At 45.5% G+C, this 144,179-nt stretch overlaps 1 protein-coding gene and 1 long non-coding RNA gene across 5 annotated transcripts; both read right to left on the bottom strand.

Moving 5' to 3' along the window:
* Positions 1-12,032: 12,032 nt before the first annotated feature.
* On the bottom strand, positions 12,033-13,878 carry LOC141271035 (uncharacterized). The gene is made up of 3 exons (XR_012321803.1): positions 13,809-13,878; positions 12,947-13,032; positions 12,033-12,115 (listed from the first exon to the last, which is right to left on the bottom strand). It is a non-coding gene; the product is annotated as an uncharacterized lncRNA (long non-coding RNA).
* Positions 13,879-37,422: 23,544 nt separating this feature from the next.
* Positions 37,423-134,271, bottom strand: COASY (Coenzyme A synthase). 4 transcript variants are annotated; one of them, XM_073683578.1, is made up of 11 exons: positions 134,098-134,262; positions 128,656-129,326; positions 126,351-126,565; positions 123,897-124,028; positions 123,295-123,484; positions 122,727-122,791; positions 121,964-122,048; positions 114,191-114,288; positions 113,628-113,774; positions 111,241-111,341; positions 37,423-37,757 (listed from the first exon to the last, which is right to left on the bottom strand). In XM_073683578.1, exons 1-10 carry the CDS (start codon positions 134,115-134,117, stop codon positions 111,258-111,260), a joined length of 1,707 nt encoding a protein of 568 aa, XP_073539679.1. In that variant the 5' UTR covers positions 134,118-134,262; the 3' UTR covers positions 37,423-37,757; positions 111,241-111,257. The 4 variants fall into 4 exon arrangements, with proteins under 4 accessions (XP_073539679.1, XP_073539681.1, XP_073539682.1 ...); XM_073683580.1 differs by lacking the exon at positions 37,423-37,757 and adding an exon at positions 110,674-111,148; XM_073683581.1 differs by lacking the exon at positions 37,423-37,757 and having other exon boundaries at positions 110,674-111,341; positions 134,128-134,271.
* Between the last annotated feature and the right edge of the window lie 9,908 nt (positions 134,272-144,179).

Raw genomic sequence — 144,179 nt, 5'->3', positions numbered from 1 at the left:
TTGTGATGGCCACTCCAAAACATAGACTTTATTATCCTTAAGCCACTTTGTTACCATTTTGGCAGTATGCTTCTGGTAATTGTCCATTTGGAAGACCCATTTCTGCCCAAGCTTTAACTTCCTGGCAGATATCTTGAGATGTTGCTTCAGTATTGCCACACAATCTTCTTTTCTCATGATGCTATCTATTTTTTGGAGTGCACCAGTCCCTCCTACAGCAAAACAACCCCACAACATGATGCTGCCACCCCTGTGTTTCACAGTTGAGATGGTGTTCTTAGGCTTTCAAGCTTCTCCCAACAATGGTCATTATGCCCAAAAAGTTACATTTTAGTTAAATCAGACCATAGGACATATCTCCAAAAATTAAGATCTTTGTTCCTGTGTGCATTTGCAAACATTAATCTGGCTTTTTTATGTTTCTTTTGGAGTAATGGCTTCTACCTGGCAGAGTGGCCTTTCAGCCCATGTTAATACAGTACTCGTTTCAATGTTGATATTGACACAATCTTATCAACTTCAGCCATCATCTTCACAGGCACGCTGAGGCTAGCTGCCGGTGTTGTGTATTGTAGCGCAGGGGCCCAGCGAGTCCTTCCACCGTAATACATTTCAGCTGTATGTGCCTCCTCGGATTATAAGGTGATATCTGTTATTTTGTATACAGAGGTGTGAACCAGAACAAAAAACAGAACCAGAACAAAAACTGAAAGAATGAGAAAGTTCTCACTGCTACAACTATGAATGAATGAACAAAAACTAAATCTATAGGTCTCAACCATCCTGGATACAATGGAATAGTACCAGTCTTCTGCTGAATGACCCTCATTGCCTCCATGTTCTCTCTGCCATAGAAAGAAATGGTAAAATAGTGAGACTAGGGGCATTGGCAAAATTTGCCTGGGTGCTTAGTTTATCCTTCTTTCTGTTTTGTAAATGTTAGGGGGTGTGCAATATACAGTATGTGTTATGAGTTTACTTAGGCTGTGCGTGTTTGAAGTCTAACATAGCATCGCTTTGCACAGTTTTTAATTAAGGACCCTGTATGGACAGCAATTACTGTACTTTATACAAGAATTTTCAACATGGTCCCTTAGGCGCTGCAACATTATATAGCACACAAATACTATATACAGTAGAGACCAAAAGTTTGGACACACCTTCTCATTTAAAGATTTTTCTGTATTTTCATGACTATGAAAATTGTACATTCACACTGAAGGCATCAAAACTATGAATTAACACATGTGGAATTATATACTTAACAAAAAAGTGTGAAACAACTGAAAACATGTCTTATATACTAGGTTCTTTGCTTTGATGACTGCTTTGCACACTCTTCGCATTCTCTTGATGAGCTTCAAGAGGTAGTCACCGGAAATGGTCTTCCAACAATCTTGAAGGAGTTCCCAGAGATGCTTAGCACTTGTTGGCCCTTTTGCCTTCACTCTGCGGTCCAGCTCACCCCAAACCATCTCGATTGGGTTCAGGTCTGGTGACTGTGGAGGCCAGGTCATCTGGCGTAGCATCCCATCACTCTCCTTCTTGGTCAAATAGCCCTTACACAGCCTGGAGGTGTGTTTGGGGTCATTGTCCTGTTGAAAAATAAATGATGGTTCAACTAAACGCAAACCGGATGGAATAGCATGCCGCTGCAAGATGCTGTGGTAGCCATGCTGGTTCAGTATGCCTTCAATTTTGAATAAATCCCCAACAGTGTCACCAGCAAAGCAACCCCCACACTATCACACCTCCTCCTCCATGCTTCACGGTGGGAACCAGGCATGTAGAGTCCATCCGTTCACGTTTTCTGCGTCGCACAAAGACACGGTGGTTGGAACCAAAGATCTCAAATTTGGACTCATCAGACCAAAGCACAGATTTCCACTGGTCTAATGTCCATTCCTTGTGTTCTTTAGCCCAAACAATTTTCTTCTGCTTGTTGCCTGTCCTTAGCAGTGGTTTCCTAGCAGCTATTTTACCATGAAGACCTGCTGCACAAAGTCTCCTTTTAACAGTTGTTGAAGAGATGTGTCTGCTGCTAGAACTTTGTGTGGCATTGACCTGGTCTCTAATCTGAGCTGCTGTTAACCTGCGATTTCTGAGTCTGGTGACTCAGATAAACTTATCCTCAGAAGCAGAGGTGACTCTTGGTCTTCCTTTCCTGGGGGGGTCCTCATGTGAGCCAGTTTCTTTGTAGCGCTTGATGGTTTTTGCAACTGCACTTGGGGACACTTTCAAAGTTTGCCCAATTTTTCACACTGACTGACCTATATTTCTTAAAGTAATGATGGCCACTCGTTTTTCTTTACTTAGCTGCTTTTTTCTTGCCATAATACAAATTCTAACAGTCTATTCAGTAGGACTATCAGCTGTGTATGCACCAGACTTCTGCACAACACAACTGATGGTCCCAACCCCATTTATAAGGCAAGAAATCCCACTTATTAAACCTGACAGGGCACACCTGTGAAGTGAAAACCATTTCCGGTGACTACCTCTTGAAGCTCATCAAGAGAATGCCAAGAGTGTGCAAAGCAGTCATCAAAGCAAAAGGTGGCTACTTTGAAGAACCTAGAATATAAGACATATTTTCAGTTGTTTCACACTTTTTTGTTAAGTATATAATTCCACATGTGTTAATTCATAGTTTTGATGCCTTCAGCGTGAATGTACAATTTTCAAAGTCATGAAAATACAGAAAAATCTTTAAATGAGAAGGTGTGTCCAAACTTTTGGTCTGTACTGTATATGTGTCTTCATATAGACACATCAGCACGGAGTAAATACTATAGTACAGCACTAATTACCTCCCCAGCAGTGCCAAATACCACCGTGCAGCGCAAAATATCTCCCAGAAACCACTTAACAAGTCCCCTTCTCCACCCACGCCTCTTACTAGTGGCATCATCATCATCAATCATCAGCATCACCTTCCTTCCCATTCCTCCCCACTGGTAGCAGCATCAACACCCCCGTTTGACCAGTACAGCTGAAACCAGAAGTTTCCATACACTATATAAAAAGACACATATTCATGTTTTTCTTAATATGTGACATGAAATCAGAATAAACCTTTCCCGTTTTAGGTCAATTAGGATTACCATAATTTTTCATATTTGCCAAATGTCAAAATAATGAGAGAGAGAGAATGTTTAAGGCATTTTTATTACTTACTGCAAAGTCAAAAGTTTACATACATTTCATTAGTGTTTGGTACCATTGCCCTTAAACTGAATGACTTGGGTCTAACGTTTGGGATATCCTTCCAAAAGCTTCTCACAATAGTTGGTCATTATTCGGGCCCATTCCTCCTAACAAAACTGGTGTAACAGATCCAAGTTTGTAGGTCGCCTTGCTCGCACCTGCCTTTTCAGCTTTGCCCATAAATTTTCAATAGGATTAAGATCAAGGCTTTGTGATGGCCACTCCAAAACATAGACTTTATTATCCTTGCCACATAATCTTCTTGATGATGCCATCTATTTTGTGAAGTGTACCAGTCCCTCCTACAGCAAAACAACCCCACAACATGATGCTGCCTGTCACCCCCGTGTTTCACAGTTGAGATGGATGGTGTTCTTAGGCTTTCAAGCTTCTCACAACGATGGTCATTATGCACAAAAAGTTAAAGGGGTTGTCCGGTACTTTTAAAAAAATGCCAGTGTGTTTTAATGATAAATACAACCTTCTTTCTAAGTACCTTGCGCTGCTGATACTGCCTGTGAGTGGCGCTATCGGTGGCCGCTCACAGGCAGCACGTGACCCCCAGCTGCAGCCAACGCTGACATCCACTGACGTCACAACAAGTTGCGGCAGCAGCCGGGTTCCCTCTTCCGTGTTCCACCAGTGGCTGCTGGGTTGTGGGCGGGGTTATTCCCCTGCGGCACACCCGACATCCACCGCGCACTCTCCCTGTCCTCATTCACTGGGAAAGCACGCAGTGGATGCTGGGTGTGACGGGGACCCCATCGCTGAGTCACTCCTCACTTGTCGTGACGTCAGCGTGGGGGTCACGTGATGCCTGTGAGCGGCCACTGATAGCGCCGCTCATAGGCAGTATCAGCAGTTCAAAGTAAAAAGAAAGAAGGTTGTATTTATCATTAAAACACACTGGCATTTTTTTAAAAGTACCGGACAACCCCTTTAAATTTTAGTTTCATCAGACCACAGGACATATCTCCAAAAATTAAGGTCTTTGTTCCTGTGTGCATTTGCAAACATTAATCTGGCTTTTTTATGTTTCTTTTGGAGTAATGGCTTCTTCCTGGCAGAGTGGCCTTTCAGCCCATGTTGATACAGTACTCGTTTCACTGTGGTTATTAACACAATCTTACCAGCTTCCGCCATCATCTTCACAAGGTCTTTTGCTTTTGTCCTTGGGTTGATATGCACATGTTGGACCAATACACGTTCCTCTGGGACACAGAACTCATCTCCTTCCTGAGCGATATGATGGCTGGACATTACCATCTTGTTTTTTACTTGCGTATAATTGTTTGTACAGATGAACGAGGCATCATCAGGTCTCTTGAAATTTTACCAAGGATGAGCCAGACTTGTGCAAGTCCACAATTCTCTTCCTGATATCTTGGCTGATTTCTTTAGACTTTCCCATGATGCTACACAAAGAAGCCGTGTGTTTCAGGTTTGCATTAAAATATATCCCCGGGTGTGTCTCTAATTAATTCAGATGTTGCCAAAAAAAACTATCAGAAGCTTCCAAACACATGACATCGGCAGTCCAGAATTGCTTAAAGGCCTAGTAATCTTAGTGTATGTAAACTTTTGACTTTGCAGTAAGTAATTAAAAATGCCTTAAAACATTCTCTCTCTCTCATTATTCTGGCATTTGGCAAATATAAAAAATTATGGTAATCCTAATTGACCTAAAACGGGAAAGGTTTATTCTGATTTCATGACAGATATTGAGAAAAACATGCATATGTGTCTTTTTATATAGTGTATGTAAACTTCTGGTTTCAACTGTATATATATATATATGTATTTATATATACATGTATACACTACCGTTCAAAAGTTTGTGGTCACCCAAACAATTTTGTGTTTTCCATGAAAACTCATACTTTTATTTATCAAATGAGTTGCAAAATGGTTAGAAAATATAGTCCAGACTTTGACAAGGTTAGAAATAATGATTTTTATTAGAAATAATAATCTTCTCCTTCAAACTTTGCTTTCGTCAAAGAATGCTCCCTTTGCAGCAATTACAGCATTGCAGACCTTTGGCATTCTAGCGGTTAATTTGCTGAGGTAATCTTGAGAAATTTCCCCCCATGCTTCCTGAATCCCCTCACACAAGTTGGATTGGCTTGACGGGCACTTTTTGCGAACCATATGGTCAAGCTGCTCCCACAACAACTCAATGGGGTTGCGATCTGGTGACTGCGCTGGCCACTCCATTACAGATAGAATAACAGCTGCCTGCTTCTTCCCTAAATAGTTCATGCATAATTTGGAAGTGTGCTTTGGGTCATTGTCCTGTTGTACGATGAAATTGGCTCCAATCAAGCGCTGTCCACAGGGTATGGCATGGAGTTGCAAAATGGAGTGATAGCCTTCCTTATTCAAAATCCCATATACCTTGTACAAATCTCTCACTTTACCAGCACCAAAGCAACCCCAGACCATCACATTACCTCCACCATGCTTGACAGATGGCGTCTGGCACTCTTCCAGCATCTTTTCAGTTGTTCTGCGTCTCACAAATGTTCTTCTGTGTGATCCAAACACCTCGAACTTTGATTCATTTGTCCATAAAACTTTTTTCCAATCTTCCTCTGTCCAATGTCTGTGTTCTTTTTCCCATATTAATCTTTACTTTTTATTAGCCAGTCTCAGATATGGCTTTTTTTTTGCCACTTTGCCCTGAAGGCCATCATCCCAGATTCGCCTCTTCACTTTAGACGTTGACACTGGCGTTTTGCGTGTACTATTTAATGAAGCTGCCAGTTGAGGAGCTGTGAGCCATCGATTTCTCAAACTAGAGACTAATGTACTTGTATTGTTGCTCAGTTGTGCAGCGGGGCTTCCCACTTCTCTTTCTACTCTGGTTAGAGCCTGTTTGTGCTCTCCTCTGAAGGGAGTAGTACACACCGTTTTAGGAAATCTTCAGTTTCTTGGCAACTTCTCGCATGGAATAGCCTTCATTTCTAAGAACAAGAATAGACTGTCGCGTTTCACATGAAAGTTCTCTTTTTCTGGCCATTTTGAGAGTTTCATAGAACAAACAAATGTAATGCTCCAGATTCTCAACTAGCTCAAAGGAAGGTCAATTTTATAGCTTCTCAAATTAGCCAAACCGTTTTCAGCTGGGCTAACATACTTGTGCAAGGGTTTTCTAGGGTTTTCTAAACATCCATTAGCCTTCTTACACAGTTAGCAAACACAATGTACCATTAAAACACTGGAGTGGTGGTTGTTGGAAATGGGCCTCTATACACCTATGTAGATATTGCAATAAAAACAAGACATTTGCAGCTAGAATAGTCATTTACCACATTAACAATGTATAGAGTGTATTTCTGATTCATTTAATGTTAGCTTCATTGAAAAAAATGTGCTTTTCTTTCAAAAATAATGAAATTTTTAAATGACCCCAAACTTTTGAATGGTATTGTATATGCTACGAAGAAAGACTGCTATTAAAAGCGGAAGTGTTAATATGTATTTTTAGATTTTTAGCACTTAACAAAATGCGGACTGAAGTTTGATAGATACAAGAAAATCTCAATAAATATAGAAGGTTTTTTTTTTTTTTATTAAGGATAGGGTAGAAGGATAAGGGATGAACAATATCAGGGACAGAATCAGTAGACAAAATCATAGTCAGGAAGAAATCCGGGTCAAATACCAGGTGATCAGTAAAAAAAGCCAAGTCAGGCGAGCAGTATGGATACAGCAGAGCCTGGTGACAGAGGCATTACCGAAAAGTCTGGGTAGAGATGTTACAGTCAGAAGGCCACAGGTAGATGGTGAAGGTCCTTCTTTACAGGTCCAGCAGTGATGGTGGATCTGCTGTACTCCGCTAGATGCGGAGCTTTTCCGTCTTTTAGATGGCACTTGGGCAACAGTGACAGCATGCAAATGCACGAGCTGCCCTGGATAGTCCACGCCGGCAGGATGATAAGATCCGGCGGAAGATGGAACCTAAGAGAAGAGAAATAAATACAATGTAAGTGATGGGACTCCATATTACATGATACTACTGTGCGGTCAGTGTGGCCGGCCGGACAACAGAGGAATCTTATTCACACAGATGTCCGGGGTCATTGTCAGCCATCATACATGTGACAATCCCATCACTGACAGATAACATCTGCTCCCCATGACTTATTCTCATCACTAACATCACACAACATGGAGATGATTCTCACACTTACCTCGTCTCTTTTTCCCCTTTTTCCCATTTTCTGAGTTTTGTTGGTCTATACTCAGATTCATTTCAGATTTTCTTTCCTCCTCAGTTGGAAATTCTGATCAAAGTAAAAAAAAACTCAGTAAAGAAATATTCTTATAGGATCTGCTTTGTGTACTGTATATAGAAGAATTGTTCTAGTCCTGTCCCCTATAGTCCTGATAATCTGGCATTACATTATTATAGGGCAGAATAAGTCCTATATACCGTTCATGACCTAATCTGAGGGGCATTAGATGTATCACTGATATGGAGCAGTAAACGCCCTGTGTGCCGCCACGTGGTGCATCACTAATGAGCGATATTCTACTATAGGAGACGATGTCTCCTTATATTGAAGAGAGTTCCTGGATGCTAAAACGTATTTAACAGAATCCATGAAAACAATTCCTGGAGAAAATTAAGGAAATAGAAATACAGTATGGGCCCATGGAAAATATAATTGGGATCCATGAAACCTGGACAACATAGGAGACCTAATACAGAAAAATCAAATATTTGAGCCTTGAATTCTCATTTTGGTGCTGTAGATACATACCTGATGATGGGGACGAGGATGGCAAGCTGTTTATAGCGTCGTCACTATCAGATTCAGAAAACGATTCTTTCTGCCTGTTAGGAAGAAGAAAAACATGTAAATCACAAGTAAATGCAGAAAAAAAGGGGTTGTTGCCTCACTAGAAGAACACTGACTAGAGGGTCTAATAGGACATATGACAGTCATAGTGAGGAAGGTTTTATGTTCCAATCTACCTTCTATGGATCAGAACGAAAAACATCTACCAATAATGGCAGGCATGTAATACTACATCTCTCCTACAGTATGAGCAGCTCTAATACACGTGAATGGCTGCAATTATGGGCTATTATCACCAGCGGTTTCTGAAGCCAAAAGCACAATGACTGCTAATAATTGATGCTAAATTTGATAATATGGTATTTATGTCCTATATTTGGTGTTGTGCACATATATCAGCCTGGAACTCCCAGTAATGACCCCATAATCTACTCACATTTCTGAGATATTTGTATTGGTTGCTGGGGTACACTCTGGAGGAGACTTCTGGTCCTCATCATTCATCATCTTGTTAGTGATGGTACAGAGCTAATCATGGACAAAAACAAGATATGAAATACATTTTTTTCTTTTAGAGGTCTTTTTTTTTTACATATTTTGGATTTATTGATCACATACTCACTTTAGAAAGCCTTTCAGAAGATGATGTAAAGTTCTGGAAGTCAAGGCTCTCATTGTTATCACTGGTGCCCTCCTCATCCTCTGAGACCGAATGGTCTATTTCAGAGTGATCTACAAAAGTAATGAAGTGTTAGTAGAGGTTGTTAGCATAAAACAGGCGTCATTTATCTCTAATATTAATGGGAACCGATTGTCACATTTTATGGAAGACAAGACAAACAGCCGCTTAGTCTAGATGATGTCTTCTTCTACTTACCGATAAATAAGCTGGTGTCCACATCTGAGGCAAGCTGAGGAATGTACTCTGGCTTCTGACCTAGAAGGTTGTCAAAATCTAAGTCACTCAGGAATGGATGACTCTTGATCTCATATGCTCCTCCTGTAAAAAAAATTGATGTGGACATTATCAGATACTGCCCCATATCTGAACAGTTTAACTTAATCTGAATTAATTACATAACTGAGTCAACATGAAGGAAGAAGACTGAAAGTCATAGTGTGGAGAACTAGGAATGGATGAGCTGATAGAGAAGTGTTGATCCTCATGGACATGAGTGATAAGTGTGAAAGGTGAATATTAATAGTAATATTAGTAGTATTATATCTCTTACCTGTCCCAAGTCTATCTGCAGGATTTGTTCTGAGCAACTCAGTAATCAGGTTCTGCGCATTGGGAGTAGGAGCGGAATTACAATCCCAAATTATGTCGCCTGTTATACAGAAAATGAAATCTCTTTACTGGACTGTAAGCTAAAGCAAAGTAAACACCTAAATCAATGTAACCGATCAAAGCAATGGTAGGATTATTCCACTTACCAATGACAATCCTGTCATAAAGCTCAGCTACAGAATCTCCATCAAATGGTACAGATCCCGTGAGAAATTCATGTAGGATTATCCCTATTGACCACCAGTCAACAGGTCTTCCATAGCCTTCTTTCAGGATGACCTCTGGGGCGATGTAATATGGGGTGCCACATAACTGGAAAACAACAGAAGAAAGAGATGAAAATGATAAAATGATTATTATAACAAGTTCTCGCCATAGAAACACAATGACAAAAGATAAAATATCAATGGAAACGTTCTCTATAAATGAAGAACGTAGAGAAGACACAATAGTGTGATGAGATTTCTAAAGAGCAAACCGTGTTCTTGTAAGTGTTACCCACCTCACGGTCCAGGAACTCCCTGGTGATGTCCTCCGCTAATTCCTTGTAGGTGTTGGTTTTTGGTATCATGACACCAACTTTTGAAAGCCCAAAATCGGTAACTTTTATGTGTCCAGCAGATGTAATCAGGAGGCTGTGAAAGAGAAGATGGTTTTAGCCTCAGACCATATGATAATAAATGATAACTTCCCCCCTTTATTATACTACGAGGGGCACTTACTTATCCGGCTTCAGGTCTCTGTGCACCACACCATAGCTATGGAGGTATTCCACAGCAAGAACCGCTTCTCCAAAGTATAAGCGGGCCAAGGGGACAGATAGAGGACCCCTGGTGCTTAGGAGGGTCTCACAGTCGCCACCTATAGAAGAAAGGAAATATGACCGGTGAGTGGTTTATACAGCAGATCACCATGATGTATAATGGGAAGTGAGTGGAGACATTGGGATAGGAGAGAATATAAACAGATATAATGTATAATAATATTAGTCTGAATCAATGGAGAAATGTCGTCCATGTAACTAATAACATAAAGTGATGTCACATCTCGTCTACAGCTGGAGAAACTGACATGCTCAGTGCGGACTTACAGGGAGATCACACAGACAGTGGCGTACAGAGAAATCTAAGGGCCCCATAGCAAAAGTTCTAATTGCATGCCCCTTCAAAAAAAAACAACATATATATATATATATATATATATATATATACATATATATATATATATATATATATATATATATATATATATAGACCCCTTAGTGTTCTCAACAGCAATACACTTTTTACGGTCATTTTAGGGTATGATGCTCCTAAAAATGCCCCCACCCACACACTGAATAAGATGTCCCCACAGTGATTCCTCCTTCCTGCAGTTTCATCTTACACATACAGGGAGGTAGCACCTGTCAGTATGATTCCCCCACTGAGTATGAGGCCAGTCACAGCCCCCTGCTCAGTATAATGGCGCCCACAGTTCCCCCACTTAGTATAATGGCCCCGACAGCCCCTCACACAATGTAATGGCCCCCACAACTCCCCACTCAGTATGATGGGCCCCACAGCCACTCAAACAAAATTAGGAACCCCATACAGAATGAGGACCCCTACACAAAATGAGAACCCCCACAGCACACGACTCAATATGAAGACCGCCATTTAGTGTAGGAGTATTCACCGTCGCCATCTCAATATGGGGGCATTCACAGTCCCTCATAGCCGCTCACACAGCACACCATTCAGTATTTTGGCCCCCACCTCTATGTATTATGGCCCCCACAACCCCCACTAATCAGCATTATGGCTCCACCAGCCTCACCACTCAGTATTATGGCCCCACAGCCCAAACACTCTGTATTTTTGCCCTCACAAGCCCCACCACTCCGTATTATGGGTCCCACCAGTCCCACCACTCAGTATAATGGCCCCCACCACTCACTATTATGGCACCCACCAGCTCCACCACTCAATATTATGGCCCCCACCAGCCCCACCACTCAGTATTATGGCCCCCACCACTCAGTATGATTGGCCCTCACAAGTCCCCCAATCAGTATCATGTCCCTCACCCACCCCCAAATCAGTATGATGGTCACACCAGAACCCCAATCCGTATTATTGGCTCCTTCCAGAACCCCATTCATTATTATAGCTCCCATAATTACTGACATTAACAAAAACCACTACTCACTTTGCCCCATTTTCCCTGGCACACTGCTGTGGTCTGTGCAGTGTAAGTACAGAGACTCCACACTACAGGTGCAATCTTTTGACGTCATCGCACCTGCTTTGCCTTTGTCTCCCTGATCCACCATTGTATTAATCGGTATCCACATTCTGAGGATGCAGATACCGCTGAAATTGTGATGACAGGTGGAGGAATGGGGCCCAGTGCTGAGTGGCGCCGGTCCCCATCCGAATCACGAGCCCCATAGTGCCCCTGCACACAGATCAATGATTTTCGGGTCATCTTGGTAATAGATAACCTATCGTAAATGCTCTGTGGGGATGTAACCATCCTAATCATCTTGTGGATAACCGTCCACGTGGATAAATCCTAAGCAGACATGGGCTGAATATACTACAATATACATGTCCTACCTCCTACATACTCCATGACCATACACAGGTGAGATTTCGTTGGAAAGGAGCAGAGCATGGAGACCAGAAAGGGACAATCAGCGAATGTTAGGATGTCCCTCTCCAGAAAGGCCCATTCCACTCTTTTTGGAGTGTCCAGGTTCCGCTTGGCCATTTTCTTCAAAGCAAAGATCTGGTGTGAGTCTTTATGGTGCGCTAAGTAGACGGCACTGGAGAGAAAGAGAATCCATGGTTAGAATAAATCTTTATTACAAGAACATCTATAGAAGTCATTATATAATGTTTTGTACTAATGTTTAATGCTAGAAGTCCGGCTGTCACTGGAAATCCATGTCTAGATATCCATAAAAGATCACTACATAGATCACCTATGGGAGGTGTCCACAATGCCACGTCCGCCGGAGCCCTCACCCAGGTCACATTACAGATGAGAGAATCTACCGAAATTATTCTTGGGCAGATTCACTACATTTGACCAGTAGATACGATTCAGTGCAAATAAAAGTTGGTCCAAATTAAAAGTGCTCCAATTGCCATAACATGACGTTAATTATGCTCCCGCATACCCCAAGACATAACCACATAATAAATGGAGGGGAGCGAAGGAGTTACAAAAAATGAAACCCATTATAGCCACTTGTCCTCTGTGCCAGTCTTTATTGCTGAGACCAGTGAGTAGACTCACATGGTCATGGTGGAGGGTGGGGGGTGCAGATGTCATTGACGTAAATTTTGTGTCACCCCTCACTTGAGCGTGTGTAGCCAATTACTCTTATCAGTTCTCTAATGGAGCCTGAAGAAAAACAAAGACCGGCGCCGAGGACCGGGAAGCTCTGATGGGGGTGGCAGTGTAAGAACAGATGAGGGTCTAGGACAGGCAGGTGTAATATATTATTCTATTTTAATCCCTTTCCTTAACAGTTTGTTTTCCTACAGATCATATAATTTCCCCATGATAACACTGAAGGGCAGAGCACAGAGGCTGGAGCATTGTCATAGGGAACCCTGAGAAATGTGGCTTATGCCAACAGAAAACTCACCCAAAATTTCCACTGCTGATCAGTTTGGATGTCTCATAGTCGCTCTCATGCGGCTGTCTTGACGGGGTCAATGATTTGATCACGCTCTATAAAAGAATAAGAAATGATATAAAGATATAGAAGATGCTGGAAAAAAGCTCCAGATGCAAAAACGTCTCCCTCCTATATTATGTCCCAGCTGATGTGCACTGATCCGATGTAGGAAACAAGCTGGACGTTCAACAAACACAGATGTAATTTAAGAGGAATCCTCCAAACACCAATCATCAAACATCATTGTACAGTGCTGGATAATATGGGAGATCACAGAGGAGAACCTAAAGGGAATCTGTCTGCAGGGTTTTGCTATATATTCTGAGAGCACCATGATGTAGGGGCTGAGACTCTGATTCCAGCGATATATCACTTACTAAGCTGTGTGTTGCTGTAGATTGTCACTAGAGGACTATCTGTCTCGTGCCATGTAGTCCTATTGCTCTGTATAACCCCGCCCCCACCACAGAGCTTTCTGCCTATGCACAGTGTACACAGAAAGCAGCCAATCAGGGGTGCAGGCGGGGTTATACAGAGCTCAGCATTCAGAGCAGAAAAATTTGTGATTTTATCACAACTGCTGCACCCAGTAAAGTAATCGATACATCGCTGGAATCAGGGTCTCTGCCTCTACATCATGCTGCTCTCAGATGGGATAGCAAAAACCTGGTGACAGATTCCATTTAATATAAATGCTATTATCTAACACAATAGTGTCATCTCCTCTTAGAATAGAGACATCCCATGGTTATATGGGGGATAATACTGGACCTGTCATTCACACCCCATAATCTGGTGATACACCCACATCTCTCTCCATGATACTTACACCGTCAGATTCTTGGATCTCCGGGATCTCACAGATTCTACTGTCAGCATCCGCCAACACAGTTGTTTCTAAAAGAGTGAAAAAATGATGAAGAAATAAAATGTATTAGACAATATTAATCCTACATACATATTACAACAATATAACTCAGAAATGACAAGATGTCTGTAAATGGGATTAATACTCATTATATAGGGATTCCAAATATGAGAACGTACGGCGCATCCATGAATAAATGTAATGGAAATGATGGAGGACTCCCCCAATCATCACATGAATGAGGAACCCCCCCACCCTCGCTGTACATGTGAGTGATGGTAAGAGAGCTGAAGCATGGGAGACATATGTAAATTAGCCTGGAAGTGCACTGGGGGCGTGTCACTGTACTCAGACATCTTCTTCCACGCCCCCAGTGCACTTCCATGCTGATTTGTATATGGCTTCTACATTAGATTTCCCTTGACTGAGACATTGGATTTCTGCAAAAAATTATTAGAGGAAAATGGGCAGTACAGTCATACCACAATATGCTAAAATGTGCTGAGAGGCTCCCATTACACAGAATATACAGAGTAAATGTCACATTATTCCCTGTTCTCTATAATATCTGGATATTTCTTGTAGGAGGTCGGGTGATCGGCTTACCTGTAGTCAGATCACTGTTCAGTCCCGGGATTAGATTTTGCTCGTCTTTGGCGTCGCCTTCTGCTGTTTCCTGATAGATATAATATATAGAATTAACATGTGGAACCTTACACTAAATCATCCCATACATAAATCAGGAAGGACTAAACCTGCATTTACAGATGCAGCCAATTGTAACTGTACAAATCAGACGTGTGATAGAGAAGATGATGGCTCCTTACCAGGCGTTCCAATGAGCGAGCCGGACGCTCCAGTACACACAGGACTTTTTCGGCCAGGTCTTTAATAAAAGCCAAATCTCCATATTGAGATCTTTCTTCAGCCTATAAAGAGGAAAAGAAACAAAAAGGAAAATTTTGAGATGAGAAAGGTCACAATGGAGGAGGCCGCCATTGTATGTGACATTTGCTCCTCTCTGCAGATACAATAACTCTGGGGACTCATCGTGTTTTATATTGGAGGAAAGAAACTTCTATCCCACCATTATCTATAATATAACCAGGGATGGGTCCTTCTTTCCGAAGCCTCTATAGACTGCGCAAGCGCACTGTACCTGCACAATGTGGCCGCAGACAGAAGAACACATCCAGACCGGGAGGAGGACGGGGATGGAGGAGGAGTGTGGTGCCAGAGATAGAGGTATGCGTCATTTCATCGCAGCTATGGGGGTCTCCTGCTAGAAGTGGGGAGGCTATGGAGGTCTCCTGCTGGATGTGGGGAGGCTATGGAGGTCTCCTGCTGGACGTGGGGAGGCTATGGGATTCTCCTGCTGGACGTGGGGAGGCTAAGGGGGTCTCCTGTTGGACGTGGGGAGGCTATGAGGGTCTCCTGCTGGAGGTGGGGAGACTATGCGGGTTTCCTTCTGAACATGGGGAGGCTATGGGGGTCCCCTGCTGGACGTGGGGAGGCTATGGGGGTTTGCGTGTGTACATACTACGCTATCCGGCGCCATTTTATTGAAGACACTGTATGTACGAATTCGCAGGCACAGTGTCTTAAAAAATAATGGCGCCAGAAATGTACCAATAAAAATGCTTGTCACCAGGGTGTAGAACGGGTTCAATAGCTAGTTATCTATATGGAGTTTAGTGCGGAGCGTCCGCTATTTACCTGCTGTAGTAATGTCCTGATGTTATGAAGTAAATCCGTCACATACTCTGAGGTCAGATGACCTTGTTGGTATTTTGTCAGGCAGTTCCTTACTAGCTGCACCACCAGCCGGTGAGTGAAGCTGAGGACGCCATCGGGTGGTAGAAGCACAATGTTAGGGCGATTGTTGATAAGAATACCCCATAGTGCTTGTACCTGAAAATTATCCAGAAAAAATCCGGCCATAGTGAGAAACTGTAAGTGCGCTCAGTAACTAGCTATGGAGCCAAAATGGCACCCGTTACCCTGTGTACATTGTAGAAGTAGTGACTGTGAGCTGTGATGTCATAATGGGCGAGCATCACCAGTGATGTCATGATAGAATCTTGTGATAGAATCTTACAGGGGAAATCATCAATCATAAACTTGTATTTAAATAGTGAAATACCCCTGTTTTATATCCTTATGGTGGGCACAAGGTGTATAATAAATGAAAAAGAAAGAAAGAATAAAAATGCACAAAAAATATATATAAAAAATAAACATTACTTTATTAGTAAAAGACATATCCCATGGGAATATGGGAGGTAATATTGTACATGTAATGAATGCACAGTTAGCTGATGATATACAGTGGCATGTAAAAGTTTGGGCACCCCTGGTCAAAATTACTGTTGTGGTGAACAGTTAAGCAAGTTGAAGATGAAATGATCTCTAAAATGGCTAAAGCTAAAGGGAACCTGTCACGTCCTAGTTGCTATGTACACTGCCCCGTAGCGTAGTTAGTGATGCAATGTGTGATTCTCAGATTCAGTCTTGGGCGGGCTCCGCATTCAGTAACTGCTGGCCCCGCCCATGACATTTGAATACTGCTTCTGGCAAGCGCTATGTTTGAGGGGCGCATGCACATTTGCACACGTCGGGCCGCTGGTCCGGCACGTGTGCAGTGATGCTGTGTGCGCGGTCAATGTATCATGCGGTCTCCGCTGCAGTGTCACTGCGCACGCGGTGACCGCACGATACATTGACCGCGCACCCGCCGGGAGCCACAGTTCACAGCGTGCACACTGAAGCTGGTAATCACACAGCCTCTGTGCACCCGCATCGGACCAGCGGCCCAACGTGTGCAAATGCGCATGCGCCCCCACAAACATAGCGCTTGCCAGGAGCAGTAGTCACACGTCATGTGCGGCGCCAGCAGTGACTGAACGCAACGACCGCCCATGACTGAATCTGAGATTCACACCCCTATGACTGAATACGAGCAGGTAGGATAAAGTATATAAAATGTTATAACATCATTATACTACCACCGATTTTCATGAAAACAAATTGTTAGTGATGCACATTGCATCACTGACAAAGCAATGGGGGCAGTGTACATAGCAACTAGGACGTGACAGGTTCCCTTTAAAGATGACACATTTCCTTTGTATTTTAGGCAAAAAAAATACCAGGGATAAAGATGATGGGTGGTTTGATTCAGCGCTGCCATCGAGGAATAGGTAAAAATACCCCTTGGATACTATTAAAAGGCTTTTTTTTAGTGCTACGCGTTTCGGAGCTGGTCTAGCTCCTTCATCAGGCAGATATACATATACAATGACTCCACATGAGTTTATACACTCATGCAGAAAAGATTCAATTGGAAACAACTTGCAATTGGTTGATTTAGTTCACTTCCACCTGTGCTATACTCAATAACAAGCAGTATAACTCTTTGGCTGCAGTAATTATTATTTTTGTCAAAGTGCATAAAGGCTTAATGGATCGTTTTTTTGTTTTTTATTTTCAATCACAAAAGGGAAAAAAATGTCTAAAAGCATTTTTCTTAAAAAAAAAATAATTTTTTGTTCTCCAAAGGAAAAAAAATATATATTTTTTTCTTGTTTTTTTCTTGTTGTTGTTGCTTCTTTGTTCCTGTTATCCCGTATTATCAATACATTCATTCAAACCCCCTGGTTTGAGTGTCGCCAATTTAAAGATCCGGTAAGATTCTTTATTAATCAATCTTTACAATCTGTTAGGGATATTATTGGGTATTTGATACAAGATGATTATTTTCAGATTGGTGGGGTCCTTATTGTGTTCCACAAGAAAATGTCTAGATAGACTGTGGCACCTGTTCTAATGTTGTGTCTTTTCCCCTTTCATCCTATGTGTTTCTGGTGTCATGCGTCCTACATACTGTAGTTTGCAACTGCACTCCAATAGGTAAATTACAAAATTGGAGTTACAGTCAACAAAATGTTTAATGGGAAATGTATCTCTCGTGGAACTGGAGGGAAAAAACCTTATTCCATGTGTGATCATCCTACAACACAGACAATTCTTCATATTACACCAGAACCACACTAAATCACATCACTTAGATCCATTCAATGACAAAGGTCTTACTCATCTAAATTTTCCAAGACCTCAGGGTGTTTCTGGTGCAATGTGAATATGGTGGGGGAAACATCATACTTTGGGGGTGCTTTTCTGCAAAGGGGACAGGAAAACTGCGCCGCATTGAAGGGAAGATGGATGGGGTCATGTATCGCGAGATTTTGGCCAACAACCTCCTTCACTCAATAAGAGCATTGAAGATGGGTCATGGCTGGGTCTTCCAGCATGACAATGACCCGAAACACACAGCCAGGGCAACTAAGGAGTGACTCCGTAAGAAGAGTTTCAAGGTCCTGGAGTGGCCTAGCCAGTCTGCAGACCTGAACCCAATAGAAAATCTCTGGAGGGAGCTGAAACTCAATGTTACCCAGCGACAGCCCCAAACCTGAAAGATCTGGATGAGATCTGTATGGAGGAGTGGGCCAAAATCCTTGCTGCCGTGTGTGCAAACATGGTCAAGAACTACAGGATACATCTGACCTCTTTAACTGCAAATTAAGGTTTCTGCACCAAATATTAAGTTTTGTTTTTCTGCTGTATCAAATACTTATTTCATGCGATAAAATTAATTATGTGAAAATCATGATATGTGATTTTCTGGATTTTTTTTTAGATTTTGTCTCTCACAGTTGAAGTGTACCTACGATACAAATTGCAGACCTCTCCATTAGGTGGGAAAACGTGCAAAATGGGCAGTGTATCCCCACTGTACTGTATATATACAATGGTGTGAAAAAGTGTTAGTTTAATTGTGGTTTATCACATCTTTGGAAGCTGAGTTAAATTTCCCTAGCCGCACACAGACCTGATTACTGCCACACCTGTTCTCAATTAAGAAATCACTTCAATAGGACCTGCCTGACAAAGTGTAGTAGCCCAAAAGATCCTTAAAAGCTAGACATCATGCACTCCCCATGGTCCTCCACACAGTATAATGCGCTCCCTATGGTCCTCCACACAGTATAATGCACTCCCCATGGTCCTCCACACAGAATGATGCTCTCCCTATGGTCCTCTACACAGTATAATGCTCTTCCCATGGTCCTCCACACACTATAATGAACTCCCCATGGTCCTCCACACAGTATAAGACACTCGCAATGGTCCTCCACACAGTATAAGACACTCGCCATGGTCCTCCACACAGTATAATGCACTCCCTATGGTCCTCCACACAGTATAATGCACTCCCTATGGTCCTCCACACAGTATAATGCACTCCCTATGGTCCTCCACACAGTATAATGCACTCGCCATGGTCCTCCACACAGTATAATGCGCTCCCCATGGTCCTCCGCACAGTATAATGCACCCCATGGTCCTCCACATAGTATAATGCACCCCATGGTCCTGTACACAGTATAATGCAGCCCCCATAGGGTAAAATGTGTCCCCCACCATAGGGTAAAATGCAGCCCCCTCCCATAGGGTAAAATGCAGCCCCAGTCCTCCAGTTTTATCAGTACTCACTGATTTAAAAATAAATAAATACTTACCGCTCCTCGTTCCCCGCAGTTTCAGTCTCTACAGCGCATCTCTCTCATCACCTCAGCAGCTGTCAGCTCCACTGTCTGACACAGCATGGCGCATCATCATGCCGCTGCGTCAGACGCAGAGGAGGAATGATGGGAGAGGGAGTGTCACATGATGCGAGGGAGCATCCATCATTGCTTTCACCAAGGGCCGGCTCCAGATTTTCCCGGGCGAAAGAATCTCAATGGGCCCCTTTAACACATACCACCATTCCTGATGCACAGATACGGCAGAGAAATATAGGTATACAACACAGGGCCCAGCCTGCCCCCTCATCCTTCAAATATGCAAACATGAACACACACACAGTACGCACGCACGCACGCACACAGTACGCAGACATGCACACACACACAGTACGCAGATATGCGCTCACACACACAGTACGCAGACATACACACACAGTACGCAGTCATGCGCACACACAGTACGCAGACAGGCACGTGACGCGGCCCCAGGGCCATGGGGTACTCGGCAGCCGGGCCTATGGATGCTGGGGGGGGGGATATGTCACATTGGCTGGCCCGGTCCGTGGCCCAGGGCTGTCAACAAAAAGGGGATAGCTTATATGGGATTTGTAGTTTGATCGTGACGCCACCTGTGGTTTCTGGTAATTCTTACCAGCGTTGCTGCTGACGCGCCCCCTGGGCCAGTGTTGTTGGGGATACCCGGAGCCGGATCAGATGGGGGTTGTAGTCTCCGAGTGGCTGTGACCCGGTCCGTGCCCAGGGTGTCAAGCTCAGTGTGTGGCAGTCCTTATGATGTTACTAGATGTTCTTTTGTGTCGACTACGCCACCCGTTGAATTGCGGTCAATACGGCCGCCGCTGCAGCAGGGTCCGCTGAGGCTGGTGATGTATGTGCAGCTCAGGTAGTATAACCCCCAACGGGAGGGGTATAGCCTCAGGGGGTCAGTTGCAGAGGATGGGGGTTGTGGTGGTGCAGCGGGGATGGAAATGAGACTCAGAGTCGGGCTGTGCAGTTCAGGGTTTGTTTACTTACTGCAGTTGTTCTGGTCACTCCGGCCTTAAGTGACCACCCGAGCCGTGCTGCGTCCACCAGGTCCTGGACTCGGCCAACCCCCAGGTGATTCTGGAGCGTGGTCCTGAGCTCCCTTTCTGTCCTGTCCTCTTCTCTGGCCTTCCCCACCAGGGATCCACCTATGTCCGGCTCCCTCGGGCCTCTTGGTGGTAAACCCTTGTCTCTGGGTTCCCTGACCCTATTCCTGGTCTGCCTTCCAGGTGGATTTAGTGGGTGATCGTGGCAGATCGATCCTGCCCACGACCTCCGGTTCCTGGCTAAGGTGTGCTGTAGCCTCTGCCAGCTTGGGATCCGGTACCCTGTTGCCAACTCTTCACCCTCTGGTCTAATTTGGGCTCTTGGAGTTCCTTCTTTCTTCCCCTCTGGGTCTTTCTTTCTCCTCTCTCTCTCTCTTGGCCTTGGAGCTGCTCTTCTCCTCTGCTCTCTTCCTCTACAAAGACTGACAGACTGACCCTGATCTAAGATGGTGCCCACCTTATATACTCCCTCTATGTGTGAGCTCAGGTGACCAGCACCCAATGAGCTCCTAGCACTACCCAGACTGCTCCCCCTATCTGCCCCTACACTACTGGGATGTTCCACCCCCCTCCCACTCCAGCCAGGAACAGACACTGTCGTACCTGCACATTTCTCTAGTGGGAGTACCATCGGTCTGTTCCCCGGAAATGGGATGTGTGTAGTGCATGCAGCTAACTGAGCTCAGTTCCACACTCCATCCTTACCCGGGAGTGGAATACCACACCTCTGGCTTGAGGTGTAATACCCCTGTAGCAGCCGAATCCTCAGGGTGCTACATTCCCCCCTGGTAAATCACAGCACGTCCTCGGGCTGTAAGATATAAAAACATCCACAAACATACAATTTTTTTTTTTCATAAAACATAAACATATAAAACATCATCAGCTGCAATAAACTTTTCATATAAACATTCTTGTCTTCTGGTACCTCCGGTCACGGTGCAACTTGTGACCGGGTAAAGTGCGACAGTCTCTTGTAGTAAAAACAACAGTTTCCTATAAAACCAGTAGGGGGCGCTTTAGGAAGCGCAACTATATACAAGGGGATATGGCCGCTCTCAGTCCTCGGCCAGGTATTAGGGAGGATTGACCGCTCTCAGTCCTCGGTCAGTGGGAATAGGGACACACGGGGTTAACAGTTCAATTGGCTGGTCCCAACGGGGACATATTTTAAGCAGCAACAGTTCTTGGTACCCCGACGGGCAACTTTATACAGTCTCTCTCTACCGTACTTCAACGACGGCGTCCTCCTGCTCTTTCTTGTTGGTTGGTTTCAGTTTCAGACCCGTCCGGGTCCTCTTGCTCCTCCTCACACCACAGCTCCTCCTCCAGCGGGGGCGAGGTCCTCTTTACAGGCTTCGGAGCCGGAATCAGGGGTTCGCACATGGCCCTTGCTTTTTGCAGCTCCAGCTGGATGTATTCCTGGGGCCATATGAAGGGCTGCCCATCCGGGCACGTATGCTGGGCGAATAGATCTTCACCCAGGTGCGGCACTCTAGATGCTGAGGGCGCGTTGATGGTAGCGGCGCCCGGGTTGACCAGGCCTTGCGACCAGGCTTGGGGCACCCTAAAGGCAAAGGGCACCGTAAGAACGGCGGCGCCCGTGGTTACTCGGCCCTGCGGCCAGGCCGGTGGCTCCGCGGAGGTAGGGGGCGTTGTTGGAATGGCGGCGCCCGGGTGTACTAGGCCTTGCGACCAGGCCGATGGTATTTCCTGCTTTGCCACGCTCGAGGTCGAGGCGTGTGACGTCACAGGGGTCGCGGCCGCGGTTTCCGGTTGAGGCCTAGTTGGCGGCGGTGACGATGCAGCGACGGGCACGGCAGGGGGAATTTCGGGCTCTGCGACGGGGAGCTGGGGCAGGCACGCGGTTTCCCGGCTCGGGGTAGAGACGTCCCCTTTACCTGCCTCCGTCCGTTCAGCTCCCTTCTCGGCGCCGTCTCCTGCCTTCATTCCTCCTGCGCCATCCTCAGAGGCGGTCTGTCTCCTCGTCTCGGGTGGCGTGCTCCGCTGACGAGTCTCGGTCTGCTGGGCCATCTCTCGGCTCCACTCCGCCAACGTCTCTCGTTGCACCCGGGCCAACCTCTGTGCGAGGCCCTCCAGCGCAGTCTGTGCACACTCCCGGTCTCGGGGGAGCTGTGCCAGGATCTCCAGCAGGCCTTCTGGAGTGGCGACCTGCAACAGGCTCCTGACCACTGGGTCGGTGCTGCCTGACTCTCCCTCCAGACGTCTTGTCTCCGGGTGCGCTCTCTCCAGACTGCTCCAGGCGACACCCATCTTTGTTCTCTTCTTCTGTCTCCGCCCACATCGAGGGTGGTCCCGGGGCAACTTCAGTTCCAGGGGCAGTTCTCTTACGCTGATGGACACTTCCAGCATCACAGTCTCTGTTGGTGGGCGCGGTTTCCGCTTTTGGCGCCATTCTTCGACCTGGCCCACGATGGGAGGTGGCCTCTTGCCACCCTCTGGCACGCCCATAATGGCGTCCGCTCTTCCAAGGCGGGAAATCTTTGGAAATGGCGGGAATCGTCTCCCAGTGGCGGGAAACTCCATGGATGGCGGGAAAAAGCTGCAAATGGCGGACAACCGGCGGGAAACGACCTGTGATGGGGTCCGTTGGCGGGGACCCTCCGGAACCGGCAGGAGACTTCTTTTTGAGGTAACGGTGAACTTTTCTTCAGGCACGCAGTACCCGGTTGTTGCGGGCACGTTATCCTGCCGACTACGCCAAAGTTGACGCGCCCCCTGGGCCAGTGTTGTTGGGGATACCCGGAGCCGGATCAGATGGGGGTTGTAGTCTCCGAGTGGCTGTGACCCGGTCCGTGCCCAGGGTGTCAAGCTCAGTGTGTGGCAGTCCTTATGATGTTACTAGATGTTCTTTTGTGTCGACTACGCCACCCGTTGAATTGCGGTCAATACGGCCGCCGCTGCAGCAGGGTCCGCTGAGGCTGGTGATGTATGTGCAGCTCAGGTAGTATAACCCCCAACGGGAGGGGTATAGCCTCAGGGGGTCAGTTGCAGAGGATGGGGGTTGTGGTGGTGCAGCGGGGATGGAAATGAGACTCAGAGTCGGGCTGTGCAGTTCAGGGTTTGTTTACTTACTGCAGTTGTTCTGGTCACTCCGGCCTTAAGTGACCACCCGAGCCGTGCTGCGTCCACCAGGTCCTGGACTCGGCCAACCCCCAGGTGATTCTGGAGCGTGGTCCTGAGCTCCCTTTCTGTCCTGTCCTCTTCTCTGGCCTTCCCCACCAGGGATCCACCTATGTCCGGCTCCCTCGGGCCTCTTGGTGGTAAACCCTTGTCTCTGGGTTCCCTGACCCTATTCCTGGTCTGCCTTCCAGGTGGATTTAGTGGGTGATCGTGGCAGATCGATCCTGCCCACGACCTCCGGTTCCTGGCTAAGGTGTGCTGTAGCCTCTGCCAGCTTGGGATCCGGTACCCTGTTGCCAACTCTTCACCCTCTGGTCTAATTTGGGCTCTTGGAGTTCCTTCTTTCTCCCCCTCTGGGTCTTTCTTTCTCCTCTCTCTCTCTCTTGGCCTTGGAGCTGCTCTTCTCCTCTGCTCTCTTCCTCTACAAAGACTGACAGACTGACCCTGATCTAAGATGGTGCCCACCTTATATACTCCCTCTATGTGTGAGCTCAGGTGACCAGCACCCAATGAGCTCCTAGCACTACCCAGACTGCTCCCCCTATCTGCCCCTACACTACTGGGATGTTCCACCCCCCTCCCACTCCAGCCAGGAACAGACACTGTCGTACCTGCACATTTCTCTAGTGGGAGTACCATCGGTCTGTTCCCCGGAAATGGGATGTGTGTAGTGCATGCAGCTAACTGAGCTCAGTTCCACACTCCATCCTTACCCGGGAGTGGAATACCACACCTCTGGCTTGAGGTGTAATACCCCTGTAGCAGCCGAATCCTCAGGGTGCTACACTGCAGACTTCTGAGGCAGTTGATAAGGCAGCTGGGATGGAACGGCTCCCCACAGGTGGAGCGGGCCTCAGGGCAGTGTAGAGTTTGATGGAGGGTGGTGATGCTGGGGCTTGTAGTGCAGTCGGGATGGCGCAGCTGAAATACCTGACGGAGGCAGTGGAGTGCAGTCACCCGAGTTTTACTCACAGTTCTTGTTCAAGGTTCTCAGGTCTGCCTCCGCGTCGCACTGCGTCTACCAGACCAGGGGTACAGCACTTTCTCAGATATATCAGGAGGGCTTGACGGAACCCCGCGTTCTTTATGTTCCTTACTAGACCGACTTCTCACGCTGGGTCTTCTCCCTCCTGCCCTGCGCATCCCCACACTCAGTCCCGATCGGGTGCTCTGAAGTCCCTCTGGGCAACCTGGAGTTCCCGGACCTTCTTGATGCCCTTCACGGTGACTAGAGTGAGACTGTGGCAACTGCACCATGGAAGTGCAGAAGCCTCCGGTTTTCCAGCCGAGACCTGGAGTAACACGGCTGGTCCAGGGGACGGTCCCCTTCTTGCGGCCTGATCCCTCTGACACCTGGCAGATTCGGGGCATACGGGTGCCGTCCTGCACTCACCGTACCCCCTGGGATCCCTTCTGTAAACTGGAGCCTTTCTCCTCTGCTCCCCTCCTGGGCCTCTATCACTAGGCCCAACTTGTGGAGCAGAGCTCCTAACGAGACTCTGCTCCCCTACTTACTACTCACTGACTGACTGTCCTCACTGACCTGCCACCCTAAGATGGCTTCCCTTTTTATAACTCCTACCATGGTGCTCCCCTACTTTACTTCCTCCACCCACACCCACTACTGGTTCCCCCTCTCTTTGGTTCCCCCCACTCCAGCCAGGGACAGGGCTCAGCAGGAGACACAGTGCATTTTGCCCTTCCAGCCGGCCTGGAGTAGTGTAGTGTTGAATGTGGGTGTTGGGGTTCTGTGCAGCACTCCCTCCTTACCTGAGAGGAGACACCACACCTCTGGGTGAGGTGCAGTACCTCTGTGGTGACTGAACCCTCAGGGGCTCCACACACGGGCACACACACAGTACGCAGACATGCACACACACGGTTCTGCAGACATACGCACACATGCATATGGTAAGTAGACATACACACAGTGTACACAGACATGCACACACACACAGTATGCAGACACGCATGTACACGGTACACAGACATGCACACACACTATGCAAACACGCACACACCCGGTACGCATACACGCACGCACCCGGTACTCAGTCACGAACCCGGTACGCAGACATGCACGCACACAGTAAGCAGACATGCGCACACACGGTACACAGACATACGCACACACGCATATGGTAAGTAGACATACACACACAGTACGCAGACACGCATGCACTTAGTACGCAGACATGCACACACACACTACACAGACATGCACGCACCCGGTACACAGACACGCACGCACCCGGCACACAGACACGCACGCACCCGGTACGCAGACACACACGCACGTGTAGCACCCTGAGGATTCGGCTGCTACAGGGGTATTGCACCTCAACCCAGAGGTGTGATATTCCACTCCCGGGTAAGGATGGAGTGTGGAACTGAGCTAGTAGGCTGCATGCACTACACACATCCCATTTCCGGGGAACAGACCGATGGTACTCCCACTAGAGAAATGTGCAGGTACGACAGTGTCTGTTCCTGGCTGGAGTGGGAGGGGGGTGGAACATCCCAGTAGTGTAGGGGCAGATAGGGGGAGCAGCCTGGGTAAAGTTAGGAGCTCATTGGGTGCTGGTCACCTGAGCTCACACATAGAGGGAGTATATAAGGTGGGAACCATCTTAGATCAGGGTCAGTCAGTGAGACGTCAGTCTTTGCAGAGGAGTCTTTTGTAGAAGGCTGGTCAGTCAGTCAGTCTTTGCAGAGGAGTCTTTGTAGAAGGCTGGTCAGTCTGTCAGTCTTTTGTCAGAGCAGAGCAGAGGAAGAGAGCAGAGGAGAAGAGCAGCTCCAAGGCCAAGAGAGAGAGAGGAGAAAGAAAGACCCAGAGGGGGAGAAAGAAGGAACTCCAAGAGCCCAAATTAGACCAGAGGGTGAAGAGTTGGCAACAGGGTACCGGATCCCAAGCTGGCAGAGGCTACAGCACACCTTAGCCAGGAACCGGAGGTCGTGGGCAGGATCTGCCACGATCACCCACTAAATCCACCCGGAAGGCAGACCACGAATAGGGTCAGGGAACCCAGAGACAAGGGTTTACCACCAAGAGGCCCGAGGGAGCCGGACATAGGTGGATCCCTGGTGGGGAAGGCCAGAGAAGAGGACAGGACAGAAAGGGAGCTCAGAACCACGCTCCAGAACTACTTGGGGGTTGGCCGAGTCCAGGACCTGGTGGACGCAGCGCGGCTCGGGTGGTCACTCAAGGCCGGAGTGACCGGTACAAGAACAGCAGTAAGTAAACAAACCCTGAACTGCACAGCCCGACTCTGACTCTCATTACCATCCTCACTGCACCTCCACAACCACCATCCTCTGCACCTGACCCCCTGAGGCTATACCCCTCCCGTTGAGGGTTATTCTACCTGAGCTGCACACACATCACCAGCCTCAGTGGACCCTGCTGCAGCGGCGGCCTTTTGACCGCAAATCAACGGGTGGCGTAGTCGACACAAAAGAACATCTAGAAACATCATAAGGACTGCCACACACTGAGCTTGACACCCTGGGCACGGACCGGGTCACAGCCACTCGGAGACTACAACCCCCATCTGATCCGGTTCCGGGTATCCCCAACAACACTGGCCCAGGGGGCGCGTCAACTTTGGCGTAGTCGGCAGGATAACGTGCCCGCAACAACCGGGTACTGCGTGCCTGAAGAAAAGTTCATCGTTACCTCAAAAAGAAGTCTCCTGCCGGTTCCGGAGGGTCCCCGCCATCGGGCCCCATCACAGGTCGTTTCCCGCCGGTTGTCCGCCATTTGCAGCTTTTTCCCGCCATCCATGGAGTTTCCCGCCACTGGGAGACGATTCCCGCCATTTCCGAAGATTTCCCGCCTTGGGGGAGCGGACGCCATTATGGGCGTGCCAGAGGGTGGCAAGAGGTCACCTCCCATCGTGGGCCAGGTCGAAGAATGGCGCCAAAAGCGGAAACCGCGCCCACCAACAGAGACTGTGATGCTGGAAGTGTCCATCAGCGTGAGAGAACTGCCCCTGGAACTGACAATCACTAAGTTGCCCCGGGACCACCCTCAATGTGGGCGGAGACAGAAGAAGAGAACAAAGATGGGTGTCGCCTGGAGCAGTCTGGAGAGAGCGCACCCGGAGACAAGACGTCTGGAAGAGAGTCCAGAGAAAGCACACCCGGAGATGGAGGGAGAGCCAGGCAGCACCGACCCAGTGGTCAGGAGCCTGATGCGGGCCGCCACCCCAGGCAGCACCGACCCAGTGGTCAGGAGCCTGTTGCAGGTCGCCACTCCAGAAGGCCTGCTGGAGATCCTAACACAGCTCCCCCGAGACCGGGAGTGTGCACAGACCGCGCTGGAGGGCCTCGCACAGAGGTTGGCCCGGGTGCAACGAGAGACGTTGGCGGAGTGGAGCCGAGAGATGGCCCAGCAGACCGAGACTCGTCAGCGGAGCAAGCCACCCGAGACGAGGAGACAGACCGCCTCTGAGGATGGCGCAGGAGGACTGAAGGCCGGAGACGGCGCCGAGAAGGGAGCCGAACGAATGGAGGCAGGTAAAGGGGACGTCACTACCCCGAGCCGGGAAACCGCGTGCTTGCCCCAGCTCCCCGTCGCAGAGCCCGAAGTACCCCCTGCCGTGCCCGTCGCTGCAACGTCACCGCCGCAGACTAGGCCTCAAACGGAAGCCGCGACCCCTGTGACGTCACACGCCTCGACCCCGAGCGTGGCCAAGCAGGAAGTACCATCGGCCTGGTCGCAAGGCCTAGTACCCCCGGGCGACGCAATACCAACAGCGCCCCCTACCTCCGCGGAGCCCCCGGCCTGGTCGCAGGGCCAAGTAACACAGGGCGCCGCCGTTCTTACGGTGCCCTTTACTTTCAAGGTGCCCCAGGCCTGGTCGCAAGGCCTGGTTAACCCGGGCGCCGCTACCACCACGGCGCCCATAACACCTAAAGTACCGCACCTGGGTGAGGACCTGTTCGCCCAGCATACGTGCCCGGAGGGGCAGCCCTTCGTATGGCCCCAGGAATACATCCAGCTGGAGCTGCAAAGAGCAAGGCCCATGTGCGAGCCCCTGATTCCGGTTCCGAAGCCCGCAAGGAGGACCTCGCCCCCGCTGGAGGAGGCACAGTTCGAGTGGGACCCCACTGGAGAAGACCTCATGGGGTTCACTCAGGAGACTCGGGCGGCCGCAGCGGAGCGTGCAGAGTGCTGCCGGCAGCAGCTCGAGGTCTTCGAGAGGGAGCGGAGAGAGAGGCGGGTCCGGGAACAGCAAGCGCAGATAAGGAGCGCGGAGCAGAAGAGCCGGACCAGGAGGAATCCCCGTGCAGCTCATGGTCCCCCTTCCACCGGGACTGTGATAAAATTCAACATGCAGCACGGATGGGGCTTTATTAGAGACCATCAGACCCCCGGCGACGTCTTTGTAACCCGCAGAGACGTAGAAAGCCATCTGCCGGAGGGACACAGAGGTCGTGACCTGTACGTAGGGGACGAGGTCACCTTCACCCGGCACAAGTGTGCCAAAGGACCCTACGCCCTCCATGTGCATCGCCTGACGGAGGAGGAGCTGCGGTGTGAGGAGGAGCAAGAGGACCCGGACGGGTCTGAAACTGAAACCAACCAACAAGAAAGAGCAGGAGGACGCCGTCGTTGAAGTACGGTAGAGAGAGACTGTACATAGTTACCCGTCAGGGTATAAGAACTGTTCTAGTTAAAATATAGTCCCCGTTGGGACCAGCCAATTGAACTGATGCCCGTGTGTCCCTAGTTCCTAATACCTGGCCGAGGACTGAGAGCGGCCATATCCCCTTGTATATAGTTGCGCTTCCTAAAACGCCCCCTACCGGTTTTATAGGAAACTGTTTTCTTCAAGAGACTGTAGCACTTTACCCGGTCACAAGTTGCACCGTGACCGGAGGAACCAGAAACAAGAATGTTATTTATGAAAAGTTTTTATATGAAGAGTTTATTGCTGCTGATGATGTATATGATGTTTTATATGTTTTATATGTTTATGAAAAAAAAAAAAAAAAATTTTGTATGTTTTGGATGTTTATATTTTACAGCCCGAGGACGTGCTGTGATTTACCAGGGGGGAATGTAGCACCCTGAGGATTCGGCTGCTACAGGGGTATTGCACCTCAACCCAGAGGTGTGATATTCCACTCCCGGGTAAGGATGGAGTGTGGAACTGAGCTAGTAGGCTGCATGCACTACACACATCCCATTTCCGGGGAACAGACCGATGGTACTCCCACTAGAGAAATGTGCAGGTACGACAGTGTCTGTTCCTGGCTGGAGTGGGAGGGGGGTGGAACATCCCAGTAGTGTAGGGGCAGATAGGCGGAGCAGCCTGGGTAAAGTTAGGAGCTCATTGGGTGCTGGTCACCTGAGCTCACACATAGAGGGAGTATATAAGGTGGGAACCATCTTAGATCAGGGTCAGTCAGTGAGACGTCAGTCTTTGCAGAGGAGTCTTTTGTAGAAGGCTGGTCAGTCAGTCAGTCTTTGCAGAGGAGTCTTTTGTAGAAGGCTGGTCAGTCTGTCAGTCTTTTGTCAGAGCAGAGCAGAGGAAGAGAGCAGAGGAGAAGAGCAGCTCCAAGGCCAAGAGAGAGAGAGGAGAAAGAAAGACCCAGAGGGGGAGAAAGAAGGAACTCCAAGAGCCCAAATTAGACCAGAGGGTGAAGAGTTGGCAACAGGGTACCGGATCCCAAGCTGGCAGAGGCTACAGCACACCTTAGCCAGGAACCGGAGGTCGTGGGCAGGATCTGCCACGATCACCCACTAAATCCACCCAGAAGGCAGACCACGAATAGGGTCAGGGAACCCAGAGACAAGGGTTTACCACCAAGAGGCCCGAGGGAGCCGGACATAGGTGGATCCCTGGTGGGGAAGGCCAGAGAAGAGGACAGGACAGAAACGGAGCTCAGAACCACGCTCCAGAACTACTTGGGGGTTGGCCGAGTCCAGGACCTGGTGGACGCAGCGCGGCTCGGGTGGTCACTCAAGGCCGGAGTGACCGGTACAAGAACAGCAGTAAGTAAACAAACCCTGAACTGCACAGCCCGACTCTGACTCTCATTACCATCCTCACTGCACCTCCACAACCACCATCCTCTGCACCTGACCCCCTGAGGCTATACCCCTCCCGTTGGGGGTTATTCTACCTGAGCTGCACACACATCACCAGCCTCAGTGGACCCTGCTGCAGCGGCGGCCTTTTGACCGCAAATCAACGGGTGGCGTAGTCGACACAAAAGAACATCTAGAAACATCATAAGGACTGCCACACACTGAGCTTGACACCCTGGGCACGGACCGGGTCACAGCCACTCGGAGACTACAACCCCCATCTGATCCGGTTCCGGGTATCCCCAACAACACTGGCCCAGGGGGCGCGTCACACGCACCTGATGCGCAGACACGCACGCACCCAGCACGCAGACACGTACGCAGACACGCATGCACCCGGTACGCAGACACACACAGTGCGCAAACATGCCCGCAGATGGTACGCAGACATACACACATGCACACGGTACGCAGACATACACACATGCACATGGTACACAGATATGCACACATACATTACGCAGACGCGCACATTCACAAACAGATACAAAGATACGTACACATACAGACATACGTACATATTTGAACAAATTCTTAAAAACACATAAAACAGATATAAATATATACATACACTGTCATACACACTGACATACACATAAGACACATTAGAAATATATTTAATATGGAGATTGGGGAATCTGGTGAGAAGACTCACTTACCTGCCCCTTTTCCTGTGTCCAGTCCAGCTGTGCAGGGCCGCTGGCATGTGTGATGGCCATCACAGACTTTGGACCATCAGAGGGGCCCACTCGCCGTCGGGGCCCAGACCGCTCCCCCAGCATCTCTGCAGGAAGGACCTCCAGCGGTGTTTGATTGCCGCCACTTCATGGGGGCCCCCTCCTGCACCCCCCACTCCGCCGGCGCTGTTTAATTGCCGGCACTTCATCAGGGCCCCCCTCCGGGTCTCTCTTCATCAGGGCTGTATGGAGCATTATATGGGGGCCAGTATTCTGTATGGAGCATTATATGGGGGCCAGTATTCTGTATGGAGCTTTTTATGGGGGCCAATATCCTGTATAAAGCAATATATGGGGTCCATTATTCTGTATGGAGCATTCTGTGTGGAACATTATATGGGGTCCATTATTCTGCGTGGAACATTATATGGGGTCCATTTCTTATGATCTGCAACAAGTACTAAGGAAAGAAAGGGGAAAGCTATCCCTACAGTAAGACTAAGCTAAATCCCTACGATGTAGCGGGCTGCCTGTTCCTTGTGAACAGACTCGCCTTAGTCCTCGGCTACTCTGAACAAAAACCTATAGCATAAAGGAAGGGGTCCCTAAAAGAACTAAGGACTGGAACTAAAATGGGACACCTCCTGAACAGAGAAAGTTGTTGCAGAACACAAAAAGATAAACTGACAAAAAAGAACTAGAGGTCCCAGAAGGACCAAGCAAACTGACAGAGATAGGCACAGAAGCACCTGGCTAACAAAACAGTCAAACACTGAAGTCCAGCAAAACCAAAAGGGCGGAGCTGGAATATAAAAGCAGATGGTCACGTGACCGCAAAACACAAGATGGGAAAAACAATCAGGAGGGTTCTAACACCATTATTCTGTGTGGAGCATTATATGAGGTCCATTATTCTGTGTGGAGCATTATATGAGGTCCATTATTCTGTGTGGAGCATTATATAAGGTCCATTATTCTGTATAGAGCATTATATGAGGTCCAATATTCTGTATGGAGCATTATATGGGGCTCATAATGCTGTATGGAGGACTATACTGTCCAGTCTGCACTGTGCGCTGTGAGGATTCGCCGGTTTCTAAGATATTGTAGAATTTACAATTGATATCACTCATGTAATGTAAGAAGTAAGTGAAATCTTTGGCATTGTACCATACCTATATTCCTCTACCTTATCTTTGCATCATGAATCGTGTTATGTGTTAAAGGGGCCCACTGAAACTCTTTCGCCCTGGGCCACGAAAACCTGGAGCTGGCCCTGCCTGTTACAAGAGAGTGTAAGAAAATGAGATTCAGCGGTTTGTCAATTACTGAACTTAATTCCCTCAGTATCCATGGATGAATACCATCTGGGCCGGGGGATTTGTCAATGTTTAATTTGCTCAGACGCAGGTGTACTTCTTTTCGTGTTAGGCTGTGTGCCCACAATGCGTTTTTTAAGCGTTTCCACAGCGGCAATTCCGCCGCGGAAATGCTTAAAAAACGCTTAGTAGAAGGTCTGCAATGTTCCCCAATGATAATCCGCATGTGCTGTGCACATGCTGCGGAAATTTCCGCTGCGGATTATCATTGCAGAAAAATTTGCAGCACTACCATTAATTTTGCGGAGTTGCGGCGTTTGAGCCGCCATTGACTTGCATTGGACCACATAATATCCGCATGACTACACGTGCACATACGGATATTATGCAGTTCAATGGGCGGATGGTACCCGGGTCTGGAGAAGAGGAGACTCTCCTCCAGACCGGGGTACCATAGTTCCTGTAGTTAAAAAAGAATTAAAATAAAAAATAAACATATACTCAACTTCTGATGGCCCCCGGTCTCCTTCTCCGGTGTCTTCGGCTGCTCGCAGTGGTAAAAGGACCTTCCATGACGTCATTTAGTCATGTGACAGGTCACGAGACCGCTGACGTCGGCGGTTGCGTGACCTGTCACATGACTAAATGACGTCATGGAAGGTCCTTTTACACCACTGTGAGCCACCGAAGACACCGGACGCACCGTACAGGAGACCGGGGGCCATTGGAAGGTGAGTATAATGTTTCATTTTTATTTTCATCATTTTTATTCTTTTTTTTTACTATTGATACTGCATTTGCAGCATCGTAACTTGGTCACACTATATAAATTCATGCCGGTTGCATGGATTTATATAGTGTGACCAAGTTGTCAAGCACTTTTCCAAGTGACGCTAAAATCGCTTGGAAAAGTACTTGACAACCCGCATGCACAATCGCATGTTAAAACGCTTCACAAACACTTCTACCTGGCAGAAAAAAATGCATGTAAAATCCACATGTGTTCTTTCTGCCAGGGAGATGCAGAAACGCTCAGGAAAAATCCGGAGCATTTCTGCATCGTGGGCACATAGCCTTAGACTACTTATATTAGGTGGTGAACTTTGATTTGCCCTGATGAAAGATCCCTGGAACAGATTGTTTGTTGGTGAACATGGAAGAAAAGTGCCTGTTTAATCTCTCAGCCTTTTTTTTGTCCTCTATAATTATATTGTTATTATCGTCTTTTAAGGGGCCAATACCATCTGTTTTATTTCTTTTTGGCATTGATGTATTTATAATTTTTTTTCGGGATGATGCCCCACATTGACACCAATACAGCTCTCCACACAATATTGTGCCCCCCACAGCTTCCGTACAGTATAATGGCTCTCCATATAATATAATGGCCCCCACACCCATTTTCACAGTATGTTGGACCCTACACAACATTCCACACTTATAATGGCCCCCACTACCCCTCCATACAGAATAGCCACCAAACAAGTCTCCACAGAATATGATGAACCCCACACAACCCTCTACACTGTATAATTGCCCTCATACAGTATAATGGCCCCCCACATAGCTCTGCAAACAGTACAATGGCCCGCCACATAGCCCTCTAAACAGTATAATGGCCACCCATGTAGCCATGCAAACAGTATACTAGCCACCCACATAGCCCTCCAAACAGTATAATAGCCCCCACACAGCCCTGCAAACAGCATAATGGCTCACCACATAGCCCTCCAAATAGTACACTTGCCCCCACATAGCCTTCCAAACAGTAGTAATAGCTTCCACATAGCCCTTCAAAAAGTATAGTAGCCCCCACATAGCCCTCAAACTAGTATTCTGCCCCCCACATAGCCCCCCAAACCATACACTGGTCCCCACATTGTCCTCCAAACAGTATAATTGTCACCCACAAAGCTCTCCAAACAGTATAACTGACCCCCACAAAGCTCTCCAAACAGTATAATTGGTCCCCACATAACCCTCCAAACAGTATAATTGGTTCCCACATAGCCCTCCAAACAGTATAATTGGGCCCCCACATAGCTCTCCAAACATTATAATGGCCCCCATGTATCACTGCGAACAGTATAATGCCCTCCACATAGCCCTCTAACAGTATGATGGACACCACATAGCCCTGCAAACAATATAAAGGCCCCCATATAGGCCTCCAAACAATATAATGGCCCCCATATAACCCTATAAATAGTATAATGGCCCTGACATAGCCCTCCAAGCAAACAGTATAATGGCTCCACACATAGACCTGCAAACAGTATAATGGCGCCCATATAGCCCTCTAAATAGTATAATAGTCCCTACATAGCCCTCTCAAATAGTATAATGGTCCCGACATAGCCCTCTAAACAGTATAATGGCCATCATATAGCCCTCCAAACAGTGTATTTGGGCCACCATATAGCCCTCCAAACAATAAAATAGCCCCTATTTAGCCCTCAAAACAGTGTATCTGACCCCTACATAGGCCTCCCAACAGTATAATGGCCCCCACGTAATCCTCCAAACAGTATAATGCCCACACACAATGGTCCATACATAGCCCTGCAACAGTATAAAGGCCCCATATAAGCCTCCAAACCATATAATGGCCCTATAAAGCCCTCTAAATAGTATAATAGCCCTGACATAGCCCTCCAAACAGTATAATGGTCCTACACATAAACCTGCAAACAATATAATGGCCCTCACAATGTACTTATGGATGTAAAAAAATAAATAAATACTCACCTCTCCTCATTCCCCTGCAGCTCCGGTTTCCGCAGCATGTGTTCTGAAGATCTTCACTGTTCTGTAGAGCGGGCACGATGTAGTGACGTCATCGCGCCTGCTGCGCTGAAATGTCAGAGCTCAAACGCACAGTGGCAATGATGGAGGAGGGAGCTGACGGCTCTCTGTTCGATAATTTATATATATTTATATATATATATATATATATATATATATATATATACAGTATATATATATTATATAATCAAAGATGCAGACCAATTGAAAGTGCCATGCTCGGCATGGTTGGACCCCGGACCCTACCTCTCACAACTCACAGTCCCCATAGTGGCCGCATACTCTACTGCAGTATCTGATTGGCCCAGCAGAACACCGGAGGATTCTCCGGTGGGCCCTCCCCCTTGCTTCTGTATGTTTGTAAACACTTCAGCTGAATTCTGGAGCATCATTTAAGGCAGTACTGGCGTCTACATTGAGTACTGCCCTACTACCTTAATAAAATTTCCTGTGCCACATTAACACCCCCTTCCTTCCTTCCCCCTCACACACACACTTTTGTCTTCTTTGCTGTAAGGTCAGAGAGAGGGAGGAGGTCTAGAAGCTGCAGCTATACAAACTGGAGCCTTTTTACCTGCACACATCAATCATCAACTCAACTGTAAAGTAAGGTTTTCTGTGTGTATATTTATTGGGTGTGTTTATTGTGTACATGTGTACACTGTGTGGGTACTTATGTATGTGTGTATAACTATCAGTGCGAGTGAGGAGGTCCCTCATTCAGTAAGGGGTTATTTGGGTGGTGGGGGATGGAGCTCTCAATCAGTTATGGGTGACTGGGGACCCCCATTGCACAAAACCCGTATCACCCCTTACTGAATGAGGGCCACCACACTCACACTGACAACTATCCATGCATTGTACATGAGTATAAACATTCATACTCCATATACACATGTACACACTCACAGAGTGTTTTCTTTCTATATTAATAAAACCATAACTGATTAAGGGACCCCTCCCGGGGGGCTGGAGCAGTGTTGTGGCAGCGTTGGCCCCCATGCAGTAATACACTTACTACAGCAGGAACCTACTATGAGGTTTGCTGTGATGTGGCTGACTGCTCTTATAATAAAAATGTTAACTTAAAACCTCACACTCATTTTTGAAAATGTTGCTTAGTCGCAGTAAATCAATGTATGTTATTCGCAAGTGCATTACATTTCTTATTTCTACAGTTATGATAAAAAAATATAAATAATCTCCTTTCACATCACCTGTAGCCTGTGCAGTCTGTGGGATGGTGCAGGCAGGCATATTGCCATCATTGCACCTACTTAGAGTGAAGGCCATAGGCCTAAATTAAGCTGTGGTCCACAAAGGTGTATGATGGGACACATAGGTGATGGCTCCCTAGATCCCCGCATTTTACAGTATAGGTATCCTGAGGCTGTTGATAAATTTAGAAGTGGCACTTTCTACCGTCAAAAATGTACTTGGGACATGTCAATTGGTTGCCAACTTGGGCACTGGAGACTTAAAACATGGATGTAAAATGTACATCGTTTTAACGAATCGGGTCCTTGTAATTAATCCAAAACCTGGGGTTTGACAGACATCAAGTTGTGGTAACTAGCTGCTAGTCCACACCTATAAGTCCTTGTTAATCCCTATTGTTACACAGGGTCAGGCATAATATATGATAATATTGATAGGATTTGGATTAAACAATCAGTCAGTTATATACAGTACATTGGCATTGCTGGTTGTTTGGCGCTCTTCTACTATTTTCTAAAAGGCAAACCATTGTGGAGAGCGCAGGATATATTGGGACAAGTTATGTTAGGTGGCTTTTTATGCTTTATGGCAGTAATTACAAACATCTTTATTATTGGAGAACTTCATGAATTGCCAAATCTAATGTTTTAATTTTATTTGCTTTATTTCCTACTTATCGGATGTTGATTGCTTTGTAGAAAAAGGTCCCTTGCAAAGTTTCCAATAATCCATGGACCAAAGCTGTGACAAGCCAGGATGTTTTAAAAACATATCTTTCACAAAAAGTTCTTCATCAACTGGCAAGAAGGGCTTGCCATTACACGCCATTTTTTATATTTTGTTAATGTCTTCCACTCAGAACTGATGACTTTTTGACAGTCCGCTACATGGAGATAGAATAATCTATTGAAAGGAGTCCTTGGTGGAGTCATCTCTAGTCTTCTTCTGAGGTTCTGTTCTTCCGTATACCAAAACCTGGAATGGAAAAAAAAACTATTCAAATGGTTCAGTGAAATTTATTCACAAAAAAAAATCACAGTTGGTTTCCTACTGCCATCTAACTATCCTTAACAGAGATAATATTACAGTCTCTCAGGCATCTGACTTTTCTCAATGTACATTAGTTGGGAAATCAGCTAATGACCAATGGTGGTCAATGGCTAGAAGGTGACCATAGCCCCTTAGCCAAAGGAAGAGTTTACTACAACATCCTTTTTGGTGGCCTCGCATTTACAGTCTTGCACCCCTGCAATCTACTCTCAACTCTTTTGCCCGGTTCATCCTCTCCCCTCATTATTCCTTTTCCTCCATCTTCTGCCAACTATCACTGGCTCCCCATTGCCAGATCATTTTTTTTTAATATTTGGAAAGGTTTAAAAGGCTGTCTATAGCCTGTCACCTCCATACATCTGTGACCTAATCTCCTGCCGCCTTCCCATATGTAATCACCGACCTTTAAAAGATCATCCTTTTTTGCTCTCCTCTTGTCTTCTCCTCACACAATCATCTGTAAGATTTCTTTTGTGCATTCCCATGCTCTGGAAATCAGCATTGATCGGTCAGACTCTCCTCGAAAGAAACCTCCAAAAGAAACCTGAAAACCTCTGTCTACAGAAAAGCTTAGAGCCTGTGATGACCTTGCTGCCTCAACACTATCCTATGGGTAGCTTCTACCCACACCTACTGCTGTTTCTTTCCTCCACCTTGTCTTTTGTTGGGTACTTGAAACCTTTATCATATGTACAGCATCCTGGAATTAATGGTGTTGTAGAAGAAATAACAATTTGCAAATATTATTACAGTGCTGCACATAAGATGATATTGGTTGATGGTAAGACTCGCATGATGTTTATTGCACATGACCACAGGCCACTCTTAGTCCATGCCTGGGTTTCTTGCTTTTCAGGTGTGTGATGTATTTTCTTTTTAAAGAAAGCCATGTTGTACATCATAGTCATAGAGAGTATTTTTTGATTTTTTCTTTTATCCAGAGAACAGAACCAAGAATGGAGCAAAAAGTCAGAACTAGGACATCCAAGCCAACAATATATTAGGCTTACAGGAAACAAAGAAGAATGAGTGTCTGAAAATAATGGATTTAAAGAGGTTGCTTTTTGAATGGGCAGCCTTTTCTGACAGTATTCCACTAGCAAAATTAGCTGTATGTTGATGGTGTGAGGAGCCAAGCCAAGAGCAATCAGCTCATTCGCACAGTCCCTTCTATTTGAAAACAGGTTGTGATCTTTAGACAAACCCTCTCTTAAGCCCCACCTAAGCGATGTCATCAGTGTATGCTTGTGATGTCAGTGCTGGTGGCAGCCGCCCCACTTTCCTCTGCACTAGTTTTCATACATCTTTCCTCCATTGTATCTCTTACCGGTAAGAGATACATTGAAAATGAAAATATAGAGGCATAATTGTTTCGCATCAGCCCATTATTATTTTCATTGTTGCAGTTAAATTGAGTAGGATTTGTGTAATAAATTTAGGTTAATTTTATACCTGGTTGGCTTGTTTTATGTTATTTCTTGTGTAGAATCGCTCAGCCATATACTCTTTTAATGAAGAGAGCACGGACAGAATAACAGTAGAGTGATTACAATGCACATCACAATGCATTATAAACTCTTACGAGCTATCTTCATCAGTTAGACGTAATTTGTAATCCACGATTAATTGATATTGATGTTCTAGTAAAATGTTATCTTGGTATTTTCTGTATCTATTCAACTTTTAAACTTCAAGTTTTGCACATTCAAGAGCAAAAAAGGTAAAAAGTTATCTATCACACAATGTATGCACCAACACCTTAGATTGAGGCTATTACTGTCACGAGAGTAAGAGGCCTATACACAATAGGTAGCTGTTGGCTGAAGCATTGTTCGGCCCATCATTCGGCCAGTTCCCTCTTCTGTCACCCCCTCCATACACAGGAACTCTCAACTCGGCCAAGCGCTCTTTTGCTCTCTATAAGAAAACAGATGCCAGACTCTTGTTGCAGCAGCTTATCTCCTTGGGAACAAAAGTATGAGACAAATAAATTCAGCTAGTCAAATCCTTCTCTCCCCAGGCATCATCAATTGGGGGAAAGTCAGAGGGGACCCCTATACACAATAGACTGTTGATCCCACCGATTTTTGCGGGTTCAGATGACTTAAAACTAATCTGTATGGGAGCCCTAAGTAATTTGTGTGACTTTCTCTCCCCCTCAAAAAAAATATTGACAGTTTGAAACATAGTAAGATAAAATGATTAACACACAACTATTGAGCCCAATGAGTTAACATATTAGATTTAGGTTGGCCATATTCATTTAGTTTAGCTCAACCGGACATCCATCTAATAGGCATGGAGTCTATTGACTACGGATGATGCTGGGGGAGAGAAGGATCAGACATGATGAAGTTTAATACCCAATCAGATCATCAAAACTGTTGAGTGACTGCAAGTTTTTGTGGCAGAAGGCACTGTGGGTTTCAGTTTGCACAGTAAGGTGCATACTAAGTGTTGAAGGGCTCCATGTCCAAACTCCATGACGCATGCCTCCACTAATTCCAAATGTACAAGATCTGCTCCAATGTCCTCGAAACCATATAAATAAGCCACAGATATTTTGGGATTCTGTTTTCTGAAGCAATGGCACATGACTGGAACTTTTTGGGATTTTGGATCAGCGGTATGTTTTAGGAAGAGGAACGAGTCATACACTGAAAATAACACCCTGCCTACCGTAAAGCACGGTGGTGGCTCAGTGATGCCTATAGTGAAGAATGGTGATGGCTTGGTGAGATCTACAGTAAAGCATAGAGGTAGCTTGCTGATGTCTACAGTGAAGAATGGTAGTGACTCAGTGAGGTCTACAGTGAATCATGGCGGCGGCTCGGTAAGGTCTACAGTGAAAAATGGTGATGCTCGGTGATGTAAACAGTCAAGCATGGCAGTGGCTTGGTGAGGTCCACATTGAAGCATTGTTCGGGCTCGTGCTGCTCTATGGCTGCTTTGCTACCTCTGGCATTGGAGACTTGAAAAGTGTGGGGGCAAGATGGATTAAAACAAGTATTAGGAACTCGTAGGAAAAAACATCATGCCTTCTGCGAGGAAGCTGAAGATTGGGAATCATTGGACCTTCCATCAGGGCAATTATCTAAAACTCAGGTCCATCAAGGCTTATTTTGAAAAGAAGTCCTAGAAAATTCTGGAGTGGCCGTCCACATTCCCCTGATTTGAACCCCCATAAAAATCTTTAGTAGGGTTTAACCCCTTTACAACAAGACCAATTTCCAGTTTTGCGTTTTCGTTTTCGACCAAAAAAATGTAATTTTGACATTCTTGAATTTTTTTAGATGACAATGTTAACCGATTGGGTTAACTATTTTTATATTTTGATAGACCCCCTGCTGTCATAGCAACCCATCAGCGACCCACGATCACGTCACTGGCCCGCTGATGGGTGCAAGGAATGACGTGTCCCCAAGCCAGTGTGTGTTAAATGCTGCTGTCAGAGCTTGACAGCGGCATGTAACAGGTTAACAATTGTTAGAGGCAGGTCCTGGTTGTAACACACAGCCATCACCTGCTGAGTATGGGTCGGGCTCACCCCCTGAGTCCACTCCATACACCCACTTTCGACTTGCGCCGTACACATACGGCACATTTAGTGAAGGGGTTAAAGACGGCAAGTTGCAGCAAAGCCAAGAATACTAGTAAATTGGAGGTCATTGTTCATGAGGACTGTTCTAAGATTCCTCCGGAATACTGCCAGAAGTTGGTCTCTGGCTATGCATCATGCTTCCAGCAGGCCATAACAACCAGAGGGGCTCTACTAAATACTAAAGATGCTTGTCATGAAGGAATGAATAAATCTGAGACTGCAGTAGTCATTTTGTGATGAATTTGAAGAACTTTTGCAAGCAGTAGAAAGTTTGTACATTTTTCTAATAAACCTAATTTGATACACACCTAAAACCACATTCAATGTCACTAGGCCTAATAGTGTAAATATGCATCTCTATCACCAGTGGAAGAAAACCACGAGCTAAATAGGAAAAATATATAATTGTATTAATGTAATAAACAGTGTAAAAAATCATATAAATAATGGGGCAACATACAGTGAGGCTAAAAAGGTGGGGACATCATAGCCTAAAAACATATAAGACTCCTACTGTTAGAACCCTCCTGTTTTTTTTTTTTCTATCTTGTGTTTTGTGGTCACGTGACCATCTGCCTTTATGTTCCAGCTCCGCCCATGTGGCTGTGCTGGACTTCAGTGTTTGACTGTTTCTCTAGCCTGGTGCTTCGGTGCCTTTCTCTGTCAAGTTCGTTTGGTCCTTCTGGGACCTGTAGTACTTTTTGTCCGTTTGTCTTTTTGTGTTTTGCAACAACTTCTCTGTTTAGAGGTGTCCCTTTTTTGTCCCAGTCCTTAGTTCTTTTAGGGACCCCTCCCTTAATGCTATAGGTCTTTGTTCAGACTAGCCGAGGACTAAGGCGGGTCTGTTCGCTAGGAACAGGCAGCTCGCTACATCGTAGGGATTCAGCTTAGTCTTACTGTAGGGACAGCTTTCCCCTATCTTTCCTTAGTACTTGTTGCAGATCATAACAGTAAGTCCAGCCCAAAAGACTAAAAGGAAAGAAAGTATGGTTTCCGTCCAGGATTTGGCTCAACGCTTGCAGGGGTTGACTCTGGAGGTGGCCGAGCTCCAGCAACACGTGAGTAGCTGTTCTGGAGCGCATTTTGTCGAACCCAAGGTAGGACTGCCTGATGTTTTTTATGGTAAACAGCAAGATTTTTTTTTCTTTAAAAATGCTTGTTTGTTATATTTTCGTTTGAGACCAAGGTCCTCTGGGAATGAATGACAGCGCATTGGTTTTATTATGTCACTTTTGTGCAATGAATCACAGGGGTGGGCCTTTTCTCTCCAGCCTAATGATCCATGTTTAAGGTCTGTTGAAGAATTTTTTTCTGCTATGGGGCTATTATATGACGATCCTGATCGAATCTCATCTGCTGAATCAGAACTCAGACGTTTGAATCAGGGGTCAGATGATGTTGAAAATTACTGCACACACTTCAGGAGATGGGCTTCAGAAGTTAAGTGGAATGATCCTGCGCTGAGATGTTTATTTCTTGCTGGTCTGAGTGAAAGGGTTAAGGATTTGCTAATTGCATTCCCTGCACCTGAGACTCTGCAGGATGCTATGCAGTTAGCTGTTCGTATAGACAGGAGACTGAGGTGCAGGCTCAATGAGGTAAAGACTCCTGTAATGTCAGTTCCTAGTTCCCATAAAATCTGCTCTGACGGCGGAGAACCGATGGAGGTTGGGGTGATGTCACTCCGCTCTCAGGAAAAAGACTGGAGGTTTACCGAGGGATTGTGTCTTTATTGTGGTAAAGCTTACCATTTGATTAAGTATTTTGAGCGTCGTTTAAGTAAAGAAAAAAAAGGTCAGTTACGCCCGTATAGTTTGTTTATGCTCTGCAGGAGTATTTCTTTCTGGGAGTACTACTTTGCCGGGAGATTTGATTGAATTTCAGGTATTTGTGGATTGTGGTTCAACACTTAATGTGAATGATAAAGGGTTTTTGGAAAACCTTAAATTGAAATCCAAACCTTTGTCATCACCTATTTCTGTGATTGCTATTGATAACACTCCCTTGAATTGTATTACTCACAAGATTGCTGCTTTTCCCCTCACTATCAATGGAGCTCACCAAGAAATTTTGGACTTGGTTGTTTTAGATAATTTACCCTCTCCGGTTGTTCTAGGATTGCCTTGGTTAAAACTGCACAATCCTTTATTGGACTTGTCTACTAATGTGATTAAGTCCTGGAGTCCGAAGTGCTATGATAAATGTTGCAATGGTCGCATTGCGGCTGTGGAAAAAGGGGAATTACCGGTACCTATTCAAGATTTTTGGAGGGTTTTTTCAGAGGAGGAGTCGCAAGTTTTACCTCTTCATAGGGATTATGATTGCGCCATTGAGCTTGTTCCGGGACCTACTCTTCCCAAGAGTCGCTTGTTTAATCTAACTATCACTGAAAGGAAGGCCTTGGAGGAGTACATACAGACTAGCCTGGCTACTGGTCAAATTAGACCTTCTAAGTCGCCTGTGGCAGTTGGATTCTTCTTTGTTAAAAAAAAGGACGGCGGTTTACATCCATGTCTGGATTTTCGTGAAATTAATAAGATTGCGGTACGCAATTCCTACCCATTGCCGTTAATTCCTGACTTTTTTAACCAGTTAGTGGAAGCCAAGTGGTTCTCCAAAATTGATCTCCGGGGGGCATACAATTTGTTACGTGTGAAGGAGGGTGATGAATGGAAAACTGCTTTTAACACTCCAGTAGGTCATTTTGAGAATCTGGTGATGCCTTTTGGTCTTACCAATGCACCTGCATTTTTTCAGAACCTTATTAATGACATCCTGAGACCTTTGATTGGTAAGAATGTGGTTGTGTATTTGGATGACATTTTGATTTACTCACCAGATCTAGAGTCCCATTGGCAGAGTGTATGTGAAGTTTTGCTGTTATTGAGTGATAATTCACTCTTTGCTAAGCTGGAGAAATGTGAGTTCGCTGTGCAGAAAATTAGTTTTTTGGGCTACATTGTCTCCAGCGAGGGTTTGGAAATGGACCCTGTGAAGATTCAGGCTGTGCAGGAATGGCCTAGGCCTATTGGTTTGAAATCTATACTGAGATTTTTGGGTTTTGTCAATTATTACAGGAAATTCATTAAGAATTTTTCTGTAATTGTTAAACCTCTAACCGATCTCACCAGGAAAGGTGCGAATACGGCCCAGTGGACTACTGAGGCCATTGAAGCATTTGAGTATCTCAAAGAGAGGTTCAGTTCTGCTCCTATCCTTATGAACTGAATTATGATGTTGTAAATCGGGAGTTGCTGGCTATTAAACTTGCGTTTGAACATTGGCGTCATTTTTTGGAAGGTGCTAGATTTCCTATTCAGGTTTTCACAGATCATAAGAATTTGATCTATCTGGATGCTGCCAAGCGCTTGAATGCCCGTCAAGCTAGGTGGGCACTTTTTTCTCTCGGTTTCATTTTTCTGTTACCTATATCCCTGGTACTAAAAATGTTAAAGCCAATGCTTTATCTCACAGCTTCTCTCCTACGGTCGGTGCCGATGAGGAGGAGAGCATTTTACAGAAAGGAGTTGTGGTAGCGGCATTGGACTCCGTTTTGGAGAATGGGATTCTGAAAGCTCAAGATGAGGCTCCATCTAACACTGGGAGGTTGTTCGTGCCTAGAGCCTTTAGGAGAGATTTGTTTGTGGAGTGTCATGAGTCTCGGTTGGCAGGTCATCCAGGAATTTCGGAGACTAAGAGACTTATCAATCCCAGTTTTTGGTGGCCTGGATGGCAGAAGGAAGTCATCAAGTGGGTGCGTCAGTGTACTGTGTGTGCTAGGTCAAAGGCTTCACATACTCCTGCTGCGGGGTTGCTTTGCCCTCTGGAGGTTCATAGTGCACCTTGGACACATCTCACAATGGATTTTATTACTGATCTTCCTGTGTCCGAGGGTTTTACGGTCATCTGGGTGGCCGTGGACCGTTTTAGTAAGATGTGTCATTTGGTTCCATTCATTAAGTTGCCCTGCGCCAAGACACTCGCTAAGGCGTTTGTTAAGGAGATTGTCAAGCTCCATGGCATTCCCACGGATATTGTTTCTGATAGAGGACCTCAGTTTGTGGCTCGCTTTTGGCGTGCTTTTTGTTACAGGTTGGGAGTCTATTTGTCATTTTCGTCTGGTTATCATCCTGAGTCTAATGGACAGACTGAAAGAAAGAACCAGGATGTTGAACAGTTTTTGCATTGTTTTGTGGCGGACAATCAAGAGGTGTGGTCTGAGTTTCTGCCTCTCGCAGAATTTGCTGTTACCAATCATACATCCTCCTCTGCTGGGTGTTCTCCTTTTTTGTTGTACTGGGAGACATCCGTCTTTTGGTTCGTTCTCCAAATTGGGGTCGGCGGTGCCGGAGGAGGAGAATTTTTCCGGTGATTTGGAGAGAGTTTGGACTAATGTACGTTGCAACCTTCAAGAGGCTAGCAAGAAGTCCAAGAAGTATTTTGACAGGAAACGTAAGGAGGTTTTGTTTACTGTGGCTGACATGGTTTGGTTGTCCTCAAAGAACCTGCGGTTGAGGATTCCCTCTAAAAAACTGGGTCCTAAGTTTGTGGGTCCATTTAAAGTGCTTCAGGTTATTAACCCATCTGCTGTTAGGCTGGATGTCCCTACTTTCTGGAAGATTAATCCTGTGTTTCATGTTTCCTTGTTGAAAAAGGCTGATGTATCTGATAGGGACGCCACTGTCACAGTTCCTCCTGTGGTGGAAGACCACGAATATGAAATTTCTCGTATCCTGAATTCTAGATGGCATAGAGGGAGATTACAGTATCTTGTCTCCTGGAAGGATTTCGGTCCCGAAGATAACTCCTGGGTAAGGACGGATGATGTCTCTGCTCCTAGGCCTGTTAAAGCTTTCCACAGGAGGTTTCCGGATAGGCCTGGGCCTGGAAGATCCGGAGGATCCTCATAAAAGAGGGGGTACTGTTAGAACCCTCCTGTTTTGTTTTTTTCCTATCTTGTGTTTTGCGGTCACGTGACCATCTGTCTTTATGTTCCAGCTCCGCCCTTGTGGCTGTGCTGGACTTCAGTGTTTGACTGTTTCTCTAGCCTGGTGCTTCGGTGCCTTTCTCTGTCAAGTTTGTTTGGTCCTTCTGGGACCTGTAGTACTTTTTGTCAGTTTGTCTTTTTTGTCTTTTGTCTGCAACAACTTCTCTGTTTAGGAGGTGTCCCTTTTTTGTCCCAGTCCTTAGTTCTTTTAGGGAACTCTCCCTTAATGCTATAGGTCTTCGTTCAGACTAGCCGAGGACTAAGGCGGGTCTGTTCGCTAGGAACAGGCTGCCCGCTACATCATAGGGATTCAGCTTAGTCTTACTGTAGGGACAGCTTTCCCCTATCTTTCCTTAGTACTTGTTGCAGATCATAACACCTAGAGTCCCAATGTATATACAGTATAATAAGTATCAGGCATCAAGTGTGGTAAAACATTAACCACAGTGCGATAATGGGATAATGTAACCATAACTAAACCAGATCAACAGGAATGCAAATGCTAACAGAGTTAAAGATTCATCACCGAGCAAGGCTATAAATCTGTAGGGGAGAGAGCCAGGGACCCACCACTCCTGACGCGCATTTTGCGTGAAATGCTTTGTCTAAGGTATGGTTATAGATGGTATGGTTATATTATCACATTATCCCACTGTGGTTTCTTTGTTGTTTCTTTTACATATTTCCATCACTTTAACAGTCAGTCTTTTGATATTTGTATAGATAGGCTCTCTGACTGAGCACGCTACCCATTAGCATCTGGCAGTTTTAATCACAGCAAGATCCTACCTTCCCATATAATTGCAGACTTCAGCCTAGGAGAAGATTCACATTACAATAGATCCCAGTAGAGAGAATCACCTTATTGTGGCTGCCAGGTACACATGAATTGGCCAATTTATGCACTAAGTATTCTCAATTTTTCTTATTTTTTAAAAGCAGTAATGCAATTCAAATTTCATGTTTACGTGCTATATAGCGCCACAGAGTGCTACTTTATTTGTTAGTTAATTTATTTGTCAGCTTAATATTTTGCCACACTTGATGCCTGATATTTATTATACTATATATATATTGTGACTGTTGGGTTTTATGTTTTTATGCTGTGATGTCCCCACTTTTTTGACTCGCTGTATGTTGCCCCTTTATTTATATGATTTTTTACACTATTTATTGAATTAATAAAATTATATATTTTTCTTTTTGCTTGTGATTTTCTTACATTGGTGACATAATAAACCTAATTTGCAAAGGGGGTTCAATAGTTTTGATTACAACTGCATGTATGGAGTCATTAGGAATAACCGTGAGCGGAAAAAGCGTTTAATTATAAGATATTTAAAGTGTATGGCCATCTTAAATGGGTAGTCTGGGGTTGTTGATTTTTTTAGTTTTGTTTTTCAAATTTCTGAAAATAAGACAAAAATAAGTGGTACTCTGACATTGTTACTGACGCGCCCCCTGGGCCGTGTGTGTGGGAATACCCGGAGCCGGGTCTCTGTATAATGCTATGGGTTGTAGTCTCCGTGGCGGCGACGCGGTCCCGTGGCTCAGGGTGGTCAAACCAGTGGCGGATCTGTTTATTTGGTTTTTAATGTTTAAGTGTCCGACTACGCCACCCGTGGATTGCGGTCACTGAGAACCGCTGCTGCGGGGCAGACTGCTGAGGCTGATGTTGGATGCGCAGCAGAGGAGTATAGCCTCAGGGCAGTGAGTGCAGATGATGGGGGTGATGGTGCGTGGGAGCAACAGTAATGACTCAGAGTCCAGTGATGCAGTCCAGGGTCTTTACTCACAGTTTTACACTCCAAGCCACTTCTGCAGGTAATGGCTGCCCACGTCGTACTGTGCTCACCAGGTGAGGGGCTCGGCCAACTCCCAGGTACCTTTGAAATGCTTTTCAGGACCCCCTTCGTGTGTCCTTTCTCTGGCCCGTTGTACCCCACAATTGACCACGTTTCTGTCCAGCTGCCTCGGGCCTTGGCGGGCAAACGTATGTTCCGTTTCCCTGGGCCCTATATGGTGCCTTCCTAACGGGTGTAGTGAGGGGCCGTAACACGTGCAATGCCACGGCGTCCGGTTACTAGCTGAGGGTAGTTGCTCTCCTCCACTAGATGAGGGATCCGGTTCCCTTTCTTGGCCTGACCCCCCTACTCTGGTAGCGGCGGGCGTACGGTGGTGACTGGCCGGTCCGCACCCCTGGGGTCCCTTCACTCCACTCCTGGCGCCTCCTCCGTTCCTCTCCTTTCTTCTCCTCCAGGCCCAGGCCTTGTGTCTTGGCCTGCCCGCGGAGCAGAGCTCGTACAGAGCCCCTGCTCCCAGTCTTCTTCTCTCTCTTCTCCCTCTTCTCTCTCTTCTCCAAGATGGTGCCCACCTTATATACTCCTCTTTCCAGTGCACCCTGAATCTACTCTCCCCTCCCACACATGTGGCGCCCCTGAGGGTTCGACCTCCACAGGGATGCTGCACTTCTTTAATGGAGTGTAGTGTTCCTCCTCTGAGGTAAGAACAGTGTGATGGTCAGGACTCCACCTCCACATCCAACACCACATTTCTCCAACAGAGGGGGCTAGAATGCACTAGGTGCTGCCCTCCTGGTTACAGGGAGACTGGGGAACCAAGAGTTAGGGGAACCATTTAGTGGGCGAGGGTGGAGGACTCACATTTTAGTGACACTTTAGATTTCATATTTAATACACAGCCATTTTTGGTTGCGGGTCTTTGACTGTCTTTGAACTGTGAAGTACTGTGATCTCCCACCCTGAACGTGGATCCTGTGTGGACCTGTAGCGGATGGAGACACAGCCCTCGTACCTTGGCCTTGGGTCGAGGGGCAGGTTGTAGACAAGGAATGTCTCAACCCGGTCAAGGACCACGACCAAGAAGGCCCGGAGCTTAGGAGTGTAGCTCCACCGCAAATGGATCCCAGGGAGGATGCAGACGGAGCGGTATATGCCACCTGTCCTCGCCAACCTGATATATTCAGAGGGAGTCCGGCTGCAAGAGGGGTACCGGCCCCCGACACCCGACCTTGCTACTCTATGTCCTGGTCGGGAAAGCCTGGTAGGCCCTGAGGATCCCACCGGGTATCGGAAGGAGCAGAGCTGCCACCCGTGCCCTTTTTCTGAGAGGAGTTCAGAGGGAGACCCGGCCTATCTACACACACACAGACAGGAAAGGATACGGTCTGTAGTTCAGGAACACTCTGGTGCGGGGTCCTGATTGAACGCTGGACTTACTCGGAGGTTGTCGGATCCCCGGCTCTGGTGCCCGCAGAACTCCGCGAGGAGCAGGGAGTCGCCTTCCTTCCGCCATCTCTCATGTGAGTAAAGCCTTGGAAGTTCACCCCTATGGCCTCCGGACTCTTTATTCTGCGCTACACCGTACCACGCAGACTTTCTAGACTACAACCCCCACAATCCTGTCTCTCTGCCCTGAGGCCCTGCTCCGCCTGTGGGGAGTAGTAACATCGCCGGCTGCCATAACACCAGGCCTCAGCGGACTGCAGCAGCGCTGGTGGCCTTCACCAGGTGCCACAGGTGGCGTAGTCGTAACCAGCCACTCAACCCAGATAAGCCCATACCATCCTTTTTAATGTGACGGGCCTTGGCACGGAGCGGGTCCGGGCCACGGCTGCACCCCATCTCTCCATCACAGGACCCGACTCCGAATCCCCCATCTCCAAGGGTAAACAGGGGCTTCCGAGAAGAGGCATCACAACTTGGCGTAGTCGGCAGGATAGCGTGCCCGCAGCAAAGGAAGGAATTACCCATTGCTACCGGGTATTGTGTGCCTTACACCTTGAACTGTCGTTTTCCATTTAAAATGGCGCCCGCCGAAGAAGAACAGGCGCTATAATGCTGTGAAAAGACGGTCTTCAAACACCTCCCATCGTGAGCTGGGCTCCCGTTTGGCGCCAAAAGTGTGGACTGCCCCTTCCATCAGAGACTGTCCGCGGGGTAATGCCCGTCAAACCAGATGGGCTGAACGAAGGTGGGTCTGTCAGCATGCCACCCAGGAACCGCCCCGAAAGAGGAGGAAGAAGAAAAGCAACAAAGTGTGGCCATTGCAGTCGGAGGTTGGCAATCTTCGGAGGCAGACATGGATGCTTCTGGAGCGCAACCTACCGAGCCTTCTGAACCCGGTTCAGGCCCTTCATCCGGCAGGGAGCACGGCGGCAAGATTCTTACAGCGGGAGATTTGGAGTTTCTCTGACAGGAAGCCCCGGGTCTCATGCGGAGACAGAGAGAGGCCCAGGAGGCGGCGACGGCTGTGTGGCGAGAAGAAATGTTGCTGCGCATCCGGGCCCGCTGCCAAGGAGTTGAAGCCCAAGGAGACATGGTGACAGAGGTCGCAAGCGGCCCAGAGGCGGGTGAGTGTGCTACCCCTGCCCCGGCTGCTGAGCCTACCGTTCCTATCCTGGACCTCATGGCCGAATATCTCTTGCCTGGCGCGGTCACCTGGGAGCAGGTCTTGGCTCCGGAGCTGCAAGCGGCAGCTATAGGTGGGGACCTGCGATGCCGCCCTACTCCCGAACCCGAAGTGCCTGAAGCTGCAGAGGTGTCCACCGGCTCCAACCCGGACTGGTCCACGCTTGCAGAGGACCCGCAGCAGCCCCTAATGATACCGCTACCTGCACCAACAGTCACCTGGTCGGAGGCTGAGGAGTGGGCCTGGGACAACCAGGGGGGGGACCTGATGGACTTCCCCCAGGAGACCCGGGCTGAAGCACAGAGGAGGAGTCAGCGGTGTAGTGAGCAGATACTCCAACTCGCTCGGGAGCAACGCCAAAGGGAGCTCCGCTGCGAGCGCCTCGAAGTACGGGCCAAAGCTGCCAAATCCCGGGCCCGACAAGAAGAGGCAACTCGTCCCAGTCCCCGTGTGGAAGGGCAAGTCGTCCGCTTCCACCATGAGGCGGGGTAGGGGTTCATCAGGAGTCCCCAGCACGAGGACGACGTGTTTGTCAGCAGGCGGGACGTCGAGCCGCGGTTAAAGAAGGGACACCCTGGCCGGAACCTCTTCCCGGGCGATGTAGTAACGTACTCTCGCCACCAAGGGGTGCGGGGGTGGTACGCCCTGGATGTCCACAAAGTGTCCGGGAGTGACGCCCCCTCGCGCTCGGCCTCAGGGGACCGGTCAGCCTCCGTCGGGAGGAACGAGCCTTTTCCCAGGAGGGAACCCGAGATCTAAGCAGCCCCGGCGGTTGTAATTTGTTTATAGTTAATATGTTGACATCTATATTTTGATTTATTATCCTGGTTTCTAGAGACATGTGTCCCTGCGGACTTGCAGCGGACAGACTCCTTTCTTGTATATAGTTTGCATCTTTTTAGGTGCTCCTTATTGGTTTTATGTAAAACCGCGGACATTTCTACCTCAAGACCTCAGAAGGAAAACCTGTCAGGGTGGCTCTCCGGGAGGTCCAACTCGGGATCTTCATGCCCTGCAGCCACCCCAGGGCCCACGTTGAGGGTTTGGGACAGGTCCCTCGCACTTCTGAACTAACTCTGCGTCTTTGCACCTTAACCCGTCTGTCTGCACATGATGTCTCTGGAAAATGCTAGCACTTTTATAATTTTATACTTTTGTATTTTTGTACTGTATATTGTGTTTGCAACGTTTAAGAAGATGTGCCTCCCATAAAGGGAAGATAGTTTATGGTTATATAAAAAAAAATAAAAAAAAAATTTCCTAGGTGTTACTCTTTTGCAGCCCGCGGACGTGCTGTGTTTCACCAGGGGGGAATATGGCGCCCCTGAGGGTACGACCGCCACAGGGATGCTGCACTTCTTTAATGGAGTGTAGTGTTCCTCCTCTGAGGTAAGAACAGTGTGATGGTCAGGACTCCACCTCCACATCCAACACCACATTTCTCCACCAGAGGGGGCTAGAATGCACTAGGTGCTGCCCTCCTGGTTACAGGGAGACTGGGGAACTTAGAGTTAGGGGAACCATTTAGTGGGCGAGGGTGGAGGACTCACATTTTAATGACACTTTAGATTTCATATTTAATACACAGCCATTTTTGGTTGCAGGTCTTTGACTGTCTTCGAACTGTGAAGTACTGTGATCTCCCACCCTGAACGTGGATCCTGTGTGGACCTGCAGCGGATGGAGACACAGCCCTCGTACCTTGGCCTTGGGTCGAGGGGCAGGTTGTAGACAAGGAATGACTCAACCCGGTCAAGGACCACGACCAAGAAGGCCCGGAGCTTAGGAGTGTAACTCCACCGCAAATGGATCCCAGGGAGGATGCAGACGGAGCGGTATACGCCACCTGTCCTCGCCAACCTGATATATTCAGAGGGAGTCCGGCTGCAAGAGGGGTACCGGCCCCCGACACCCGACCTTGCTACTCCATGTCCTGGTCGGGATAGCCCGGCAGGCCCTGAGGATCCCACCGGGTATCGGAAGGAGCAGAGCTGCCACCCGTGCCCTTTTTCTGAGAGGAGTTCAGAGGGAGACCCGGCCTATCTACACACACACAGACAGGAAAGGATACAGTCTGTAGTTCAGGAACACTCTGGTGCGGGGTCCTGATTGAACGCTGGACTTACTCGGAGGTTGTCGGACCCCCGGCTCTGGTGACCGCAGAACTCTGCGAGGAGTAGGGAGTCGCCTTCCTTCCGCCACCTCTCATGTGAGTAAAGCCTTGGAAGTTCACCCCTATGGCCTCCGGACTCTTTATTCTGCGCTACACCGCACCACGCAGACTTTCTAGACTACAACCCCTGCCATCCTGTCTCTCTGCCCTGAGGCCCTGCTCCGCCTGTGGGAAGTAGTAACATCACCGGCTGCCATAACACCAGGCCTCAGCGGACTGCAGCAGCGCTGGTGGCCTTCACCAGGTGCCACAGGTGGCGTAGTCGTAACCAGCCACTCAACCCGAATAAGCCCATACCATCCTTTTTAATGTGACGGCCCTGGGCACGGAGCGGGTGCGGGCCACGGCTGCACCCCATCTCTCCATCACAGGACCCGACTCCGAGTCCCCCATCTCCCAGGGTAAACAGGGGCTTCCGAGAAGAGGCGTCACACACACTACCGGGTTCCCCCTTTCTAGGTGTTCCCTCCCCCCACTCCAGCCAGGGACAGGGGAAGTTGTGCTCACTCTTGGGAGCATTGTCACCCTGCCCCCCGGAAATGTGGTGTAGTGCATGTGAGTGTTAGGGTCCTGAGCCACACTCCATCCTTACCTGGAAGTGAGATATCACACCTCTGGGTGAGATGCAATACCTCTGTAGCGACCGAACCCTCGGGGCGCTACATTACTATTTAAAGGGAATCTGTCACCCCTGGGAGACCTCTACTATGGGCATACAGGTTATAGAAAAGTAAATCTATACATACCTGTATGGCCCATAGTAGAGGTCTGATTGCAGAGAAAAGTGTTTTTATCACCTCTGTTTTCCACAGGCTTGGCGTCCGGGGTACGCCAAGAAATCCCCGCCTAACTGTTTATTATTCCCCGAAATCCCTGCCTATGTGCTTAGTTATCATATCCCCCCTGCCCTGCATGTCACAGGGCCCTGTGACGTGCACTGTGCTCCATCACTTCCTAGGCACGCGCAAAGCTCCGCTCACATAGAGCGCACTTTGCTTCCTCCCGGCCCGTCTCTCCGTGCACTGTGCTGCAGTGACAGTGACTCCCCGGCGCCTGCGGAATGGAAACCTGCAGCGCAGTGCACGGAGAGACAGGGCCAGGATGAAGCAAAGCGCACTCTATGTGAGCGGAGCTTTGCGCATGCCCGGAAGTCAGGGAGCACAGAGCACAGGGCCCTGTGACGTGCAGGGAAGGGGGGGATATGATAACTAAGCACATAGGCGGGGATTTCGAGGAATAATAAACAATTAGGCAGGGATTTCTTGGCGTCCCCCGGACACCAAGCCTGTGCAAAACAGAGGTAATAAAAACACTTTTCTCTGCAATCAAACCTCTGCTATGGGCCATACAGGTAGGTATAGATTTACTTTTCTATAACCTGTATGCCCATAGTAGAGGTCTGATATCTCCCAGGGGGGTGACAGATTCCCTTTAATCATTTCCTGGTACCCTACTGTTTACTTTCAACTACAGTGATAACATCCCATCACAGGGACTTGTAACTCCTGCAGGTAATCATATGGCTGTATTGGGTCAACGCAGCAGCAAGTGATTGCCTGCAGCCATCACAAGTCCGTGTGTTAGGATGGGAAAGCAGCATCTGGAAGTAGAGACCAAGGGGATACCTGTAAGTTTTGGAATGGGAACAGTCTGGGATCGGGGAGTTGGGTATTGTTTCTTTCTTTAGAACCCATTTACAGCATTTTGAAAATAACATGTTTACTCTTCAGACAAACCTTTAAAGCCCCCGTCACACTAAGCGAGATCGCTAGCGAGATCGCTGCTGAGTCACAAGTTTTGTGACGCAACAGGGACCTCAGTAGCGATCTCGCTACGTTTGACACTTAGCAGCGACGAGGCCCCTGCTGTGAGATCGCTGGTCGTGTCGGAATGGTCTGGACCTTTTTCTGATCATTGAGGTCCCGCTGGGTAGCATGCATCGGTGTGTTTGATACCTTACCAACGACCTCGTTGACGACTCAGACACAGAAACACATAGGCGTGCATCGTTATACAGATCGTTACGGGTCGCCGTATCGTTGCTGCGTCGTTGGGAAGATCTGACTGTTTGACATCTCACCAGTGACCACATAGCGACACAGCAACGATCCCTGACAGGTCATATCATTGTCGGGATCGCTGTAGCGTCGCTAAGTGTGACGGGGCCTTAAGGCTTTGTGGTATAACATTACAGATTTCTGAGATTAGATAAATGAACAATTCAGAAAATGATTCCCATACCCATTGTGCGCCATATACTGTATAACACTGTCATTTTTTTAAGGTAGAGGAACATTGGGGGAGGGGGTTATACTTAGTCAGGGGCATACATATAAATTAGGGGCCCCATAGCAGAAGTTCTAATCTGCCCCCCCACCCCCCACAGGAAAAAAAAAAATTAATACTTGTCGGGGTTACAGAAGAGCATATATCACAACTTTGCAGTCCTTACAAAGTAATTTTACAAAGTAATTTTCCTCCTACTAAAGCTCTAGATTCCTCTTTAATTGCCCCCATGAGTTATGATGCCAAAAAAGTGCAAATGATACCCCCACAGTAAATTCCTCCACAGTACCCTCCACATGCTCAGTATGATGACCCCACTGTACCCCACCTCAATTTCCCCGGCAAAATATGGTGACCCCCAACACAGTATGATCCCCCAATTGTGACACCTACACAGTCCCTCATGCAGCATAATGGGCCTGCATACAGTACAATGGCCCCCAGTAGCCCTCCAAACAGTATAATGTCCCCCACACAGCCTTCCACACAGTATGAGGGACCCCACACAAACATTCACACTGTATAATTGCTTGCATACAGTATAATGGCCCCCACATAGCCCTTTATAAATGATAAAGGCTCCCACATAGCCCTCCAAGTATTATTATGGCCCCCACATAGCCCTCCATATAGTATAATGGGCCCAATATTCCACCATGTAGTATAATACTCCCCATAGTCCTCCATGATGCATAATGCACTCCCCATAGTTCTCCATATAGCATAATATACCCCATAGTCCTCCATATAGTATAATGCACTCCTCATAGTCCTCCATACAGTATAATGCATCCCATAGTCCTCTATATAGTATAATATACCCCTAATAGTCCTCTATATAGTATAATACACCTCCATAGTTTTCTGTCATAGAGGAAAATTAAAATCCATAGGACATCTCCAAGGAGGGGACATGCCCTCTCACATTATACATATGGAGAAGAGAGAAAATTGCTTATAACTGGAGAGAGGAACTAATTAAAACAACCTTTGAAGCATTGACCTCCTGCATTTGACAGGTGATTAAAATAAGATATCTCCTGGGGAAAAAAGACAGCCAGATTGAGATTTGTTTACGCATAGGCAGAGGCTTCCTTTGTTTAAAGGAAGAACTTCCTTTTATGAATCTGTCACAGACCATCCGATGCCAGTATCGTATCCAGATAGAAATATTGAGGTTTGTATCGATAAGACATTTAAGGGATATAGACTTTCGGCATCGTAGCGAAGGGATGAACAGAACGCATTCACTCACATCACTGTGGGGCCATTCTAACCCTTCCAACTTAATAACAGGCCAATAGATGCTGCTATCCAGGTCATACTTGGTCTCTATGTAGAGGTAAAATCATGATAAAAAAATATGACGACAATACCTCCCGCCTGGAGCCATCAGGGGAAAAGATATCCTGTAAGTTGGGGATATCATAAAATTATAACAGACCCAGCATGTCCCACAATCTGCCCCCTCATGTCATGAGCTCATCAAGTGGAAGTGTGTGGGCATAACTTTGAGCTAATAAAAAGCAGCATTTGGGTCTGGGTCAATTGTCAGTACTTGGAAGGTGCAGCTTGCTGTAGGTTCTATCCATTTTCCTGGAGTACCTCCTTCCTCTAAGCTCTGAACCATTTCCGTGAACAAGTTTAGCAATTCTCTTTCATTATTCCTTTTTATTTTATGTAATTGTATATATCGTATTGTTTTGTTCCCATTTTGTTTCATCTTGTATATTTTTTATAAACACTGCCTACCTTTCTGGATTAAATCTATCATGATGTATAATATAAAGCTATATTGTAGTACTGTGTTAGCCAGAAAAATCGATGTAAATACTTTTATGCCCAAAAATGACAAAAGTATTCTCGGAGTGATACCTTTATTGGCTAACGAGAAAAAATATATATGCAAGCTTTCAGAGCACAGAGGCTCCTTCTTCAGGCAGGATTGCAAATGAATTGATAAGACAAATGCACAACATTTAAGAGATATTACAGCAGGATATTTGTTCATGAAGTGTAAGGGGTGATGCTTCCTAATGATAATCCAAGGAAATCAAAATAGGGTTTTTCTTACAAATGGAGAGGCTGTGGGAATGTTTAGTTATCTTTAGTCCATCTGGTGGAGGTGTGAATTGTATCCATATAGTGAGTCATAAATTCAGGTGTTAAATTGAGTCCTATTGTCAAGGAATTGAATGTTCTTATCAGATTGAACTCCCAAATTGTTCTCTCTCTGTCATCCTTAAAATGACCTTTTAGTATTAAAACTTTTAGATCTTTTATACAGTGTACAGGTCCAGAGAAATGTTTTCCCACAGGCGTGTCCAGTTTATTCCTGATTGTGTGTCTGTGTAAATTCATTCTTGTTTGTAGTTTTTGCATGGTTTCCCCAATATAGACACCTTCAGGGCACTTTGTATATTGTATTATGTACACCACATTGACGGATGTACATGAAAAGAGATTCATGATCTTATAGTCCTGATTCGTGTTTGACTGTCCCATAAGCATTGCCGTGACGTGACGCCATGGCTTTTACATTATTTTGATCAAAATTTATGTTAACTAAATACCCTTTATTTATCATTATTTTATGTACTGTGCGATTTATCCATTTACTTTTAGGTATTTGTGTATTTTGCTTTTGTCTTTGCTTTTTTTCTGTGTAATGGCCTTATGTGAACATGCATTTACATTTTGCATGCACATCAATTTACGCTTCAGTTCAGACTCCCAGTTTTTTTCTTTGTAGTCTAATGTGCTTTAGGGCATGTAAGACTGTCTGAGCTGAAATGTTCATTCTGCCTCTCAGGTCCATGCTTCTACTAAGGGTTCAGTCTCTCTGCCCTTATCCATATGTATGTCACTTGACAAATGGTAAGGTTTTAATATTAGAGTTAGGACTGTCCCATAAGGGTTGCCGTGACATGGCGGAATGGCTTTTACATTATTTTGATCAAAATTTATGTTAACTAAATACCCTGTATTTATCATTATTTTATGCACTGTGCGATTTATCCATTTCCTTTTAGGTATTTGTGTATTTTGCTTTTGTCTTTGGTTTTATTCGTGTTTGGTATGCAGGCTGTATTTGATAGTAATATGTGGGTACAAATTTTGTATTTTTTATTTTTACATGGGAATGTGCCCATCTCTGATGGTGATGAAAGGACACTTCTGACAAGTAAATTCCTTAAGTTAGGGGGCTGTTTGTTGGAGAGAAGTGGTAGTTCTGGGAATATTCCTTTCAGTATGTAATCTCTGTGGAATATAGGTTGGACATCAGCACCAATTTTCCTTAGGATGTTCATGTGGGGGTTGTATGTGACCACAAGAGGCACCCTGTTGTTGTCCTCCCTCTGTAATCCAGGAGGCTTCTTCTTGGGATTCTTGTAGCTCTGTGGATCTGTTCATCTATTACCAGTGGATAGTATCCTTCTTGTAGGAATGTATTCATCAGTGATAGTAGCTGAAGTTTTCTGTCCTCACTGTCTGAATAGATTCAAATGTACCTCAGAGCTTGACTATAGATGATGTATTTTTTTGTGTGTCTTGGATGAAAGCTGTTACATCTAAGATATGTCGGACGTCCTGTGGGCTTATGGTAAATTGATGTTTGCATGGTGTTGTCTTTGATGTATATGGTGGTGTCCAGAAAATGTATTTGAGACTTTGAGAAGTTGAAGGTGAGCTTGATGGTTGGGTGGAACTTGTTGATGTTATTGTGGAAGGTGAGCATATCATCTTTTGAGCCTGTCCATATTATTAGCAGATCATCAATGTAGCGGAAGTATGCTAGAGGTTTAATAGAGCAAGATGACAAAAACTCCTCCTCTAATTTAGCCATAAATAGGTTAGCATATTGTGGGGACATTTTCTTCCCATGGCGGTGCCCATACATTGCAGGTATAAATTATTCCCAAAGGAGAAATAGTTGTGATAGAGCACAAACCTGATAAACTGCAGAGTTGGTTATGTGGCCAGATTGTTTTTTAAGGAAATATTTGCATGCCGCAATCCCATCCTCATGAGAAATATTGGAGTAGAGAGACTCTACATCCACGGTGGCTAGTATCGTGTCCTCCGCAAGTGGGCCCAGAGCTGACAATCTGCAGAGAATATCCGTGGTGTCCTGGATATAGCTGGGTGTGTTTTGGATAAAAGATGTTCAATCTAAGATATGTCGGCGTTCTGTGGGTTGATGGTAAATTGACGTTTTTATGGTGTTATCTTTGATGTACACTGCTAAAAAAATTAAAGGGAACACTTAAACAACAGAATATAACCCCAAGTAAATCAAACTTCTGTGAAATCAAACTGTCCACTTAGGAAGCCACACTGATTGACAATCAATTTCACATGCTGTTGGGCAAATGGAATAGACAATAGATGGAAATTATTGGCAATTATCAAGACACACTCAATAAAGGAGTGGTTCTGCAGGTGGGGACCACAGACCACATCTCAGTACCAATGCTTTCTGGATGTTTTGGTCACTTTTGAATATTGATTGTGTTTTCACACTCGTGGTAGCATGAGACAGACTCTACAACACACAGAAGTTGCTCAGGTAGTGCAGGTCATCCAGGATGGCACATCAGTGCAAGCTGTGACAAGAAGGTTTGCAGTGTCTGTCAGCGTAGTGTCCAGAGGCTGGAGGCACTACCAGGAGACAGGCCAGTACACCAGGAGATGTAGGGGGGCCGTAGGAGGGCAACAACCCAGCAGCAGGACCGCTACCTCCTTCTTTGTGCAAGGAGGAACAGGAGGAGCACTGTCAGAGCCCTGCAAAATGACCTCCAGCAGGCCACAACTGTGCATGTGTCTGCACAAACGGTTAGAAACCGACTCCATGAGGGTGGTATGAGGGCCCGACGTTCACAGATGGGGGTTGTGCTCACAGCCCCACACCGTGCAGGACGCTTGACATTTGCCACAGAACACCAGGATTGGCAAAGTCACCACTGACACCCTGTGCACTTCACAGATGAAAGCAGGTTCACACTGACGTGACAGACGTGACAGAGTCTGGAGACGCTGTGGAGAGCGATCTGCTGCCTGCAACATCCTTCAGCATGACCGGTTTGGCAGTGGGTCAGCAATGGTGTGGGGTGGCATTTCTTTGGAGGGCTGCACAGCCCTCCATGTGCTCACCTGAGGTAGCCTGACTGCCATTAGGTACCGAGATGAGATCCTCACACCCCTTGTGAGATCATATGCTGGTGCGGTTGGCCTTGGGTTCCTCCTAATGCAGGACAATGCCAGACCTCATGTGGCTGGAGTGTGTCAGCAGTTCCTGCAAGATGAAGGCATTGAAGCTATGAACTGGCCCGCCCGTTCCCCAGACCTGAATCCGATTGAGCACATCTGGGACATCATGTCTCGCTCCATCCACCAACGTCACGTTGCACCACAGACTGTCCAGGAGTTGGCGGATGCTTTAGTCCAGGGTCTGGGAGGAGATCCCACAGGAGACCATCCGCAACCTCATCAGGAGCATGCCCAGGCATTGTAGGGAGGTCATACAGGCATGTGGAGGCCACACACAATACTGAGCCTCATTTTGACTTGTTTTACGGACATTACGTCAAAGTTGGATCAGCCTGTAGTGTGTTTTTCCACTTTAATTTTTGGGGCGACTCCAAATCCAGGCCTCCATTGGTTAATAAATTTGATTTCCATTGATGATTTTTGTGTGATTTTGTTGTCAGCACATTCAACTTTGTACAGAACAAAGTATTCAATGAGAATATTTCATTCATTCCGATCGAGGATGTGTTATTTGAGTGTTCCCTTTATTTTTTTGAGCAGTGTATATGGTGGTGTCCAGATTTTTCTACAAGAGGACCATCCATAAAGGCTCCATCACAACTATCTCTCCTTTGGGAATAATTTATACCTGCTATGGGGCTCATGGGCCCCAAAGCAGCCAGGTGGTCTGCCGCCATTGGCGGTACGCAACTGGGAGGGGGTAATGTCGCTGCAGTACAACACTGGAGGATGATGTCACTATTGTAGTGATGTACCTGTAAAATATATAGGAAGAGGTGGTCACAAGCAGCTCATCAAAAGGAAGTGGAGAAGATGACCCTGGTCAGGGTGCGCATAGCATACCTTCTTTCTTATGATCATTAGATTTTCTGCAGAAGCTGTAGACATTTGGATGTAATTCGATCAAAACTAAAAAGGTTAAATAGGTAAGAAGTAATATTATACTTTTTACAAGCTTGTCAATGTAATCTGGCTTTGGCAAGTCCCAACCAATTTAGCAGGAACAAGGGTTGTCAAACCACTTCTTGTCTCACGCAAGCGGCCTCTACTTTCTGAGAAATTCTTGTGAGGACGTACACCTGCTGCACTGGAATTATAATTAGATTCTAGGTCATTATAGGTTATGCACTGCTAAAATATCCTAAGTTCACACATTGTTCACACATTGTAACCGCAGTGTGTCTGAAATTACTGAAATGTGACTCTAATTTAATCAGATCATATACTATGTGTTGTTATTCATTAAAAAAATAACAATGGAGAAAACCATACGGCCATATTCTTCATATTGATGCCTACTAAGTGCATCAAATATAGTCCAATTTATCTCCACATGATGTGACTTTGTAACATGGCACGGGGTGGAAGCCGTTTGCGAGGTACTCGTCTCTTGCGCCTCTGCATGTTACATGAAGGTGGGGGTCCTGGCTGGGTGTGTGGACCTGTGCTGTGAGGGCGCTACACCCGTGCAGGCCATATTTGTCCGATATGGCTGGTTTGCCAGTGTGATTGGGTGTGTGACAGAGCAGGCAAAGCAGCAGGCTGGTGAACGATACAAAAAAACCTTTATTGGGACTGGGAGAATATAATACCAAACATAGATAGATTCCATTTTTCCGACACCAAGGAAAATGCAACAACAGTCCTGAGACTAATTCCTCAAATCCAGCAGGGTGGGCAAGACATTACAATACCACATGGTATTGATCTCCAACCTCTAATAGTCCATACACGGGAAACCGGGACCTGGCCGCAGCAGCAGATCTTCACCCTTCACAAGACACAGTATCAACTAACACAGTGATTTTCAACCAGTGTTCCGCGGCACACTAGTGTGCCGCGACACATGGTCGGGTGTGCCGCGGGGAAAGTTCCCCAAACTATGGTGCCCCCTGTGTTTTGTTTCCCGGCAATGCGCTCGATGCGCAGTCACGCCTTCTTACAATGTAGGAGACGTGTACAATAACACATGCGCAAGCTTTGAACCTCGCGCGACTTAATGACGTCACCGAGGCCGGCGCGTCATCCTGAGAGCGGAGAGACTCTCGCATTTGCCCGCCGCCAAGGTAATGCCCGCCAATAATGCTGACTATATGAGCTTTTGCCTGAGTATATGAACTGTTGGCAGAATACTCAGCATATGAGCTGGTACTTTTAGTACTCCAGCAGTATACTGCATATAACAATGAGAAATGTAAAATGAGAAATACTATAGTCATGAGGCTGGAGTACTACAAGTATCAGCTCATATGCTGAGTAAATGAGCTTGCACTTGTACTCTGGCCTCATGGCCATAGTACTTCTCATTGTACCCCTTTATATTGCAGTATATGAGCCACATAATAATCAGCACCATATACTGTGGCGCTGTACAGTGCACATCACCACAGTATATGATGCTGATAATCATGTGCTCATATACGTGGGACTGTATTTATGAGGTTACATGGGATTGAATATATGAGGGGGTTATCCTTTTTTATTTCACTTTTTTAAAATAAATAATTTATTGAAAGGACCTCTGCCAGGCATATTTCACTCTTGAGGGCTAAAAAAGTAGCTCTTGTGGTGGTAAGAAGCTGATTTAAAACCCCCAAGAGTGAACTCCGTGAGAGTTGTATGTATGGAATAATAAATGATATTAGTACCGTTCTTCAGCAGTCATGTCCTGCTTGAATTGACTCTAGTGGCGTAGCACTTGGCAGCCGGCTCTATTCTACTTATAGAGAAAGCTGAGTGCTACGTCACTAGTGTCAATTCAAGCAGGAAATGCAGACCGTAGTAATATAAGTTATTATCACACACATACAGCTCTCGCGAAGTTCACTCTTGGGGGGTTTAAATCAGCTTCTTGTCACCACGAGAGCTGCTTTTTAAGCCCTCAGGAATGAAATATGCCTAGCAGAGGTCCTTTAAGTGTGGCAGATAATGTAATACTCTTCTATTTTAGTGTGTGGCTGCGCACACTATCTCAGCAGTGATGGAGAAGTATTTGAGAATGGAAAAGGCAAATGCCGAACAGGACCCTGGACACAATTCTAACCCAAATGAAGGCCCTAGTATGAGAGTTCGACAAAAGAAAAAAGACAAGACGGTGAGCTCAAGGCAATACAGTGAAAGCTATCTTTCATTTGGATTTACTTCCACTGGGGATGCGACAGCACCAACACCACTGTGCTTGGTGTGTGGTGAGAAGCTTTCCAATAGCGCTATGGTGCCAAGCAAACTTAAACGCCATCTCCAAACGAAACACCCTTCCGTTCAAAATAAACCGATGGAGTATTTTGTACGCTTACGTACAAACAATGAGAAAGGGGCAACTTTTTTGTGAAAAAGCACAAAGGTAAATGAGAGAGCCCTCAAAGCTAGCTACCTTGTTGCTGAACTCATAGCTAAATCAAGTCCCACACTGTGGCAGAAACATTAATACTACCAGCTTGTAAAGCTATTGTAAATGAGATGCTTGGCCCTGAAGCAGCTAAAGAGATAGCTAAAGTGCCTCTCTCTGATAACACAATTGCCAGACGGATTGATGACTTGTCTGCGGACATTGAAACAGTTGTTTTGGAAAAGGTGCGCATCAGTAAGAAATTTGCCTTGCAACTTGATGAGTCGACGGATATCAGTGGACATTGTCAGTTGTTGGCCAATGTGCGTTTTGTGGATGGTGAAGCCATTAGAGAAAACTTCCTATTTTGCAAGGCACTGACAGAAAAATCAACAGGAGAGGCAATATTCCAAGTCACATCGGAATATCTTGATAAAAGTGGACTTACATGGGAAAACTGCACAGGTGTCTGCACTGATGGAGCCGCAGCCATGGTCGGGCGCATCAAAGGCTTTGTAAGTAGGGTTAAAGAAAGAAACCCAGATGTTCTTGCTGCCCACTGTTTCTTGCACCGTGAGGCCCTCGTTGCAAAGACCTTACCAGCAGATCTAGCTCCTGTGTTGGATGATGTTGTGCGCATAGTGATCTTTGTGAAGACGCGACCTTTGAGATGTCGCTTATTTGCGTCTTTGTGTACAGAAATGGGAGCGGAACATAAAATCTTATTGCTCCACACGGAGGTCAGGTGGCTGTCATGCGGCAAAGTGCTGGCCCGTGTGTATGAGTTGCGAGAGGAACTTAAAATATTTCTTACAAACGAGAGGTCCGATTATTCAAAGCTGCTTGCAAGTGATGAGTGGTGTGCAAAGCTGGCATACCTGGCTGATATATTTCAATATCTGAATGAACTAAACACACGGATGCAAGGTCGAAATGAAAACCTGCTTGCAAGCACTGATAAAATGAACGAATTCCGTTTAAAGGTGCAGCTCTGGCAACAACATGTGCAGGGTGGCAACCTTCAGATGTTCCCACTCACCGAGAAACCGCATGATGACAATACTGCTGCAATGTGCGAAGCGATTGGCAGACATTTGAAAACTCTTGAGGAGAAGTTATCGTTCTATTTCTCTTCAGCCTTCACAGAATGCCTTGACTGGGTTAGGGACCCATACAGCTCATTATCGTTGCTGGAAAGGACATGACTTTAAAGGAGCAAGAGGAACTCGTTGAACTGAAGCAAGATCGCGGTTTAAAGCTAAAGTTTGCTGATCTTCCTTTGGACAGTTTTTGGTTATCTGTTGCCAAGGAGTTCCCCATTCTGGCCAACAAAGCTATTTTGACATTGCTCCCATTTTCAACCACATATCTATGTGAGCTGGGCTTCTCAAGCTTGACTGCGATAAAAACTAAAAACAGGGAGAAACTGAGAACTGTTGAGGAAGAGCTTCGTGTGTGTCTTTCCACCATTCCTGCCAGGATATCCCTTTTGTGTTTATCGAAACAGGCCCAGGTTTCACACTGAGTGAGTAAAATAAATTTAGAATCTATATTATTAACTATATGTATAATATGACTGTTTTAGTGTCATTTTGTGCTATTTTGGTTGGTGGTGTGCCCCAGGATTTTCTAAGTATAAAAAGTGTGCCGCGGCTCAAAAAAGGTTGAAAATCACTGAACTAACAAACCAAACCTGTGGCTTATTGTTTATACCTCTCTTGAGATCAGCCCTCTGGTTGGGCAGAGATACTCACACCCCACCCTCTTAAACATTTTCTAAAGGTTGCTCAAAGGATGAAGAAGGTTCCAGAAGCCCAGTCTCCAGCCAGTCTTCAGGGTTGTGTATTAGGGATGCCCACTGCAGAGCGGAACAAAGACACACATGCCCCAGCAGATGAAGGATAGAAAATGCTAATGTAGGCCTGATTATAGTATGGTCCATGAAAACAGGCTGAAGGTGATACTCTGTTACAGCGAGGACCAGGTGTTGGACAGTTCAATAAGGGAGACCACCAGTCAAGAATAAACTTTATACTGAACGGGAACTTGGTAGGGAATATACAGTAGTGTTCAAAATAATAGCAGTGTGTTCAAAAACATGACTTAAGCACAAAATCTTTATACTAGTTTTTATTTCCATGCATTGGGAATACTGCACAGTTTTCTAATTCAAAACATGAAGAGAAATGTATATAATTTTTAACTACTTTACAAAAAATAACAAAAAATGAAATTTGGCCTATTCTAAAAAATAGCAGTGTCTGCATTTGTTTTTACAAACTCACAATATGTACTCTTATTTTTGAGGATTTAGCATTCCTGTGCATCACTAGCCTAATATTTAGTTGTATACACACAGATTTTTAGAACAGCTTCACATCTATGTTGCATAGAGTCAACCAACTTCTGGCACGTATCAACTGTTATTCCAGCCCAGGATGCTTAGACTACATTCCTCAATTTTTTGGCATTTGTTATTGCCTCAGAAATGGCATTTTTCATGTCACCCCAAAAAGTGTTCTATCGGATTAAGGCCCGGGGATTGGGCTGGCCACTCCATAACCTCAATTTTTTGGATTGGAACCAAGATTTTGCTCATTTACAAGTGTGTTTAGGGTCATTGACTTGTTGAAACATGCATTTCAAGAGCATATCCTCTTCAGCGTAAGGCAACATGACCTCTTCAAGTATTTTAATATATGCAAACTGGTCCATGATCCCTAGTATGTGGTAAATAGGTCTAACACCATAATAAGAGAAACGTGCCCATATCATGATGCTTCACTGTCTTCAGAGTGTACTGTGGCTTGAATGCAGAGTTTGGAGGTTGTCTGACGACCTGTCTGCGGCCCTTGGACCCAAAAAGAACAATTTTACTTTCATCAGTCCACAAAATGTTTCTTCATTTTTCCAGTGGGACTTTGCGGGGACTTCTTGCTAAGAGGTTAGCTTCACACAGGCATCTTTTAACTGTCACAGTATTCACAGATAACTTGAGACTGTCTTTGATCATCCTGGAGCTGATCATTGGCTGAGCCTTTACCATTTTGGCTATTGTTCCATCCATTTGATTGGTAGTCTTCCATTTTCTTCCACGTCTCTCTGGTTTTGCTTTCCATTTTAAAGCACTGGAGATCATTTTTGCTGAACAGCCTATCATTATCTGCACTTCTTTATACGTTTTACCCTCTCCAATGAACTTTTTAATCAAAGTATGCTGTTCTTCTGAATAATGTCTCGAACGACCCATATTTCTTAGGCTTTCATGGAGAAATGCATGTACAACATGTGCTGGCTTCACCCTTAAATAAGGGCCACCCGATTCACACCTGTTTCTTCACAGAATATCTTCTTTCTTATGATCATTAGATTTTCTGCAGAAGCTGTAGACATTTGGATGTAATTCGATCAAAACTAAAAAGGTTAAATAGGTAAGAAGTAATATTATACTTTTTACAAGCTTGTCAATGTAATCTGGCTTTGGCAAGTCCCAACCAATTTAGCAGGAACAAGGGTTGTCAAACCACTTCTTGTCTCACGCAAGCGGCCTCTACTTTCTGAGAAATTCTTGTGAGGACGTACACCTGTTGCACTGCAAAGATTGACCTCACTAATTGAACTCCACACTGCTATTATCTGGAACACACCTCCTTTCAATTAATTATTCAAATAACAGACTCAAAAACATGCAGATTATGAATGCTGAGTCTGTTTTTTTTAGAATCTACTGCAGCAACTGGTAAATTGTTTGACATGTGGTAATATAATTTATACCCAAAACACTGATTAATGTGGTTAGTCATATTGAACTGCTATTATTTTGAACACTACTGTATACAAGAGATAGTGGGTACAAAGTCTTATGAACATTTCCTTTACATTTCCTAAGCATTTTCCACACAGTTTCCTTCTTTCTTTTCTCATTGTTCTCTATATTCACCTTTCCTCCTTACTCTCTCTACTTGTCCTCTGTTTCCACTGTTTCTCACTACTTCACCAGAACCCAGCTCGACACTACAGTCCTGTTTAGCAAGAGTCCTTTACTCAACCCACCACTCTCCATCTTCTCTCCAATGTAGGGAGCTATGGTGCCATTATGGTAGGTACTTATCTTCTCTGGTACTGACACTCTCGAATTCCTGCCTGGGGCACTCTACTTGTTTCGCGTACTCAGTCCTGTCCAGGCCCATTACCTTTAAGAGTTATAAACCCTGGACCTTTCTGGTACACATCCTCTCCCAGGACCCATCTTTGGAAAATCACTCTGTCACTTCTGCTCCGGATCTCGCCATCTCTTCCTTTTGGTCTCCACTCACTTAGGAACACCCAAAATGTGGCACTGCTCACTTTGGACCTTAGGTTCCTTTTCTATGCACTCCGGGTCCTATCTGACTCACTGACAGGAAAGCGTCACTTTCCCTTCAACCTAACCCCTCCCACTATGGGCTAATCCCACACATTAACTCTCACTATCCCTACTATCAAACTACACACATTATCAACATTGCTAATATGTTTAATGCACATCACATTTCACATTGCGTGTTACAAAAATGTACATATTCTTCAAGGGGGAAGACATATGATGGTCCGTTGGGCTTGTATGATAAAAATATTGAAGCACAGCTACGTGACAGCACATGCCACCTTTTCTGTTGGATAGCATATGGATATTGATCACATTTAGACAACAAATTCCCATTCACCTATTTGGGTGCCCTATTAGTAGTGATGAGCAAATTAATTTCATACTAACTGAATTTGTCAATTTTTTTGTAATTCGCTAAACCTGACAAATTTGAACAACTTGCAAATTTGAATTGCCTAAAATGGTTGTCACCATTTTACACAATGCCGAAGATTGCTTTAGCTAGAGCAAGCTCAGCTCGGTCATGTAGGCATTGTAACTCCAGGATCCTTGCATGCTCCTGCTGCTTCCTCCCGGCAGGGATGGCGACTCATTCACCACCTAGGCCACCCTGCCATGTCCCCTGATCTGGTCCAGTGTCCCAGGGTCTGCGCACGCCACGCCGGTCTTCTGGCAGCACACTTAGGGTGCATGCTCCCTGTCTCTTAAAGAGACAGCACGCACACTCCTAATGTGTCCCCATTCAATAGCTGGGAGGCACTTAGTACTTAAGGCACCTCCACCTGTTGGGAGATGCCTGAGCAACAATTCTGTTAGTCAGTCTGCAAGCTGCTAGTCGGTTATCAGGTCCCTGTACCCGTCTAGTTTACCTGTACAAGTACCAGTAAAGTCTGAATCTGTACCTGCGCCAGAAGCCACTCCGGAGGTACCTGAGCCAGAAGCAGCACCCGTGGTACCTGAACCTGAAGCCGCACCTGTGATACCTGAATCAGAAGTTGCTAGGGTGGTACCTGAACCCTGAAGTCGCTTCGGCGGTACCTGAGCCTGAAGCTGCACCGGAGGCTCCTGAACCTGAAGCTGCTCCAGCAGGACCTGAACCAGTACCTGTGTCTGAACCCCACACTACTTGTACCAGCACCAGTGACTGTCCAGTCTGAACTAGCTCCTATGTCTGTTTCATTAGAATCCGGTTCTGCCTTGGACTCAGAGTACATGTCAGCTATCCTGACCCTTGGGGTCAGCTGCTGCAGTACCGGGATTGTCCTTGGAGTGGTACCTGGTGGCTACCTTACCACTAAGGTAGTAAGGTAAGATAGTGGTAAGGCTTAGCCTGGCGGCTAAACCTTACCACTATCTTCATCCCAGCCCTAGCCCACCTCTTCAACCTGTCACTAACAACTGGTGTCTTCCCCTCATGCTTCAAACATGCCTCAATCACACCCATCCTCCAAAAGCCTTCCCTTGACCCATCCTCTCTGACTAGCTATCGCCCCATATCACTTCTACCCTATGCCTCAAAACTACTGGAGCAACACGTCCATTCTGAGCTGTCTTCCCACCTCTCCTCCTGCTCCCTTTTCAACCGCCTACAATCTGGTTTCCGACCGCACCATTCTACTGAAACTGCACTGACTAAAGTCACCAACGACCTACTAACCACCAAATCTAAGCGACACTACTCTGTCCTCCTCCTCCTAGACCTGTCATCTGCCTTTGACACAGTCGACCATTCCCTCTTACTACAAACTCTCTCATCTCTCGGCATCACAGACTTGGCCCTATCCTGGATCTCCTCATACCTAACAGACAGGACATTCAGTGTCTCCCACTCACACACCACCTCCTCATCTCGCCCCCTATCTGTCGGTGTCCCCCAAGGTTCAGTTCTAGGACCCCTGCTCTTCTCCATCTACACCTTCGGCCTGGGACAGCTCATAGAGTCTCATGGCTTTCATTATCAACTCTATGCTGATGACACACATATCTACTTCTCTGGACCCGATATCACCGATATCCTTACTAACCAAAATCCCACAATGTCTGTCTGCTATTTCATCCTTCTTCTCTGCTTGATTTCTAAAACTTAACATGGACAAAACAGAATTCATCATCTTTCCGCCATCTCATTCACCCCCCCAACTGACCTATCTATCAACGTCAATGGCTGTCCACTCTCCCCAGTCCATCAAGCTCGCTGCCTTGGGGTAACCCTGGACCCTGAACTCTCCTTCAAACCACATATCCAAGCCCTTTCCACTTCCTGCCGACTCCAACTCAAAAATATCTCCCGGATCCGCACATTCCTCAACCATGAATCTGCAAAAACACTAGCACACGCCCTCATCATCTCCCGCCTTGACTACTGCAACCTCCTGCTCTGTGGCCTCCCTTCCAACACTCTTGCACCCCTCCAATCCATCCTAAACTCTGCTGACCGACTAATCCACCTGTCCCCCCGCTATTCCCTGGCCTCTCCTCTCTGTCAATCTCTTCACTGGCTCCCCATTGCTCAGAGACTCCAGTTCAAAACCCTAACCATGACATACAAAGCCATTCACAACCAATCTCCTCCATATATCTCTGAGTCTCCCGTTACATACCCGCATGCAACCTCCGATCCTCACAAGATCTCCTTCTCTACTCCCCTCTTATCTCCTCCCACAATCGCATACAAGATTTCTCCCGTGCTTCCCCCCTACTCTGGAACACTCTACCCCAACACGTCAGATTCTCGCCTACCGTGGAAACCTTCAAAAGGAACCTGAAGACCCATCTCTTCCGACAAGCCTACAACCTGCAGTAACCACTGATCCACCACACCGCTGCACGACCAGCTCTACCCTCACCTACTGTATCCTCACCCATCCCTTGTAGATTGTGAGACCTCGCAGGCAGGGTCCTCGCTCCTCCTGTACCAGTCGCTGTCATATTGTGTTCAAGATTATTGTAATTGTTCTTGTATGTATACCCCTTTTTCACATGTAAAAGTGCCATGGAATAAATGGTGCTATAATAATAAATAATAATAATAATGATAATAATACCTGCAGCTCAAGCCTAACCATCAGGAGCTCTAGCAAATACCAGGTAACCGCTTATCCACGCCCCCCTAAGGTAAGTTTAGCCCGTACAGTGGGTCCACGATGCATCAGCATGACAGGCTTCTCTATAATCACATCACATAGTACAGCACAGTCAATGAGAAGAGACTTGCAAAGCCTGTATAGCAGAGGCAAGAAATGCAGAAGCCATTATTTGGTGAATCTGAATAGCGAGCACAGCTCCCAGTTTAGCCATAGAAATAGGGAGAGAAAGCCATAAAACACTGGATAAACTGTACAGACCTCAGAGTGTTATACACATCTTTTCAGGGCAATTGGAGACTTAGAAATATTCTCGATTCATTGCGTATCAAATATTTAAAAATAATTTTGGTGAATTAGATTTTTTAAAGATTTGCTCATCTCAAGCTATTACAGCTCCATATCCAAGGTTTTCCTTAGAGAACCTTAACTATCAGGAGGCTCGGACTAGCCCACAGGGAAACAGGTGAATCCATGCAGAAGTGAGTTCCACCAACCATAGATCAGTGCTTGGCACAGTGCACTTAATGTACTATATACAGCCAAACGCAGTTTCTCATCATTTTGTTAAAAAAGATGCCTCATCAAAATTTTTATTTCATAATCCGTTCTTATTACTTATGTAATAATGTGTAAGTGCATTCAAATACTTACCGATCACTGTGTTCTCTGATTTCCAGTGACATTCCAGGCCAACGTAACTGCTTCCCTTCTTTGCCGACTCACACAGGGACCGTTGTGTGGGGCGAAACTACTTTCTTCAATGTAAACCTATGGATAACCTGGCACTCAATTGATTAGTTGATTCTTTATATGAATTATATTTAATAATTTTATAGTACAATAAGCAGACATTTCGGTCGCAAAGGACCTTCATCGGTGTACTACAGAAATGACAAACGAAAATAAGTCTCACGTAGATCACTGCATATACAAGATACAGCAAGAGTAAAACGAGATCAACATGAAACCAAATCGTCATAAAAATAAACATTGTATGTACAACACGGGAAATGAATGGGAAGGAGGAAAAGGGGTTGGTAATGGAAGTACAAAATGTGGAACCTACCAGAGTATAGGTGGAGGTATGTATAAGGCAAAAGCCTGGTTGATGTGGTAGCTGTAGGAAAAATGGAAAGTGTAAGTGTGAACTTCCTAGAAGGTGCCCGAGGAAAATGTTTATTTTCATGCCGATTTGGTTTCATGTTGATTTTGTTTTACTCTTACTGTATCTTGTATATGCAGTGATCTATGTGATACTTATTTTCGTTTATTTGTCATTTCTGTAGTACACCGATGAAGGTCCTTTTGCGACCGAAACATCTGCTTATTGTACTATAAAGTTATTAAATATAATTCATAAAAAGAATCGAGTCAATTGGTATTACTACGGCCTTGAACCCCTACCTGGGCACCTTTCTCACTCCAGGAGTGCGGTAGTTTCTCTTTCTATGTAAACCTATGGCGACTGAGAACAAGACTCCATAGACTTACATTGAGAAAGAGACTTCCTGTACACACATAAACCCAAGTGTGAGCCACTTAGTCGGTCTGTGGGCAAAAAGAGGACCAGAGATATGTTGAAAACCAGGGGAGAAGGTGATTGTTAAGTATTTTATTACACTTACACATCATTACATAGGTAATAAGGATGGATTTTGAAGTAAAAATTTTGATCGGACATCTTATTTAACAAATTACTCAAGTTTATTATGTAGAAGCACAAGCTGAGATGGCATAAAAGATCCGTAGCAGACCACATAGTATCCTCCATAACTGGGCCCTGCCTTCTTGACATCGCTGCAATGGCCTGTCTCTATTCAGTCATCTTGCAGCTTCTTCTGCCGCCTGTGTCCTGGTGCTGTGTGAACATGTATCTCAAGCTTATAATGCCAAGGGAGCCCCTAGTACAAGGCAAGTACAAGGCCTAGTCCAAACCATCAAATTAAGGCTCCTTCACACATCCACATTTCATAGTCCGCATGCACAACACAATTGCTGGACTGACCGTGGGTTACCTCGTAGGCATTTATAGGGCTACTATTTTGGATCTGAGGTTCATCTGGAAATTGCAGTTTGAGAGCTGAAGAGTGGGCCCCCACAATCAATGTTACTGGTGGACCCTTGACATTCAAATTCAACAATGAATATCAGTCTTTTTGCTACAGGAGAATAGTAGACTGCAGACCAAAGGCATATCACAAGCATAAAGGAATGAAAGGACATAGGCAGAGAAGCCAAAGGTGAAGATCACAAGAGTCATCACTGGTCAAAGGATAAAAATAGGCCTAAAAGTCCCAAAATATAATTCACAGTTCTAACCTAGCAAGCAGAAAGACGCCTCCATATCATCAAGCACATTTGTCCTGTAAACTACATTGCGAAATAGGCTAACAACCATAATGCTCTGGTCCATTTGGTCAAACTAGTAATGCAAGCACTTAATATAGAAAGACCAGTAATATATAGCTGATATGAGTTATTTTCTTTTTCAGTTTAAATAAAGCAAAATCTTTTGGGGCTAATATCTGTAGATCAACAGCACTACACTGTTAATTAGAAGAGGATGAAGGTCTCCGATATGCAAATGAGAAGGCGTAAGGGTGAACCAAACTCTTGGCCATGCCAAGGGTGTAATGAAGTGTCCTCATTTGCATATAAATTAATAGATCTTCTCAGGCAATGTACCAGTAACAGGAACAATGCTCGTATGGTTGTTATAGGGGCTAAGACCCCTACGACACTGTATATCCCATTCAAAATGCATTTTGGGGGTGAGACTTCCTTAAAAAAAAATAAATAAAACAAATTCAGAATTGTATTTTTTGTGTTAAATTAGCCACCTAAATAGTGTAATAAAAAGTGATCAAAAAGTTGCATGTGCCACAAAATAGTACCAATTAAAGTACCAAAAAAAAAACGGTCATATAGAACTTTTGGCTTTCAGAATCTGACTACACAAATATAAATTATTCTTTTTGCAAGTGTATATTTATTGTGCAAAATAAAAAAAAAAAATAAAGAAATTAGGTATTGCATATTTGTACTTACCCACAGAATAAAGTCAATCCTTTTCTTTTACAAATAGCATAAAATGTAAAATGCACAAATAGTGGCAGAATTGTTGTTTTGTTTATACTCCTTCCAATTAGGAGTTAATAAAAGTTAGTTAATTTGTATGTACCTCAAAATGATGCCACTGACATATACAACTCCTCTCGAAAAAATACAAGCCTTAAAGTGGTTGTCCGGTCAAAACCGATAAGTCTGCAGTCACACTGTGTGACTGCAGACTTATGAATATCCCCAGCGCAAGCACTGTGGTGATTCACCGGTTTCAGACCCGGGTCCAGAGGCTATGTATAAGTTATACAAACCCCGGGCCATTCAGCAGCGCCTTGCTCGATACACTTGTATGGAGCGAGGCCACGCCCCGTCTAGTGACATGACGCCCAGTGGGTGTGTCCGACTAGAAGGCGCGACCTTACTCAATACAAGTGTATGGAGAGCGAGGCCAAGCCCACTGGTTGGGGAAATGTATAACTCATATATACCCTCCGTTACCTGCACTGGGGGGATTCATAAGTCTGCAGTCACACAGAGTGACTGCAGACTTATCACTTTTGACCGGACAACTATGTGACTAAAAAAAATTAAAAAGTTATGGCTCCTGTAACGCAACGATAGGAAAGTAAAAAAAAAAAGAAGAGGTCTGGTATAAAGGGCAAAACTGGCTGTGATGCCAAGGCATTAAGGACGCCGCCAATTTTCATTTTTGTGTTTTAATTTTTTCCTCCCCTTTTTTAAAGAACTCTAAGTTTTTTTTATTTTTACACGGATATAGACATATTAGGGATTGATTTTTGCAGTTTCAGTTTTGAATGCCACCATACACTTTATCAAGTAGAGTAAGGAAAAATAGCAGAAAAAAAATTCCAAGTGCGGTGAAATGGTGAAAAAATGTAAAAATGACCATGACAACATGATTCTCAGGGTCAGTACAATTACGGTGATACCAAATATGTATAGATTCTTTTACTATTTTAGTGGCTTAAAAAAATTCTAAACTCTGTAAGAAAAAATTGGTTTGTGCCACCATATTCCAATACCTATCACTGGGGAACAACTTTAAACATAATTTTTTGTTAAGTTCGATTTCTCTGGTAGTTTAGACTAAAATAGGGATGCTGATTTAAAAACTTTGGTTAGTTTTCTTCTATCACGTCAGTTTTTTTTCTCTACATCTTATCTTATCGCGATTACTCAAGGCTGGATTGAGGGTAGCATTAGTGCTCTCCTATTGCTCTCTGCAATAGAGCTATTGCTCTCAGCTCCCTATCTAACCTCACAACCTCCCTCCTACCTCTATCTGATCACCATCTACTCACCTTCTCATCCATGTCCTCCTCACCTGTCACCAAATCAGCCCTCACCTCTCTGCTAAACAGGTCTACTTCACAACCCTCATATCTTCCCTATCCTACAACCCCAAACAGCTATTCAACTCTTAACCCTCTTCTCCGCCTTCCACTGCCCCCTCCGACCTTCGTCATCTCAGCTAAGGAGTTTGCCACACACTTCAAAAAAATGATTGACCAAACAAGGCAAATCTTTACTGTCCAAACACCACAACCCCTTTGTTTTCCAGACCATTGCCCTTCCCCCATAACCTCCCTTCCCAACATCACGGAAAGAGACCTTACTCATCTCCTCTCCAAATCACACTTCACCACTTGTGCACTCGACCCCATCCCATTTCACCTCCTCCCCAACCTCACCTCCACACTCATCCCATCCCTAACCCATCTCTTCAACCTATCACAAACTTCGGCTACCTTCCCGGCTGCATTCAAACATGCCACAATCACGCCCATCCTCAAAAAGCCATCCCTCGACCCAACTGCCTTGTCCAGCTACCGCCCCATATCGCTGCTCCCATTTGCCTCCAAACTCCTTGAGCAACACGTTCACGCTGAACTTTCCTCTCACTTCTCATCTAACTCTCTCTTCGACAACCAACAATCTGGCTTCCGCCCCCACTATTCCAGCGAAACTGCCCTTACCAAAATCACCAATGACTTACTTACAGCCAAAGCTAACAGACAATTCTCCGTACTCCTTCTTCTTGACCTGTCCTCTGCTTTCGACACAGTTGACCACTGCCTCCTACTACAGATCCTCTCTTCCTTTGGCGTCAAAAACCTTGCCCTATCTTGGATCTCCTCATACCTTTCTAACCGCACATTTAGCGTCTCCCACTCCCACACTACCTCCTCACCCTGCCCCCTTTCTGTTGGAGTCCTTCGAGGCTTCATCCTAAGACCCCTACTCTTCTCAATCTATACCTTTGGCCTGGGACAGCTCATAAAATCCCAAGCTTCCAGTACCATCTGTACGCTGATGACACCCATATCTACCTCTGTGGCCCAGAAGTCACCTCTCTGCTTTTCAGAATCCCAGCATGTCTAGCAGCCATATTCCTCCTTCTCCTCCCGCTTCCTCAAGCTCAATGTGGACAAAAGTAAACTCATCATCTTTCCCCCATCTCGCATATCTTCCCCACCTGATCTTTCTATCACAATAAATGACATCACACTTTCCCCTGTACCAGCAATCCACTGCCTCGGAGTAACCCTTGACGTCCTGTCGCCTCCAGCTCAAAAATACTTCCAGAATCCGTCCTTTCCTCAACCCTCAATCTACTAAACTGCTTGTGCATGCCCTCATCATCTCCCGCCTCGACTACTGCAACATGCTCCTCTGTGGCCTACCTGTTAACACTCTCACGCCCCTCCAGTCCATCCTTAACTCTGCTGCCCGACTGGTTCATCTCTCACCTTGCTACTCCTCTGCTTCCCCCCTTTGCAAATCCCTTTACTGGCTCCCAATTGCCCACTGTATCCAGTTTAAACTACTAACACTGACCTACAAAGCCATCTATAACCTCTCTCCTCCGTACATCTCTGAACTAATCTCCCGATACATTCCCTTGCGTAATCTCCGGTCCTCCCAAGACCTCCTTCTCTCCTCCACATATAATCGTTCCTCACCCAATCGCCTCCAAGAGTTCTCCCGAATATCCCCCATCCTATGGAATTCTGTGCCTCAACACGTCCGATTATCCGCCACATTTGCATCCTTCAGACGGAACCTGAAAACCCATCTCTTCAAAGAAGCTTACAGCCTGCCATGACCTTGCTTGCTGCCACCTCAACAACAGCAGAGCTACTGCAATCCCCCATTCTACTGTCTCCTTTCCTGGTCCTGTAGAATGTAAGCCCGAATGTAAGTGATATCTGTATTTGATATGTAACCCCTTCTTATGTACAGCACCATGGAATCAATGGCGCTATATAAATAATAATAATAATAATAATAATAATAATATTGGCCGATAGCAAAGCGCCCTCAAGTGGGGATGGGTGGAGGATGACTTTGGTGACCGACAACAGGTTATTTGTCTAGGCTATTCAGTTACACTTGAGACAGTGGCAAGAGGTTGTATGCCGCTCTACAGTATATGGTGAAACGTATTCCGAAAGTTTGTATACAAGGGGTTAGCATAATTATTTTTTTTTATTTACACACTTATTATTTTCTTTCTTTCAGATCATATGTGTCTCTGCTATTTCTCATCGTAAGTGCCTAAACAGTCCTGATTCCTTTTGTTATACCTATGGCAGTTTCACCATTCCCAGTCAAAGGATGAACATCAGCCCATTTGTCATGCAAGCCTATTTTGCATATTTCAAAGTAAAACTTGGTGATAAGTCTTGGGCCCTTCACAAGGTGTGCAAGCAGTGTGCAGAGAATTTACAGATGGGGAGGAACGGAACACATGATAAGATGCCATTTGGTATACCTATGGTTTGGTGAGAGCCAAAAGATCATTCCAGTGACTGTTACTTTTGACAAGTGAAAACTTCAGGATATAACAAGAAGAATAAATATAAAATTGAGTATCCTAGTCTACCATCAGCTATAGGTCTAGGGCCTTATTCAGCTGAAATCCTAGTGCCAATTTTCCATGAACTACGCTCTCTTCAAGACAGCATTATGGTGAAGAACAAAGTGACAGCAATGTTGAAGATTTTTAAAGTGAAGAAGTCTCAGTTTATAACCAGCATGGGCGGAATGATTTGGCACAAGATTTGATTCAGAGAAAGTGAATTTCCGCAATACTTTAGATGTATAATAAAAAAAACTATATTGTGGTACTGTTGAAGCTACACAGGCATACTATAAAGAATGAGCTGGAAACACCTGAGGGAAAACATTTCTCTGGACCTGAACACAGTATGACAGATCTAAAAGTCTTAATACTGAAAGTTCATTTTAAGGACAAACAGAGAGAAAAATAAGTGAATTCAAGCTGATATTTATGTCTTTGAAGATAGGACTCAATTTAAAACCTGGATTTATGACTCACACAGTTCACATCTCCACCAGACTGACTCCAGATCACTAAGCCATCACTCCCACCACATCTCCATTTGTAACAAAACCTTAATTTAATTACCTTGGCTTATCTTTAGGAATCATCACCTCAACTTTCCCATGCACAAATGTTCTGTTGGAACATCTCTTAAATGTTATATTATGCCCTTGTCTCAGTAATTAATTTGTAAACCAGCCTGAAGAAGGAGCCTCTGTGCCCTGACAGCTTGCAAATATATTTTTTGGTTAGCCAATAAAGGTATCACCCCTGGAATACTTTCGTCATTTTTGGGCATAAAGGTATTTACAGTGCATGTAAAAGTTTGGGCACCCCTGGCCAAAATTACTGTTATTGTGAACGGTTAAGCAAGTTGAAGATGAAATGATCTTGTAAAGGACTAAAGTTAAAGATGACACATTTCCTTTGTATTTTAGGCAATAAAAAAAATATATGTATAGTCATTTTTTACATTTTAAAAACTACAAAAAGGAAAATGGGCTGATGCGAAAGTTTAGGCACCCTTGGAGATTTGTGTGCTCAGATAATTTTGACCAATGTTTCAGACTTTAGTCTGTTAGGAAAGGCCAGGTGATGCAAATTTCCTAGCTTTATAAAAACCCAGCCTCTTCTAACCTTGTGCCAAAAAAACAGCAGCCATAAATACTTTTAATTTAACAGTCTGCAGCCTGGTTTTTGTTAAATCTTAATGCTAAATTTTGCTTTCCTCAGTGCTTCGTGCTGGGACTTGTGGGTGGGACTGTGGGTAGGGTCTTCGGCTCATAGTGCTCAGCCATGGGCCCTCTGCTGCCTCTGTTGCATTAATTAGAATTTCGGGTTGGTGACTTCTTAGCTGTGACGCTCTCGCTGGTGGTGGTCTCAGTTCACAAGGGATTTGACCAGCATGGGTTGAACGATTTGGCACGAGATTTGATCCAGAGAAAGTGAATTTCTGCAATACTTTAGATGTATAATAAAAAATTATATTGTGGTACCGTTGAAGCTACACAGGCATACTATAAGGAATGAGCAGGACACACCTGTGGGAAAACATTCCTCTGGACCTGAACACCGTATGACAGATTTAAAAGTTTTAATACTGAAAGGTAATTTTAAGGATAACAGAGAGAGAAAATCAGTGAATTCAAGCTGATAAGGATGTTTAAGTCTTGAACAAAAGGACTCAATTTAACACTCAATGATGAGCAGAGATCTCATTCTGCACATGCGCCATTTTCCTGAAGACAGCCGGAGGTTGATCTGCGTAGGCGCCATTTTCATGAAGACTGCCAGTAGTGAGAGAGCTGCCCACAGCTAAGAAGGCGCCAACCCGAAATTCTAATTAATGCACCAGAGGCAGCGAAGGGGTCGTGTCAGAGCCCTCTGAGCCAAAGACCCTACCCACAGTCCCGCCCACAAGTCCGGCCCCGAAGCACCGAGGAAACCGAAATTTAGCATTAAGATTTAACGAAAACCAGGCTGCAGACTGTTAAATTAAAAGTATGTATTAAATCAGTATGACAGCGCCATACTGCCCAAACCTTTAGTTTAAGATGGACATTCCTGCTGTCAGGTTTCCTTTAAAACTTTGCCACTGAATGAAACTGTTTGAAGTACCTAATTTTGGCATTTCCTAGCCTGTCATTTGAAAAAATAAAGACTTGTGTGTTTGATGCTCCACAGATTCGGCAGCTCATCAAACATGAATATTTTAGTGGGACAATGTCAGAACTCCCATACAATGCTTGTTTATCATTCAAATACCTTGTTATGGACTTTCTTGGAAATACACACGCAAAACAATTACATCAAAATTGTCCAGAATCCCTAAGGCCACATGCACACATTGAGTATTTGGTGAGGTTTTTACCTCAGTATTTATAAGCCAAAACCAGTAGTGGAACAGTCAGAGTTAAAGTACAATTGAAACACGTGCACGACTTCTGCACTTTTTCCCACTCCAGATTTTGGCTTACAAATACTGAGGTTAAAAACTTACCAAATACTCAACATGTGCACATTGTCTTAGAGAGCTACAAAATGCTTGGTTGCAACATGAGAATCAAGGTTCACTTTCTGCATAGTTCACTGACTGCACCAAGATTTTCAGGGAAGTTATGAGCAAGGTGAACAATTCTACCTAGTTTTGAAGGTCTTGGAGGGACGGTATCACGGTAGATGGAATGTACATATGATGGCTGATTATTGTTGGAGCATCGGGCGAGATTTCCACAGATTGAACACTTCAAAGAAAAGCTATAAGCGTAAATTTTTACCTTAACTGCTACCTAACTTTACAACTTGCCAGAGCTGCCACCAGGAATTTCAGGGCCCTATACTCAGGGCCGCCCGTCAGCACCCAGCGCAACAGGGCAAGTGCCGGGGCCCTGAGCAGGCGGGGGGCCCACTCACCGTCGGGCACCCCGGCATGCAGTGGGCCCCGTGAGCGGTGCGGTGCCGGCGCTTGCGACCCCCCCCCCCCGCTTGCTCGGGGCCCCAGCAGCCGGCGGCACAATACTTACCTCTCCCCGTGCCTCCGCAGCAGCTCTGGTGTCTTCCACAGCTGCTGCACTGTGACATCTCAGGTCAGAGGGCGCGGTGACGTCTTTACACCGCACTCTCTCCTGAGCAGTCACAGTGCAGAAAGTGGGTAGATGCCGGCGATGCTGGAGCCCAGAGCAGCGGCAGCAGGTGAGAAGTGAGGTGAGTATTTGATTTTTTTTTTTTATATATATATATATATATATATATATATATATATATATATATATATATGGAGGTATGGGACATTATATTGGGGGGCGACATCCTGCATGGGGCATTATATGGGGGGGGGATGGGGTATGACATCCTGCATGGGGAATTATATGGGGGGGGGTGACATCCTGCATGGGGCATTATATGGGGGGGGGTGACATCCTGCATGAGGCATTATATGGGGGGGGAGAGTATGACATCCTGCATGGGGAATTATATGGGGGGGGAGAGGTGACATCCTGCATGGGGCATTATATGGGGGGGGAGGTGACATCCTGCATGGGGCATTATATGGGGGGGAGGTGACATCCTGCATGGGGCATTATATGGGGACCCGGGGGGGAGTGACAACCTGCATGGGGCACTATATGAGGTGAGTATTTGATTTTTTTTTTTTTTTTATATGTATGGAGGCATGGGGCATTATATGGGGGGGGCGACATCCAGCATGGGGCATTATATGGGGGGGTGACATCCTGCATGGGCATTATGTGGGGGGCACAGCCTGCATGGGGCATTATGTGGGGGTCAGTATTCTGTATAGAGCGTTGTATGGGGGCCAGTATTCTGTATGGAGCGTTATATGGGGGCCAGTATTCTCTATGGAGTGTTATATGGGGGCCAGTATTCTGTATGGAGCATTATATGGGGTCCATTATTCTGTATGGAGCAATATATGGGGCCCATAATACTGTATTAAGGACTATGTGGGGTCATTATTCTGTATGGAGCAATATATGGGGCCCATAATACTATATGGAGGACTATATTGTCCGGTCTGCACTGTGCACTGCGAGGATTCGCCGGTCTCTGAGCTTTTGTAGAATTTACAATAGATATTGCTCATGTAATGTAAGAAGTGAAATCTTCAGCGTTGTACTATATATATATTTCTCTGCGGTATCTGTGCATCGAGAATCGTGGTATGTGTTAAAGAGGCCCACTGAGACTCAGAGCCCACAAAAACCTGGAGCAGGCCCTGCCCATACTGACAAAATTTTCAGGCCCTCTTGAGACTCCACCCAGGCTCTACCCCAGCTCTGCCTCCACCCCTCAAACCTTCCACAATTTCACCGCCTACTCTTGGAAAAACACTACTGCACCTTGTCCTCACTAATCACACATTAAGGCTATGTGTACACAAAGTGTTATTAATGCATTTCCGTGGTGTTTTTTCCGCCGAGGAAACTCTTCGAAAACGCTTGTTAATAGATCTGCCAGCTATAGCAATGGTAATCCTGATGTGCTGTGCACATGATGCGGAAATTTCTGCTCAGGATTACCATTGCGGGAGAAACCACAGCATGACCATTGTTTGCGCGATTCTGCCGCAAATTCGCGCCCATTGATTTGACTTGAACTGCAGCAAATCCGCAGGTATAGTAAACTGCATTTTTTCCAGCATTTTTCCTGCCAAGGAGATGCAGAAATTCTCAGGAAATTTCTGATTCAAATCCTGATCGTGCGCACATAGCCTAAAAGTTCCCATCGAACACCATATCACATACATAGTCATCAGCTTTTGTTTTGGCCAAAAGATTTTTTAAGCCTGCCACCACGACAAGGTAGACTCTTTTGGCAGAGCCCTATTCTACTCTAACCTATTAAACATTTCTTAAAATAACCAATACTCTTTTTAGATATATATTTTATCTTTATTTTTCTTTAAGGGAATGTGTCACATACATTTTTTTAAATTACCCATAATATAACATAGAAAGTGACAAATAATGTCACACCATGGCCATACCACATATTACCACCACATAATGACCGAATACTACAATACTGATCATTAATAAAAAAAACACAATACTAATATTACCATAAGTGTCATTATAAACAGGAGCTCTGTACATAGTATACAGTGTATTGTGTACAGGTAATACAGTTATCGCCAGTGTATAGTGTCAGTGTACAGGTAATACAGTGATCATCAGTAGTGTTGAGCCACCCCCGTAGTGTTCGGGTTCGGTTCGTCGAACACCGGGATGTTCGAGGAACTGTTCGTCGAACACCTTAGAACACCGTCGAACACCGTTAAAACCAATGGCAGGCAAACAAAAACACATAGAAACACATAGAAAACACCTTCAAAGGTGTCCAAAAGCTGACAAACTGCTCAGAAGACGCTTTCTTTAAAAAAGCCGGCCGGCAATTCAGCAGCGGCATACACCGGTACCCGACAATTTAGACAAGAAGGAATAGAGCCTCACACATAGATTAGATAGATAGAAACATGTCAGTCACATATATATGAAGTACAGTGACAGTGTTGCTTACTGTACTTGTCATTTAGTGTAAAGGATTTATTAAAAAATATAATAGTGTTTTCATGCACTGTCTCTTTAAAAAAGCCGGCCGGCAATTCAGCATCTGTACCCGACAATTTATAACAGACAGAATAGAGCTTCACACATAGATTAGATAGATAGAAACATGTCAGTCACATATATATGAAGTACAGTGACAATGTTGCTTACTGTACTTGTCACTTAGTGTAAAGGATTTATTAAAAAAAATAATAGTGTTTTCATGCACCGTCTCTTTAAAAAAGCCGGCCGGCAATTCAGCATCTGTACCCGACAATTTATAACAGACAGAATAGAGCTTCACACATAGATTAGATAGATAGAAACATGTCAGTCACATATATATGAAGTACAGTGATAGTGTTGGTTACTGTACTTGTCATTTAGTATTAAAATAAAGGATTTATTATTAAAAAAAATTGGCGTGGGGTTCCCCGTAATTTTAGGCTCTAGCGGAGGTTAAGCAGACAGCTGGGGCAGATGTTTGAAGCCTGGGAAGGGGGTAATACCCACGGAGCTTCCCAGGCTACTAATATCAGCCCCCAGCTGAATACATAGCCTTTACTAGCTATTAAAATGGGGGACCCCCCCAAAAAAATGACGTGGGGTCCCCCCTAATTTAATAGCTAGCAAAGGCTAGGCAGACAGCTGGGGCTGATATTAATAGCCCAGGAAGGGAGCCATGAATATTGGCCCCCTCCCAGGCTAGAAACACCAGCCGTCAGCCGCCCCAGAAATGGCGCATTCATAGGATGCGCCAATTCTGGCACTTAGCCTCGCTCTTCCACGCTGCCCTGTAGCGGTGGCAGGGGGTAATAGGGCTGGGGTTGATGTCAGCTTATAATGCCAGCTGACATCAAGCCCAGGTTAGTAATGGAGAGGCGTCTATAAGACACCCCCATTACTAACCCCATAGTCAAAGTTAAATGAAAACACAAACACCCAGAATAAAGTCCTTTAATTGAAATAAAGACACAATCCTTTATTGTTCTAAATTAAACCATACTTACCATCACGCTCATTCCAGCTGAAGCCAACGATCTCCTGCAATAAAAGAAAAATAATAAAGCAACATCATCCTTACCTTTCCATGGTTCCCACGACAGCTTCAGCTCTGCTACATCGAGATGACAGGCTGGACCGCAGCAGAACGCTGCCATCCAGCCTGTCATCCCGCAGACACTGAGAAGCGCAGGCATGCTTGCGCTCTGCAGTGTCTGGCTGTGACGGCATAAAGATGAGACGAGTTCATGTCCAATGAACTCGGCGCACCTCATGCACGTCACTGACAGCGTGGGAAAATTCTCACGCTGAAGCGCTGAGTGCAGGAGAATTCTCCCACGCTGTCAGTGACGTGCATAAGGTGAGCTCATGTCCAATGAACTCAGCTCACCTCCTGCACGTCACTGACAGCGTGGGAGAATTCTCCTGCACTCAGCGCTTCAGCGTGAGAATTCTCCCACGCTGAAGCGCTGAGTGCAGGAGAATTTTCCCACGCTGTCAGTGACGTGCATAAGGTGAGCTCATGTCCAATGAACTCAGCTCACCTCCTGCACGTCACTGACAGCGTGGGAGAATTCTCCTGCACTCAGCGCTTCAGTGTGAGAATTCTCCCACGCTGAAGCGCTGAGTGCAGGAGAATTTTCCCACGCTGTCAGTGACGTGCATGAGGTGAGCCGAGTTCATTGGACATTAACTCGGCTCATCTGGATGCCCTCACAGAGAGACACTGTGGAGCGCAAGCAAGCCTGCGCTTCTCAGTGTCTGCGGGATGACAGGCTGGATGGCAGCGTTCTGCTGCGGTCCAGCCTGTCATCTCGATGTAGCAGAGCTGAAGCTGTCATGGGAACCATGGAAAGGTAAGGATGATGTTGCTTTATTATTTTTCTTTTATTTCAGGAGATCGTTGGCTTCAGCTGGAATGGGCGTGACGGTAAGTATGGTTTAATTTAGAACAATAAAGAATTGTGTGTTTATTTCAATTAAAGGACTTTTTTCTGGGTGTTGTGTTTTTTTTAAATACTTTACTAGAAATTCATGGTGGTCATGTCTAATATTGGCGTGACCCCATGAATTTTGGGCTTAGGGCCAGCTGATAATGCCAAGCTGGCCCTAACCCCTTTATTACCCAGTGAGCCACCGCATCAGGGCCCTGGATGAGTTGGGTACAGCGCCAGAAGATGGCGCTTCTATGAACGCGCCATTTTCCGGGGTGGCTGCGGACTGCAATTTGCAGCGGGGGTGGCCCAGAAAGCTTGGGCCTCCCTGCGCTGCGGATTCCAGCCCCCAGCTGCATAGTTGTACCTGGCTGGACACAAAAACAGGGCGAAGCCCCACGTCAATTTTCTTTAAATTATTTCATGAAATAATTAAGAAAAAAAGGGCTTCCCTATATTGTTGTGTCCGGCCAGGTACAAATAGGCAGCTGGTGGTTGGGGGCAGCCCGTTCCTGCCTGCTGCACCTGACTGGACACAAATATAGTGCGAAGCCCCACGTCAATTTTTTTTTAATTATTTCATGAATTTCCTGAAATAATTAAAAAAAATTGAAGTGGGGCTTCGCACTATATTTGTGTCCAGCCAGGTATAGCAGGCAGGAACGGGCTGCCCCCAACCACCAGCTGACTATTTGTACCTGGCCGGACACAACAATATAGGGAAGGCCTTTTTTTCTTAATTATTTCATGAATTTCATGAAATAATTAAAATAAAAAAAAAGTGGGGCTTCGCCCTATTTTTGTGTCCAGCCAGGTACAACTAGGCAGCTGGGGGCTGGAATCTGCAGCGCAGGGAGGCCCAAGCTTTCTGGGCCCCCCCCGCTGCAAATTGCAGTCCGCAGCCACCCCGGAAAATGGCGCGTTCATAGAAGCGCCATCTTCTGGCGCTGTACCCAACTCATCCAGGGCCCTGGTGCGGTGGCTCACTGGGTAATAAAGGGGTTAGGGCCAGCTTGGTATTATCAGCTGGCCCCAAGCCCAAAATTCATGGGGTCACGCCAGTATTAGACATGACCGCCATGAATTTCTAGTAAAGTATTTAAAAAAAACACAACACCCAGAATAAAGTCCTTTAATTGAAATAAACACACAATTCTTTATTGTTCTAAATTAAACTATACTTACCATCACGCCCATTCCAGCTGAAGCCAACGATCTCCTGCAATAAAAGAAAAATAATAAACCAACCTCATCCTTACCTTTCCATGGTTCCCACGACAGCTTCAGCTCTGCTACATCGAGATGACAGGCTGGACCGCACCAGAACGCTGCCATCCAGCCTGTCATGCCGCAGACACTGAGAAGAGCAGGCATGCTTGCGCTCCTCAGTGTCTCGCTGTGACGGCATCCAGATGAGCCGAGGTCATGTCCAATGAACTCGGCTCACCTCATGCACGTCACTGACAGCGTGGGAAAATTCTCACGCTGAAGTGCTGAGTGCAGGAGAATTCTCCCACGCTGTCAGTGACGTGCATGAGGTGAGCTCATGTCCAATGAACTCAGCTCACCTCATGCACCTCACTGACAGCGTGGGAAAATTCTCCTGCACTCAGCGCTTCAGCGTGAGAATTCTCCCACGCTGTAAGTGACGTGCATGAGGTGAGCCGAGTTCATTGGACATGACCTCGGCTCATTTTTATGCCGTCACAGAGAGACAATGTGGAGCGCAAGCAAGCCTGCTCTTCTCAGTGTCTGCGGGATGACAGGCTGGATGGCGGCGTTCTGCTGCGGTCCAGCCTGTCATCTCGATGTAGCAGAGCTGAAGCTGTCGTGGGAACCATGGAAAGGTAAGGATGAGGTTGGTTTATTATTTTTCTTTTATTGCAGGAGATCGTTGGCTTCAGCTGGAATGGGCGTGATGGTAAGTATAGTTTAATTTAGAACAATAAAGAATTGTGTGTTTATTTCAATTAAAGGACTTTATTCTGGGTGTTTGTGTTTTTTTTAACTTTGACTATGGGGTTAGTAATGGGGGTGTCTTATAGACGCCTCTCCATTACTAACCTGGGCTTGATGTCAGCTGGCATTATAAGCTGACATCAACCCCAGCCCTATTACCCCCTGCCACCGCACCAGGGCAGCGTGGAAGAGCGAGGCTAAGTGCCAGAATTGGCGCATCCTATGAATGCGCCATTTCTGGGGCGGCTGACGGCTGGTGTTTCTAGCCTGGGAGGGGGCCAATATTCATGGCTCCCTTCCTGGGCTATTAATATCAGCCCCCAGCTGTCTGCCTAGCCTTTGCTAGCTATTAAATTAGGGGGGACCCCACGTCATTTTTTTGGGGGGGTCCCCCATTTTAATAGCTAGTAAAGGCTATGTATTCAGCTGGGGGCTGATATTAGTAGCCTGGGAAGCTCCGTGGGTATTACCCCCTTCCCAGGCTTCAAACATCTGCCCCAGCTGTCTGCTTAACCTCCGCTAGAGCCTAAAATTAAGGGGAACCCCACGCTAATTTTTTTAATAATAAATCCTTTATTTTAATACTAAATGACAAGTACAGTAACCAACACTATCACTGTACTTCATATATATGTGACTGACATGTTTCTATCTATCTAATCTATGTGTGAAGCTCTATTCTGTCTGTTATAAATTGTCGGGTACAGATGCTGAATTGCCGGCCGGCTTTTTTAAAGAGACGGTGCATGAAAACACTATTATTTTTTTTGATAAATCCTTTACACTAAATGACAAGTACAGTAATCAACACTGTCACTGTACTTCATATATATGTGACTGACATGTTTCTATCTATCTAATCTATGTGTGATTCTCTATTCCTTCTATTCTAAATTGTCGGGTACCGCTGCTGAATTGCCGGCCGGCTTTTTTAAAGAGACGGTGCATGAAAACACTATTATTTTTTTTGATAAATCCTTTACGCTAAATGACAAGTACAGTAAGCAGCACTTTCACTGTACTTCGTATATATGTGGCTGACATGTTTATATCTATCTAATCTATGTGTGAAGCTCTATTCTTTCGGTTCTAAATTGTCGGGTACCGGTGTATGCCGCTGCTGAATTGCCGGCTTTTCGTGTTTCACTGTGAGCACAGTTCCCATCGATTTGGGCAATCACTGTAATGCCACAACCACCATGGCTGTGGCATTACAGTGAGTGGCAGACAATCCCTGCATGATTGGTGCTCTAAATAGCACCAGACATGCAGGACACGCTTTTGGTGCACGAACAGTTATCGAACATAACCTCGAATAGCCGAATTTTTTGCAAATCGTTCGGGTTCGTCGAACAACTCGAACACCGCCCAAAACAGCTCGAATTTGAGATTGGCGAACAGTTCTAGTCGAACACCGCTCATCTCTAATCATCAGTGCCATTATGTAGTGCCGGCGTCCCTGCCCTCTGCTAGGCAGGGACGCTGTTCCCCTCACCGCTCTGCTCCGTGCCCGGCGTCCCTCTCCCGCTCTGCTGGCAGCGCGCGCTCCTTCCTGGCCACTGTGCTTAGGGCGCGCGCGCGCGCCCTCCCTCCCTCTTAAAGGGGCCGCGCGCGCCGTCCTAAGGAGTCCCCGGCCAATGGCCGGAGGACTTTACCATATATAAGGCACCTCCTCCAAAATGGAGGTGCCCGAGCAATGTTGTTGCACCGTTCTACTCTGCTTCAGCCCTCAGGTCCCGTTGCCAGTTACCTGCCAGATTCCTGCCAGCTTGCTGTCCTAATCCTGCCTGATTTCCTGTTACCTGCCTGCCTGCCTGAGGTCCGACGGTCTGCCTTACAACTCCGGTCAGTCTGTCTAAGGACCAACTTGTCCGCTCACCTGGGAGCGCACATCAGCTACCTGCCTGCTTGCCTGAGGTCCGACGGTCTGCCTTACAACTCCGGTCAGTCTGTCTATGGACCAGCTTGCCCGCTCACCTGGGAGCGCTTCTCCGCTACCTGCCTGCTTGCTTGCCCGGAGGCTCCGCTGTCACGTGCTGTGACCACCAGCTATTCCAGACTCTTGCCCGCTCACCTGGGAGCGCTTCTCCGCTACCTGCCTGCTTGCCTGCCCGGAGGCTCCGCCGTCACGTGCTGTGACCACCAGCTATTCCAGAGACTCTTGCCCGCTCACCTGGGAGCGCTTCTCCGCTACCTGCCTGCTTGCCTGCCCGGAGGCTCCGCCGTCACGTGCTGTGACCACCAGCTATTCCAGAGACTCTTGCCCGCTCACCTGGGAGTGCTTCTCCGCTACCTGCCTGCTTGCCTACCTGGAGGCTTCGCCGTCACGTGCTGTGACCACCTGCTATTCCAGAGACTCTCGCTTGCTCACCTGGGAATCACAGGTCGTACCTACCCTTTACCCAGAGACTGCCCCAGTTACTTGCCGTGACCTCCAGCCCGTTCACCCAGAGACTGCCCCAGTCACTTGCCGTGACCTCCAGCCCGTTCACCCAGAGACTGCCCCGGTCACTTGCCGTGACCTCCTGCCCGTACACCCAGAGACTGTCCCGGTCACCTGCTGTGACTGCCTGCCTGGTCGCCACCCGCTCCCTTACAAGGACCGCCCCCTTGTATAGTAGCTCAGAGGTTCCGCCTCCCAGACCCGTTACAGTTTGCTCGGGCCATGGAACCCGGTGGCACCCAAGCTCCCTCGCTCTCGGACCTGTGTCATGAACTGTCCCGTCAAAGGTCCCAACAGGAGTCCATCCTGGGTCACCTGCGGAATGTCAATACTCGCCTGGACACTCTGACTGCTCCACCAACAACCTCCGCCAGTGCCATGTCTCGCAATCCGGCAGCTCCGCTGTCCACTAACACCATGATATCCTACCCCGGACCTCGGCTTTCTGCACCTCCTCGCTTCGGAGGCGACTCAGCCCAGGCTCGGGGCTTCATAAATCAGTGCACCCTGCACTTTGAACTATTGTCCCACCAGTTTAACTCCGACCGAGCCAAAATTGCATTCATCATGTCCCATCTCACCGGGGAGGCCCTGGCCTGGCTAAATCCTCTATGGGAGAGAGGAGACCCCCTGGTGTCCAACTTGCCTGCTTTTCTCACGGCTTTCCGGAAAGTCTTCGACGAACCCGGACGGAAGACCTCATCCGCATCATCGTTGCTACGCCTCCGTCAGGAAAGTCTCACCGTGGTCCAATATGCCATACGGTTCCGTACCCTTGCTTCGGAGCTGGCCTGGGATAACGACGCTCTGGTTTCCGTCTTCTGGGAGGGTCTGTCCGGCCGTATTAAAGATGAACTTGCCGGTCGGGACATTCCTACCACTCTCGATGACTTAATAACTCTTGCCACCCAGATTGACCTACGGTTCCAGGAGCGTGCCAGAGAGGTCACCCGTGAGAGGAGGTTACCACGTCTAGCTCCTACTTTTCAGAAACCCGTCACTCCTTCTGTCTCTAACCAGTTACACCCTCCTGAGCCTATGCAGGTCGACCAGACCAAGATGGTCAAGACCCGTCAGGATTTACGCCGTGCCGAGGGGACCTGCTTCTACTGTGGCAGTAAGGAGCACCGGATCCGTGCCTGCCCGGAGAGGTCGGGAAACGCCTGTGTCTAGGTTCGCTCAGAGAGGTCCACCTAGACAAGAATAAATCCTCTCCATCCCTGCTGTTGTCAGTTTCAATCGTCTACGGGGAGAACCGTTATTTCGAACTAGCCCAACTGGACTCTGGAGCAGCCGGGAATCTTATTTCACAGTCCCTGGTAGAGAAATACCGCATCCCCACCAAACCTCTGGCTGTACCCTTGTCTGTTGCTGCCGTGGATGGGGGGCTCTTACCACGCCCCATCCAACTCATCACCGAATCCATTACTCTGCAGGTGGGAATGCTGCATTCTGAAAGTATCTCCTTCCATGTTCTGCCTGGACTCTCTCACGCCCTCTTGCTAGGCTAACCTTGGCTCCAGAAACATGCACCCGTTCTTGACTGGCAGACCGGAGAAGTCCTTCGCTGGTGACAGGGCTGCCATAAGACCTGTCTGGTTCCCGTTCATCCCGTCCGTCCTTCTCCTACCCCAGCTAATCTACCTGGACTTCCGATTCCTTATTGGTCTTATGCTGATGTCTTTAATAAAAAGGAGGCAGAGACACTACCCCCTCATAGACCATACGACTGCCCTATCGACCTGTTACCTGGTACTTCTCCTCCCCGTGGGCGTATTTATCCATTATCCGCTGCTGAGACCCGGTCGATGTCCGAATATATTGAGGAGAATCTGGCCAGGGGATTCATCCGGAAATCTACCTCCCCGGCGGGAGCAGGCTTCTTTTTCGTCAAAAAGAAGGACGGCTCTCTCCGTCCCTGTATAGACTATAGAGGCCTTAACCAGATCACGGTGAAGAATAAGTACCCCCTTCCGCTCATTCCGGAGTTATTTGATCGTCTGAGGGGGGCTAGAATCTTCACCAAACTGGACCTCCGTGGGGCGTACAACCTGGTTCGTATGCGTCAGGGGGATGAATGGAAGACGGCATTCAACACCCGGGACGGCCACTATGAATATCTGGTAATGCCCTTTGGCCTCTGTAACGCTCCTGCCGTCTTTCAAGAGTTGGTCAATGACATCTTCCGGGACCTTCTCTACTCCTGCGTAGTGGTGTACCTGGACGACATCTTGGTCTTCTCTCCGGATCTCCAGACTCACCGGAGGGATGTTCGTCAGGTCCTGCTCAGGCAGAACCATCTCTACGCTAAATATGAGAAGTGCCTCTTTGAGCAGACCTCGCTTCCGTTTCTGGGCTACATTATCTCTCAGACCGGCCTACAAATGGATCCTGAGAAACTGTCTGCCATCGAGAAATGGCCCCGACCAGAGGGGTTGAAGGCTATTCAACGGTTCCTGGGCTTCGCCAACTATTACCGCCTCTTCATCCCGCACTTCTCTTCCCGGACTGCCCCAATTTCCGCGCTCACCCGTAAGGGTACTAATCCCAAAGAGTGGCCGCCCGAAGCAGAGGAGGCCTTTCTTTCCCTAAAACAGGCCTTCTCTTCCGCCCCGGTGCTGCATCGCCCGGACGGCAACAAGCAGTTCTTCCTGGAAGTTGACGCCTCCTCCTCTGGAGCCGGAGCGGTACTTACTCAAAAATCATCTTCCGGGAGAATGGTAACTTGTGGCTTCTTCTCCAAACTCTTCTCCTCTTCTGAGCGCAACTATTCCATAGGAGACCGAGAGTTATTGGCCATCAAGCTGGCGTTGGAGGAGTGGCGTTACCTACTCGAGGGGGCTCTTCATCCGGTAATAATTTACACTGACCACAAGAACTTGGCTTACCTCCAGCATGCCCAGAGACTTAACCCGCGCCAAGCCCGGTGGTCCTTGTTTTTTGCTCGCTTTGATTTTGTTCTTCATTTTCGCCCGGCTGACAAAAACGTCAAAGCAGACGCCTTGTCCCGATCCTTTCTGGTGTCCGATCTCGAGGAAGAACCTAAACATATCATCGATCCCGCCAGAGTAATGCAGGTGGCTCCCGTGAGTCTAAATCGTCTCCCTCCCGGTAAGACGTTTGTTTCAGTACCTGATCGGGAGAAGATCCTACACTGGGGCCATTCGTCTAAACTAGCTGGCCACGCCGGTCAGAAAAAGACCCTCCAGCTTATTGCCCGGCACTATTGGTGGCCTGCACAAGGACATAATAGACTTTGTTTCTGCCTGTGTGTCCTGCGCCCGCAACAAAGTCCCGAGACATCTGCCAGCCGGACGCCTCCTTCCGCTTCCTGTACCTGCTGCCCCCTGGCAGCATATAGCAATGGACTTTATAACTGATCTCCCCGTCTCTGCCGGTTGTACGGTCATTTGGGTGGTCGCTGACCGCTTTTCCAAGATGGCTCACTTTATTCCCCTGCCAGGCCTTCCGTCTGCACCCGAGCTGGCTAAAGACTTTATCCGCCACATCTTCCGTCTTCATGGCCTGCCCCTCCACATCGTGTCGGATCGTGGGGTACAGTTCACCTCACGTTTCTGGAGAGCCACTTGTAAACTACTAGACGTCACCCTGGACTTCTCTTCCGCTTACCACCCACAGTCCAATGGTCAAGTGGAGCGGATCAATCAGAACCTGACCAGTTACCTCCGGCACTTCGTTAATGCCCACCATTCTGACTGGGTGGATCTCCTACCATGGGCCGAGTTCTCTTATAATAATCACGAGAGCGAATCCTCCTCCAAATCCCCGTTTTTTGTAGTCTTTGGTCAGCATCCTCGGATTCCTTTTCCTGTCTCCACCTCTGTGGACAACCCGGCTGCGGAATCTCTCGTTAGCAAATTTTCCTCCATATGGGAGAGTACTCGGTCCGCACTCCTTCTGTCATCCGAGCGTATGAAAAGACACGCTGACAAAAAACGCCTGGATCCTCCACAATTTCGTCCAGGAGATAAAGTCTGGCTCTCATCTAAATATGTTCGACTCAAGATACCTTCTTACAAGTTAGGGCCTCGGTTCATCGGTCCTCTGGAGGTCATCAGTCAGATCAACCCGGTGGCCTATAAATTGAAACTCCCGGCCAACTTACGGATCCCTAACTCCTTCCATGTATCTCTCCTCAAACCCGTGGTGCTTAACTCTTTTTCCAAGTCTACAGGTACGCCTCCTGCTCCGGTTTCTGCTGAGGACGAGTTTGAGGTAGAGAACATTCTTGCCACCAAAAGGGTAAGAGGAAAGACCTTTTTTCTGGTAGATTGGAAGGGGTTTGGTCCTGAGGAGAGAACGTGGGTGCCCCGGGAGAACATCCATGCCCCTCTCATCCTAGCTAAATTTCTATCTGGCCTAAAAAAGGGGGGGCCTAAAGGAGGGGGTACTGTAGTGCCGGCGTCCCTGCCCTCTGCTAGGCAGGGACGCTGTTCCCCTCACCGCTCTGCTCCGTGCCCGGCGTCCCTCTCCCGCTCTGCTGGCAGCGCGCGCTCCTTCCTGGCCATTGTGCTTAGGGCGCGCGCGCGCGCCCTCCCTCCCTCTTAAAGGGGCCGCGCGCGCCGTCCTAAGGAGTCCCCGGCCAATGGCCGGAGGACTTTACCATATATAAGGCACCTCCTCCAAAATGGAGGTGCCCGAGCAATGTTGTTGCACCGTTCTACTCTGCTTCAGCCCTCAGGTCTCGTTGCCAGTTACCTGCCAGTTACCTGCCAGATTCCTGCCAGCTTGCTGTCCTAATCCTGCCTGATTTCCTGTTACCTGCCTGCCTGAGGTCCGACGGTCTGCCTTACAACTCCGGTCAGTCTGTCTATGGACCAGCTTGCCCGCTCACCTGGGAGCGCTTCTCCGCTACCTGCCTGCTTGCCTGCCCGGAGGCTCCGCTGTCACGTGCTGTGACCACCAGCTATTCCAGACTCTTGCCCGCTCACCTGGGAGCGCTTCTCCGCTACCTGCCTGCTTGCCTGCCTGGAGGCTCCGCCGTCACGTGCTGTGACCACCAGCTATTCCAGAGACTCTTGCCCGCTCACCTGGGAGCGCTTCTCCGCTGCCTGCCTGCTTGCCTGCCCGGAGGCTCCGCCGTCACGTGCTGTGACCACCAGCTATTCCAGAGACTCTTGCCCGCTCACCTGGGAGTGCTTCTCCGCTACCTGCCTGCTTGCCTACCTGGAGGCTTCGCCGTCACGTGCTGTGACCACCTGCTATTCCAGAGACTCTCGCTTGCTCACCTGGGAGCACACATCCTCCATCTGCCTTGCTAGCCTACCTGGAGATTCAGCCATCACAGGTCGTACCTACCCTTTACCCAGAGACTGCCCCAGTTACTTGCCGTGACCTCCAGCCCGTTCACCCAGAGACTGCCCCAGTCACTTGCCGTGACCTCCAGCCCATTCACCCAGAGACTGCCCCGGTCACTTGCCGTGACCTCCTGCCCGTACACCCAGAGACTGTCCCGGTCACCTGCTGTGACTGCCTGCCTGGTCGCCACCCGCTCCCTTACAAGGACCGCCCCCTTGTATAGTAGCTCAGAGGTTCCGCCTCCCAGACCCGTTACACATTATACACAGGAGCTCTGTATATAGTGCATAGTGTACCTACATGTACAGGTAATACAGTGACCACCAGTGGCATTATACACAGGAGCTCTGTATATAATGTATAGTGTACAGGTAATACTGTGATAACCAGTGACATTATACACAGGAGCTCTGTATATAGTGTCAGTGTACAGGTAATACAGGGATCACCAGTGACATTATACACAGGAACTCTCTATATAGTGTATAGTGTAAAGGTAATACAGGGATCACCAGTGACATTATATACAGGAGCTCTGTGTATAGTGTACAGGTAATACAATGATCACCAGTGACATTATACACAGGAGCTCTGTATATAGTGTATAGTGTAAAGGTAATATAGTGATCACCGGTGACATTATATACAGTAGCTCTGTGTATATAGTGTACAGGTAATACGGTGATCACTAGTGACATTATACACAGGAGCTCTCTATATAGTGTACAGGTAATACAGGGATCACCAGTAGCATTATACACAGGAGCTCTGTACATAGTATACAGTGTATAGTGCAAGTGTACAGGTAACACACTGACTCACCAGTGAAGGCTCTAGTTGAAGTCCTTCATCTTTTCTTATTCATCCTGCATAGACTGCCATCACTTCTTCCAGCTAGGTCTAGTCTCTGCATAAAATAACACAGTTATCTAGAGCAGAGGTCCCCAACCGCCGGTCCGCGGACCAGGACCGGGCCGTTGGGGTTTTTCAGCCGGTCCGCGGGGAGAGGGGGCCCCTCCAGCCTCCAGCAGGGCCGCCATCAGGGCATGACTGCCCTGACTCCAGTATGGGGCCCGGCCGGTAGGAGCCCCCTCGGAGCCCCCCTCTTGTGCGTCTCTCTCCTCATGGGGCCCCCGGCCGCATGCTAAGCGCCGGGTCCGGGACATCCTAGCGCTGCGCTGCTGCGGCAGCACCTTCATGATTCCCCTGACTTCCGGTCATGTGACGGCGCCGTCACATGGCCGGAAGTCAGGAGAACCTGGTGTCAGCGATTTGGACGAGCGCCAGGATTCTGCAGGGATCGCATGGGGGTAAGTATAACAAGTTTTATTTTTTTTTAAATACAATTAACTAGGAGTGGGGGGAATGGGAGATGCACATGGGGGGAGGGGAGAGATGAGAGATGCACATGGGAGGGAGGGGAGAGATGAGAGATGCACGGGGGGGTGAGAGATGCACGGGGGGGATGAGAGATGCACGGGGGGTGGATGAGAGATGCACGGGGGGTGGATGAGAGATGCACGGGGGGGTGAGAGATGCACGGGGGGGATGAGAGATGCACGGGGGGTGGATAAGAGATGCACGGGGGGGTGAGAGATGCACGGGGGGTGAGAGATGCACGGGGGGGATGAGAGATGCACGGAGGGGATGAGAGATGCACGGGGGGTGGATGAGAGATGCACGGAGGGGGATGAGAGATGCACGGGGGGTGGATGAGAGATGCACGGAAGGGGATGAGAGATGCACGGGGGGTGAGCTGCACATGGGGGGGTGAGAGATGCACATGGGGGGGTTATGTTTACATAACTTTGTTGCCTTATGAAGGGCGGGGGGGGCCCCCAAAAATTTCTTGCACAGGGGCCCACTACAGTCTGTGTCCGCCCCTGGGATGAAGTAAATGCAGCTGAACAGCAGCTGTCAGGACAGCTGCCCTGTCCTGCTGCAGGGCGTGATGGGGCCTCAGTGATGCGGCTCCTGGCACAGCACATTATGTGGGGCTCCTGGCATAGCTCCTGGCGGGGACCTGGTCTACACTATATGATAAGTATGCACTAAACTCCAAATCCCTCCATTACCCCGCCCCCATATGACCAAAGCCCCGCCCACCCCACCCCCTCCTTGCTGGGCCATGGAAAAATGATCTTGCTTCAAGCCGGTCCCTGGTGCAAAAAAGGTTGGGGACCACTGATCTAGAGCACCACTTCCAGAACACATTCCCCACTTTTTACCCCAACCTCCATACTACGCAGCTGAATACAAACATGCACCCACCATTAATATATAATTATTTATTATGCAACCCACCATTCCAAATATAAATTGTAATCCACCACTGTGCCCCCACTAACTATAAATAGCCAATATTCCCCACCCAATAAATATATAAATTAATTAGCACCTGGACTCTTTCCCCCAATTCAATACCAGTCACACTCCTGCATTCTCAATGCCCCCACTCTGTACCTCCTGCTCCTCCGATTCATTCTATTTACATGCCCCCTCTACCCTGATTCATTATGTCATGTCCTCTCTTTCTCCCACCCCCACCTCATTATCATTTGCTCTCCCCCACCCTCAAGTCATCATTTGCTCTCCACACCCCACCTTTAATTCATCACTTGCTCTTCCCACCGACCACCATCAATTCATCATTTGCTGTCCCCCATCCCAATTCGTTATGTGCTTTCCCCCACCTCAGTACATCATCATTCGCTGTCCCCTGTTCCACACCCTCGGTTCATTATCATTTGCTCTCCCCAGCCTCCACCCTCAATTCATCATCACCCCCCCCCACCCTCAATTCATCATCATTTGCTTTCCCCACTCCCACCTTCAATTCATCTTTTGCTCTCCCCCCCCCAACCTTCAATTCATCATCTGCGCTCACCACCCCCACCTTCAAATTTATCATTTGCTCTCCAACACCCTCAGTTGATCATCATTTGGTCCCCCACACACATTTAATTCATTTTATTTTAAAAAAAAAAAAAGTTTTTCATACTTAACTCTCACGATTCCCTGCAGGCGCAGCTCCACTTCTGGTATCCTGGCAAGTGGCGTGCGTACATGCCCACCCCTTTTTTGCTTCTGCTCTCTGGGCCTCAAGTTATAAAAAAGTAGTGTGCCCTACTACTTGCACACAATTTGGCTTACAGTAACAATATATCCTGTTATGAACAAAATAGCTTTAAATAAACAATACATTCAGGTTATTTTTTGCATTATTTTCCATTGTATGTACATTTTTGTATGGTTTTAGAGACAAAGGGAGGGTAATCCTGTAGCTTAAAAATTTCTTGTGATAGAGATAGGTCAAAAGTTAGTCAAAAACAAATGTCAGATCTATTGCAACAAAAATTGTGTTCCAATTTTTTTTCTATTTTTACATTGTGAATGGCTGTTTTTATTTATAAAATTTTGGGGTATATACTTTGTTTTAATTGCTTCTTTATTGCACTTTAGCTATGTTATGGCGACCAAAAAAACCGCAATTCTGGCTTAATTTTTTTTACATCTTTACAGCATTTACCGATCATACTAAATGCTGAAGGTCTTTATGTCCAAACGATAAGACATTCAGTTTTACAGACTCAAAAAAAAAGTCAGCTACAATATACTCAAAACCATACAAATAAGCCACAGAATTAATGAGTTATTAAGCAAAACTGGAGCTTTTTAGGCCTACGGGTAAGCAGTATGTCTGAAGAGAACACCCTGTCTACAGCAAAGCATGGGGTGGCTCGGTGATGACTAGAGTCAAGCATTACAGTGACTCAGTGACACCCACAGTGAAGCATGGTGGCGGCTTGTGACAACTACAGTAAAGCATGGTGGTGGCTCAGTGAAGCTTTTTGACTGCTTTTCTTCTCATGGCTCTAGAAACCGGCAGCATGTGGAGGGCAAGATGGATCCAATCAATTATCAGGAAATCTTGGGAGAAAACATCAGATCTTCTGTGCAGAGGCTGAAGCTTGGGCGTGATTGAACCTTCAAGAGGACAACAATCCAGTCAAATCACTGGAACCCCATAGAAAATCTTCTAATTTGAGTAAATCGGTCAGAGTTTCGTCACTGTTTTTTTAGTAGCGTTTTATTAGAGTTTCGTCAGTTTGGGACTAGCATCAGCTTTTACCATCAGAGATTGGACCAAGTAGATGAGAAACAAAAAAAAAGTTTCTCTATCTATTCCTATCTAGAAGTCCATGAAAAATGAATAGCAAATGGATGGCATCCAATTGCTTTTCAGTTTTTTCATAGACCAATAGACTTGTATTGACGATATTGATCAAAGTGTCGGATCATTATCGGACATGTCTCCGCAATTTTGGAAGGACCTTTCTGTTCTCAAAGAATCACGGACATGTTATCAGCCCATTCAATATTATAGGTATGAGTGCTATCCGTGATAAACAAGTGCCAAACAAGACGTGATTCTACCACAACTTTGTAATGTGAAGGCAGCCTACATTTGCACAAAATATACTAATCAGCACAAAATCTGCCCAGCAATGTGAACGGTCCGATTGTATGGAGGATGATTCATACAAATGAGTCTCCTATCAAGATGCCAAACCGAAGTAGCTGATCTGATGGAACTTTTTCTTGAAATTTTAGAGAAAATCCATAATGCACATGCCCAAAGTGACAAACTTTTGTAATCTCATGTATTCCCTTCATTGGTGTATCAGCATGGCCCCCTGAATAATACAGATAGAGTGATTTGTGTTGTAGAATAAGAAGTAACATATCCTCTGGGATACAGCAAGTATACGCATTTACAGTTTTCTTCATGTACTAAGCTCACATGGTCTGATCGATGTCAAAAGAAGAGTTCAGCTTTGTCCCATCAGATGTTACATAAGTGTGTATCAGTGGCTACGAAAAAAGGTTGTGGCAGCAACAGCCTATAAGAGCGAGAGTAGAAGTCACCACCTTGCCATACCCACATTTACTACCAGTTAGCGAAGTTAACAGGAACAATCCTCCCTGAATTATAATGTTGCAATAGGATTGAATGACGTAGATTCATTTTAGCAAACACCCTGAATTGCAGAACTCTGCTTCCTGCCAAGTATAACATTCCATGTGAACAGAAGTCATATGACAGAGTATTCTTCATATTGCAGACAGATAGAACTTTCTTTTGGATATAAATTGCCATAAATATGTTACTATTTTTTCTGCTACTATCTGAAACAATAATTCTCATTTATTGTCTTATGACTAGGTCCAATCTCTATATTATACAAAGCCTTAAAGGATTATTCTCAAGTTGTCTCGAGCAGCTCACAACTCTGCATTTTCCTCACCGTTTTGATTCTGGTGGGTCGGGGCACTCCTTCTTGAGTGACAATTCTGGTGAACAGAGCTATAGTATTAGTAGAATTAGAAATCTCAGCACAAGTTCTGCAATAAGGCTGTGTGCCCACTAGGCGTTTTTTAAGCATTTCCGCAGCGGCAATTCCACTGCAGAAACACTTAAAAAACGCTTGGTAGAAGGTCTGCCATGTTCCCCAATGATAATCCACATGTGCTATGCACATGCTGCGGAAATTTCCGCTGCGGATTATTGTTGCGGAAAAATCCACAGCACTACCAATTATTTTGCGGAATCGCGGCGTTTTCGCCACCATTGACTTGCATTGGATAGCATGACATCTGCATCACTGCATCTGCACATGTGGATATTATGTGATTCAATGTGCGGATGGTACCCAGGTCTGGAGAAGAGGAGACTCTCCTTCGGACCCGGGTACCATAGTACCTGTAAAAAAAAGAATAAAATAAAAAATATACATTATACTTACCTTCTGATGGCCCCCCGGTGTCCTTATCCGATCCATCCTGGCTTGCCGGCAGCTTGTGGTGGACTAAAAGGACCTGCGGTGACGTCATTTAGTCATGGTTACGCGACCGCTGATGTCGGCAGGTCCTTTTAGTCCACTGCGAGCTGCCAGCAAGCCAGGACGCATCACTAAGTAGACCGCGGGCCATCAGAAGGTAAGTATAATGTATATTTTTTACCATTCTTTTACGGTCACACTATATAAATCCATGCCGTTTGCATGGATTAATATAGTGCGACCAAGTTATCAAGCACTTTCCAAGTGATGCTAAAATCGCTTGGAAAGCGCTTGACAACCCGCATGCGGAAATGCATGTGAAGAACGCTCCATTTCTGCATGTCCCTGGCAGGAAAAACGCATGTACAATCCGCATGCGTTTTTTTCTGCCAGGCAGATGCAGAAACGCTCAGGAAAAATCCGGAGCATTTCTGCATCGTGGGCACATAGCCTAACACATTCAGCGATCAGTAGCTTGCTCTGAAATCTACACTGTTACCAGTATATTAGCATATAGATATGACAGGACATTTGAGCAAGCACACAGCTTGGGAAAGTGAGAGCAGTGATTAGAAGAACTGCACTGGAAGCAGCCGAAGTTGGGGGCAGGTGATTTGGCAAGACATAACAGCAGCTTGACAGGAGCTGAGAGGGAGTGAAAGGGAAGGAAGGAAAGGGAGGTCAGCAGCTAACTGCTGTATAGAAATCAGTTGGCTGGAGAGAGGTGTCTGGGATGTTAAAAGTTAACTCATCTCCTGTAATGTAACTTCAGTGAACACTTGGCCAGGCTCTGGGGGCCAAGCACCATGAAAACAAGCTGTACACTATGTAAGAGAAAAGCTCTTGCAGCAAAAGAATGAAAGCAAATAGAAAAAGCAAGTTACTTGCACACACTGTTATGTTCATGCCGTCTAACTAAAGCAAATTAATAACATGAGAATATCCCTTTAATACAACACATGTAGAAGTGTATTGAGCCATATTGTACTTCTGTACAATTTTATAGTTATTTTCTGTAAACATTGCATTGGGAGAATACTACGTGCCTATTAGGCAACAGTGAAGAACCTTAGGGGCTTGATGTACCACTGTACTGCTTCTGTGCACAATGCTAGCCTTCAGTATAGTCAGGGATGGACAACAAGCGACCAAGAAAAGTTACACAGGAATTTTGGGTGGATACTTTACAAGTCTAACAGGTCACTTCACCTAAAACCTATGTATGACGGTGAAAAATGTGCCTTTTTTTCCTCTGAATTTTTGTGTTGTCCCAATACACACACAATGGAAATAAACATGTGTATAACAACACATGTTTAATTGCAATAATTTTTTGGGATAAATATTTTCTGAAACAATTTCAAGAGTGCCAACACTTTTGGCAATGACTGTATATATAAAACCTTGCAATTTTCACACTGACCACTAAGCCTAATATTAGACTCTTCCTGTTCTGTACAAATGACTTTTCTGTAGTCTCATTATCATCATAGACAAGATTGCAAAAAAGATAACACCACAATATAGACAGAATACACAGGATCCACCATTAACAATAGGTAAAGATCACAGCCTCTCCCCTCACCCGTTCTCCAGAATGACCTTTGCCCAGATCAGAGGATGCCTAAAAGAATTTCCCCTATAAGTCAATGAGTCAGAGCCAGTCTATTTCTGCCTATGTCTACAGTACAGACCAAAAGTTTGGACACACCTTCTCATTTAAAGATTTTTCTGTTTTTTCATGACTTTGAAAATTGTACATTCACATTGAAGGCATCAAAACTATGAATTAACACATGTGGAATTATATAGTTAACAAAAAAATGTGAAACAACTGAAAATATGTCTTATATTCTAGGTTCTTCAAAGTAGCCACCTTTTGCTTTGATGACTGCTTTGCATACTCTTGGCATTCTCTTGATGAACTTCAAGAGGTAGTCACTGGAAATGGTTTTCACTTCACAGGTGTGCCCTGTCGGGTTTAATAAGTGGGATTTCTTGCCTTATAAATGGGGTTGGGACCATCAGTAGTGTTGTGCAGAAGTCTGGTGGATACACAGCTGATAGTCCTACTGAATAGACTGTTAGAATTTGTATAATGGCAAGAAAAAAGCAGCTAAGTAAAGAAAAACGAGTGGCCATCATTACTTTAAGAAATGAAGGTAAGTCAGTGCGAAAAATTGGGAAAACTTTGAAAGTGTCCCCAACTGCAGTTGCAAAAACCATCAAGTGCTGCAAAGAAACTGGCTCACATGATAACCGCCCCAGGAAAGGAAGACCAAGAGTCACCTCTGCTTCTGAGGATAAGTTTATCCGAGTCACCAGCCTCAGAAATTGCAGGTTAACAGCAGCTCAGATTAGAGACCAGGTCAATGCCACACAGAGTTCTAGCAGCAGGCACATCTCTTCAACAACTGTTAAGAGGAGACTTTGTGCAGCAGGCCTTCATGGTAAAATAGCTGCTAGGAAACCACTGCTAAGGACAGGCAACAAGCAGAAGAGATTTGTTTGGGCTAAAGAACACAAGGAATGTACATTAGACCAGTGGAAATCTGTGCTTTGGTCTGATAAGTGCAAATTTGAGATCTTTGGTTCCAACCACCGTGTCTTTGTGCGACGCAGAAAAGGTGAATGGATGGACTCTACATGCCTGGTTCCCACCGTGAAGCATGGAGGAGGAGGTGTGATGGTGTGGGGGTGCTTTTCTGGTGACACTGTTGGGGATTTATTCAAAATTGAAGGCATACTGAACCAGCATGGCTACCACAGCATCTTGCAGCGGCATACTATTCCATCCGGTTTGCGTTTAGTTGGACCATCATTTATTTTTCAATAGGACAATGACCCCAAACACACCTCCAGGCTGTGTAAGGGCTATTTGACCAAGAAGGAGAGTGATGGGGTGCTACGCCAGATGACCTGGCTCCCACAGTCACCAGACCTGAACCCAATCGAGATGGTTTGGGGTGAGCTGGACCGCAGAGTGAAGGCAAAAGGGCCAACAAGTGCTAAGCATCTCTGGGAACTCCTTCAAGATTGTTGGAAGACCATTTCCGGGACTACCTCTTGAAGCTCATCAAGAGAATGCCAAGAGTGTGCAAAGCAGTCATCAAAGCAAAAGGTGGCTACTTTGAAGAACCTAGAATATAAGATATATTTTCAGTTGTTTCAGACTTTTTTGTTAAGTATATAATTCCACATGTGTTAATTCATAGTTTTGATGCCTTCAGTGTGAATGTGCAATTTACATAGTCATGAAAATACAGAAATATCTTTAAATGAGAAGGTGTGTCCAAACTTTTGGTCTGTACTGTATGTGGCGGTTGAAGGGAACAAGTTGAAAGCCTAATATCAGGCCTACTGGCCAATATCAAATTGTAAGATTTCTGGGTTTTTTTTCAAAGATAGATAGGTATATGAAAAATGAAAAAACAGCATTTAATGTAATGTAAAAAACTGATTTAAACAATAGGTTGTTTTTTGAAAGCGCATTTCAAAAAAGCGCAGTCCCATGCTAATCACATGCTGCACACCACTTACATTGAAGACTATGGAGCAAAAGTTGCATGCAGTGCTGTATGTTTCCAGCACCAGTTGCGGGTCGCAATTGTTAATAGTTGCAATGTTACAAAGTGATATCGCAATCTTCATTTTACGTGACTGGTTTCGCTATAAAGCCCTGCGCTATGAAGAGGGCAAGACGTTCTATACATACTACTTGATTATGGAGCAACAGAGTTCAGATGAAGTGGAAAAATCTGCTACATATCTGCCCCAAAATCGGCTACATATAATATTACATTTGCTGTGTATTTTCAGAAAGATTTGTAGCAGTTGTTTCCCCACATCTGTCTTGGACTGTCTGTGGACAGGTAGTCCTCCATAAAAGGGGAAGACTTACCAAACCAAATGCAACCGCAATTCTTTAGATACTTTTTCTGACTTGCTCAATATGAGGTGTAGCTTATTAAGAAAGGGGCATGGTTTGAGATATGACACCATGTGCCAAATTGCACCAAAAGTATAGCACAAATTTCCACAGTAAATAAAACAGGTAGTATAAATTTAGACTAGACGGTATAAAAATGTGAGAACTTTGGCACACTTTAAGACAGCCTAGTATCAGTTGAAACTATCCAACATTTAGACAGTTTTAGTAAATTTTCCCCATTATGTCCAGCAACTATCTCCTGTGATCTCCCATTAAGGCCGCTTTCACACAACAGTGGGGTTAAGGTTAGAGTGCTGCACCGCCTGTCAAGTTCTACTAAATTCAACTTCTCTCGGCCCTGATTTATTAAAGTATTTTTGCCAGATTTCTGGAGTGAAACACTTTGAAAATTTGCAAAACTTTTGTGCAACTCAAAGTTGCACAAAAATTGAGTGACTTTTGGTGTTTTCACCCCAGTCCTGGACAGATAGTCAGTGTGTGGAGTATGGGCACTATTGGGTGTGGTGAAGCCTGCTTTATCAAAAATTTAACCACTTTAGTGACATAACTTATGGCAGAAATGTCCTACATTTCCAGAGAGGTGCACGGAGGCACACGCCAGTGATAAGATGCGCCTAATTCATTACATGCACAAACAACGATAGGACGAGCACCACCAAAGTAATAGAAGGTGATCAACCCAAAGCATATAAAAGGGACATGAGTGAGAACAAAAAAGATATGCCAAATTGGGGATCTCTCAAAAATACAAAATGTATTCTTTATTAAAGCATGATATATATATAGAGACAACAGCACAATTAAAAACGCCTAAAGGCCACATGATTTCAACCAATAAATACTAAATACATAGTCTATTGGCTGAAATTATGTAGCTTGTGACTTCCGGCCAGTCAGAAGCTGCTCTCACAACACCGAAGAGGCGCCAATAAATGGTGAAGATGCCGGAAGGTGAGTACAAGAATGGGGGCAGGGAGCTTACGTTTAAAGCACCACTCCAGCCAAAAAAAAAAGCCAAAACGCTGGAGTGGTGCTTTATGGCTCAGGCCTTTGTTTATAGAGGTTGTCCATGGATGACGCTTGATCTCTACTTCTAGTCTACTTTTGATATGATCCATATGATCACATTGATAATACCAAATAGCTAATAATACAAGTTACCACTAAGCAGATGATGGCTAGAAAACGTTAATAAGACTGTTGTGTAACTGCTAAAGTAAACTGCACTGGCCAGATCAAGGTCTTTGGCCCAGATCCCAAATAGTTGCAACAGCTGTGAAAACAGGCCAGGATTTCATTTCAACAGGTTGCTAAAAAATTTCATATGAGATTACTCTGCTGCTAATTTTACAATACCACTTTTTATCAACTTTTCAGTGACTCTGTAAATGAAATCGACACGTTTACGCCTCTTAATGTTACGCTCTCATGAGGAGTTTTTGACGTTGCAGATTTTCTGCACCATTTCTGCACCTATTAGATAATTCGGTTATTTGCATTTTTTTCATTGTGTTTTTGAGTGCAGTTTTTTTACATGCGTTTTTGTCGCTTCGGTTGTCTCTTTTTGGTGTGTCATCATGTAAATATAGCTGCTATTTTTTATACTTTCTGGTATTTGGCTTTGACAAAAGTTTGATACAATCATATGTGCATTTTCAGTGCGTTTCAGCAGCAGAAGCACGCTATAAACACACGTGAGTTTTCCATATCTAATGCAATTCTATGGGGAAAAATCGACACCTAAAACTCGGTGTGCCTGCAAAAGAAACGGACATGTTGAGGATTTGAAACACGCACCGCAGGTCAGTTTAAAAGAAGCACAGTGGGCGCGAGGATTCTATACATCCCATCCACTTTGCTGCAACTGGAAGACGCAGCGAAAATAGGCAGCATAAAAAAACTCACCAAAAACTCATCGTGGGAACACAGCCTAAAGAGGGAATTCCGAAATCCAGATGACTTTCGTAAACACTTTAAAGGGAACCTGTCATCAGAAAATAAGGCTAGTAACCTGCAGATATGGGGTTAATCTGCAGGATAATATAGAGTTACTCACCTGCTCGGCGCCCGCACATAGCTGAACGTTGCGGGGAGAAAATGAATTTCATTCTCCCTGACAATGTTCCGGTTTTAGGAAGTCCGGGCTGCGGCTGATCTGACTTCCTCTTCGTATTCAATTTGTCCAAAGTTTGGAACAGTGACGTCAGCACTGATTGGGCACTGGGGTCACGTGTCACAACAACAGCATGAGAGCCCCGGGAGAGGAGTGCGACGCCTCGGGAACAGCGCGAGCACGGGAGGGGAGTATAAGCTTTATTATTTTATGGGGGTCAAGCGAGGGGTATGAACAGGGGTAGTCCAACTAGTGGGCAACTTCTTTAATAGTTTAGGTCATGCTAATTTTCATGGAAAGCAAAAAAAAAAAATTGCAGAGTAAAAATGTATTCTGTCCAAACCATGTTCTTTCTGCTTCTGCACTGATGTAACTGAAGGTGGCAGCACTCGCATGACGTCGCAGCACTCACATGACGTCGCAGCACTCGCATGACATCGCAGCACTCAGAGTGGAGGAGCCGCAGCGAGTATGAGAGGCAAGTGTGATTTTTTTTTTTTATATAATTAAACAATTTAACGCCATTTAAAAAGGGATTGTCTAGTAGTTGACATCCTCCTTAAGAACCTATCCCAGTGTTAGGCCATGTTCAGGAGTGGAACGTTCAGAGGGAACGTATAATAGAAACACGTCACCACTTCTGTATTTATCACCCACTCCTGGTTTTGGCTTCCAAATACTGATGTAAAATACTGACCAAATACTGAACGTGTGAACGTGGCCTTAGACTGGTGTACTTTGTGCCCCTGTCTATAATGAACCGGATGACCCATCCTCCATCTATATATATTGGACATTTCAATATGAACAAATAAACCTATTTGACCTGAGCAGCTGGTGACCTAAAAGTTATTTTCTACAGGACCTTTGGGTACCTGCTATAGTAGAGAGGTATTGTGTAAAAACTGGGGTCAATGATGCATCCTCTGAACCCGAAGACTCCTATCACGTAGGGGTTTTATAGACTAGGGCTACACTGAGATTTTCTGTAGCAATAATGATTAATTGTATGCAACTGGATGGAATGCAGATGCCACTTAATAGTTAAAATCAATCAGCAGAGCTACAAAAAAGTGGCAGTATAGACCAGGGCTTATATTGCATTTTTTATTGTTATATCGCCACCTTGTGGTAGAACAATGTGTTTCTTAGCTTTCTACAGAAACATTATCTTTGAGTTCTATTAGACAATAGAAAGAAAAATAATTAAAAACTAGAAATATTTTTTCTTTACACACCCCTGTTAAAATGCCAGGTTTTTGTTATGTAAAAAAAAAAAAAAAATCAGACCAAGAAAAATTGTTTCAGAACTTTTTCCACCTTAAATGTCACCCATAAACTGTACAATTCAATTGAAAAACAAACAATTTTGTTTAGGTGGATCAAGAAAAATAAAAACTAAAATTACATGACTTCATAAATATATACTCCCTTGAACCAATACTTCTTGAAGTACTCCTTAAATTTGTGTCAGCATTCAGTCTTCTTGGATAGGCACATCTAGAATTTGCAATCTTTGTCCACTCTTCTTCACAGTAGCGCTCCAAATCTGTCAAATTCCAAGGACATCTCCTGTGTACAGCACCTTCTTGGCATGTCAAGCTCTGGCTGGGCCATTCCAAAACTTTGATCTTCTTCTGGTGAAGCCAATTTTCTGCTGATTTGGAGGTATTCTTAGGGTCGTTGTCATTCTGAAAGGTGAAATTCCTCTTCATCTTTTTAGCAGGGGTGTGAAGGTTTTGTTGCAAAATTGATGATTTTTGACACTGTTTGTAATTTCCTCCACCTTAACTAAAGCACCATTCCAGCGGCCGAAAAACAGCCCCAAAGTTTAATGCTGCCTCCACCATGCTTCATTTTGGGTATGGTGTTCTTTTAGTGATGCTCAGTGTTGGCTTTGCACTAAACATACCTTTTGGAATAATGGTCATGTTATGGTCTGATGAGATTGAGGTTGAATTCTTTGGTTGTCCCATAAGCTTTTGGCAGACTTGATGTAGGTTTTGGCAAAACATAGCCGGGTTTGGATGTTTTGTCTTTGTAAGAAAAAGCTTATGCCTCGTCACCCTACCCCACAAGCCAGACATATGAAGAATACAGGAAATTGTTGTCACATGTAGTACACAACCAGTACTTTTCAGAAATTCCTGCAGCTCCTTATTATTGCTGTAGGGCTCATACTAGCCTCCCAGACCAATTTTCTTCCTGCCTTTTCATCATTATTGAGGGCGGTCCAGTTCTAGGTAATATCACTGCTATGTCAAAATTAAGCCACTTGATGACCGTGTTCCATGGTATATCTAATGCCTAGGAAAAATGTTTATACCCTTCCCCTGACTGGTAAATGAGATCCCTTTGCTGTATTATAAGCTGTTTGAAGACCATAGCTTTTGATTCAGTTTTCTCACTCTACACCACAGGCCAGACATATAAAGAAGAGCTAGCTTGTTGTCATATGCAGTACACAACCAGTACTTGCCAGACATTACTACAGCTTCTTTAATGATGCTGTAGGCCTCTTAGCATTCCCCTGGACCAATTTTCTTCTGGTCTTTTAATCAATTTTTAAGGAATGTCCAGTTCGAGGTAATGTCACTGTTCCTGTGCCAAATTGAAGCCACTTCTTGATGACCGTCTTCACAGTGTTCTACGATATATGTAGTGCCTTGGAAACATGTTTGTACCCTTCTCCTGGCTGATACCTTTCAACATGGAGATCCCTTTGCTGTGTTATAAGTGGTTTATGGACCATGGCTTTTGCTGTATCATGCAACTAAGAAAACATCAGGTCTATCCTACTAGAACAGCTAAATTTTATACGGAATTAATCAGAATCACTATAAATGATAGCAGCTGTGTACGGAATACTATTGAACATGAGTTTGAATCCGATTAATCCGGCTATAATAAGAGGGTATTCATACTTATGCAATAACATTATTTTAATTTTGTTTTCATTTCTCCCCTCAAAATTCTTTCAATTTGTTTCACAATGGATTTAGACAGACTTTGGGTGACATTAAAAAGGTGGAAAAAGTTCAGAAATAATTTTTCTTGGTATGATTTTTTTTTTTTACATGACAAAATCCTGGCATTTTAACAAGGGTTTGTAGACTTTTCATATCCACTGTACACACCATTAATCATGGATATTTTTTTTACTATCAGTCTATATCATTATGTACTGATTATGATCTACAAATGTTCGGATGTGCTATAAGCAGAAGGAAACAAAATACTGCTTTTAAAAATCATACTCGACACTTTATTCTGAAATAACAGGCAACGCATCTGTGGGAAAACAAATGAATGAAGACTAATCAAAGTTTTTCTTTTAGGCCACAGCCCCACTATCAGTATTCGGTCAGTATTTTTTCTCAGGAGTGGGAGCCAAAACCAGGTGAGGAGCAATCAGAGAAAAGGTATAATAGAAACAAGTCACCAATTCTGTATATTTATCACCCACTCCTGGTTTTGGCTCCCACTCCTGAGGAAAAATACTGACCGAATACGGATACTGGGGCCTTACTGCGATTGCAGAAGAAATCCAAAAATTGCTTGTACAATTAAGTTCATTGATTAGAATTTCATGATGTTGTAGTGTAGAATTATAAAATGTCATTTGGTTTCTATCAGTGTTTAGAACAAACATTACAGTAGACTGTGAGCATTTTTCAGTCCCGTTACACATTTTAAAAAAAGCCCACGGCGATGGAACTGTAAAGAGATAAAATTTCATTGTAAAATAAGGCATGCAACGTCCTCTGGGCCCCATCGGGTATTTCCTGGTTCCACTGCATCAGACTTACCTTGGCAGATTGCAAAATTAAAATCTTGATTTTAGAAAGGGCTTGTGATTGGAAAAGTCTGGATTGATCCGCTCTTGGAGAAGATCCCAGGCCTTCTGGACCTAAATGGTAAGAAACATGATTGAGACACTGCATACAAGTCACTATGAGCAGGGTGAAACAGCATAGATGGTTACGGTCACAGCCAGATTATTCATTCCCCTCCCCATTATTCCTTTATAGAACTTGCTCTACACATGAAGGTTCGATGAACACCTGTTAGGTAGTGTATAGGCGCGGTATCATCAAGACTTACCACCCGATGCTGGAATGAGCGTTGCCAGACAAACCCAAAGGACGCAGCTCTTAAAGACTGCAAAAGCTGTTATTGTATTTCAATGTTACATTTTGACAAGTAGAACTTTTCCATCTACACAGCCATATTACAGTTTGTGTATTGCAGGAAAAGATATACTTTTCAATGGCCCCACTGATTTCTTTTTAATTCCTCCTAGAAAGTAAAAAGCTAAAAAAAAAGGAGCAATTCCATTTTTTAAAGAAGTTCTATTATCAGACCTCAGAATACAAACTGCACACGTTAATCGTTCTCAGAGGTTGATGTATTTACTTTGAAAATCCATGTCTTAATGCTAGGATTATGCCACCATTAAGATGAGCATTTTATTAGACAAGCTATATAGTGACAGGGCTCATGAATTCAAGTGTATTCAGTCTCTATTCACCCAGTCTGAAATACAGCTGCAGCTTGTACTGAGCAGTATGAGATCTTAGCAGCAGCAACAGGGAAAAGGCACACTGAGGAGCTGTTAATCAGACTAGGTGAGATTGAGTTAAGCCCTTCACGACATGCGCCGTACATGTACGGCGCATGTCGTGTCTCCTCCTTTGATGCGGGCTCCAGCGCCGAGCCCGCACCTTCCCGGGCACATGACAGCTGATCTGTACAGCTGTCATGTGCCCCTAACACAGGACATGAAGCATTTAACATGATCGCGTCGGAGGTGCATCCCTGGCTCCACCCATCGGCAACCCAATCACATGATTGCGGGTCGCTGATGGGTTTGCATGACAACCCGGGGTCTGCAGGAGACCCCTGTGGTTGTCATAGCAGATGAGCACTTTTGTTACACATAGAAGGGCTGAAGCACAGATATCATTTTAGTATGGTAACAGTACCCAACCTTCTTAGTAAGAATATAAAAAGTCTACACTCCTGTTAAAATGACAGGTTTTTGTCATAGGGGGGAGGTAGATTAATTTCAAACTGTTTTCCACCTTTAGCGCCAAACAATCTGTAAAAATCCATTGAAAAAAACAAACAAATCATTTTGAGGATTTGTGCACATTCTAACCCATGTTCCTGGGAGCAGAAAGTGACTTTGTTACAGAGGATCACTAAGTATAGAAGTTTCCATCTTTCATTTTTAGAACTGTTTTTGCACCTTCTACGCAAGTCCGTTATTTTCCTTTTTTATATATATACATATTAAGTACTGTACCTGTTGTGTATTAAAGCCTAAAACACTAATAGCTTTGCTTTGTTCTCCTAAAGAACCCAAGTGTCTCCGTAAAGACTAAGTCTTAGTTTGTGCATGTGACCTGTGTATGGCCTGCGGGCTGTGGGTTCATGGATGAATGACTTCGGGACTTATCGCCCTTTCGGTAAGTGGGGGCAGCAATGTGTGTCTTGATGGGTGTGTGGACTAGTTGGGGGTACATACTGTGTTCAATTTGTAGCCTGAATGAGGGAAGAGTGTGAGATTGAGGTGTAAAGTGACATGGACACCCTACAGTCCCACATCTCACGTCACAGAAAAGGCCGAGTGATAGCCTGACCGTGACTCTGGACATAAAATGTATATTCACTACTACTAAAGTACTGTATTACTCAATTAAGCCAATGAGACAAGGGAAGGATATCTGTCGACTTCCACATTATTAGGACCACTTTCCTGGAACAGAGTAGGAGAATGCAAAAGAAGACTTCTGGATCAAAATATCCAAGACCCCTAAGAGACACACTTGTGGGGAGAGAACCACCTCCGACTAGAATGGTGGGAGCTTCGTCCAGGACCAGACAGCACGTATAAAAGATCAATAATTAGAGATGGACATTTTCTGCAGTCTAGTCAGGATGTAGTAAACTTTTTGAATCTAATTGTATAAGAATATCTTTTGAGATCTCCACTGAAGACAAAAATGAGTTAGCCATGTCTGTCGACCTCAACAACACTAGCTTAGTCAACCTAACTATATTTGATGGGAGCTAAATGGTGTGGTAAATGTCTACCCAAGTTGAAGATATTAAAAATAGGGAAAATTAGGCACGTCATTGCTAGATTATGGAAAGTCAAAAGGTTGGGAAGGTGAATGAATCAACATATTACCTGTTTCTGTGTGATCTCTGGCTCCCAAAGTGTAGACAGAACAACATTTGATGCCTCCACCCGCTCACTGTTGGACATCTGGCTCGCCAATCTGTTCTTAGCAGCTTCCTCACTGACGCCATCTCGTTTCATTATACGGGAAATAGCCTAAAGTAGCCAAACACAGAGAACATATCAGAGACTGGACAGTCAGGGGGTTAATTAATAATTTAGAGACTTTAACACACACAAGAATATTAAGACATTAATAATAAAACCGGATCAGACTAGGTGGTTAGTTGGCCAACAACTGACGCACTGCTGGAGGGAAGGTTGGCATGAGCACTGATTGCGGAGGCTGGTGTAAGTTACATGAAATTACCCATTAACTTGTATTCTACAGACTGAAAACTTTCCATTGGTGGAAAACAGAACAAACTGGTACTCTTTTAGAGTGTTTCCTTATATACTTGAGACCTTTGTATTCTGCGCCACTAGGGGGCAATGTTTGTGTAGGAAGGGAGGGGGAAGAAGATTCTAACCTAAGTAACCAGAAACCTTCTTATTGCTAAAATGACTCTTACCTCTTTTTCTGGTATAATTACTGTCCACACCTCATGGACCATTTCATTCCAGCCGGCCTCCAGAAGAACAGCAGCATCCATCACACAAACCGAAATACCTTGATTAGATTAGCATGCTTAGTTTCAGTGTAACATAAGACCACCATGTATTTACAACTGAATTATTATTATTATTATTAATTTATATAGCGCCATTGATACCATGGAGCTGTACATAAGAAGGGGTTACATACCAAATACAGATATCACTTACAGTAAGCTAACAATGATAGGCTGGTACAGCAGGAAGAGGGCCCTGCCCTTGTGGGCTTACATTCTACAGGAATGGGGAAGGAGACAGTAGGTTGGGGGGATTGCAGTAGCTCCGGTGTTGTTGAGGTGGCAGCAAGCAAGGTCATGGCAGGCTGTAAGCTTGTTTGAAGAGATGGGTTTTCAGGTTCCGTCTGAAGGATCCAAATGTGGAGGCTAATCGTACGTGTTGAGGCACAGAATTCCATAGGACGGAGGATATTCGGGAGAAGTCTTGGAAGTGATTGCGTGAGGAACGAATAAGTGTGGAGGAGAGAAGGAGGTCTTGGGAGGACCGGAGGTTACGTGAGGGAATATATCGGGAGATTAGTTCAGAGATGTATGGAGGAGAGAGGTTATGGATAACTTTGTAGGTCAGTGTTAGTAGTTTGAACTGTATACGCTGGGGGAATGGGAGCCAGTGAAGGGATTTGCAAAGGGGGGTAGCAGAGGAGTAGCGAGGCGAGAGATGAACAAGTCGTGCAGCAGAGTTGAGGATGGACTGGAGGGGTGCGAGAGTGTTAGCAGGTAGGCCACAGAGGAGGATGTTGCAATAGTCGAGGCGGGAGATGAGGGCATGCACAAGACGTTTAGTAGATTGAGGGTTGAGGAAAAGACGGATTTTTGGAAATGTTTTTGAGCTGGAGGCGACAGGAGGTGGCGAGAGCTTGGTTGTGGGGTTTGAAGGACAGGGCAGAGTCAAGGGTTACTCCAAGGCAGCGGATTGCCAGCACAGCGGAAAGAGTGATGTCATTTATTGTGATAGAATGATCAGGTGGGAAAGATATGCGAGATGGGGGAAAAATGATGAGTTCAGTTTTCTCCACATTGAGCTTGAGGTAGCGGGAGAAGAAAAAGGAGGATATGGCTGCTATACATGCTGGGATTCTGGTCAGCAGAGAGCTAACATCTGGGCCAGAGAGGTAGATCTAGGTGTCATCAGCGTACAGATGGTACTGGAAGCCATGGGATTTTATGAGCTGTCCCAGGCCAAGGGTATAGATTGAGAAGAGTAGGGGTCCTAGGAGAGAGCCTTGAGGGACTTCAACAGAGAGGGCGCGGGGTGAGGAGGTAGTGAGGGAGTGGGAGACGCTACATGTCCGGTTAGAAAGGTATGAGGAGATCCAGGATAGGGCAAGGTCTTTGACGCCAAAGTAAGAGAGGATCTGTAGTAGGAGGCAGTGGTCAGAGGTGGGGGCGGAAGCCGGATTGTTGGTTGTCGAAGAGACAGTTAGATGAAAAGTGGGAGGAAAGTTCAGCGTGAACGTGTTGCTCAAGGAGTTTGGAGGCAAATGGGAGCAGCGATATGGGGCGATAGCTGGACAAGGCGGTTGGGTCAAGGGATGGCTTTTTGAGGATGGGCGTGATTGTGGCATGTTTGAAGGCAGCGGGGAAAGTAGCAGAAGATAGTGATAGGTTGAAGAGATGGGTTAGGGATGGGACGAGTGTGGGGGTGAGGTTGGGAAGGAGATGGGATGGGATGGGATCGAGTGCACAAGTGGTGAGGTGTGATTTGGAGAGGAGACGAGCAAGGTCTCTTTCCGTGATGTTGGGAAGGGAGGTTATGGGGGTAGGGAAATGGTGTGGAAAACAAAGGAGTTGTGGTGGTCGGATAGTAAAGACTTGCTGTGTTTGGTCAATCTTGTTTTTGAAGTGTGGCAAACTACTCAGCAGAGATGACGGAGGTCGGAGGGTAACTGAATGGTTATAGATGATTTGATAAACAGACACACACGCGTTTGTTTGTCATTTTAGTAACATAGTAACGTAGGTTGAATAAAGACCTAGGTCCATCAAGTTCAACCTTTCTTCCCCAATTGTACTCCCCATACCAACACTACACTAACTTACTGGGACTAGACCTCACAAATGAATTACCATTTTTATTATTACTGCACTATTACAAATAAACTAGTTTATAATTTTTAATTAGTTTTATTTTTGTATTACTGTTATGGTATTACTAAAATCCCTGTACCTAAATCTGTTGATCCAGAAGTAGGCAAAAACCCCAGGGTACATTCAGCCAATTTGCATCACGAGGAAAAATTCCTTCTTGACCCTGAGAAAGGCGATCAGTACAAGAACCCTGGATCAAAAGTACTACTATAGGTGTAACATTTTATCTAATTTAACTGTAACCCACAATATTATGTGTATCGAGGAAATCGTCCAGTTGTTATAGTGTCAGCTATCACTACCTCTTGTGGTCCAGCATTCCACAGTCTGACTGCTCTGACTGTAAAGAACCCTTTCCTGTTTAGGTGCCGGGATTGCCTTTCTTCCACCCATAAAGAGTGCCCCCTGCTCCTTAGTATGGTCTTTGGAAGGAATAAGTCATGTGCCAGTCCTTTGTACTGACCACACATATATTTATACATGTAACTGAGATCCCCTTTGAGGCGTCGTTTTCCTAAGTTATACAAGCTCAACCTCTCATCATATGAGAGGCCTTCCATCCCTTGTATTAATCTAGTTGCAAGCCTTTGAAATGACTATGTTACTATGTCTCAACAGCCCATTCTCTGCCCATTTTGCTTTTCATATTTGAGGAAGACGTGATGAAGCAAGACAATTTTATTTACTTTTTTTTTTTTTTTAAACAATTTGGCATTGCCCCAACTAATAACAAAAGAAAATATTCATCCCATAAGGTGAACCCAAAAAAAAATAAATGTATTTTCAAAAAAGAGAAATTTACCATTTTCTAATGCAACTGCAGCAATAAGAATTGCAATACAATGCAAAACAAATAAAAGTGATTTATATACCCCAAAATAGTATCAGTAAAAGCTACAGCGTGACACACAAAAAAATAAAAAAGTCCTCACACAGCTCAAAACTATGTTAAGCTCTGAATTATTTTTTTTAAATCACTAATTTTGGTATCACCAAATTACCAGAATTGTATTGACTTGGAGAATCATATTGCCCTGTCATTTTTACCACATAATTAATGCTGTAAAAAAAAAATATATATATATATATATATATATATATATATATATATATATATATATATATATATATATATGTCCGAATTGATGTTTTTTTTTTGTTCTCTTATTTATCCCTTACCATTTCACTGTACTTGGAATTTTTTTCCTGATTCTCCTTACATTAAACAGTAAAATGAATGGGGTCATTCAAAACTCCAACTCATGACGACAAAAACAAGCCCTTACATGGCTATGTGACGACATAAAAATAATAAAGTTATGGATCTTGGAAGAACAGGAAGGAAAAAAAAAAGAAGGGGTGGCAAAATTTAAAATCATCTGGTCATTAAAGGAGTTGTCCTTTTTTAGAAAATTGTATGTCATATGCAATAGTAATGAACAAACAAACTGAGTGCTACTTACCCTTCCCGGGTCCAGCGCGGAGTCACAGCAGCTGTCCTGGTCTCTGTGTTTGGCTGCAGCGCTGGCATAGTGCAGCCAAACAACCAGGGTAGCGGTGACCAGGGCAGCGGCGGAGACTTGGCATTGGACCAGGGGAGGGCAAGTATTTATAAATAAACAAATGGAGTTCTATCACAGCATATGGCATAAAGTTTTCTAAAGAGGACAACCCCTTTTAGGAATTAAGTGAAACCAAAGCCCGTGACCTATTGTACTGTGACCCTGAATTAGGAGACCACTCACTACTAGCAGTATAGGCTATGGTTACATCATGCTCTTGGTGCCCAATTGGCAAATATATCACTAAGATCCTATTTTTCTGGTGTATGCTAAAAAATGTCTACTCTGCAATACAGAGATCTCCGGTACAAAAGTTGCTTTTTTATTCTTCTAGAAGTAATAGGAGCATATAGGTAATGTAAGTCACTGTATGGAGAGGAAAATACTCTTAGCAAATACCTTCAATTAGAAATGTAGTATAGTATTTTTGATTCACTATGTCTCTTTCCTCATGTGCAGGCATCGCAGGACCTTAGGTATCCATGGTTACGACCACTGATATAGTAACAGTTAGTTAGCTAACTGCTAGTGGTCGTAACCATGGATACCTAAGGTCCTGCAACGACTGCACATGGGGTAAGTGACATAGCAAATCAAAAATACTATACATTTCTAATTGGAGGTATTTGCTAATATTATTATTATTTCATCTACTACATATTGTGATAGGATCTTGGAGATGGGAATACCCCTTTAATTACTGTAGTTCCCCAAAGGTCCCTAAACTGTGACCACTTAATCACCTAAAAATACACTAATTCTGTATGGATGATCTCCAATGAAGTACAGGCACAGACTAGGTTTCATAGAAGTTCTAACATGGCAACCTGTTATTATGTGTGCAAGGGTATAGGGCAGTCAGAAGTGATAGCTGTCATTTTAAAGCGTCTTAAATGATGCTGTCACGCTTAAAAGTAACATTAAAAGAGACTGACCTCCATTACTCCCAGATGCTTGCTATATAACAGGGCCAATACCAGCACAGCATAGAGTGAGCCAAGCTCCTGAGCCCACTTCTTATAGTGATGGCACCCCGCCATTGTATATGCGTAGTGGCCATCAAGAGGTTAAAGGGAATCTGTCACCAGGTTTTTGCCAATTAAACTGAGAACAGCATAATGGAGAGACATAGGTCCTTATTCAAGTGATGTATCACTTGCTGCGCAGCTTTCTGTAGTTTTGATAAAATTAAATGTTTTAATCAGAAGGAGATCATTACTAGAGGACTAATAAAGCTCCTGCCATGAAGTCCTCCATATTCATGAAATCTGTATAACCCTGCCCCCAACACAGATTGACAGTTTTCTGCCTATGCACAGTGTACAGAGAAAGCTGCCAATCCAAGGTGTGGGTGGGGTTATACAGATTTCAGCATTCAGAGAGCTGGTAGATCTGCAGTAGACTGAACAGTGATTTTATCAGAACTGCAGCAAGCAGCCCAGTAAGTAATATATCACTGGAATCAGAGTCTCTGCCCCTACATAATGTTGCTCTCAGATGGGGAGGTAAAAACCTGGTGACAGATTCCCTTTAATGTCATCTCTTACAAAAGCAAGTAAATCTGACCTTACATAGAGATTCCAGGAAAAATGTTTAACCTTAACCCCTTTACCACTTTGGGTTTTTCCGTTTTTGTTTTTTGCTCCTCTACTTCCCAGAGCCATAACTTTTTTACTTTTTGGTCAATATGGCCATGTGAGGGCTTGTTTTTTGCGGAACAAGTTGTACTTTTGAACGAAACCTTAGGTTTTACCATTTAGTGTACTGGAAAACAGGAAAAAAAATTCAAAGTGCGGTGAAATTGCAAAAAAAGTGCAATTACACAATTACTTTTTTTTACCACGTTCACTAAATGCTAAAACTGACCTGCCATTATGATTCCCCAAGTCATTAGGAGTTTGTGTATACCAAACATGTATAGATTCTTTTTTAAGTGGTGAAAAAAAAATCCCAAAATTTGTTAAGGCGACATTTTTTTGAGACCCGCAGCGTCTCCATTTTTTCAGAATCTGGGGCCGGGTGAGGGCTTATCTTTTGCGTGCCGAGCTGATGTTTTTATTGATACCATTTTGGGGTAGATCCGATGTTTTGATCGCCCGTTATTGCATTTTATCGCAATGTTGCGGCGACCCAAAAAAAATTTTATTCTGGCATTTTTATTCTTGTTACTTGCTTGTTACGCCGTTTACCAATCGGATTAATTCTTTTTATATATTGATAGATTGGGTGATTCTGAACCCGGCGATACCAAATATACACATATTTGATTTTTTTTATTGCTTCATTTTGAATGGGGCGGATTTGAATTTTTCTATTTTTTAAAAAAAAAAATTATTTTCCCCACTTTTTACATGGTCCAATAGTCTCCATGGGAGACTAGAAGCTGCAATCATCTGATCGCCTGTGCTACACACAGCTGGGCTAAAGCGTAACTGTTGCTTTAATTTTTATTTCATAAATCAATAGTGCATATAAAAATAAGCAACTTTGTAATCTATCTTATCAGAGAAATCTGTTTTTCTTCTCCTGGACTGATCCTTCACTCTCAATTTAAAGGGTAAAATCTGTATTCAGTGAAGACAGATTTTCCCATTATTGAGATAGGAGATGGCAGTTGGTTCTTTTAAATTTCTATGAAAAAGGATAGGAGGGAGGAACTACAGGAAGACACATTTTACTGCAAATTCTCCTGAAATAACAGTTACAGTTCTCATAGAAGTATATGAATAGCAACTGTCATCTCCTATCTCAGTAATGCGAAAATCTGTCTTCACTGATGACACATTTTACCCACAATTTGAGAATTTTCAAAATGAAAAATCAGTCCTGGGGGAGAAATAAACAGATTTATCTGATATGAACTTTGTAATATATCTTATGTCCTATTGATTGATTAAATAATTTAAATTATGGTTACTCTTTAAATGTATCTTTAATGTTGTGTCACCTGCTGTGTGTAGAAAACCTAATCAGATTACAGCTATTAATTACTAGTCGGGGTGTGTAAATCATGAATGTGAATGAATTAGAAGGACTTTTCTTGTAAAATAATTCTGAAAATATTGATGGACAGATATTCATTTGACATCAGAGGGGGTGATCATTCTATAAAAAGTCATGGCCGATCTTTAAATAATGTTAACTTGGCCAACATCGTGCCTCCCCACTGTTTGAAAGAGCAGGGGCTTCATTATTCACCAGGGTCAGGGCTGTACTATTAGAAGCAGATGTGTTCACCATTGAGGCTTTGTTCCTAGACTTGACTGAAACAAACCTGCAATACCCAGCGCAGCGGTAGGGTGTGATGGTGCATACAGCAGCCGAAAAAAGGAAGGGGACTCCGCAGTTGCAGGCCAGGCTCAGCTTTGTTAGACGGCTGAATTATTGAGGGTGACAAAAGTTAGAAGCCAACTGATCGACAATGATGGTCTGTCCATCAACTTTTTTTTTTTTTTTTTTTTTTTTAAAACTGGATAACCCCCAAGATATTCCGCAAAATAAAGCCCAGGTCTCTGAACTTCCTGTACGAAAAAAAAAAATTCTGAGTGTTCATAGAGAACCTGATACCTGAAATATTACAGGTTAGCCCTTGATTTGTATTAGTGGCTAGGAAATAATGTTCATACTGTTGCAGATGTAATGGATCACAATGCTATATAGACTTAAAGGGGTAATCCCAGTGTAATAATAAGAATATTAGCAAATACCTCCAATTAGAAATGTAGAATAGTTATTCTGATTCACTATGTCTCTTACCCCATGTGCAGGCATTGCAGTAGCTTAGGCATCCATGGTTACGACCACTAGCAACTAGCTGTCACTATATCAGTGGTCGTATCCATGGATACCTAAGATCCTGCAATGCCTGCACATGAGGAAAGAAACATAGCAAATCAGAAGAACTATACTACATTTCTAATTGGAGGTATTTGCTAATATTATTAATTTTTATTATTGCACCTACTATATATTAGGATAGGATCTTGGAGATGGGAATAACCCTTTAAATGAATCCCGCAGTTACCTTTAGCAGCAGCTTCTTCCATGGCCTCTTTAGCAAGAGTCGCTATTGCCGGCCACACAATGTTTGTTAGGCGTTTTAATTGGTCCTAAATGAAATAAAAGAGCATCATTAAAGGGTGTCTTGTATTTTTATTTTTTCCATACTTAAACATGCTGCTGATCAGTGGGGGCCCGGGACTGGGACACCCACCAATCGCTCAAAACACTGTTCTGATGCGCTCACTTCTGCATGCAGCAGTTCGGAGTTCTTGCAGAAGCGCATGCACAGAGGCGTACTGTCTCAATAGAAAGTCTATGGTCCCGCTTCATAGAGACCAGCATTTTGCACAGCAGTCATGGAGACTCTTACTGAATTTGGCACAACTTTCAACTGCCTTGTACCACAGTAGGAAATGTACTCAGGTCAGAGACTGATGTAATTTATGCCACCTCTGGAATAAATTATGATGAATTTGTCGGCCGAAGTCAACCACTTCCTTCCCCAAGAAGTTCTGCTCTATATTCAAAAAAATTGATGAAGCTGGCGTAAAACGTCTATGAGCTGAGCAAAAATTTTGCGACATTTTAAACAACTTTACGCCAGAATTCTGGTGAAAATGGTTTGCTGAATCAATGAAGCCTAGGAGCTTATATATAGTGAGGATTCAGAAATCCAGAGAAGAAATCCACAGGGTATCCGCCACTAATGTTACCTGGTAATGGAATAAACTGACTGTATAGAGGTGATCGTGTGAAATAATGAGATTCTATAGAACGCTTTTCACCTTATTCCCAAACACTTTGCTGGCAATAGCTCTTCTGTCTATGGTCCCATCTTCACAGAGGATATCTGGTAATAAAAAATAATGGAATAAACCACGTCATTCACGGACATCATTACAATTAGTAGGTGCAATCAAATCAATAAGTGGCGACAGAAACTACAATCAACGTAACCAATAAACATGGAAAGCTTCTGTCTGCAGACTTATTTATTCAAGAGGTTTTGGGTTGCAGAAATCCCAGACACTTGGCTCAAACAAACCATGCTTTACTCACCTTCCCCAGGTCTAGCGTTGAGCCTCGGCCAGTGCAGCCAACCTCGAAGATCAGTGTCTCTGAGCGGCTCGTGCCGCCAACTCTAGGAGAGCTGCTGAGCTCAGTTATTGGCTGCAGCGCTGTTGATGTGATGTCAGCACTGCAGGCAATAAAAGACATCAGGAGCAGCATCAGAGACTCAACGCTGGACCCGGGGAGGGCAAGTAAAGTACAGTTTGCTTTTTTAAACAAACTGCAGCCAAGAGACAAGGGCTTTCCGAAACCTGAAGACCCCTTTAATATTATACAATATACCTGAGCCAAACTCATCGATAACTTGCTGGTAGGCCGGTCCTTCAGGCTTGTAACTCTGGTGTCCCAACTTATCACAGTCTATTAAAGCAGCTCCCAGTTTCTCCAGTCTCTGTGCAATGGAGGACTTTCCACTGCCGCTGCCTCCCGTTAGACCGATGATATAAGGCCGGGAAGGGATGCTGGGGTTCACCTGCAGAAACAGATTACATTTAATGTGTGAATAAAGTGTAATTCCATTACACATCTCAGAAATCCATTATAGGATACTCATGATTTTTGATGCCCCCCAACTCTTTCGCTCAAATGAAGTAGCCTTCAAGATATTTGATAGAAGTGTATAGGCTTGAACAGAATTACAGAATAAATGCATTGCACAATGTTAGTTTACAGCGGTGATGTGGATTTTCCAAATATGCTGCAGAAGTGACTCCAAGCTTCATAAAGGGTACTCACATGATATGTAGTGCTGGTGGACTCCAAATAACGGGTGTGAAAAGCCCCTTTTGCTTTATGTAGATCTACTGTATACTCAGTTTAAACATGCCATTTAAAGGACATGTGGAAAAAAAGTCACCTAAAATAAATGGAAGGAGGATTCTTACAGCAGGGGTCTTCAGCAAGGTTCCCAGTAGCCGATTCCTGAAGCTCGAAGAGCTGATTTTCTCCTCTTCATTTTCAGAATGCTTGGGGTCTGTTACCAGCTGGATCTCATGGATGGTCAGTTCATCAAGCCCCTGAATAACACAAGACAGGAGTATATGATATAATACACGATTAAGGTAATATGGAAACCTTAAAAGGGAATCTCTCATCAGAAACCGTCCTTAAATCAGGTCTAGGTTTTCCATGCATTTCATTTTTTATGAAAATGTTGGCAATGCTTTTTTTTCCACATCATTATCTTTACCAAAAAAATTAAATGCTCAATCTTGCAATTTTCACACTGCCCACTGGGGATTTTTTTTAGACTCCTATATCCTGTTCTTTCAGGAAGAGTTTACAGCAGGCTCCTTATCAGCAGAGGCAGGATTACTATGACAGGTGTGTGTGTGTGTGTGTGTGTGTGTGTGTGTGTGTGTGTGTGTGTGTGTGTGTGTGTGTGTGTGTGTGTGTGTGTGTGTGTGTGTGTGTGTGTGTGTGTGTGTGTGTGTGTATGTATATATATATATATATATATATTACATACACAGTACAGACCAAAAGTTTGGACACACCTCATTTAAAGATTTTTCCGTATTTTCATGACTTTGAAAATTGTACAATCACACTGAAGGCATCAAAACAATGAATTAACACATGTGGATTATATACTTAACAAAAAAGTGTGAAACAACTGAAAATATGTCTTATATTCTAGGTTCTTCAAAGTAGCCACCTTTTGCTTTGATGACTGCTTTGCACACTCTTGGCATTCTCTTGATGAGCTTCAAGAGGTAGTCACCGGAAATGGTTTTCACTTCACAGGTGTGCCCTGTCAGGTTTAATAAGTGAGATTTCTTGCCTTATAAATGGGGTTTGGACCATCAGTTGTGTTGTGCAGAAGTCAGGTGGATACACAGCTGATAGTCCTACTGAATAGACTGTTAGCTGCTTTTTTTCTTGCCATAATACAAATTCTAAGTAAAGAAAAATGAGTGGCCATCATTACTTTAAGAAATGAAGGTCAGTCAGTGCAAAAAATTGGGAAAAACTTTGAAAGTGTCCCCAAGTGCAGTTGCAAAAACCATCAAGCGCTACAAAGAAACTGGCTCACATGAGGACCGCCCCAGGAAAGGAAGACCAAGAGTCACCTCTGCTTCTGAGGATAAGTTTATCAGAGTCACCAGCCTCAGAAATCGCAGGTTAACAGCAGCTCAGATTAGAGACCAGGTCAATGCCACACAGAGTTCTAGCAGCAGACACATCTCTACAACAACTGTTAAGAGGAGACTTTGGGCAGCAGGCCTTCATGGTAAAATAGCTGCTAGGAAACCACTGCTAAAGACAGGCAACAAGCAGAAGAGACTTGTTTGGGCTAAAGAACACAAGGAATGTACATTAGACCAGTGGAAATCTGAGCTTTGGTCTGATGACTCCAAATTTGAGATCTTTGGTTCCAACCACCGTGTCTTTGAGCGACGCAGAAAAGGTGAACGGATGGACTCTACATGCCTAGTTCCCACCGTGAAGCATAGAGGAGGAGGTGTGATGGTGTGGGGGTGCTTTGCTGGTGACACTGTTGGGGATTTATTCAAAATTGAAGGCATACTGAACCAGCATGGCTACCACAGCATCTTGCATCGGCATGCTATTCCATCCGGTTTGCGTTTAGTTGGACCATCATTTATTTTTCAACAGGACAATGACCTCAAACACACCTCCAGGCTGTGTAAGGGCTATTTGACTAAGAAGGAGAGTGATGGGGTGCTACGCCAAATGACCTGGCCTCCACAGTCACCAGACCTGAACCCAATCGAGATGGTTTGGGGTGAGCTGGACCGCAGAGTGAAGGCAAAAGGGCCAACAAGTGCTAAGCATCTCTGGGAACTCCTTCAAGATTGTTGGAAGACCATTTCCGGTGACTACCTCTTGAAGCTCATCAAGAGAATGCCAAGAGTGTGCAAAGCAGTTATCAAATCAAAAGGTGGCTACTTTGAAGAACCTAGAATATAAGACATATTTTCAGTTGTTTCACACTTTTTTGTTAAGTATATAATTCCACATGTGTTAATTCATAGTTTTGATGCCTTCAGTGTGAATGTACAATTTTCATAGTCATGAAAATACAGAAAAATCTTTAAATGAGAAGGTATGTCCAAACTTTTGGTCTGTACTGTACATATCAGATATATACATATCTGATAACACAGGATCCACCAATGACAATAGGTGATGTCACAGCTGAGCGTACTCCCCATCTTTATCTCACAAGATACTACAAAATATAGGGTCAGTGGCAGTGAATCAGTAAATGTTTTTTAGAGCACGCTCAAGCACATTGTAGAATACTAAAAAGGGTATACAACCCCTTTAACGGTAACATAAGTTAACATAATCGTGAAAGTCTTAATGGTTACATTTTCCAGACGTCTCTTATTCACGGACTGTCCTCCTCTTTGGGTCTCTTCGCTGACAACAATACAGTTCAGTTCTGGATCAGTGATTGAAGGACCATAAGGATCTGATATCGGCACTACGTCATATCCAAGAGAAGGCTTCACATCAACCAGGAACTGCGACAATTTTTCCACTCTTGTCTCATAGGGCTCTATCAGTTCCTTCAGGACCTTATCTGAAATATACAAAAAAAAAAATCATACAAGTTACATCAAAGAACACAAATAGAAAGTACTAAGCCTTGGACGTGTCAGGTGATAAAGGCCATATGAGAGAGTAAGACTATGGCCACGTTCACACATTCAGTATTTGGTCAGTATTTTACATATAGCAGGTGCAAGTGCTAGTTAGTTACCCCTTGAGAAAGGCTTGTGTCGAAAAGCACGTCGGGGTGATGTATACAGCGTGGGAGTCCCGCTAGTGGTCGACAGCCAATTGAGGTATTGTACACAGGACTCATAGGAACAACAGACATATATGGCTATCCACATATTACCTTATATGTTATACCTTGAACCTCATTATCTGGAGGACCACTTTCCAAATTCATGGACTTTCTATAATATTTAATAATAGGGTACCCCACTGTACTGTGCAGTCCTTTCACATTTTAATCTTTTTGTGTCTGTCCTATGCATCTCCTCTACTGACCATGATATGTTATATGTAATTAATAAAGTTTTCTATTTTTCTGATAATCATGGACTGTGTTGATAGTCATTTCTTGGCTGTTTAGCCCCTGCCTTTAAGTATTTTACCTCAGTATTTGTAAGCCAAAACCAGAAGTGGGTGAAAAATACAGATATGAAATACTGACCAAATATTGAATGTGTGACCGTAGCCTATCACTAAAGCTGGCCATGCACATTAGACCGCTGTTGGCCGAGGCTCATTCAGCAGATAGCCATCTCTTTCTACTTCCCCTTACACAGAAACATTCAGCTGGGACAAGCGAGCAAGGTAAGGGTGCAGTTACACTCACCGATTATCGTGAGCGAGCGCTCTTAGGAATGTTCATTGCCCAGTGTATACAGGCTGCCGATCACCTGATGAGCAAGTAAAACGCTTGTTCGTCAGGTGAAATGATTAATAATCTTAAAAATTATTATTCTCAGCAGCACATTGTCCTGTGTAAACAGCACTTGTGCTGTCAAGAACATTGACAGAATATATATACAGAACAAGCCAGTACCAATCATTTGATGTACATGTCAAGTAGGTCTGTCTAAAACAGGCTTTTAAATGGCTGCCAATCGGCAAACATGTAGCTAATCAGCGGTCATTTACCATCACCACCAGTAAGTGTAAATGCACCCTAATCTGGGTGGTAGGACTCCTCTGGCAGAGGCTTCAGAGAACAAAAGGGTCTGGCGTTTCAGTTCAACATACCCAATCCTTATCTCTTACCCCCCTGGAATTATATGTCTGGGTAAAATCACGAAGCCCCTATACACATCAAATGCTAGGCCAAACCCAATAGTTCTTTTTCATGTGTGGTTTAGAAATAGCAATTTGGCTAAAGAATAATGCCACTGGCTTTAAAATAGCTAATAACCTTTGGCGACATATGTAAGCTTATGTAAAAAAAGGGAGATGATCTAAATTGGACAGGTTTTACTGGTTTGTGGACCTTTTCCAGTGCCATCAGGCTCATAACACAGACTACAATACTATGAGGGGTCATGAGAACTTTACATGCCCATTAGATGCCCATAGATCTTCAATAGCTGTCATCTATGGGGAATGGCACCAGACAGCTCCTTTATAGAAGTTGCTCTAATGTGGCCTTGAATTCATCTGGTTGTCCGAATAAAATTATGAGCGTAAGGTTAGGTTCACAAGAGTGTATTTTAGGTCCAAATGCTGTTCGTGAAAAAACAGACAGTACACGGCGGCACTCTGCTGCTGTAAAAACATTGGACAAATTAGGGAAACATCGTCCGAGTTTTCTGGATGAACCTCTGATGATTTTTTTATACACTCGTGTGAACCCGACCTTAAACTCAGAGTCCAGGAGACACTTATTCAGACATTCAAAAGTGGTCCTGCACACACAGTGGCCATGAGGAACCTGATCAACAACATAAAGACCCCCCTAGATCCTGCAACAATCAGTAGAATGAGAGTGATGTCTGTACTCATCTTCTGTAGGAAGATCAGCAGATCTCAGGCTCATATAGAAACTGGTCATCTTTTTCGCAACTTCCTGCATTAAATTTGGCTTTCAAGCACTGACTGTCACAGTTGTCAAAAGAGGCTACTCACTATCCAACAGTTCTTTGTCAGCAACCCCGATGAGAAGACGCCTTTCTGACAGCAGACAACAAACACTCAATAGGATTTTATGGGCATTATGTAACCGATCAAAAGTGCCTCCAACTACGACATCGCTGTGACTCTGCAGAGGGCTTCCTTCTTCTGCTGCTTCCTCAACATTAACAATATCATCTTCAATTCCATACTCTGGATACAGTAATACTGATACGAGGTGAGGATTACAACTGTAACAGTTAGCCGCATATCGCTCCAGCTGCTGCTTGGCTGGGTTGTACTGCCCACCATCGCTGGTCTGGAAGTCCGTGAGGACCACCTCCGGGGGGTGAGAGAGGTTCTGAACAGAGGAAAGAGTTTGCTGGTTGTTGCTTTGATTTTTAATATTGGTTAACAGCACACGAACATCCAGATTCCTATGGAGATCAGCATCAGAATACACCTTGGATATGAGGCTGCAGACTTCAGGGGTTGCCGGGATATAGGTAGAAGTGGGCTGAGAAGAACCAGTCAGGAGAAGTCCAGGTTGCAGGTGGATGTACAGGGTATCCTGGACAATTTTGGCAGCAGAGGCAAGAATGGGGGCCAATCTCATGGACAAGGCAGAGAGAGGAGATGTTAAGACCAGCACACCCGAGCGAAAGGCAGACATTGCCGAAGATAACCTTTAAATAGAAATAAATTGTAAAAAAGAGTTTATTAATTCAGTTCTTTATTCTTTTCATACATGTTTAATTCAAGATATAGGCGACTTCTTTTAGAGCATGACTTTCCCAACAAAAAATCTGCCTTCACGTCACGGCTCCATCAAGCAACGTGCAATGCTATGCCTGCAATGTCACACAACTTTCAATGCAGCAAATTTCAAGTCATATGGGTCCCAAAGGGAGTGTGTCATAGGCTCGTGGCCACCAAACCAACAGCAAGTAATGTAGCCAGGCTTTAGCACTGTACACACGACCATGCCAAAACTAGATCTGCAGAGGGACAAGTGCATATAAAGCTGGACGCAGTACACCTTGCTCCTCTACGCATGACCAGTGAGGCACTGGAGACTGTCCTTGGCTGCACCGGAGTAATGCGCACGGCCACTAAGGCACTGGAGAGTGTCCTTGGCTGCACCGGAGTAATGCGCACAACCAGTGAGGCACTGGAGACTGTCCTTGGCAGCACCGGAGTAATGCGCATGACCAGTGAGGCACTGGAGACTGTCCTTGGCAGCACCGGAGTAATGCGCATGACCAGTGAGGCACTGGAGACTGTCCTTCCAGCACCGGAGTAATGCGCATGACCAGTGAGGCACTGGAGACTGTCCTTGGCAGCACCGGAGTAATGCGCATGACCAGTGAGGCACTGGAGACTGTCCTTGGCAGCACCGGAGTAATGCGCATGACCAGTGAGGCACTGGAGACTGTCCTTGGCTGCACCGGAGTAATGCGCATGACCAGTGAGGAACTGGAGAGTGTCCTTGGCTGCACCGGAGTAATGCTCATGACCAGTGAGGCACTGGAGACTGTCCTTGGCAGCACCGGAGTAATGCGCATGACCAGTGAGGCACTGGAGACTGTCCTTGGCAGCACCGGAGTAATGCGCATGACCAGTGAGGCACTGGAGACTGTCCTTCCAGCACCGGAGTAAAGCGCATGACCAGTGAGGCACTGGAGACTGTCCTTGGCAGCACCGGAGTAAAGCGCATGACCAGTGAGGCACTGGAGACTGTCCTTGGCAGCACCGGAGTAATGCGCATGACCAGTGAGGCACTGGAGACTGTCCTTGGCTGCACCAGAGTAATGCGCATGACCAGTGAGGCACTGGAGACTGTCCTTGGCTGCACCGGAGTAATGCGCATAACCAGTGAGGAACTGGAGAGTGTCCTTGGCAGCACCGGAGTAATGCGCATGCAAGTCAAGATGTATGGTCCTTGGTGTCACCCGGATAATGTGCCTGATGCCGATGGACATCTCTCCAAGGCAAGTCCTTTTATTACTTAATTCTGAAACTGCTGGTTTTGACCTGGGCATGTTGGAAACACTGAACCTCGGCTCCATAACAAATCATCGTATTTTAGTGGCTCCAAAACGAGAAAAAACTTCCCTTTAAGAACACCGTTTCATTGAGATTTTCTTTCTTACTAGTTAAAAGAGGTTATGCAGAAATAAAAAAAATGTTTTTTCTCCCCACGATCTGTGCCTCATCGTCTATGGTTCTGGTATGAATACTGTGTGCTGCTATACCAAAATAACAGATAGATGTGGCACTATTTTTGAGAAAAAAATAACAGATTTTTATTCACTAATGTTAGAAAACCCCTTTCCAGATAAGCTGCAACAACTGAATAATATACAAACAAAAGCACACAGCAGCCTCTGAATACGCCAAAATGTATGCAAATATTGATATATTATATTTGGACTGCATTACTGCTATGCAATATCTATATCTATCTATCTATCTATCTATCTATCTATCTATATATATATATATATATATAATCGTCTTATCCCGTCTGTCTGTCTGTCTGTCTGTCCAGGAAATCCCGCGTCGCTCATTGGTCCGGCAGCGGCCAATCAGCGCCGCGGGATTTCTGAAAAAAGATGGCGGCCGTTAGCGGCTCATCTGCGGGACGGAGCTCAGCAGCGATGCAGCCGGGAGATGACCGGCGCGAGGCGCTCATCTCCCGACCGCCGGCGACGCTGACCTCCATGCGGCTAGGGTGTCAAGGGAGGACCGGGGAGCGGCACTGCGGGTCAGGATACTTCTGCTGCGAGCGCCCGCTCATGTCCCGGGTTCTTGCAGCGGAAGTAGCCGCACAGGCAGCGGCGCTGACCTCCATGCGGCTAAGGTGTCAAGAGGACCGGGGAGCGGCGTTGCGGGTCGGGATACTTCTGCTGCGAGCAGTCGCTCATCTCTCGGCTTCTCGCAGTGGAAGTAGCCGGACAGGCAGCGCCGCTCCCCACCTATACGATTCGCTGATTGGTCGCGATCTCTCACCGCGACCAATCACTGATCTTGGCCCAAAAGTTAAACACCGCTGTGCTGATTGGTCGCGGCCGCTGCCCGCGACCAATCACCGATTTGGGCGACACATTTAAATAGCGGCCGCGACCAATCAGCACAGCGGTGTTTAAATGTGTCTGCAAGATTGGTGATTGGTCGCGGCCGCTATTTAAATGTGGCGCCCAAATCGGTGATTGGTCGCGGGCAGCGTCCGCGACCAATCAGCACAGCAGTGTTTAAATGTGGCGCCCAAATCGGTGATTGGTCGCAGGCAGCGTCGGCGACCAATCAGCACAGCGGTGTTTAAATGTCTCTGCAAGATCGGTGATTGGTCGTGGCCGCTATTTAAATGTGGCGCCCAAATCGGTGATTGGTCTCGGGCAGCGTCCGCGACCAATTAGCACAGCGGTGTTTAACTTTTGCGGCAAGATCAGCGATTGGTCGCGGCCGAAGACCGCGACCAATCACCGATTTGGGCGCCACATTTAAATAGCGGCCGCGACCAATCACCGATCTTGCAGACACATTTAAACACCGCTGTGCTGATTGGTCGCGGACGCTATTTAAATGTGGAGCCCAAATAGGTGATTGGTCGCGGGCAGCGGCCGCGACCAATCAGCACAGTGGTGTTTAAATGTTGCGCCAAGATCGGTGATTGGTCGCGGCCGCTATTTAAAATGTGGAGCCCAAATAGGTGATTGGTCGCGGGCAGCGGCCGCGACCAATCAGCACAGCGGTGTTTAAATGTGGCGCTAAGATCGGTGATTTGTCGCGGGCAGCGATTTTGGCGCAAAAATTAAACAACGCTCTGCTGATTAGTCACAACCACCGGCCGTGACTAATCAGCAATATTGGCGCCAAATTTAAACACCGCTTCGCTGATTGGTCGCGGTTACCGGTCACGAATAATCAGCATTATTGGCGCCAAATTTAAATACCGCTTCGCTGATTGGTCGCGGTTACCGGTCACGAATAATCAGCATTATTGGCGCCAAATTTAAATACCGCTCTGCTGATTGGTCGCGACCGCCGGCCGCAACCAATCAGCATTATTGGCGCCAAATTTAAACACCGCTCTACTGATTGCGCCCGGTCGGCCGCATACATATTCTAGAATACCCGATGCGTTAGAATTGGGCCACCATCTAGTATACTTATAAAAACGATGAGAGCCCACTAGCCATGACAAAGCATACCTTTCTTTGATTGGACCCTAACCTAATATTTGTCAATCATGCCTCTCCCAGGCTAAAAGCCTAAAAATTAAAAAAAAACAAGCTTAGGCTAGGCTAAGTATATTAAAAAAAAAAAAAATCACTACTTTCACCCAGAAAATTCAGATGATTTTTTTCTCACTCGTCATCCGTATGCAGTCCATATACAATATGTTTTTATCATTTACAGTTTCCCATCTTCCAGAATTGCAATGTATCCATAAAAAAACCCTGAAACTATACCGTAGCTCTGTATGGCAAGTGATTTATTTTTTTTTCAGGGGGAGGGGCGCACCCATAGACGTGAATGCTCAAGTCTCATCTGGTTGACATAAAATCTAGTGCAAGCTGCAATCTTTTTCACACACAGATCAGGTCAGAAAAAAAACAAAACCGCTCATCTGCGGATCACTGGGGGCCTTATCACAGAAACTCCCAACGATCCCCAGATCTGGGCTCTGAGCACAAAGCTCCGCAGCCCTGTCCTGAATGAAGCAGAAGTGCACATGCACAGCCTGCGCTCCACTTATTGTCTATGAGACTGCTGGGTACAGCACTTGGCTATTTCCAGCAGTCCCATAGACAATAGATGGAGTGGAGGCCAAGCATGTGCCCTTTGGCTCCATTCGGGACAGGGCTGAAGAGTCTGTTCTCAAGGTTCCAGAGCCATCAGTGATCAGCAAGTTATCCTACATCCTATCGATAAGGGATAACTTGATTTTTGGGGGAATAACCCTTTAATATGGAGTTCTCTGGGTAACTTTGCTGTTATGTTAATTGGACTTCCTGGATATGGATTGAAAAAGCCCTATAAAACCTCCAATGCTAATTGGCTTGACCCAGATTAATATACATATATTCATACAAAAACTTCTGGAATATTGATGCTGAAAGAGATCTGCCATTCTTATCTCTCAGCAAACACTAGGTAACAGGCTCATGGTTTCTTTCTCTGCTGACTTATTGCAGTAAACTTGTATTTTGTTCTTAAAGGAGATGTTTCATCAAGATGCCCGGCTCCATAATGTGTTATAGACAGGGATCGATCACTGTGGGGGACGTGCACTATGTACGGACAGGTGTAGGTGGGTCACAGATAGCAGCACTGGGCAGACTCATGTACAGCTGCACATAAGGAGACTATGGGCAGCAGCAGGCTGCATACCTGAGCACAGGCTAGCTACACCTGAGTCTGTACTGTCACCTAGGAACACATCATACATACATGACTCCGGCCTGTGCCATCCATACGTACACCGAGGGGACTCCTCCAGCACGCCGCCCCCAGGAAGCTCCAGATGCCCCGGCACCCCCTCCACCACCCGGCTCCTGCACTTCTCTCTTTGACAGGTCTCTGCTTTTTTTTTTTCTTCAATAACTTTATAACAAAATGACAAAAGAACACTGAACAATGCCCGTAGAGTAGTCACGTGACCAGAGTCGGTTACTAGAGGCAAAACTGAACTGCTCGTAGGAGAGCCGGAGTGGGAAGGCCGCCATTTTCTCGGCGACGACTTTTCTGACGTGTGGTACAAAATGATGTCCCTCTAGTGAAAAAAGAGCTATGATTATGTGATTCAGCAACATATAGAAATGGTAGAACGGGTGTGAGAGATACCTTGCTACATGAATATTAGCGACATTGTGCTGCTAAGTGTATGAAAAAATAGCTTGTAGGAACTGTCCTCAACTAAGTAAAAGCTGAAGTAAAGTGTTTTACCAGCAATTTACTTATATACCCTAGTCTAGGTTACCACACGAGCAGTATATATATCAGCAGCATGCAAATATTACATTACCCTTATTTATATATGCTTCTATATAATAACAAACTGGGTAATTGTCAGTCTGAGCCTATCTATTACCTGTCTATCTATCTATCTATCTATTATCTATCCATCCATATCTATCTATCTAATATCTATCTCATATTTATCTATCTATCTCATATCTATCTATCATCTAATTTATAGCTATCTATCTATCCATTTCTATCTATATATCTATCTCATATCTATCATCTATCTTATATCTATCTATCCATATCTATCTATATATCTATCTATCTATCCATATCTATCTATCTATCCATATCTATTCATCCATCCATATCTATCTATCTATCTATCTATCTATCTATCTATCTATCCATATCTATCTATATGTCTATCCATATCTATCTATCTATCTATCTATCCATATCTATCCATCTACCCATATCTATCTATCTCTATCTATCTATCTATCTATCTATCTATCTATCTATCCATATCTATCTATCCATCCATATCTATCTATCCATCCATATCTATCTATCTAATATCTATCTCATATTTATCTATCTATCTCATATATATCTATCATCTATCTGTCTATCCATTTCTATCTATATATCTATCTCATATCTATCATCTATCTTATATCTATCTATCCATATCTATCTATATATCTATCCATATCTATATCTATCTATCTATCTATCTATCTATCTATCTATCTATCTATCTATCTATCTAGAGTGGGTACGGAAAGTATTCAGACCCCTTTAAATTTTTCACTCTTTGTTTCATTGCAGCCATTTGGTAAATTCTAAAAAGTAAGTTTTTTTCTCATTAAAGTACACTCTGCACCCCATCTTGACTGAAAAAAAACAGAAATGTAGAAATTTTTACAAATTTATTAAAAAAGAAAACCTGAAATATCACATGGTCATAAGTATTCAGACCCTTTGCTCAGTATTGAGTGGAAGCACCCTTTTGAACTAGTACAGCCATGAGTCTTCTTGGGAATGATGCAACAAGTTTTTCACATCTGGATTTGGTGATCCCCTGCCATTCTTCCTTGCAGATCCTCTCCAGTTCCGTCAGGTGGGATGGTGAACGTTGGTGGACAGCCATTTTCAGGTCTCTCCAGAGATGCTCAATTGAATTTAGGTTAGGTCTCTGGCTGGGCCAGTCAAGAATGGTCACAGAGTTGTTCTGAAGCCACTCCTTTGTTATTTTAGCTGTGTGCTTAGGGTCATTGTCTTTGTTACGGATCCGGGTGGAGGAACCTCTGTGCTGCGTTGCAAGGAGGGACCAGAGGGGCGTAACTAAGTACCTACTCGGCCTGACCAAGGTCGCACGGCGGCTCAATCGACTCCGTGAACCAGGGAGGGACCGAGCAGGGGGACCAGGTGCCACTCTGGGACCGACCTTGTATGAGAGCAGGTGACTCCCACGGGTCAGATGGCAGGAACTGACCGGTACAGTGGATGAGCACAGCAGGAAGGCTGACGGGTGGTCCGGGTAGACAAGCAGGCTGATTCGGCTGATAGCCAGATGGGTGCTCCGGGTAGGCAGGCTGGCGGGCAAAACGGGTAACTGGCAGGTGCTTCCAGGTAAGCAGGCGGTCGGGCATGGCAGGTAGCGGACAGGTGCTTCCAGGTAAGCAGGCTGGCGGGCACGGCAGGTAACAGGCAGGTGCTTCCAGGTAAGCAGGCTGGCGGGCACGGCAGGTAACAGGCAGGTGCTTCCAGGTAAGCAGGCGGGCAGAGCCCATAGACAGACCAGTGGACTGGACTGTAGACAGAGTATCGGGCTGGATAGTAGTCAGACTGGCGGACTGGACTGAAGAACAGACTGGCGGACAGGACTGACTTGCAGAGGGACCTGAGGGCTGAAGCAACAGTAAGAATCACAGAGCAACAACCTTGCACGGACACCTCCATATTGGAGGAGGTGCTTTAAATAGGGAAAGTCCTCCGGCCATTGGCCGGGGACTTTTTAGGACGGCGCGCGCGGCCCCTTTAAGAGGGAGGGAGCGCGCCCTAAGCATAGTGCCCGGGAAGCTGCGTGCACCAGCAGTAGGGAGGCCGGAAGACGCCGGACCAGGAGCACGGCAGTAAGGGGGACGCCGTCTCTGCCTGGCAGGGGGCAGAGACGCCGATGCTACAGTCTTGTTGGAAGGTGAACCTTTGGCCAAGTCTGAGGTCCAGAGCGCTCTGGAAGAGGTTTTCATCCAGGATATCTCTGTACTTGGCCGCATTCATGTTTCCTTCAATTGCAACCAGTCGTCCTGTCCCTGCAGCTGAAAAACACCACAGGCCACTGTGCTCTTAGGAACCTTGAGTAATGCAGAAATTATTTTGCAATCTTGGCCAGATCTGTGCCTTGCCATAATTCTGTCTCTGAGCTCCTTGGGCAGTTCCTTTGAGCTCATGATTCTCATTTGGTCTGACATGCACTGTGAGCTGTGAGGTCTTATATAGACAGGTGTGTGCCTTTCCAAATCAAGTCCTATCAGTTTAATTAAACACAGCTGGACTCCAATGAAGGAGTAGAACCATCTCAATGAGGATCACAATGAAATGGACAGCATGTGACTTAAATATGAGTGTCTGAGCAAAGGGTCTGAATACTTATGACCATGTGATATTTCAGGTTTTTTTTTTAATAAATTTGCAAAAATTTCTACATTTCTATTTTTTTCAGTCAAGATGGGGTGCAGAGTGTACATTAATGAGAAAAAATGAACTTTTTAGAATTTACCAAATGGCTGCAATGAAACAAAGAGTGAAAAATTTAAAGGGGTCTAAATACTTTCCGTACCCACTGTATCTATCCATATCTATCTATCTAGCCATCTATCCATATCTATCTATCTATCTATCTATCTCATATCTATTTCTCTATCCATATCTGTCTATCTATCTCATATCTATCTATTATCTATTTCTCTATCCATATCTATCTATCTATCCATATCTATCTATCTATCCATATCTATCTATCTATCTATCTCATATCTATCTATTTATCTCATATCTATCTATTTATCTCATATCTATCTATATGTCTATCAATCATCTATCTATCTATTATGTATTATTCACATTAACTTTTATATTTATTCTTTTTTATAGTTAATTGTTACACTCTATTGGTCACACTAGTACACTGCAATACTGTAATTGCACTGTGCTGTATATTGTAAAGCTAACAATGTCCTGTGATGCCTAGCCATATGCTGAACTGACACGAGGGTATTCACTAAAACACCATCGGCACCCCGTAATCATGTTGCAGGGTGATGGGGTGACATCGGAATGCAAACCTTTCCCCATTTTCTAACTCTTAAAGGGAATCTGTCAGTAGGATCAAACCTCCCAAGCCATCTATATGGTCATGTAGGTCATAGGAAGGTGAATAAAATGGCAGCTTGATGCCTGTCATACGATATCTTATTCCAGAGAAATCAACGTTTTCCTTTATATGTAAATGACCTGTTAAAGCACCACTCCAGCGGGGTTTTTTTTCCACCGCTGGTACTGCGGCGCTATCTTGTGAGTGCAGCTTCTGAGTGGCCAGAACTCAGAAGCTACGTCACAAGCTTTCAATACAAGTCTATGAAAGCCAGAACGAGGCTCTCATAGACTTACCTTGATTAGTGACCTCCGACTCACTCCGTGAACCAGTTGAGCAGTTGGCAGGTTACAAACTGCAGGAGATGAACCGGAGCGGCGGCAAAAACAGATGAAAACGCTGGAAGGTGGGTATGAGACCGGGAGGTATAGACACTCCTTTTGATGATGCTCCAGAGGTTCTCAATGGGGTTGAGGTCAGGGGAGCATGGGTGCCACACCATAAGTTTGTCCCCTTTTATGCCCATAGCAGCCAGAGATGCAGATGTGTTATGTGCAGCATGAGACGGGGCATTATCATGCATGAAAATGATCTTGCTGCGGAATGCACGGTTCTTCTTCTTGAACCATGGAAGGAAGTGCTGTTTGAGAAACTCAACATACATTATGGAGTTCATCTTTACCCCTTCAGGGATCCTAAAAGGGCCGACAATCTCTCTCCCCATGATTCCAGCCCAAAACATTACTCCACCTCCTCCTTGTTAGCGCCGTAGCCGTGTTTGCATGGGGTGTCCATCAACCAGCCATCCTCCACTCCATCCATCTGGACCATTGAGATCATTTCATGCATGATAATGCCCCGTCTCATGCTGCACATAACACATCTGCATCTCTGGCTGCTATGGGCATAAAAGGGGACAAACTTATGGTGTGGCACCCATGCTCCCCTGACCTCAACCCCATTGAGAACCTCTGGAGCATCATCAAAAGGAGTGTCTATGATGGCGGGAGGCAGTTCACATCTAAGCAACAGCTCTGGGAGGGTATTCTGTCCTCATGCAAAACAATTGAAGCAGAAACCATCCAAAACCTGGCAAATTCAATGGACGAGAGAGTTCAGAAGCTCCTTTCGAACAAGGGGTCCTATGTGCAAATGTAACATCACCTAGAATAAAGTTTTGAGTTGAAAACTGTTTGATTTCAGTTTGTAATAACCTGCTAATGCTTATAATTTCAAAAATGACCATTTTTTTGTTCTTTATTAAAATGAAAAGGTTGAAAACTCTGCTGTGCATAATAATTTGGAACATGCATTTTGAGTGCAGTTTGAGTTTTTTATTTTTTAAAAAATATACTGTTATCATAGGCAGTTTGTACAAAAACGTTTCAATTGTACTCTAATAGTTATTTTAATGGAAAATTACAATGACTGCAATTCATATAGGTAATTTGGGAAAATCTGAAAAAATATTATTTGCATAATAATTTGGAACACAGTGTAAATCATTTTACAGTCACCGTGACTATTGTGGCTAATCATATCAAATCAGTATTCCAGTCTGTAGGTATAAATTATGTATAATCTTTATGAATGTTCCTAAAAAAGCCACTGTGCAATTATGCATGTACATGTTTGGATCCAAAGAAACTACCATATATACACTGAGACAGGGGTGTTACTACCGTGTTCGCTGCTGTCACCACCGCGACCAGTCCCTGTGGGTGAGAGTCCTGGACACCAGAAAATACCTCAGCTGGATGTGCGCCCTCGGACACAACATTCAGCTGAAGTGTATTGCGACGACACAGAGACCCAGAGACACTTAAACAACAGAATATAACTCCAAGTAAATCAAACTTCTGTGAAATCAAACTGTCCACTTAGGAAGCAACACTGATTGGCAATCAATTTCACATGCTGTTGTGCAAATGGAATAGACAATAGATGGAAATTATTGGCAATTATCAAGACACACTCAGTAAAGGAGTAGTTCTGCAGGTGGTGACCACAGACCACATCTCAGTACCAATGCTTTCTGGCTGATGTTTTGGTCACTTTTGAATGTTGGTTGTGCTTTCACACTCGTGGTAGCATGATATGGACTCTACAACCCACAGAAGTTGCTCAGGTAGTGGAGCTCATCCAGGATGGCACATCAATGCGAGATGTGGCAAGAAGGTTTACTGTGTCTGTCAGCGTAGTGTCCAGAGGCGGGAGCCACTACCAGGAGACAGGCCAGTACACCAGGAGATGTGGAGGGGGCCATAGGAGGGCAACAACCCAGCATCAGGACCGCTACCTCCGCCTTTGTGCAAGGAGGAACAGGAGGAGCACTGCCAGAGCCCTGCAAAATGACCTCCAGCAGGCTACAAATGTGCATGTGTCTGCACAAACTGTTAGAAACCGACTCCATGAGGGCGGTAAGAGGGCCCGACTTCCACAGATGGGGGTTGTGCTCACAGCCAAACACTGTGCAGGACGCTTGGCATTTGCCACAGAACCCCAGGATTGGCAAAGTCGCCACTGGCACCCTGTGCTCTTCACAGATGAAAGCAGGGTCACACTGAGCACATGTGACAGACGTGACAGAGTCTGGAGACGCAGTGGAGAGGGATCTGCTGCCTGCAACATCCTTCAGCATGACCGGTTTGGCAGTGGGTCAGTAATAGTGTGGGGTGGTATTTCTTTGGAGGGCCGCACAGCCCTCCATGTGCACCTCAGAGGTAGCCTGACTGCCATTAGGAACCGATCCTATGCAATGAGAATATTTCATTCATTCAGATCTAGGATGTGTTATTTGAGTGTTCCCTTTATTTTTTTGAGCAGTGTAAATAAAAATGTCAATGTTCGTTTGTTCAAAATCTTAAATCTACGAAAGTTCTTCACTGATTGCTTTGAAATTTTGACACAATGTTGCATTTGAATACACGCATGTTTTTATATACTGTAATGCAGCGGCATTACTGTAATGATCCAGTGTGTATTTTGGCTGAACATGTACCTTTCCCTCAGGTGACTGGTCACATGACTGTGACATAGCTCAGGTCCTGTGCGCACAGAATGTCGGTCTGATCACATGACTGTGACATCAGCAAGGTTCTGTCTGTGTGTGTGTGTGTGTGCTACAGGATATATAAACCCTGGGTGATTTGAGACAGGGGTGTTGTGTAAGGCATGAGGCCTGCTCCGTTGTGAAAGGCATGAGGCCTGCTCCGGCGTGAAAGGCATGAGGCCTGTTCCCGTGCAGACACCGTGTGTGAGTGAGAGGCCTGGTGAGGCCTGGTGAAGCCTGGTGGACTCCTGGAGGGTGAAGCCTGGATACTTGTGTGGAAGCGATGCCAGTATGCCTTGGAGTGCCAGAGGCTTGGAAGATCAGCGTCCTGGAAGGCTGAGCCTGGATCTGTGCGTATGAGAGATGCCAGTGGCCTTGGACGGGATAAGGGCTGGAGACCACGCTTGGTAAGCCCTAGAGCCACAGTGGTGGCGGACCAAAGCGGACTGAAGCAGCTACAACCCCTCAAAGGTAAAACACTGCTTGATATGGACATTGATGTGGACATTGATATAAGTGACTTTGTTGAGGGATGTAACTGGAGCCAAGAGGGCCTGTCTGCTAGTTGCAGGGCTCCTGGATATTATATGTGTAATATGCCGGTGAGCCACTAAGATGGACTGTGTGATCAGCAGCTTATGAAGATTAATAAACTGCTGGTTGGTGAAATATCGGAAAATATGGCTGGTGTGCGTTAATTGACCCGGCGCAGCGAGTATCCCCCAGGATGATGACTAGCGCTGCCTTACAATACCTACTATGTTTTTATATACCAGCTGTTGGACGTAAAAGCAACAGCGAGAGGGGGGTGTTACGAGGGCAGTCCCAGGCCGACTCTCACCGGCTGCTCGGCATTCCCCCCCCCCTTAGTGACATCTCATTCATAAACCCTTCTCCCTCTCCTTCATTCGCCCCAGCCGCTGCCTGTGCTCTGCTCCTTTCATGTCCCTCGTGGGGTTTGGGGTGAAGGGGAATGACGAGACCATCTGTTCAAGGCCGAAAGACGCTGCTGCTCATCGCCACCACCGCTTGAGAGGCGGCCGCCTCTGCTCTCCGGCACCGCTGCTGTGGCTTCTTCTTCTCCGGCAGGTGAGTCTTATTTCCGACAGCGCAACAACAAGTGGGGGAGGGAGGGAAGAAAGTGAGGCTGCACGGAGAGGCACAGGCCGCGGCCTCCGCTCTGGGCGCTGAGCTGGACCCGAGACATGCAGCAGTGGGCGGATAGCGAGCGAGTGAAAATCCCACTGCGCCACTGGCGGGAGCGGCGCTGTGATCTAGCCAGTACAGGCCCAGGACCTGTCAATCGGATGACCCACTCCTCCTCTGCCGCCCCCTGCCTTCATCTCTGCGCCCCCTCCTATCACATTCCCTCTGTACTAAGGAATTGCATAACTAGCAATCCCTGACATGACCGGCTCCATTGTGATACCTGACAGCAAGTATCGACCTCTTTAGTGACCTGTGCAGAGTACAGGCCTGCAGGGGTCACAGGGTACAGACTGCCACCATGCCTGCCTGATGAGCACAACTATCAACGGCGCCAGCATTGCCCCATCTGATATACACTGCTCAAAAAAATGAAGGGAACGCTCAAATAACACATCCTAGATCTGAATGAATGAAATATTCTCATTGAATACTTTGGTCTGTACAAAGTTGAATGTGCTGACAGCAAAATCACACAAAAATCATCAATGGAAATCAAATTTATTAACCAATGGAGGCCTGGATTTGGAGTCACCCCCAAAATTAAAGTGGAAAAACACACTATAGGCTGATCCAACTTTGATGTAATGTCCTTAAAACAAGTCAAAATGAGGCTCAGTATTGTGTGTGGCCTCCACGTGCCTGTATGACCTCCCTACAACGCCTGGGCATGCTCCTGATGAGGTTGCGGATGGTCTCCTGTGGGATCTCCTCCCAGACCTGGACTAAAGCACCCGCCAACTCCTGGACAGTCTGTGGTGCAACGTGACGTTGCTGGATGGAGCGAGACATGATGTTCCAGATGTGCTCAATCGGATTCAGGTCTGGGGAACGGGCGGGCTAGTCCATAGCTTCAATGCCTTCATCTTGCAGGAACTGCTGACACACTCCAGCCACATGAGGTCTGGCATTGTCCTGCATTAGAAGGAACCCAGGGCCAACCGCACCTGCATATGGTCTCACAAGGGGTCTGAGGATCTCATCTCGGTACCTAATGGCAGTCAGGCTACCTCTGGCGAGCACATGGAGGGCTGTGCGGTCCTCCAAAGAAATGCCACCCAATACCATTACTGACCCACTGCCAAACCGGTCATGCTGAAAGATGTTGCAGGCAGCAGATCGCTCTCCTTGGCGTCTCCAGACTCTGTCACGTCTGTCACATGTGCTCAGTGTGAACCTGTTTTCATCTGTGAAGAGCACAGGGTGCCAGTGGCGACTTTGCCAATCCTGGTGTTCTGTGGCAAATGCCAAGTGTCCTGCACTGTATTGGGCTGTGAGCACAACCCCCATCTGTGGACGTCGGGCCCTCATACCACCCTCTTGGAGTCAGTTTCCAACCGTTTGTGCAGACACATGCACATTTGTGGCCTGCTGGAGGTCATTTTGCAGGGCTCTGACAGTGCTCTTCCTGTTCCTCCTTGCACAAAGGCGGAGGTAGCGGTCCTGCTGCTGGGTTGTTCCCCTCCTACGGCTCCCTCCACGTCTCCTGGTGTACTGGCCTGTCTCTTGGTAGCGCCTCCAGCCTCTGGAGACTACGCTGACAGACACCGCAAACCTTCTTGCCACAGCTCACATTGATGTGCTATCCTGGATGAGCTGCACTACCTGAGCAACTTCTGTGGGTTGTAGAGTCCGTCTTATGCTACCACGAGTGTGAAAGCACAACCAACATTCAAAAGTGGCCAAAACATCAGCTAGAAAGCATTGGTATTGAGATGTGGTCTATGGTCCCCACCTGCAGAACCACTCCTTTATTGAGTGTGTCTTAATACTTGCCAATCATTTCCATCTATTGTCTATTCTATTTGTACAACAGCATGTGAAATTGATTGTCAATCAGTGTTGCTTCCTAAGTGGACAGTTTGATTTCACAGAAGTCTGATTTACTTGGAGTTATATTCTGTTGTTCAAGTGCTCCCTTTATTT

This window comes from Phyllobates terribilis, unplaced genomic scaffold, assembly GCF_046119375.1.
Source record: "Phyllobates terribilis strain yellow unplaced genomic scaffold, ASM4611937v1 Scaffold_5__5_contigs__length_657084704, whole genome shotgun sequence".
NCBI lineage: Eukaryota > Metazoa > Chordata > Amphibia > Anura > Dendrobatidae > Phyllobates > Phyllobates terribilis.
The sequence above is the reverse complement of the archived record's forward strand: the minus strand, read 5'-3'. Positions and strand labels throughout refer to the sequence as shown.

Coding starts and splice junctions, on each gene's coding strand:
- COASY (XM_073683578.1), bottom strand. CDS start 134,117: ATGGCACAGGCCGGAGTCAT. Junction 126,566..128,655: donor TGACAAAGAACTGTTGGATA/GTGAGTAGCCTC, acceptor TGTATATTTCAG/ATAAGGTCCTGAAGGAACTG. Junction 114,289..121,963: donor GGAAGAAGCTGCTGCTAAAG/GTAACTGCGGGA, acceptor AATCTAATCAAG/GTATTTCGGTTTGTGTGATG.